The sequence below is a fragment of the Patella vulgata genome, chromosome 3 (assembly GCF_932274485.2).
Source record: "Patella vulgata chromosome 3, xgPatVulg1.2, whole genome shotgun sequence".
Classification (NCBI taxonomy): domain Eukaryota; kingdom Metazoa; phylum Mollusca; class Gastropoda; family Patellidae; genus Patella; species Patella vulgata.
In genome coordinates this window covers 71,235,550-71,379,697 of record NC_065881.2, presented here as the reverse complement: position 1 = coordinate 71,379,697, position 144,148 = coordinate 71,235,550, and the positions used below count along the sequence as shown (strand labels likewise).

Genomic DNA, 144,148 nt, shown 5'->3' with positions numbered 1-144,148 from the left:
GACACATTTCCTCAAAAGCTCAAGTATCAGAAGCCAATCCAGCAATGGCCAGAGAGGGATTTCTCGGACCATTGCTTTAGGAATATGAAATTCCGCAGCTCTCTTCATAATGTGAAAAAGGGAGGGGCTTCATCTCCTAAAGTGGAGACCATGTCAGCATGTATCTGAATAGAGTTAGTCCTTTCAGATGCAGATACTTGTTGACTTCCCTATAGCCAGTTTTGTCCATTTCTGGTGATTTCAATGGGTATAGGTTCACAAGATGGTCTGATAGAAGACAATAATAACACTACAGTTGCTATTATTATCATTTCCTTCCTGTAGTTCAGTTGCCCTCGGTGATTTGAGATTGTACTTTTCTATTTCATTGTGTTCTGTCTTCAAATCAACAAAAAGTTTGTTTATGTACTTCAAGTTCAATAGAAATGAAATGAAATGGGGTTTAACGTCCTACTGTTTTGCTCCTAAACTGGGCTAATGAAGACGGGCATACGCCATACAGTGTGCTATGAGGGAAATTTTGCCAAGGGATCTTTAACGTGCACGCCAATTTGTACACGGGACCTCGGTTTTTTGTCCCATCCGAACGACTAGACAGCTGTCCTTGTCAGGCCCTCTGTCCTGCATCACTGACAAGGGGAAACCACGCCGGAAAATCGGGATGAACTTTCTCGGCCAATGCAGGGATCAAACACCCGTCCTCCAGGCTAGTGAGCCAGTGTCTTACCCACTTAGCCACGTGATCCCCCAAGTTCAATAGAAATTTAACTTATTTTTAGGAGGGCTGGGAAGGTGCCCCCATTTACTTTAGTGCACCAGGGACCATGCGTTTTTATCCGGCACTGATTAACGTCCGTTCATACTACATCCGTATCCGTAAATACGTGCGTGAATACGTACTGGTATACTTTAGTTACTTTTAGAGAAAGGGTTCAAATAGAATCCGGCACGTATTGCGCACAAAAACAACTGCGTCCGTTAAGCCGGATTGATTGCTCCCAGAGCGTATTTTTGTAAAGTGCGTCCGGCATTTCGGCTAGTGAGCCGAGCTTTAGCCAATCAGCGAGTACTTTCCCCTTATTACATCATCTCCCCAAACAGAAACTCAATCCATTCCAAGAAAAGCCTGGCCTTGTGTGCTGTGGATTTGTGTTGTCTTATGAAGAACACAACATGGACAAGACAGAGGAAATATTGTCTGAATTTGTCCAGATGAAAATACAATTCTTGCACCAGGTTGTGGTATTCTCCATATTTCTTTCTTCTTTGTAACAGTTCATGGACCCCTACACTCTTTTTTCTCTTTCGTCTTTGGGTCCACAAATACAAAAGAAAGACTTCCTCTGTGTCACTGTCAGACTCCATGATTGCAAATGACAATATGTTATCTCTGACAGACAATTCAGCCTTGAAAGCCGGACGTTTTCGCGTTTCTATTTGAACGGCAAAACGCGGATACGGATACGTTTATGGATACGGATGTAGTATGAACCGAGCTTTATAGACCACTTTGGTAGACCACTTTTACTTGATATAAATGCGTTACAATTAACTGAAGTGTCTTCAAAGGGCAATGTTAGTGTCGGCCAATATTAAATATGTGATATAACTGGTTTAAAAACACATTCCAAAAATAGTTTTAACAGAGTTAGCTACGGTAGATGCGTAACGAAGATCTGAAGAAAAGGGGAGGGACGCAAACACAAACGGAAAACACGAGTTTTCCTTATATATAACTGACGGAAGAAGAGATCGATAACCGATACACGGTCGATTTTCAGCTTACTGATAATTCCTTTGGTGATTATTTCGAGAGAGGCTAAATTATATCACAGAAAAATAATTATATGCATAATTAAAAACAACAGCACAGTAAGTAAAATTAAAAATAAAATAAATATATATATACAATTAAAATTCATGATAAAATCCTGTCTCTTAAAAAGTTTAACACTTTATTATATAAACCAGGTTGGGCAAACATGTGATGTAATGACTGGCAATGGTAAAAATGCGATCTTGTATACATCCTTAAGATAACAAACCTCATCACTCAACGTATATTTCAACGTTTTTAGTTACGTTCTCGTAGCTAAATAAAAATGTGCTTAACCGTCAAAGGAACATGACAGTGTTCACATTTTGGTTGAGGCTCTCGCTTTAATATGAAAAAGTGAGTTAAAAAGTATGACCAATGCGACACTAAAAAAACAACTTCAACCCTCCTGTTTACCATCAGTTGGAACTCCAGCGTGATGAGCGAGAAGTTACCAACCAATCAATGAATGGCACCAGAGACAAGCAAAGTATTGATTAGTGACTGATAGTGAAACAGTGGTGAATGTTGATACAGAATTGTGGATGTAGAAGATGGTGATTAAAAGCCAATGATGTTTATCTTTGTATTTCGTTGAAACCTTCAAACCAAGATCGACAGACACGCATTCACTGAGGTAAGGATATAGGTTTTCAATTCAATCGCAACAAAATGTATTTTGTTATCAAACTGTCATCGATTTGTTACTGTAACATGGCACAACACAGCTCTCTATTGCTTTATATGTAACTGGGTTATGCGTCTCAGACTGTAGTTAAAGTATATAATGTGTGAGATCGGCTTGTATAGTAATAATCTTATCAGCCAGCCATAATTTGTCTTAGCAATATAATTACAATGGTTGAATACTTATCAGGTGTCAAAGTGAACATAATGGTGTAGGACAAAAGCCAGATTTATTATTATTAGCGTGATATTGTATCTTTGGAATACATTTTTTATTGTTTTAATGTTGGTATTTAAAATATTTTAGATGCCGAATTGCATGACAAAAGCATTGAATTTCCCTTCTTTATATGTAATGTATAATGGCTACTTTCTACGCCTGTCAGTGAAAGGGATAAATCCCCTAGCACTGAAATGAAATGGAATGGGGCTTAACGTCCTACTGTTCTGCTCCGACTGGGCTAATGAAGACGGGCATGCGCCATACAGTGTGCTATGTGAGGGACATTTTGACCGGACAACGGCGCTACGGCCTACTCTTATATCGAATTCCAACTGCCAAGAGATCTTTTACGCGCCCGCCAACGTGTACACGGGACCTCGATGTTTCGTCCCATCCGAACGACTAGACAGCTGTCCTTGCCCAACCCTCCGCCCTGCACCACTGACAAGGGGAAACCACGCGGAAAAATCCCGATGAACTACATTGTATATAATTTAGCATGTCAATGCCACGTGCAGATAAAACGCCTCTATTATTAATACGTCCCTGGGGTAGACAGAATTATTATTTTTTCTAGTCATCTCATACATCAGCATTGATGTGTTTCCCCGTCGCTAAATTCTACGTAAAGATTATCATTATTGATGTTGTTATCTTATCGTGAAAATATGTCAAGACGTGAGATAAACAAAGTAAAAATATATCCGACAGTAAGGAAACATGGCTGATCCACAAACAACAGAGATAAAAAGATAAACTTGTAGACTGGACTTATTAGACGAAAACTACTGCCTTTTAATTTTGACGCCTCACGTATTTCTCCGAACATAACTGATTGGAAATTACAATAAAAATACATTCATATTAAATTAATGGGAGCCACGGTGGCCCAGTGAGTAAGTTATCTGGCTAACCAGAAGGAAGATTTACCTCATAGCACACTGCATGACGATGTCCGTCTTCATGGCCAAGTAAGAGAAGAACAGTAGGACGTTAAACCCCATTTCATTTCATTTCCATTAATATGTGTGTTCGACCCCTATAGTCAGTGGTGCAGAGCGCATGGCCTGTCTGCCTAGCAATAGCGTCTATTCGGATTGGGCAAAAAACCGGGGTCCCGCGTGGATCCAATTTCTAAACCAAAACTAATTACAAATATTGACTAAAAAGGTGAAGAGATTATTGAAACCAGATTTTCAATTTTCATCGATCAAATTACATGAAAATGGTGTAAGTAGTAGCTCTTATTCTGTTTCCAGTCTTTGTATACACATGTAGCTTAGTGGGTATGACGCTGGCTCACTAACCAGGAGGGTTCCAGTTCGACCCTGGTAGGCCCTGTTGACCTCTGGATTTTTCAGCCCCGCCCCCCTCCCCCAACTGCTTTGTCAGTGTAAGACGGAAGACCTGGCAAGGAATTACGTCTTTCGGATGGTATTAAAACTGAGGTCTCATTGATATGCACGTAAAAGAACGCTACAGTCCGAGCATAACTTCCCATCACAGCACGCTGCATGACGTATACATGCTTTTCCATATAAATTTGAATTATCGTAAAAGTGCCGCGAACCGTTTCGATAGATATGACATGCTGTCACCCCTTTGTACGAAATGATCTACCCCAATGAGTGACGTAATTGGTTTCCATTTTGGTATTTCCCCGATGTCAATGTTTGTGAGGGTTTACCTTTTCAATTGTACAGTGGATTTCTGACATATTATGGGTAAGATTTTGAGAACTAAAGTAGTTTGTACGAACGGAACCCCCCCCCCCCCTTTTTTTGTTTAGCATGGCACAGGCAGTAGACCCGTCATCACTATACTTTGAAAGAGGCTTGTCTCTCATCGTTACTGTCTGTCCTTGTAGACATATAATATGAAAATAACGTTTTACACTATGTTCACCTCGGTTTTAAGACTATTTTGGAATCCTTGCCGTCTGTTTTGCACCATTTCTCGACACACCTGACACAAATTTATAATAATTGAACACTATTTTCAAGAAGAATTTTGCGATTCAAAAACATAAACAAATTCATTTGAATTGGACTGCCATGATGAAACCCACGCTTGGCTTCCTTTCAATACTTGCGCATATCGGACTCTAAATTTCTGGAGAGAGAGAGAGAGAGAGCTGGGGTTTAACGTCCACTCGACACAAACTAGGTCATTTCGGGACTAACATATGGTTTAATTTTATTTCAATAATTCGCTTGCGGGTAGGGGTCTTTAGCAGTGGGAGGAAACCGGAGGACCCGGAGAAAACCCACGAAGTTGGACAGGCGATCCTACTCCTTGTTACGTACAACCGGGGATTCGAAACCACGCCAGTTGACTCAGTGACAGGCTTTATGGCCCCTGATAGTACGAAAAATCGCTTTTCTTTTAGCTTGTTCTCCGCGCCCATCTTTTGCAACAAAATGTGGGCAAGGCAACCACCGGGGCCGTAACTAGCTCAGAGCAACGAGGGGGGTCGGGAAGTGATCCCAGGGAGCCCTCCTCCCCCCTTAGTTACGGGCGTGGCAACGGCTTGTTATCAAATCGCATAATTGTGCGGAAGGGATGAGGAAATCGGGAATGAAATGACGTGAAATAAGGAAATTAATTATAATTTTGGATTGCGTTTTTATTTCATATTTATAGGATACCTATTGGTTATTGACAGCTAGATAGATAGAAGATAAATTATGATCGTAACAAGATGAAAGACGCCCAGAACAAGACCGTAGTCAAGTTGCGGTCATGAGCGGGTGATTCCAGTCATGAACGGCTGATTTCGGTGCCAAACGAACTGCCCACAAGAAGAGAAGAGGAGGAGAATGTCGTTAGTGGCGATTATACGTGTCCGCGTATGTTGCTATAGCACCACCGGGTAAAAATAAATATATGGCCAATACAAATTATTGAGAAGGTAAGTTTTAACATTTACATTATACATTTATCAAGCATAATCATTAATGACAAATAAACCAGCCGTTCTATTAGTATTAATCTTCTGATTGGTATTCTACAAGTACTATGATGTGCACCGGGGGGGGGGACTTTTATGATTAAAGCGAAAGTTGCATATATTCCAAGAAAGTCAAAACATAAGTATTGATATACCTTTTGATACTGGATTGTCATCGTGATTTGACAACCCAGTATCGATAGGTATATAAAGATAATTATGTTTTGACTTTCTTGGCATATATGCAACTTTCGCTTTAATCATAAAAGGATAGGAAAATATTCTAGCGCTTAAAAACATTCACTCTGAAATGTTTTCTTCTTGTCCACTGTACTTGATAGCCGATTCGCTTTAATCATAAAAGGATAGGAAAATATTCTAGCGCTTAAAAACATTCACTCTGAAATGTTTTCTTCTTGTCCACGGTACTTGATAGCCGATTCTAATTTCGAATTCCAATTGTCAAGGGTTCATTGGCGTACACGGGACCTCAGGGTTTCGTCCCATCCGAATGATTATACGGTCTCCTTTGCAAGGCCCTCCGTCCTGCACCTCTCAAACATTTTACGGCCAACACCGGGATCGAACGCTGGACCTCCATGTTAGCGAGCCAACGTCTTACTCAGCGGCACCCTGAAAACTTAAAGGTGTAATTTTACTTTTCGTCATAGAATTCATTCAAGACGTATTTATTTTTGGGCAAAGTTAGGTCATCTAAACGACCTATTATTTATTTTGAACGTATTATTTCTAACAAATTTTACACTGTGGCGTGGGGGCAGGTTTAGTATATTTTACAATTGCTGATTATATATATTTAAGAGTTCACCAGTCGCACCCTCTGGTACGAAAAGATGAATTTGACAAAACCGAATAAATACAGTATATTCATATGTATAAAAATAGAGCAGCTTAAAGATACATTATGGGAGAATTGATAAAGAGCTGACAGTTCTCGCTATAATAGTTAAAAACTAGATAATGTAAAGGTAATTTGTTGAAAATTTCAGTCAAATTGGTCCACTATGAACCCAGATATCAGCTTTGTAAATTTCCGCCTAGCCTCGTTCATCATTACTAAAGTTAGTACGTTAAAAAGAATAGTCTCGATTATCCAATGTTTTGATTTAATTATAAATGAGCGTTTGCAGCATATAGGATTCTAATCCAGTCGATATCATAGGCTAGCCTTGACAGCGAGAGTTGATTATGGTCTGGATAAGTTAATTAATGTCTAATTAATAATTTAGATAAGATTTCAGGCCTAAAGAAAGACCTGCGATAGGCAGAACTTGCATAATGCATGTTTAAGATATGAACGTATTCAAGTCACATATATATGTAGTTTTCCATGTAACAATAGAACGTGATGAAGCAATGTTTTTAAAATTTGGATTTCACTTAATCACATATTACAATTAAAAGATGCATTATGCAATAATAATAATAATAGTTAAATATAGATAATGAAAAATGTATATACATGTATATTGGAAATTACTTTAATATCAGAGCGGTATTATTAATGTTTGGAGTTTTGACAATAAATAGCCATAATTTTTAAATAGAAACTCCACTCACACTTTATATTCTAAATCAGTGGTTCTCAACCTTTTTTTGGCAACGCACACCTTAGAACACATTAAAAAAAAGCGCCCCCGCCCTAAATACATATGAAAAATGTTTGAATTTTCCAAAATTAAAACCTGGCATGTCATATATGATATACAACCGTAGACACAGACTAGTCATAGAAACAAAGAATGACTCAAACTGAATAAAGAAAAAAACACAGCTATTAACGTCAGTGAATACTCAATTGGGATCAAGTGGCTTTTGGCATTTTCTTAGTCTGCCGTTCAAAATTTCGCGGCACACTGGTTGAGAATCACTGTTCTAGATCGTCAATTATACCATTGCCATGATAATGGAAGTCTCGATTTTGTTAGTCCTGTCAGTGTCAAGTGCACTCTGGTGACTGGTCATATTACTATATAACGCAGATATGGCAGGCAATCTTTATTCCACCCAATATCTAAGACCTCCGGTGGTCGATATAGTTGACTATGCGGGCTTGTCATGTGAATAAACGAACTTAGTTTAAGAACTCAATGGACCAGGAATTATAACTATCTATCAGTTGTGGTTGAAATTGTTTTAATTTGCCCCTGCCCCCCTCCCTCTGCTCCTGTTATTTTGGAACCAAGTAAATTTATATTTAAACGCATCTGGATAAATATAATAAGACAATATTGTATTTCTGTCCTGTGATGCGGTGTCATAGCACCCAAAAAGAATATTTTACGGTATTATCATGCATCATGCACTCCTACAAGACGAGAAAAATGTTATCTGTAGATATGAAGCGTTCTTTAATAAACAGCTATTGTGTTTTGTGGTGACTATATAATCCTACTTCTATACATGTTCCTGAAGGAACGATCCCGAGTTTTACTTTTGCTAGACTAGTCAGAAATAGCGTTGTCAAATCAGAGGCCGTGACACAATCACACTCAAATCAAACATGGCAACCTCTACGGAAACCTTGACATTGCAAGGGGTAGAGATTTTAGCTGGAAAGCGCGAAACTTTGTATTCGCGACATTTTCTGTCAAGGAATCTGAGAGGTCCCCAGTAGCCAACATTGTAAAATCGATTCGCACCTTTTGAAATTGGATGGTGGTTATTCAGACCTGTTTTTAAAAAAACGCTTGACGCGACAGTATGTGAACCTTGGCACTCTGATAGGGCAAATTTAGGCTGCATGGTGGATTTCAATAAGATAAGATAAGATAAGATAAGATTTTATTGTATCGAAACATCCATTGTGGACAGCATACAATATAATCATGTACATAAATATATAACAATATGACAAATAATATATATTATTTACAAACAAGACAAATGATAATTTTAATCTAGGTTGCACATCAGGACAAACAGTATGATAATCATCTCAGAATACACATTTACCTCAAACTGGTCTGATAGTGACACAACATTCAACACAAGTATAATGAATGGGTATAAATATAATAAATAAATAAATAACAGAAAGACAAGGCTTAATAGTCCTAAATGGCAGACCTAGATATTTTCTATCTAATAATGGATTTCAGCTAAGTTTTGAAGGCATTATCAGAATTTGTGTCCCTTACTGTGCTCCGTAGAATTTTGTGACGTCGTCCATATTTACAGGCTTCAGATTACGACTACGAGGGATCATCGAAAGCGACCATTTTATACGTCCACGTGTATTTCTTGCCTTGGCATATACGACCGTCCAACTTACTAGTACTCACTCTACAGTTTTAAAATCTTCTTCGAGTTTCCTCAAATTTCAGTAACAACAGTAGGGCCTATTGGGCTCGGGGTAAGGAAGTCCTGTGTTAATCGATGTTGATACTTTTACTTAGAAAATAAAGTATTTCCAGGGATAAATCTAATAATTATGGTACGTTAGCTACATTACCGTACCTGTATCCACTCTACAGTACAAAGTTCATCAAATTTTCATGAATAATTATATTAGTATGGGGTTAAAGATTTTGCATTTCAAAAAACTACTTTTGTAGATCTAATATTGTCCCTGTTTTTTGATATTTCACTGTTGTACTACGCAGGCCCTTTCGCGCAGCCAGGTCATGGCACATTCCCATGCGTCTTAAACTTAAAAGTCACCTGCACTAGTGGATACTAACTAGTGAATGTTACCCAATACAAAAATTACCACGATAACTTAACGCACAAAATTGACTCCACGGAAGCTCCGGTAACAATATTTGCGATATAGCTACTCGATATATTGCATGAATTGACCTAAATTAGCACTTCCAATCGACCAGGGTTCATATGCCCCTCATCAGTTACTGGTACGTTTTATAATTTATAAAAGAAAGAACAAAATCATGCCCAAATATACTCTTCAAAAAAAAAGTAGGGGATATTGAAATGTAAATACCTATGCAGGTTGTGATATGATAAATAGTCATGAACACTTGACATGCTTTGAGAGTATGTTCACAGATGAAGAACTTATCGCCCCAACAGAACCACTGAACTGCACGTCCGACACGCAATAGCACCATACACGTGGGAGGGCTTCATTGTCAAATTTGACACTTCAAGGAAGGGTTGATGAAAATTGCCGCGTGCTGGTTTATCCTACCCATGTTTGCTTTCCGTATCGGTTCATGCATAAGATTTACTGTTTAGCGTATCTTTGCTTTAGTGTGTTACGTTTAATTTGATCGGGAGACGTGTTCGTCGACGTCAACGTCAACGTCAACCGACAACACTGCAAGAATTAGCCGTGGCACTGCAAGAGGAGTGGGTAAGATTGCCCCAAATCGTGATTGGACAGTTGATTATGAGCATACCACGACGAATTGCTGAAGCAATTGGTGGAGCAATTACTAATTATTAAGACAAAAATCAAAAACGGCCATTTTCACTTTTGACAGTGTATCTCTTGGCGAGTGAAATGGGGCCGTCAGATAAGCCGCCCATATGAACTGTTTATGTTCATGTGTAGGCAATTAGCCTGTTATTAAAATAAACTGGTTACCTCTAATAAAAACAGCAGTGCATTTCCACAGTTTTGTATTGTTTCTGAATATCCCGTACTTTGTTTTGAAGAGTATATAATGAGACGAAGTCACGAAGTATCTTATCATAGCGCAGACGTCGAAGTTGCTGGTGGGCGTATATCCCCTTATCTTCCAAACTGTGTTTGATATTATCCTCACGGGGATATTCAATTTTCACCCCTTTCATTACTTTTCTTAATTGTTAAAGAGGTTAAATTGAATTTGAAATAACTTTCGATTTTAATTTAAAGCTGGTAGCCTACATATCCCCTTCTCTGCCAAACTGTGTTTGATGTTATGCTAACGGGGATATTAAATTTGTAACCCTTTTTTAACTATTAAAACTAATTAAGAGGTTACATTTAATTTTAAACAACTTTCGATTTTAAAATAAATATGCATTATGCAGGAACTGCTTTACTAATACTGTATGGCTCGAAATGTTCGGCTCACTCGGCAAACCTCGGAAGATTTCCTGGACCCTACATCTAGGGTTAGATGTAGAGTACTAGAATCTGCTGAGGTTTGCCGAATGATCTTCGGCTGTCTACTTTTGTCGCCGACAGGCGATTTTTAAGTCTGACTGGTAGCAAGTAAAACGTCCTTTCCACATGCAAGAATTAACCACGGCAATACCGCGAAAAGTTGCCATTTGCAATATTTACACTTAGCTCTGTCGTACTTTACAGTTACTCACAAAGTTGTTAGTCAAATCGCAGCCAATTTTATAACAATCAATTCAACAGGATTTACGCTTGTTTTCATCAGTTTGACACTAGTTTACAATTGTCTTCCCTTGCTGTTCACATTTACTGGATAGCGAGATTTGTGTGGAGAATGACTAGTTTATAGCCTTATGAAGTATCTACACATAAATATGTACATGTAAATAAATTAGAGCGGGGCTTAAATCGACTTTGCAGCCCAAAGCAACTAGTTGCAGTCAGTTGTAAGTGTGCTTATGTCGATCACATCAGCAACTGAGGACAACTGAGAGCGAATAACTTAGAAGAACCCCCCCCCCCCCCCCCACACACACACACACACAAAAGTCATGGTTTTTCATTTGCATTCACTTGTCCCCAGTTGCTGAAACGCCAGTTGCTTTCAGTTGCAAAGTCGACATAAGCCCTAGTTTAATGTTACCGTACCACAGAGTGCCGTACGTGACAAAAAAGTATCTTATAATTATTATGTAAAAATAGACAGGATGTACAGGTGTGCAGTCGTGTTTTGATATTCAAATTTATTACGGATATTTTAAAATCAAAATGTAAAGAAAATATATTCAGCCTAACCTTTCAATCATTATCAATAATTCTATTATAGAAAATGTCTCAAACTTCAAACTACTAGGCGTAAAAATTGATAACCACCTTCAGTGGAATGAACATGTTAAATATGTTTCAAAAATCATTACCCAAAAAATATTTCAACTTCGCAAATTAAAACAACTTCTACCTATTAAATTTCGGTCTATGTTTTACAAATCAAATATTCAACCCTATTTTGATTACTGTTCACCTATATGGAACAGCTCTGATAAACATTTTTCAGACTTCCTTCAACACCAGCAAAATTCAGCTCTTAAACTTATTCTTGGTTTCAGTATATTAGATTCAAAATTCTAATTTGCTATCCAGCTGTCGTCTAATTTCTAACTTCTGTTCGTGTAATTTGTAACTTCTATTCATGAATAGAAGTTAGACATTACACGAATAGAAGTTAGAAATTAGACGATAGCACGTTAGAATTTTGAATCTAATATACCGCCATATTTTCATCTTTAACTGCTATTCTAGTTTAAATGAAATGAAATGGGGTTTAACGTTACTGTTCTGCCCCGACTGGGCTAATGATTAAGGCTATTCTATTTTACAGTAATACATGCTAATTACTATAAAACACAGTTGACCTTAAGTTAAAGCCTACATTAATACTGATAGGGGATTATCATTAGCGTAAATATTGTTTTTACATAAGAATAAATTATATAATACATGTACAAAGGAACAGGTTAAGGGGGTTATGTCTTTAAGTTTAACCAAATACTGACTATAGTTTATTATTTCCGTTGCTAACGGGGAACTAAATTTGGGCCGTTAATTATATTGAACTATTTATAGTATTGCCCGGATATAATGTAACTTCTAGAAAGCAAGGCTGTTCATATTATAGTGTTTACTTTATATAGCTAATATATGTTTACTTTAACGAGTATGTTTACATGAGAGATGCAAAAGGTTGGGGATAAAACCAAATCCTAATATGTTGCCTTGAAGTTAATCCTTGTTAAATATACTGGTTTTGTTTTTTTGGAAGTAGCTGGTTGTGTATATTAACTTCAGGGATATCTAAGGTATTTTATTTATATGCGCACATTTTAAATTTCAGAGAAATTGATCCAGCCGATCCAGCCCATTCATTGAGTCCGATTTATATGATAACATTATGTGAATATTCTCGTAGACTCTGTTGTACAAAGCGAAGTAAAGAATTCCACGCACAGCTCCACCGAACTTACGTGTGCATACGTACCAATGTTTTATGCATTGGGATCAATGTCCAGAATCTAACCTAATCTCCAAATCTGAAGATTTGTGAGAAATTGTAAAATTGATATTTTTATAAAATATTTGCTGAATTTTGGATTCTGGGGTGTGTTTTATTTTATAAATCTCGAGGCGGGATTGTGCCTTTAATCATGTGATATATTACTTTTTTTCCAACTGACGTGTAAACTTACATATCCTTATTGCTATTTTTTAAAGTGGGGTAGGCCTAGTATTTCATGCAAGGTATTGATTAATACTATACATGCACAAATCTCATATTTCTTTCAGCGCTGATGTCAATGGTACACAAATCAAATGGAAATATTATTCATGTGTGGATGTAGCATTGTGAGTGGCTCACATTTGTAATAAATTGTGTCCGAAAGTCGATTTTTGAGATCAACAAACGTGTAGTGAAACATACTTCCTGCTAAACCTGAACATTTGTCCATCTGATTTTAGATTTGTAATACGTTGGTTCGTGTTATGTGTGTATATAAAATCTACAAACTCTCATTACGATCACAATGCGTTTCTACTTAAAGAAACTAATCTACATTTTAATTGTGTTTTATGTTGTGTCGTTTATGATATATACTTATATCACAGCTGATAGACATACTTTCATCACAGCTGCAGGGAATATTGTCATCACAGCTGAACGAAATAATAAATACCAAAATTTTGTGGATGTTCCAAAAAATTCACCGACTATTGAACAACGCCCAACAGCCGTAACTTTTACGGAGAGAAAATCTGGACCATGCATGGAACTGTGGCGTCCTCAACAAGTGTTCGATAAAGAAACCTGGCAAAAAGTAAACGGAGATATAAAGAATTTTGTTTTCTCGGCTTTTTATGAAAATATCACCGAGCCTAAAGTTCGGATTATTGGTCTAAAGGAGAGGAAATCGAGTCAAGGAATATTTTGTCAGATGTGGTTTAACGGGAAAACTGAATTAGAGCTAGAAACAGTTTATATTAAGAAAATCCCTGAAGATCATTCAAAGCGGTAAGTGTTCATGTTTTTGCACTATAGACTGATATAGTAATGTGTGATTTGCATTTTTCGCAAAATATCAAATTTATTACAGCTTAATCCGTGCAAATGTGTATTCAGATTGATTATTTAACATTTAATCGAAATCAAAACACCAACGCTAGATAAGCAATCCATCGGATTTAAAACAGGCCCATCAATTTGGTTCACGACAATTAAAGAAGGCGACCGCCTTCAGGCTCCTTGTTACATAATAGGGAGCAGCAGAGAACGATGGAATTTTCAATTCGTCATATCTTTGAAAATTCTGAGTTTCATAATTAATCACGCATAGAGTCTTTAAAGAAGTTCATTTGAGAATGGTTGTGTTTAAAACGAAGATAGTCCCGTGCACTTTCAGATAAATCTTTCAATTCCTGACTGAGAAAATTGAAAAAACATTTTTCATATGGTGAAATTGCCCAAATCCGTCTTTTCTCAAATACCAACTTTGACAAGTCCTAGCACCTTTACTATTCGTAGCAAAAAGACCAAACTCGCACAGTTTGTTGATGACCTAGTGCTGTTACCACAAAAATGATTTCAGACGATTCTGGCGAACGAGATGTGTATACGGACTGGATATAAAAGCCTATCTAAATTCCCCATTTTTCGTCACCCAAAGTTTGACGCCCTATAGCTACTTCTTTCATGGGGTGCTCACGTGAACAAGCAACCTCCCAACACTTGATACAAAAAATAAAAATGACAGGAATCGACGTGACAAAAACTAGGTAAATAACCCATGAAATTTCCCTATTTTGGAGATAATTAACCGTAGTAGATAAAAAAAAAATAACAATTTTTATTTCTTTTTATTTGTATGGTGTTTACTACCAGCCCTATCGACGTGCTCAATGAAATTTTCTCAACAAAACATATCCATACTCTCAAATAGACATTATTTTAAAGTAGCTAAGTCTCTAACTCAATATCATCCAAAATCTTCGATATTGAAAACACGATTTATTTGTCGGTTTAAATCAACATTGATGTTGTGATCTTACTGGGAAAAATGGCCTGATATCCAATATTTAAGACAAAATAAACATATTACAATTGGTACACGAATCGTGTACCATAATGCGTTTCAGCGCTATTTGTAATAAGGTACTCGAAAAACGAGGCTAGGCATATTCCACAACTCATGTCAAACGGTGACGCTATATTCTTATCTGGAGAGCATGCCCAATAAATACTTTCGGCGTAGACTGGAATAACCAGACGCTAGAGATTGAAATTCGATTGAGAATACTGGCGTATTTCGCCGAAACTAACTGATTAGAAATTACAGAAAAAACAGAAACGATTGAATGTAAATCATTTTATATACATTCATATTACATTATTGTATGCGTTGCGACCCATTTGTGTCAATTTATAGGTCCCAAATATTAGCGACTTAGCTCCTTTAAATAAAATAATCCAACCAAAAATGAAACATTCACCTAAAAGTTAGATTAGAACCACGAACCGTATGATCGACCCATCCCCTCACCGAGGTGTTTATTCCAGGTCCAGAAGGTCCATGTCGCGGGCCCTGTTATGAGGAATTGCCTAGGGCCTCTCTTATTCTAAATCGTTAAAATTAAAGCTTCCACTTCTGTATTGTAGAAATCAGTGGATGTGTCCAAAAATGAATAGTAGAAACATGCTCTGAAATTGAACATTTTGTAGCCATTTTCGGTGACCTGTTGGAGAATGAAACATTAAAGAGACAATACAACAAATATGTTAAAGGGGCAATACGACAAAACCAAATATACAATAAGTACAAATATACACTTATATACAGTACCACATGGTACAAATGATGACTATGGATATGATGAAAACGTATACAAGTCAAAAAAAATTATTTCTCTATTAAATTTGCAAAAAAATGTACCGCAAAAGCTTATTTTTACCACTTTTCAACAAGCTCTATATTTTAAAGGGACAATAACACTCTTGCTGGCTTGAAAGCTCCAGAAAATAAATAATATCTTTATCTAAGTACTAGATGATATAACACACTGCGATAATAGGGCCCCTCGTTTTTTCCTAATTTCTTATTTTCGACTTGCATTTTGGCTTAAGTGTACCGTCTTGTCGACTTTCGGCTTAGTCATATTTTTGTATATATTGATGCTAGTGTTAATGTTAAAGACTTATTGTTAATTATTAAAGACGTATTCCAGTCAATCGCAACGATAATCATGAACTATCTGGTATATATTTTCTTAGACATCATCACCAAGGTTATTGTTACCTTTATGTAAACAATTTATAGACCGCTGGACTCAGCAGAGGTTGAAATGTTAGTAAAATGTTACTTGTCTCGGGTGACAAGTAGAAATAATTTTACTTGTCCGTTGGGTTCACTTATCCATTTTAGGTTGTCACCATTGATTTTTTGTTTTTAATTAAAAAAAAATACCATATTGTATTTCAATTCCATTTGTAAGAGATGCTTACATGTACAATCAGACTCAGCGTTCACTTTACTTTAACACATTTTGGCGGAGGTAATGAAACAAATGACAGACTATGATATCCAATTAGGCATATGCCAAAAGAAGCCACAGTAAATGGAATTTAACTATCAAAATATCTAATTCTCTCCGGAAAGAATTGTCGGCCATATTTCCTTTTATTTTTTAACATTCTATTTCTATGTAATTATTTTAACGCCTCACTGGTTTGCTTGAATAAAATGAATAGTCAAACCTTTATTCCTCCTTAACGCCGTCACGTGTGTAAAAATAAAATATATATTTGAGTAACATCCTTGTTGAATAAGTAAGCCAATAATAATATATAATATAAAGAAGACGGTGTGTGAAATTTTAACGTATGCATAACATCAACGATAAATAAATTCATTATTATACATGTGGATCATGAGGTGACTTTTAAATGTATTAATAACCAGAAGCCTTTTACGAAGGGTGTTTCACGTTTCACCGGTGTCCTCTTACCAGGATAAATCTAAAAATATCAGATTAATTTATACATAAAATGGTTTTCCAGAATCGGAAGTGACGAACGCCAAAGGAAAACACGAGTCATCTCTCTATATAACTGACTGATGTGACGAGTGATAACGGATATACGGGCGAATTTCTGCTCACTAATAATTCATTCGAAGACCAAAAGTTTTTGTATGAGATTGTGATAGGATATCTGACAATTCATAAAAAGAATTGAATGCCACTAGATAAGTGAACACGAAAGAAAAACAGAAAAAGTCCGTGCATTACCATGGTTTTATAAGATATAGAATGAATATAAACAAGGGAATGTACGGACTATTTCTATTTTTCTCGTGTTCTCTTATCTAATGACATTCAATTACTTTATTGAATTGTCAGGTATCCTCTTACAGTCTCATATATCAACTTTTGGTCTTCGAAGGAATTATTAGTGAGCAGAAATTCGGCCGCATATCCGTTATCACTCGTCACATCAGTCAGTTATATAGAGAGATGACTAGTGTTTTCCTTTGGCGTTCGTCACTTCCGATTCTGGAAAACCATTTTATGTATAAATTAATCTGATATTTTTAGATTTATCCTGGTAAGAGGACACCGGTGAAACGTGAAACACCCTTCGTAAAAGGCTTCTGGTTATTAATACATTTAAAAGTCACCTCATGATCCACATGTATAATAATGAATTTATTGTCACTTCCGACTCAGGAAACCTGTATTACTCAGCTATCGTAGCAATGATCTCTGTGTTAAAATTATATTTGGAATGTGTTTAACCAGCTCTATCACATATGTGATAATGACTGGCACCAATATTGTCCTTTAATAAGGGACTCGCGCTCCCCGAGAAAATTCTGAAAATTTAACCGCCGCAAATGCGTTTTTCTTCTATTCTCTAGCCCGTGAATTAAGCAACTTCCAAGTTTCCAATCGGGTTGCAACTTTGCAACCGAAATCCCACTCTATGCCGACATGAATTCCAACCATCCAATCAGACTGTTGCAGCTGCATTCACAGATAATAATCGATGCCCGAAAAATGTCGCACAGTACAAATTCGTGGTTTTCAATAAAAAGAAAAGTAAAATTAGTGTTTTATTAGATTTCCTGGGTCGTGGTTTTCAATAAAAAGTAAATGTTAGATTTCGGGCACTATATTTGCCAACTAGATGAAATAATAATTTTTATTTTTACTTTACCCGTCTGCCCGAAAAGTCAGATTGCCCGAAAGCTAGGGGGCACCCCCCCCCCCCCCCTTGGCTCGTGGTTTTTAATAAAAAGAAAAGTAAAATTAATGTTTTATTAGATTTCGGGCACTTTATTTTGCCAACTAGATGAAATAATAATTTTTATTTTCACTTGACCCGTCTGCCCGAAAAGTCAGATTGCCCGAAAGCTAGCGGGGACACCCCCCACCCTCACCCCTGGCTCGTTTGCCTATGAATTGAAGCAAATTTACAAAAAGCTTTTATTTGTTTTTGTATATCATATCTTTAAAATTTGCAATGCTATATTTGATATTTTATGAATAGATAATGTTTAAACCAAAAATAGAATTTAATTTTAGGAGACCAACAGAACATTAAGAAGTCAAATATTTTCAAAAGTTTCAATACAGAATATAATAGAATATAATACAAGTGCTCAACATAATAAAGGTTTACATTTTGATGGGCTTGAACCATTTATAAGCATATTAAATATTCTATTCAAATGACCTAATGACCTAAACATGAACGCATATAAGCATTATTACACATCACATAATTTCAACCGTATGTGGATAGAATAAATGACATCGTTTTCTTTAAACACTATTAGACACTATTTCATTAATTTATATTCTAATTTACCATGTCATTGCCAAAGCTCCAATTCTTATGGGCAGTACTGAATTACACAGGGCCCCCAAGATTTATGGACCATTTAGAAAGTTAGAATCTATAATGGTGGTGAAGCAGTGTAAAAAGCGTTTTTGTTAGTAATTGCTGATCCTATCTAATTCATTTAACATTTCAAATATTGAGCAGTATAAGCTATCCAAGATAGTATTCCTTTAAGATCGAAGACGGAAATAATGTTTAATGCAAGGGCAGACATATAGGGCGGGGCGAGAGAGAAATGGGGTTTAACGTCCACTCGACACAAACTAGGCCATTTCGGGACTAACATATGGTTCAATTTTATTTCCATAATTCGCTTGCGCGTAGGGTTCTTTAGCAGTGGGAGGAAACCGGAGGACCCGGAGAAAACCCACGCGGTTGGACAGGCGACCCTACTCCTCGTCACGTACAACCGGGGAATCGAAACCACGCCAGTTGACTCAATGACAGACTTTATGATACAGCGCGCACGTGCTAACCATTCAACCCCCCCCCCTCCCACATATGGAATGTCCATAAATTAATAATTGTGAATTCCATCAATTAATAATTAATGTGTCCATCAATTAATAATTAATGCTTTGTCTATTATATTTACAGGTATTCGGCTACATTTTACATCTGTCAATGGAAACAGAAAGAACTCATCCCTTATGCTGTTTCCTTAGTAACGTCATTATGTGAAAAACCAACAAACTTTCTGTCAGTTCAACATAATTTGGAGCAAAAATGGAAGTTCTCGCTGTGTTTAACGCCGCTTAACTTTAGATATAGTCGAGCATACGAACTGGTGGAAATGGTCGAATTAAATCGTTTATTAGGCGTGGAGCAGTTTTTCTTCTATAATTACTCGACAGGTAGTAATGTGGATAAAGTTTTAGATACCTACATAAACGAGGGTGTTGTTAAGGTTATCCAGTGGCATCTTCCGATCTTAGTCGATAGGTGGCCACAGAACAAGAAAGAGGAAGTGCACTATTTTGCCCAATTAGCGAGTTTAAATGACTGCCTATATAGAAATCTGTACACCAGTAAATATGTTGTTTATACTGACTTGGATGAATTTATTATTCCAAGAAACACCACAGACTTGCCCAGCTTGATACGCAAAATAGATACTGATTCACACAAATATGGTGCCTTTGTTTTTAGAAATATTTTCTTCCGAAAAGAATGGCCAAAATTGAAAGGTGATTTCGAAGGTCGAGCTCAGGCTGAAAAATATAAATCGGAGACATTGTTAACTGTTAAAAGAGAACGGAAAGTATGGCCCATGTATCAAAGATCTAAATATATCGTGAAACCGTCTGGGGTGGAAGTAGTTGGAATTCATACGGTCTGGACGTGGCGAAATGGTTATAAAGCCTATAAAGTAAACGAAGACGACGCTAGACTACATCACTACAGAAGTTGGGAAAATCCAATAGAACCAAATTCTAGAATAATCGATATGATTATACGCGATAATTACAAAGATAATTTGTTAGAACGATTAAAACAAAGATGGATGCAATTACCGGACGTGCCATTAAATATTCCAATATCCAATTATACACACCCTCTGCGATAATTGTTGCTCAAATTTGATTAGTTACGACTACTATTATAGGTTCATCAGCTTGAGCTCCCCCTTAGTCCTCTGGGATAAAATAATTTTCGGATATTTCTTTCTTCGTTCAAAATTTTACCCGGTGCAAGATAAATTGCAAATATTTAGCCCTTGGTATAACCTACAAGAGATTGAAATTTTAAAAACTTTGTGTGATAGTTCTATTGACCTGATTTCAGGCGAAACGTGGTTCGAATAAATGTACATTCACTCATACTGATACATCTAGTCACACCCTTTGTTGTTTGTTGTTGTTTTATAGGGTGATATCGCAAACTAAAGGTCACATCCTCCCGGAACAGAACTATTATATGACACTCTCTCGCGACAGAACTATTTATATCTGGCCACGTCCTATCACAACAGAACTATTTAAATCTGGCCATGCTCTGTCGCAAAATATAGCAGTGGTTGAGAATCACTGCTCTATAGCAACAGAACTATTTCTATCCGGTTATTTTATTTTACTTCTCCCAACAGAACTATTTATATCGGATCACACCCCCTCGCAACATAACTATTTATAAAGTCCCGAGGATGTAGTAGGAACAAAATAAGCAACACCCTTTTAAAGTTTCAGTGGTTAAACCATTTGCCCATTTGTTTTTATGTGCACTTGTTCCTACTTGGGAAATGTCCTCAATTGTTATACGCCCACTTTTTCATGTGGACGTATATTGCCGTCGCCCACAATTTGTTTGTGGACCCTCTAGATTTCACAATAATAATTTTTATCCGATTTTGACAGGATATATAGGTTTATCTCAACGATCTCAGTTCCCTTCGATAATAGCGTATTTCATAATATAACTTTCTGGATTATGGCCACTGATTGTTCTCTATCCATCTCTTGCAAAATGTGGGCGTATCTTGCCTGGCAGCCTCTGGTTTTTAATTATCCGTAATTTGTAAATGTTTTTGTTTTTTTGTGTTGTTCATATTGATGCTAATGTTTTGTTACTGTATATATACTGATAAAAATAAAGTTATAGGTTGATTGTTTTTCTAACTGATTACTTTAGTGCGGACGGGTGGATGGGGTGGAAATGGGGGAAAGAGAGAAGTTGGGGGGGGGGGGTGTAAGATTACAGCTTTAATGTAATATGAAACAAATGTTATTGATTCCATACACTTGGCAATGATGTTCATGGGGTGGTGAGAGAGAGATGGGGTTTAACCTACATTCATTTCGGGACTATTACATTGGACACTTGTTTCTGTAATTCGCTTGTGCGGAGGTGTCTTTGTGACAATTAAAGGTAGATGTGTGACACATTCGTCTATGACTTTCTTCGACTTCACGTAATGGGATCAATTATTTCAATCATCAATTAACTGACTCTGGAACCCGTTTATGTTGTTACTAAGTTTATATAACAAATACAGAAAACTACAACATCTATTATAGAAACTTTAGGCGTTATTAAAATATCTATATACGGTCTGAGTTTAGCATCCTTTACAACTCAGACCTAACGGTTTAAATACTACATTTTGTCTCTATCCCAGTCTCTCAGCCGAGGAGGCTACGATGTTCCCCTCTTGGGCCGATCTGTAATATCAGAGGGTACATCAAACCATATCTCTCCTATATAGATATTATAATGCGTCATCTATTAGGGCGGGACAATTACCATTTTTGGGTAAGTGTTTCGTATAGGCACCGTTTTACGTCAACACTATTCCAGTTAATTGTACTAATCTGTGCACGAGATAACTGGACTATAGTACCCTACTTCCAGCAATGGATACTGATATAACTGTCGGTGAGTTAGTCTAAGATAGTAGTAGAATAATGCAAGCTACTTCATTACGTCCCAGATGATTTTTGGAGGATACAACTGTTTAATTTTTCTATGAAAATTACCTATAAACCCCTACTTTAGACCTGTACAACTATTACAGGCTATATTATTCATTTTTATACGTTTTCAAAAAGTAAAAACAGTAATATGATTCTATAGGCCTTTCATCTGTGAATATGATGTGAGTCTAATAAAACCCGACAAGCTTTCCAATTTTTAAGAGCGTGTCCGCGAGAAAACCATGCAAAAGGTGCTAAGGCTTCAATCACAGATTTTGACCAAATTTGGTTTATAAGTTGGGATAGTCCCAAAACACATAAATGTGCAATATTAGATAAATCTTTCAATTCCTGTATGAGAAAATTGAAAAAACATTTTTCATATGGTGAAATTGCCAAAATCTGTCTTTTCTCAAATACCAACTTTGGCAAGTCCTTACACCTTTACTATACGTAGCAGAAAGACCAAACTCACACAGTTTATCGATGACTCAGTGCTGTTACCACAATATTAACTTCAGACGATTCTGGCGAACGAGATCTGTATACGGACTGGATATCAAAGCCTGTCTATATTCCCCATTTTTCGTCACCCAAAGTTTGACGCCCTATAGCTACTTCTTTCATGGGGTGGGTTTAAAAAATTTATGCTCACGTGAACAAGCAACCTCCCAACATTTGATACAAAAAATAAAAATGACCGGAATCGACTTGACAAAAACTAGGTAAAGGAAACAATAACCCATGAAATTAACCTGTAATTTCCCTATTTTGGAGATAATTAACCGTAGTAGATAAAAAAAAATAACAATTTATTTTCCTTTTCATTCATATGGTGTTTACTATTAGATCTGTTTTATAAAAATATCTTGAAAAAAAATACTTTCAAAGGCCTGCAATCGTTCATGGCTCATCTGGCGTCAACGGGAATTGACGGCCACGGCCTTCCATTGGAGTTTCGACGGGTTTTTATACCATTTTTCTAGAGATTGGAGTTTGAATTCCATGCATAAACGAACTTTTAGTTTTAAAGACTTGAACTATCTGGGACTGTCCCTTTAAGCTTATAGAATACTTTAAATAATATGATGAAACTGGTTCATAATAGTATTATGTACACACAGTAAGACAACACTGTATAATAATAACTTATGTGAGACTTATATGCAATATTTCATAGTAATATGTTAAGTTGAAACTGGATCATACTTAAATATTATCACTCTGTACACACATTAGGTCAACATCTTCAAAATAAGGCCTAATGTTGAAACTTGGTCATATTTAAGTTTATACAATGTTTCACAATAAAATGTTAGATTGAAACTGGTTCATATTATGATATTAGTATTCTGTACACCTTTCATAGTAATATTAAGTTATATTGAAACTGGATCATACTTTACACATACTTAGACAAAATTATTCAAAGGCAATATATTGATACAATATTCCATAATAATATGTTATGAAACTTGTCAGGTTCTTTATACTAAGACAATAGTGTTAACTAGTGTTATGTAAAAATACTAATACAATTTTGACGCATCAATGGCCACAGTTTCTATGAAACAGCATTCACTAATTCAATACAATTTTCCATAAAAATATATTACAGTGAAACTTGTCTCTTTTTAGGTAATAGTATTACTCTATGATCTTAATGAGACAATATCACAATGGTTAATAATAATATGCTATGTTGCAATTATTTAAATAATTATTAAATAATGGTATTCTATAAAGAGATTAAGACAGTACATGTATTATAATATAAAGCCTATTATATTAACATTTTAAAACAACAATTATAATGATATATTGTATTGCAATTTTGTTTAGATTAAGACGAAAGAATTTACTAAAATATACACAATATTCCATAATAATATATCATTTCGCAAATTGTTCTTAGAAAATAGTATCTTATAAACAAATCAAGACAACATTGTATAATGATATATTATATTGAAACTTGTTTATCCATAGATAATACATGTAGTATTCTGTAAACATCTCATAACAGAATTATGCTTAAAACTTGTTAATACTTAGACAAAAGTATTCAATGCACACATTAAGACAACATTTTATAAATTGCTACTAAGACAGTAATACTCTACACACATAATAAATTTTATGCTGAAACATATTCATACTCAGAAAACAGTATTCTGTACAAATTTTTTAGAATTAAAACTAAAATAGTACACATATTGACACAATATTTCAAATTATATCTTGAATTAGACTTGTTCATACTCTACACACATAATAAATTTTATGCTGAAACTTATTCATACTCAGAAAACAGTATTCTGTACAAATGTTTTAGAATTAAAACTAAAGTAGTACACATATTGACACAATATTTCAAATTATATCTTGAATTAGACTTGTTCATACCCATAATGATATTTAGTGTAAAAGTTGTTTATACTTAGACAAAAGTACTCAATGCACATATTGATAAAATATTCCATACTAATATCATGTCAAAACTAGCCAGTATTTAGAAATATTATACTACAAACATATCAAGACAATACTTCATAGTAATATATTGTGTTGTATGTTGTTCATACTTAGACAATATTATTTTGAACACATATCATACTAATATGTTATGTTGAATCTTTTATATGATGAGGATACATATTATTATTTAAACTTGTTTGTACTTAAATTGAAATGTGGGCGTATATTGCCGTCGCCCGCGTCCGTCGGTCCGTCCGTCCATCGTCCACAATTTCTTGTGAACGCTCTAACGCCAAAAGTTATCATCCAATTGTTTTAAAATTGATATATGTTGTTTACATTAGTGAGATGAAGAAGCCTATTTAATTTCAATAATTTCCGTTTATTACGTCTAGAGTTATGGCCCTTGTTTCACTTTGTTGAACCTTGTGAACGCTCTAATGCCAAAAGTTAACATACGATCTTTGTGAAATTTATATGCAATATTTAAGTTAGTGAAACGAAGAATCCTATTGAATTTCAACAATTTCTGTTTATTACGTCTAGAGTTATGGCCCTTGTTTAACTTTATTGAACCTTGTGAACGCTCTAACTCCAAAAGTTATCATCCGATCTTTCTGAAATTTACATGCATTATTTAAATTAGTGCAACGAAGAAGCCTATTGAATTTCAGCAATTTCCGTTTATTACGTCTAGAGTTATGGCCCTTGTTTCACTTTATTGAACCTTGTGAACGCTCTAATGCCAAAAGTTATCATCCGATCTTTCTGAAATTTAAATTCAATATTTAGATTACTGAAACGAAGAAGCCTATTGAATTTCGGCAATTTCCGTTTATTACGTCTAGTGTTATGGCCCTTGTTTCACTTTATTGATCCTTGTGAACGCTCTCATGTCAAAAGTTATCATCCGATCTTTCTGAAATTTATATGCATTATTTAGATTGCTGAAACGAAGAAGCCTATTGAATATCAGTAATTCCCGTTTATTACGTCAAGAGTTATGGCCCTTGTTTCACTTTATTGAACCTTGTGAATGCTCCAACGACAAAAGTTATCATTCGATCTTTGTGAAATTTTTATGCATTATTTAGATTAGTGGAACGGAGAAGACTATCGAATTTCAGCAATTTCCGTTTGTTACGTCTAGAGTTATGGCCTTTGTTTCACTTTATTTATCCTTGTGAATGCTCTGACGCAAAAAGTTATCACCGGATCTTTGTGAAATTTATATGCATGATTTAAATTAGTGAAAAGAATAAACCTATTGAATTTCAACAATTTACAATAATTACTTCTAGAGTTATTGCCCTTGTTTCACTTTGTTAAACCTTGTTAATGCTCGATTGATGATAGTTATCATCCGATAGAGTTATTGCCCTTGTTTCACTTTGTTAAACCTTGTTAATGCTCGATTGATGATAGTTATCATCCGATATGTATGAAATTTATATGCATCATTTAAATTTGTGAAACAGGTCTATTGAATTTCCGCAATTTCCGTCAATAATTTCTCGAGTTATGGCGATTTTGAACGTTTGAATGACAAAAGTGCTCATGTGATCTGTATGAAACTTATATGCATTATTTAAATTAGTAAAACGAAAAAGCCTGTCAAATTTCAACAGTTTTTGTAGATTACTTCCAGAGTTGAGACCCTTGTTTCAGTTTGTAGAACCTTTTAAACGCTCAAACGACAAAATTTATAATCTGATCTGTATGGAACTGTCTTGTAAAGGCCCCCAATTACCTACAAAGGAATAAATATGCGACAACCCTTGACAACCGCTCGGACGATTTAGCTGCTGTGGGCGTATGTTTAGTTGCCTGGCAACCTATTCTTTAATAACACTTTACAATAAAATACTATGTTAAAACTTTATCTAATACACATTGATACAATATTTTGACACAATATAAATAAGATAACGGTGTCTTATATACAAACATTACTCGTTTTTTTTTTGTTTTTGTTTTTTTTTTGTAATAAAAAGTAATACTGAAGTACGTGTAGTTAAAATATACATTGATTGATCATTTATTATTATTAAGTATGTGTTATAGTTTATTCATTATCTCATAGTAAATAGCTTAAATTTTGTTAATCTTTTTGATAATAGTTATTTTTCCTTATAATTTTAATGCTATATTTAATCTAACTTATTCTTTGATTAAAGTTCTCTCTTTAATCTGTCTGAACATATACAGCTTGTCACGGAGGTGCGGTAGCGTTGTACCTCTTGTACATAAATGTAAATAAGTTCATTTCGTGTATTTATTGCCAATGTATTGTATATAATCAATCACGGCCACTTCATAAACCCTACATTTATTACGATTATCATGTATCAATTTTCACTAGCATTTTAATATGTATGTTATCTTTATTGTTACAGAGTGGAGATGTCGAGCAGAATCCTGGACCAAATAAATTTTCCTTGGTGCATTTGAATGTTAGGAGCATCCGAAATAAAATTGATCTTGTCACAGCAGAATTATCAGAAGATTATGATTTTATTTTACTTACAGAGACATGGCTTGACAAAAACGTTTCATCTGACACCCTATCTATCCCTGGTTTTAATGCACCTATAAGAAAATACAGGACAGGCGGACAGGGTGGGGGCGTTGCACTATATTACCGTATGAACATATTAACAAAACGTAAGACTGATTTAGAAACCGACAGTACAGAGTGCATTTGGATTGAAAGAAATATTAATAATGCAAAGTTTTTAATTGGCAACTTTTACAGACCTCCAAATTCTTCAACCCAAATTAACAACTCAATATTTGATTCTTTGTCATTGGCATCATCAGATGATATAAATAACCTCCTTATATTTGGAGATTTTAATTTTGATCTTTTGACTAAAACAAATACTATTATTCACTCAGCTATCTCAGTTTTTGATTTTAAACAGATTATTACAGAACCAACAAGATATGACAACAAAGGGGTGGAAACATTAATTGATTTAATTTTAACAAATTGTTCAGGATATATTTACGAATCTAGTGTATTAGATAACTTCTGTAGTGATCATTGCCCTGTGTACGACAAGAGAAACATTGTATAACGTAGCTCCGATTAAAATTACATCCCACTTCTACCTCGTTGCCAGTGGCAACCTTTAATAAAACTGTCCTGTTTATTTCAATACAGGCATAAAATTATCCGTGTATCAGAAATGAACAGTACGCTTTCCATACAGAGTACTGTTCATTTCCGACAAACGAACACTTTTATACAAGCAGGATGAAAACAAACGCCTAGAAATAAATTTCAACGGACCAACCATCCACCGATGCACACATCACCAGGATTGTCCAACATTGTGCAGTGTCCATTACATTACGTTTAATATAATTGCATTCCTCTACGCCAGGGACAAGTTGTTTTGACGATGTGGTTGGCTCTATGTTCACTGACTTCGTCAAAACAACTTCGTCTTTCAAAACGGAATGCAGTCTAAAGAAAAACACGTGACTGTTTTACGCACAGGGTAACGCAGCAAGACGCACGTGTAAATACTACTCAGGTCGTTTCTCCACTGCGAAATCATACGAAATATAAATGAAATGAAATGAAATGGAGTTTAACGTCCTACTGTTCTGCTCCTAACCTGGGCTAATGAAGACGGGCATACGCCATACAGTGTGCTATGAGTGAAATTTTGCCCGGACAGCGGCACTACGGCCTACTCTTATATCGAATTCCAACTGCCAAGGGATCTTTTACGTGCACGCCAATGTGTACACGGGACCTCGATTTTTCGTCCCATCCGAACGACTAGACAGCTTTCCTTGTCAGCCCCTCCGTCCTGCATCACTGACAAGGGAGAACCACGCCGGAAAATCTGGATGAACTTTCTCGGCCAATGCAGGGATCGAACACCCGACCTCCAGGCTAGCGAGCTACTGTCTTACCCACTTAGGCACGTGATCCCCGCATACGAAATATAACGTGAGGCATATAAATGGATAAATGAAAGAGCAGAAAGTATTTGTCACATTTCGCTTGACACGACTCGATAATAAATACTATTTTTCACATTTCGCTTCACAATACTCGATAGAAATGTGATGCAAGTGACATATTAGCACCTTTCCTCAGTGTATCGGTGAAGATCGGGACAGTTTTGGTCGGTGGCTGCCTAGATCGGCTCCGCCTCGGCTGTGCCCCTCGACCAAAACTGTCCTGATCTTCACCGATACACCGAGGAAAGTGTGCTAATAACTACTACATATAGTAATTGTTGATCCATAGAACTTTTGTGTTTGTTTTAATTCAACTTTTGTTTTTAATTGGCAGATGGATGGTCGACGGGTCTATTGCGCGCTTTCGATTATTATGTCATTGAGTCAAGTGACCCATGGGGTTTCTCCGCCCATCTCTCGCTAATACCCCTACGCGAAATATTGCAATAAAATTGTACCATATTTCCCGAAATAACCTTGTTTGATAATATATCCTTTCCAAACTGCTCCATATTTTTCAGACAACGCCATTGATTTTCACACTTCAAGTTCAACCCACTTTTGCCAACGGGGGACAAATCTGGGAATTCACCTTTAAAGATAAATATACACACTTAGGGAAACATACAATTATTTCGTATAATATACACGCGACATATCATAAACATATATGAACAGAGCGAATAATGTTTTAATTCTAGTTTTAACTAATAGGATTATTTATTGGTGATTATCTGTCCCGACCTTCTGACTCAACAAGGTCGCCATTACGATGCAATAAAGAGCTTCACTGGCACAAAATCGATTTTTATAATTTCTACGAACAAAAGTTAAATGAATTATTCATTTGACATTTCTTATCGATCGATTATATGCCAAGATGAAGTCAAATCTCAACTCAAATCGAATACAGGAAACTTTTTCCAAGACATATGAAATAGATTAGCAAGTGGGTGGAATATAGATATTTGGTAATAGTTTACTGAGCTATCTATGCATACATTGTATGGAGTTATAATGCCAACAGACACCAGACCAGAATATTTTTACATTTTTATTTACACTCCAACAACTCGAGATTTGCATTAACCTATATATTCCGGCCCCGAGTTCACAAAGCATTCTCGGACTCAATTTAAGAATTTAATCAAAATTCTCCTTATTTTAACTAATATATGGTCCTTTATAAAACATTTGTAGTTTTAATGCATCAAATACATCAGTAAGAAACTATGTGCAAAGTTTTGTGTTTCTGGACAAAAGATATTTCTCATAAACAGTGATTGAAAATTGAGTAATTTCTTAAATTAAGTCTGAGAATGCTTTGTGAATTCGGGGCTCGATATATTTTTTTCACAATTTAGAGAGAATCCACCAGGCATGATAAACAGAATAACTATATAAAAGCGAGTGGCTATTCTTATAACTTCCATATCATTGGCGGTGAATAATTTCACTGGAAAAAAACCCAACATTTTATTGATTCACATTTGTTTACTTTGCCTAATGCAGGGCGAATTCTTTTATACTAAAAGCCTTATTTGGATTAAAGATGCATTATGCAAGAGCTAAATCTGCTTATTGCGGGTATCTTTTTATGCGTGGGTATAGTAGGTGGCTTCAAATGTTAAATGAATTATTAATTCATTTATTCACATGACAATTGAATTTCAGGCTTGATTTGCATATTTTAAGCCCCTTTGTAAATTTCTTTCTGAAATCAACGTCTGATTATAAGTAGTGACCGGCGTTTTGTACGAGGTAAAATATTCTTACTCTTTCCAAAACACCCTATACCACTTCTCATGTTAGAGGTTCACATACCTAGTACATAGATAGTATTTGTTTTACTTTTGTATATAAATATATTTGTTTGGTTTGCAGTTGCCGAATACAAGCGAATTTCACATTTTGTTCAAATCTGACCAGAAGTAGGCTACACAGAAAACTCGTGTTTTCCTTTTGTTTGCCTCACCTGTCGTATCTTCAAATCATCGTTACGTAAATGATCATTGTGTTAAAATTATATTTGGAACGTGTTTAACCAGTTCTATTACATATGTAATATTCTCATGAACTCGTAGTGTTGAATCATAAAATCAAAATTAAATCAAAAGTTTCTGATTTCATTCATTTCGGTGTTTTAATCAAAATTATTGTTCGATCTTCATAAACTTTTCAGTTGATTCCTATTGCAAATATTCATGTGCATGGCCACCGAATCCAAGCCATTCATACAATCTTGTGTTTCGAATGAGAATTGTTCGCCATTCTTTAAAGAAATGTTTTTATTCCAATCAAATTCATCCTATCGTATAGATATCCTATCATTGCCAATTTGGCACTAGTAAGCTTTTCAATTTTACAAGTGTCATTATGGAAGATTAGATAAAGAACTGACAGTTCTCGCTATAAAATAAATAAAGAGAGTATGCTGAAAATGTCAGTCAAAGTACTTCACTCTGAGCCGAGAAAACAGAATTGTCATTGTTACCGTTGTTACGATAATAAACAAAGTCTCGATTATCCACTTTTACGGTTGATCATGAACAGCCATTGAATCGCAGATCGAATTCAAATCTGTTTAAAATCGTACCCATCAGATGGCATCCTAAAATATTTTTCTCAATTCTCATAACTTGGTCTTGGCGTGACTTTCTCTAGACAAACGCGAACACTGGAACTTTGGTATTATTTTCAAGAAGCTTACTTTGTTTCCAAACACGATTTGTTACAGATACTAATTGTCTGTATATAAAACCGCGACGAAGACCTCCAAAACGAAGACCCCCATCTTCAATAATTATTCGTCAACAATTCGCAGATACTAATTGACTTGATCCGTTTTAAGCATTTTGTCATCATTTTTGTATCTGCCCATTTCAATTTGAAGTGAGTGGGAACTAAGTCGGAGTGCGGTCATGGCTATTTTAAACTTCTTATTATGTACATAACAGAGACATTCAGCAGGTTTATAGATTTTGGTTTTAAATAAGCCGAATATATATATATATATGTTATCAAAATGTCTACACAATCTTTCAGTAAATTAGTGGATATAGGATCTACAGAACATGTTTTGGGTGCTAATCCTCTAATTAACTATGCGACAGTAGATTCACTAGCAGGGATGAACGAACTATAAGGCGATTCTGAGATAATGAAGACATAGTCAGTGATGAGTTATCCGATATATATGGAAGCCTATAACTACCATTCATAATTTCTACTTTTCGCCTCTTCAGAACACGAAAGTCGAAAAGTCGAAAAGTAGAAGTTACGACAAAATGTGACGCGACAAGACGGTATATAAGCCAAAATCAACTCGAAAGTAGGAAATTAAGAAATAACACACCGCGATAATAGCGCCCCCCGTTTTTTCTTAATTTCTACTTTTCGACTTGCATTTTGGCTTGTATACCGTCTTGTCGACTTTCGACTTAGTCATATTTTTGTATTTATTGATGTCAGTAAGAAGGCGCCAACACGCTATACAAGCCAAAATGCAACTCGAAAAGTAGAAATTAGAAAATTAACACACTGCGCTATTAGCGACCTATGATCTGTCGTACTGTCGACTTTTCGACTTTTCGCCTAGGAAGTTATTGTAGTCTCTGTCTTCCAGGTCACATTTGAATACGCGCAATTCCCTTTAACAAAAATGTCTGTGTGATAGAGTCTAGTTGGTAAATGAAAAAGCGTGCTGAGCGAGACCGCTGCTGAGCGAGGCCGTATGTCAGTCAATTTGATTGACAGTTCGATATACGGCCTTGATATTACGATTTTTACGATTCTGACGAGCGAGGCAGATGTAAGCTCCGCCTCTTTCTTGTTTAAGTCGCTCCCATTTTATTTGAAGGTCGAGTTTAGAAAGGACTATTTATTGTTAATAATAATTGTTATCAATACATTACGAGCTTTCAATTTGTTAATCCTTTGTAATTGTTTATCCATATTATTACTTCTCTCATCTTGTTTATTCTTAATTATTGATTAATCTGTTACATGGTTTCCAATTGTTAACTATATATTGCACCACATTTTTGTTATAAATCATTATTTGCTTGATAACGATATCTGTATGTGTATCGAAACGTAGCATGTTAATAAATTCAGAAGTAGTATATCCATATAAGTGTTTTTAATTTGTGAAATCTACTTCTATATGTCTTATAAGGATTATTACTAAAGTCTGTTCGACAAAAATCATAGTCTCGATTATCCACTTACTCGTTAAATCGAGAAGGAAAGTTATGCAGTAAATCGGATAATAATCCAACAAATATCGCAGGCTAGCGTTGATTATAGTCTGGATACGTTAATCAATGTCTAAATAATAGTTTATATAACATTTCAGGCCTAAAGAAAGACATAGAATATGCAAATTTAGCTCTTGCATAATGCATGTTTAATTTATATAATACATAGAAATATTTTATAACCTTTCAAAATTAAGAAAAAGTCCCAGCGAGGCCGATTAGGCTCTATACGCGGTATTGGATGATGCATTTCCGTGTTCCTGGGATATATAAGATGGTGTGCTTAATATACGTAACATATTAGAAAGAAATATCATTATTTTATGGAAATCAATTGAAAAAATATCCGCAAATCTTTTAATCGTATAAGAAAAGGGCTGACTGCTAAGCGAGGCCGGTTGTCTACTTCATGTGGTATAGTGCGATGAATTCCGCTATTTCTGTGATATTATTCTTAATTTATATAATACAATCACTTAAATATAATTTTTCTATGAAATTTAATTCATAGAAATACTTTATAACCTTTCAAAACTTAAGAAAAAGTCCCACTGATAAACGAGGCCGATTGTATACTTCATGTTGTATAATGCGATGAATTCCGCTATTTCTGTGATATACATGACATTATTCTTAATTTATATAATACAATCACTTAAATATAATTTTTCTATGAAAATTAATTCATAGAAATACTTCATAATCTTTCAAAATTAAGAAAAGGTCCCACTGCTAAGCGAGGCCGATTGTATACTTCATATGGTATAGTGCAACGAATTCCGCTATTTCTGTGATATATGTATAAGATACAATTCTTAATTTATAAAATGCAATCACTTAAATATTGTTTTCTTTCTATGAAAATTAATTCATAGAAATACTTTATAATCTTTCAAAATTAAGAAAAAGTCACACTGATTTTATACTTCATGCATAGCGAGGCCGATTAGGCTCTATACGCGATATTTGGTGATGAATTTCCGTGTTTCTGGGATATATAGTATAATGTGTTTTATATGCGTAAAATGCTCGAAAGAAATATGATTATTTTATCAAAATCAATTGAAAAAATATCCCCCAAATCTTTTAAACATAAGAAAAAGTCCCACTGCTAAGCGAGGCCAATTGTGTACTTCATATGGTATAGTGCGATGAATTCCGCTATTTCTGTGATATTATTCTTAATTTATATAATACAATCACTTAAATATAATTTTGCTATGAAATTTAATTCAAAGAAATACTTTATAATCTTCCAAAATTAAGAAAAAGTCCAACTGCTAAGCGAGGCCGATTGTATACTTCATGCATAGCGAGGCCGATTAGGCTCTATACGCGATATTGGATGATAAATTTCCGTGTTTCTGGGATATAATATAGTATAATGTCCTTAATATACGTATTTAACGTTCGAAAGAAATATGATTATTTTATCAAAATCAATTGAAAAAATATCCCCCAAATCTTTTAAACAAAAGAAAAAGACTGACTGCATTGCGAGGCCGATTGGGGGTTCTATATGTAGTACAGTGCGATGGAATTTACTATTTCTGAGATATATAAAATAAAAGTGAGAGAGAGAGAGAGAGAGAGAGAGAGAGTGGGTGGGTGGGGGGATTTAACGATTTAGTGGAAGATCGAACATCTCATTTTTGCAACTACGATACAGCGAGCCTGTTTAGATTCTTTGTGATATAGGGCGATGGGTTTGCCTACTAGATATAAGATAATATTCATCATTTATATTAACATTCAAGTATGGAAATTAATGGAGAAAATTTTTACAAGATATAAACATAAGAAACGGGTGCAGGGAGATCCAAACTCTCATTTTAACCACAACTAAAAGTAATATCAAGGCCGTATATCGAACTGTCAATCAAATTGACTGACAGATTGCAGCATGTAGTTTCGAAGTTATTGGGATCATAGTCATTGTGTACTGGAGAATCAAGACTACGTTGGTTTTAGTGGTTTCCCTTGATGACATTTTTTTGTGATTGAAACGTTGAAACAGTCAGTGTGTGAAGGCAAAAAAAGAATAAATATAATATTTCTGTCTTCTGTGAGTGTAAACTCATTCTTCTACATCCTTGGAGACCGAGATTTTTACATATTATATATTATGTAATACTGCATTTATAGTTGTTATGAAATATGAATATTATTGTATTTGTTTATTTTAGCTGTCTTCCCAAAACATTGGCGATTAAAACTTTTCGTCAATCAGTTTTCGCTCAAATCAAAGGATGTTAGGAAAAGGATGTGGAAATACTACTAGCCTGTTCATTTAAAGCTGACACACAGTCACACAAGACTTTATAGTTTTCCTTCCTGTTCCATTTTTGTAGTTCACAGTTAATGTAAACTGGTGATATGTATATCAATGAATAAATTGATACTTTCTTAATTCCTTGTCTTACTTGAGCCAGCATCTCATAGAGCCTATATGGTCTAGATATTTCTGCAAGGCACATCTCAATGACTCAAAATCATTTAAACTTTTGTACAGTTAAATATGTCGTAAGAGTTGGGCGACATAAAAAATTAGTTGGTGATCGTCCCCGCCTACCCAGCAATTTCTATCCAACCAATATTTTTTTTTATTTTCAAAATTTACCCTCCTCTGCATAATAGTGCTGGCACGAAATATCGTTGAATCGATGTATTGTGATTCTTTTTTTTAAAATATTTTTTGTCGCTTCAGTAAGTAACCTGTACGTCACTCATAATTATCCATGTCACAGATTATCCATAGGTACATAACACTCTGAAATTGTTTTGGTCCTTATTTTGATCTACACGATATCATGATTTAAAACAGTTTTATTTGTTAGACATCGGCAGGACTAAAAATATCAATTTTCTTGGTACATATTGACCTGGTTATGAATCGTGATACGACTTTGCATCGTAGCACCTGAATCGCAATACTTATCGTATTGTGACAGCAGTGGCAATACCCAGCACTACTTACGATATTTAAAATCAATGGTAAAAGTGCCAAAATGTATCTAGACTACGAAATTCATAAGCTTGTGCGAACCGTGGAGACATTGTGAATATTCTGTAAACAATGTCACACATGTGCTCTTCCTCACATTTATAGTTTACAACCCATTTTGATTTAGATGTTTTCCGAATTGTAATGGTCTGCAATAATGTCATTCGTCTAGTTTAAATGATTAATCTAAACAATGCAAATGACAATCAGCAGCTTTATAAGCAGATGAGTCATGTTTTCACATGAAATAAAAGCTTTATTCCTGAAGTATTGCGTGTCCTGTATATTCATTTTGGAAAAGAAAAAGGACGATCACCAACAAGTTGCCTTACCTTCCTTTTGTAAAATTTAAGTGTCTCAGTGTCGTGTATGGTGCTTGCTCATGACCAGGAGGTTCAGTGTTTGCAGAGAGTTCCTCTGGATTTGTTTAGTCTAGGATGGAGAGCCTGCCATGGAAATGAAAAATGTCATTCGGATGGCATGAAAAAATGTGTCCCTGTGTATGCCACTGGTACTTCATTGAAGATCCCTTATCAGTTGGAAATTGAAATAAGAATAGGTCGTAGTGCAAATGTCCGTGCAAAATTTCCGTTGCAGCATTCTGCATGGTTTATGCCTTTTTCATTACCCCGGCTGTTGCAGAAAGCTAAACAGTTATAAGTAGGTAATTAATTACTGCTAATTTTCTTTTTACCAGAGATTAGTATTCTAAAACAGTATGGAAGACTGATGCAAGGAAGAGTTAAATAACCCAAAGAGATGAAGTTTTCTTTGACGTATATATTATTTGCTGTTGTATTTGCTTATATTGCTCATTCCACTTGGGTCTTATATCAACTCTTTAACCCAAAACCATGTACAGTGGGACAATGCTTAAAGGCTTATGCTGCCAGAAATCATAAACTAGAGGTAATAAACTGACAATAATTTTATAAATGTTATAAATAAATAAGGAATCTGAGGCTTGGGCTCAGACTTTGTTTCTATCATTTTGGTGAAAAAAAATAAAATCGTCATTCATCAAATCAAAGGTAATACAGGTACTTAGAGACTTAGAGCATAATTTTTATTGTCATACATGCATAGTAGTAGACTTACCAAATTATTCAGAATATCCCTGCAGATTGTATGCAAAAATCTTTGGTGAAAACTGATGAATTGATTATAGTAATTTCCAAATTAAATTGGAAAGTAAAAAACAAAGAAAGTATTGATTATCATGTTATTAATAAGTGATAATTAATGATAGCTCTCGAGAGTCAGTCAATCTTATTTTATCTAGTTTTTAATTTCTATTGTTTCAGATGCAAGTCTATACCTCTAAAAAACAAACTCAAATCAGTGAAACAGATTTAACTTTAGTATGGAAAAATGATAATTTTGACATCCACAAAACAGAAGAAAGGTAGTTTTATATATTTTGTCAGGAAAAAATTCTCTAATGGATATCAACTACAGACCTCTGCAATACAGACAACAATCAAATAGTCTTTTTTAAAAATCTTTATTTTCTGTATCAGAAGGAAACAACAGAAGTATGATGATTCTTTTTTACATTATTGACATGCATCAAAATGGAAAGAATATAACAGATTTATTTAGAATTGGATCATGGCACCCATTTCAAAATTTTGACATTCAAATATTTATTCATTTTGTAAGTCCTGAATTGGATGTGATCTAAAAGATAGTGATAAACGATATTAAAGTAAACGATTTTAAAACCACAAAATTTTAATAATAAAATCTTGACAAAACTTTTTTTAGCTACCGGTAATTACAAAACCAGTACATTGTATCTTTGTTCTTATTACAGGAATTTTAATATCTCTATTCCTAATAAAACAAGAAGAAATGGAACCCTTTATGTCCATGTTTTTGTTTTGCCAAAGAATGCTGATCCTTTTGCAACAGAATATGTGACTCATCGGTATACAGCTTTAACAACATATATGTTACCCCAGGCACAGTTTATTAATCTCTTACAAGATAGAGACAATAATAAGGTATGTGATATATATGTATAGATAGAGCGAAATGGGGTCATTTGGGACTAATATTATATACATTTCAGTAATTTGCTTTATATTCTTTGAATGGCATTTAGTAATTTGCTTGTTTGCAGGTGTCTTTGGCAGTGGGGTGGAACCAAGGGGACCTTGGATTAATCAAATCCACGCCACTTGTCAGACCATATGATCGAAAACACATACCTTTACGTATGCAAGTCAGAAACCAAAATGTAAAAAATAATGTATTATTTATATTTATAAGTGATCGATGAGAATGTATAATTTATATTTATAGAGCAGTAAATCAAATACACAAGGTAGACCAGTTACTCACTGGAGACAGAAATTAACAATAAGTGTTATGGAAGATACTATAGCCTTTGATAGATTTAGTATACCAGCAGAAATATTTAGATATATGACGTAAGTTTTATACCTAATTTGATAGATTTCTGCTTTTAATAACAATGTTTTGTTACACATACAGGTCATAATTTTTAGTTGTTATTGAATAACTGAGAAGTACAGTTATATCCATATACACCTTGTGTTATTAAATAACTGAGAAGTACAGTGCACTCTGTTACATCCGACATCGTACGGGATCGTTACAATATGTCGGATTACGCAGAGTGTCGGAATACCCAGTTTTCTCAAAACCGAAAATATTGTAACTTCGAAAACCGGAAGTGTTATTATAATGTAGCTTTGAACATAGAACTTCGAATCACCAGAATGTTATTCCCTTTAAAAATGATAAACCTTTCTGTACATTCAAAATTTTATTACATTAATTTTTATTTCATTTAACATGCGTAGGCATATTGAATAGGTCAAGCCTGTCGTTAATTTATCTTCTTCGCCGTCTTCAGTTGATGGCACTCTTGTCTTTGCTATCACGTGTTCATTGGGCGTACTTGATTGAACATCCTGAATTGAATTCTCTCAATCCCAAAAATAGTGACAATCGAGTGAAAATGGGTACTTCGGGCTACAACGCATGCATCGACTGGATATATAAATATCTCATCCAACCATGCAGCTGAAACCTGTTCGTCGTGTTTAATTACGTCACAATTCTACTCACACCACCTCCGTCGTCGGGACTGACAGAACTGTGACAGGACTGAATTCTGCGTCACTTGATTGCAATTCTGTCAATTCGGGACGTTCCGGACCGTAAATCGAGCATCCCCGGGTCGTCGTCACACGGTTCGAAGAGATCTGTTGGGTGACCAAACTTATAGGTTATTCAGGTTCAATCGGCATGCGCAACGATAGCGAGTTTTAATCTCACAGATAATTGATTGGTGATTGCTTGTTAATCTTTTGTGGCTTCACACCCATCCAGTTTTAATCTCACGGATAATTGATTGGTAAGTACACCCACTGATTGAAGGCCGGATTATACGGTGTCGATTCAATGGAAATTGTATGACGGGACAGCTGATTGATGTCGTAATCCGAAACGTACATAGGTCGAATTACCCAGAGATTTTTGGGCTGAAGTATTAAGGAAATAAATCGGGACATGAAAATGGTGTCGGATGTAACAGAGTGCTGGAGTGATCAGAGGTCGGATGTGACAGAGTGCACTGTAGTTATATCCAAATACACCTTGTGTTACCGGTATTAAATAACAGAGAAGTAGTTATATCCATATACACCTTCGTGTCATTGAATAACAGAGAAGTAGTTATATCCAAATGTACATTGTGTAGTATTTTGTTGGGAATGCCCTAAATATTGTACGAGTGTGGTTTAATGGACTCGAGCTTAGACATTGGGTAATATATTGAAATACCACTGAGGCGTTACTATCCCGCGCATTCTTTTCAATGAAATATGTCACACGAGTCCAATATTTCATCCAGTACAATTGGCAAGTTGCCTTACCCATACATTTTTTTAAATATTGTTATGCCAACATCAAAGGGTGGCGTCGTATCTATTTTAAATTATAATACTGTATATATTTTCAGAATAACACGTGCTGGTGAATATTTACCTATTGTTTATATAGATGAATTATCTTTAAGAACCAAAGATTTATTAGTAAGTATAGTAATTTCAAAGGTATATATATAATATGCGGATTCTTGGGTCTTGATATTTTTGGAACCCTGGTTCTTGGTGATCAAGATTTTTGAAGAAAATATAACTAGAAATAAGAATTCTATGATTTATCTGAAAATTATCAAACTAAAATGTTGCTGTCATGTTAAACCTCATTCTGTTCCATTGAACGACAATTTTGTAAAGAGAGAGAGAGAAATGGGGTTCAACGTCCACTTGACACCTCGCTTGAAAGTGACAAGGAGTAGGGTTGCCCGTTCAACCTCGTAGGTTTTAACCGGGTTCTCTGGTTTCCTCCCTCAGCTGGGGGGTTGGATGGCCGAATAGTTAGCATGTGCCCGCTGTATCATACGGTCTGTCATTGAGTCAACTGGTGGGGTTTCTATTCCCGGTTGTACGTGACAAGGAGTAGGGTCGCCTGTCCAACCTCGTGGGTTTTCTCCGTATACTCTGGTTCCTCCGACTGCTAAAAACCCCTACACGCAAGCAAATTATTAAAATAAAATTGAACCATATGTTAGTCCCGAAATGACCTAGTTTGTGTCGAGTGGACGTTAAACCCCATTTCTCTCTCTCGCTTTTGCTCCCTCAGCTAAAGACAGCTACACGCACGCGAATTATTGAAATACAATTGAACCATATGCTAGTCCCAAAATAACCTAGTTTGTGTTGAGTGGACGTTAAACACTCTTAGAGTAAACAGTGTACACAATTTCTTGCACTCTTTGTTACCTTTTTTGTTACCATTAGGAAAGCAATCAAAATGTGACAAAGACATTAAAATTGAATTGATTGTATAAATATTATATTGCAGGAAGTAAATTCAAGTACTACAACATTACCATTAACTCTTACTTATACTCCTATATCTGTGGGTAAATTGCGTATGTGGGCAAATGTCTTGGAATCATTTAAAATGTTACGAGGACTTGGTAAGTCTAATTTTAATAAAGTCATAAGTACATATAATATGTTCATCAGATCCTTGAAAATAATGAATAGTATTGTTTGTTTTATCTTGAAGAAGATATACTATGTTTTTTTATGTTTGTAGATCGCCGGCCCTCATTAATTTTTTAAAAAGGATTGTTTAAGAACCAGAATATTTTTTTTGTGTGGCCTGATTCACATATTTATTGCCTTTGACTGAAGATATCTCAGAAATATAGCTTGTTACTCTAGTTGTTCACTCTGACATATAATAGTTCCTATTACTGTTGAAAGATACCCAAACTGGTCTTTGTTTGATTGCTGACATTTCTAAAACTTATTAGTGCTAGCTCGTATAAACTTTTTTTTACCTTGGCATAAAATATTCATTTGACACTAGCAAAATTCAGTGCCGCTCCTTAAAAACTTGTTGTCATTGTTCCACTAGTCCTAAAGAGAAATCCTTTTCAAATTCAGAGGCACCCATTGATTTTATGCATAGTTATTAGTTAGTTAAGAAAATATCAAACATTTATCAATGTAATGTATATACAGGTTTTACGGAGAAAGATACAGATGAAATTAAAGGGATTTTTTCTGATACAAATTTCTACTTCTTAATATTAACATTTACTGTAGCTGTCTTTCATGTAAGTTACACTTTAAATATGGAAGAAGATCAATTTTTGATATGTTGTACAGGGGCGGATCCAGGAATTTTTGCAGGAGGGGGTTTGCCAGGTTCTCGAAACAATGTATCCCCCCCCCCCTCCCGCATGGTCTCTATCGTCATTTTGGCGTATATACATACACATTGAGCTTTTTAAACAGAGAAATTCAACACCTCGTTTGACGTCAATTTTTATTATGAATTAATACAATGACATTGTGATTCAATTTCATGGATGCAAAGCCTTAATTGTGATATCACATAATGTCTATATCATTATCTCGTGCTTTGAGTGCCCATCCTGCATTAGCAAAGTTTTTAGATATATAATTTTTCTTAATTCTCTTTTGTCCTATTTATATTACAGCTACTGTTTGATTTCCTGGCTTTTAAAAATGAAATAAGTTATTGGAAAGAGAGAAAAGATATGGTAGGATTATCATCAAGAGCAGTTATATGGCGATGTGTATCTACTATTGTTATATTTATGTATTTAATGGATGAAAATACAAGCTTATTAGTTCTAATACCCGCTGGTATTGGAACTTTAATTGAGGTGAGTTTTACCTACTTTTGTATATAAACAAGAATAAATTATTTCTCATGAAATGAAAGTGTCAGTGTGTATTTAATCAATAAAGCTTTCATATACTTCAAATTATTACTTGATACAGAGTATTGCCATTATATCATCATAAATTTCTGAGAATAAATCCAATCCATGCTTATTTTACTAGTTCATAGTCCTGACAGTAAAAAGTTTGGGAGTCGAAGGACACCTGTTTAAGCAAACTGTTGTATAGCCATTTACTGGTGTATATAATTAGTTCTGAAATTTCCTCTGAATAATATCAGTTACCCACAGCAGGATACCTGGTACACAGATAAGCCAATTTCATATTTTTCCAAGTTCACAATGGATTGGATGCTATATGTATAAAGATAATGATTATTGATTAAGAATTCAGGTGCCTGAACTTAGGATTGGTTATTAACAATTTAAAGATGCCTTTCCGCATATATATTCAAACTAATTTATCTATCAAAAGTTTGCTTCAAATCTCTATTACAAATTTTTAATCAGAAAAAACTAACCCATGCCGTGACACATCAGCCTTGTTTATCATGTGACTTGATTGAGTGAGAATCCACTATTAGCTTGTATTTGTTGTTAGTCACTGTCCATTTACCCTAAATATCAGAGAAGACAAACTGCCTCACATTTTTGCCTTGTATGCACATCATTGATGTTCTTCAGGGAATCCAGTATTTTTCTAGTAAGATTTGGTTGTCTCTTCTATATTTCACATTCCCCCCCCCCCCTTTTACTGGAAATAACTACCTTATAAATACTTTCATGGGAATGTATCTTTAACAATTTAATATTTCTGCCTTGTAATTAAGATATGTATAATTGAATAGCACTGCCAACAATAAGTTGATGTGTTTATTTTAGGTGTGGAAAGTAAAGAAAGCTTTTAAAATCAAAGTAGTATGGAGTGGAATTATACCTAGCTTCGAGGTAAATATAATGGCTTCATTAATTACAGACTGATAAACTATTAACGAAGAAGAAATCTTTCATTATGATATATCATTGGAGCGAATTAACTATTTATGCTATTTCATCAACTATCTTTAATGCTATGCAAGGAACTGAATCTTGTTGTTTGGATTGTACGAAAAAGTGTTCCTGTGTTCAGGTTAACTTGTATGTGAAAGAATCCCTGGCAGTTGAAACTTGACAAAATCCTGCAAAATTTTTTTCATGGCACACTGCATGACGTATGTCAGTCTTCAGTAGCCCATTAGCACATTTGGTGAAGAAGTAGGACGTTAAACACCATTTCACTTATTGTGAGACATCTATAAGCTTTGTAAAGCTCTGTAGAGCAGCTGGATTTTATTGTGCTATGTAAATGAATAAATTATTATTACATTATTAATTATTATTATTTCCCTCTTGGTCACTATGAGGGGGGTTGGATGGCTGAATGGTTAGCGTGCGCGCTGTATCATAAAGTCTGTCGTTGAGTCGACTGGCGTGGTTTCGAATCCCTGGTTGTACGTGGCAAGGAGTAGGGTCGCCTGTCCAACCTCATGGGTTTACTCCTGGTCCTTCGGTTTCCTCCCACTGCTAAAGACCCATACGGGCAAGCGAATTATGTAAATAAAAAATTAAACCATATGTTAGTCCCGAAATGACCTAGTTTGTGTCGAGTGGATGTTAAACCCCATTTCTCTCTCTCTCTTGGTCACTATGAGCTTCCATAAATACTATATATTATTTATTTTACAGTTTGGTGAAAAAGATGCAAGAGAGAAAGAAACTGAAGCTTTTGATTCTCAGGTATATATAACACAAACTATTAACTTAAAAATTTCGCTTTGCTAGACCTTTTCTGTGGAATAAACTACCACAGTCAATAAAACAATTAAAAAAAGCAGACCATTTTAAATCTCAACTCAAAACATTCTTGTTTTAATACTCTGATCTGTGAATAATCAGTGAATATAACAATCAGCATTGCCTTAGCAACTGTTAATATGATTTAAAACTTGTCTGTCAATAGGTACAAAATTAGATTATCAATTTATACTTATATCTTATGTCTTATATAAGTGTTTGTTATAAGAGTAGAGGAAGCACAGTCATCGTTCTCCAATAATTTTGACACAATTTTACTTTATATTACTCTTTTTGTTTTGTTTATTTTTCAGGCGATGAAGTATTTATTGTATGTTTTATATCCGTTGTGTATACTAGGTGCTGGCTATTCTTTATTATATGTCCAGCATAGAAGGTAAATGCTTACAATTATTTTTGGGAAGTTGCATGTGAAATCAGTTGAATAAGTTTCAAATCGGGTTGATTTTGAATTAAATGGTGCAGATCAGGCCCCACTCCCCCCCCCCCCCCAAAAAAAAGTTGCCAACTATAGCTCTAAAATACCTGCTGTAGACTGTGCCCCAACCTAAAACCTTCACTGCCCCTCCTGGTGCAGAATGGTGTTTTAAGAAATGTATTCAACCAATATTAAGTTTTATTGATGTCATCTTGACATGATAAATATATACTTGACTATTTGAAAAAAAGTATGCTCTATAATTCATTATCAGATCATTATAGTTTCTAACCATTTCTTAGTTATTATAAACTTAATGTTAAAAGGATATAATCCCTTTCAACAAGAAAATAAATTTACAATGGAATTCATTTTATATAGTGTTACATTCATTTAAGATAAGACAAGATCTTCAAAGTGCCAGGGTCTCTTTAATAACGGAAATCAAAATGACCAAATAGGGGGTTTTGTTGTCTTTTGAAAAGATAATTCATTGTTCAATTAATCCCCTGTATTCTTAGTAGATAATACCGCACACCTAATTTTTTTTTTTTTTTTTTAGAAAACCCTACTTCATTCGTCACTTTCATTTTCCATGCCAATGGAAAAGTAATGAAGCTCGGGCAAAGTTTAAATATCGGGACAATTTTGTTTTATGTTTTATATAATTTACATAAAACCAGTTATATATTGGAATACTAAATTATTTATTATCCTTTTCTTCAGCTGGTATTCCTGGGTTTTACAAAGTCTTGTTAATGGTAAGAAAGTTTATTATAAAAAAAACCCTATATGTTTGACATTAAAAACTGATATCTTTCGACAATTTTGTGAAAAAAAAAATGTCTTTGTATTTACAGAGAACTCAAGCCATTGCAGATTTTATATTGTATTTCTTATTCTGAAGCGTTCATTGTTTTTTTTCTTGTGTACTCTTTTTGTGTATTTAATTGTACTGATTCTTTATTACAGGTGTTTATGCTTTTGGCTTTTTGTTTATGTTACCTCAACTATTTGTTAATTATAAAGTAAGTATATTATAAAATATGTCTAGGACAGTAATTTATTAAAGCAGCTGAGTGTGTGTGTGTTTTGTAGCCTGGCAACCTATTTTTGTCAATGGCTCAAATAAAATTTCATGTAACTTAATCTGCTGGCGCAAGAATCCACAGTGAACCACCCCGATCCGCAGACAATTTATAAGTGACATTAAAAAAACATTTAAATAATATAAAATATCCTGATAAAATATCCAACTGTTTTTCTTATTTCAGTTAAAATCAGTGGCCCATTTACCATGGAGAGCTTTTATGTATAAGGTAAGTTTTGTTTTAAAGGATAGATATGTTGCTGACTTACTTGGATGGAGATTATTCAGATTTGTTCAACTGGCGTGGTTTCGATTCCCCAATTGTACGTGACAAGGAGTAGGTTCGCCTCTCCAACCTTGTTGGTTTTCTCTGTGTCCTCCGGTTTCCTAACACTACTAAAGACTCCTACGCTCAAGTGAATTATTGAAATCAAATTGAATCCTATATTAGTCCCGAAATTACCTAGTTTGTGTCAAGTGGACGTTAAACCACATTGTGGTAGAAATCTATTACGATACATGAGACCTTTTTGTGGGACTTTACAGCGTGATGCGGTAGAGTTGACAGGTCTGCAAATCTACCAGTTATTTCAGTACTATTTTCATAATCATCCATTTTAATAAGTATGCAATCTTATTTTCAGGCTTTCAACACATTTATTGATGACATATTCGCATTTATTATCACTATGCCAACAGCTCACAGATTAGCCTGTTTCCGTGACGATCTAGTATTTTTAGTGTATTTATATCAAAGATGGTAAGTAACCTAAATTTACCTCAAACTAGTCAAACGCTAATTTTATGGAAACTGTTCATAATCTTTCACATTGACATTTTTCATAATATTCTTTAGAGTGGCCCGTGGAGGCTTTCCTGCTCATACAGTCAATGTGATCAGATACATGATCAAATACTTCCTGATAAAATATTCTGTATACTTTCCAACACTAGCAGAAATAATCTAATAATTATAAATTTGTCAAGAATGTTTGGCTAGTTGTAATTTCAGATTCACCCTTCGATTTTATCCCTGAAATGCTGCTGGATGGATAAATATTTCTTGTCTGGCAACACTATTTGAATCAGAGCCGCAGTGGTTGAGTGAGCAGGATGCAAGCTCACCAATTGGTGTTAGTCGAGAAAGTTTCCTGAAAGTTTCCCTTTGTCAATGGGTGCAGGACGGGGGAGGGGGGGCCTGGCAAGGACAGTGTCTAGTTATTCATATGGGACGGAAAACCGAATATAATTTTATATCAGCTCAACCAAATAATACTCAATTTATTGCAGGTTATATCCAGTTGATAAGACTCGTGTTAATGAATTCGGGATGTCTTATGAAGAGGAAAAGAAAGACAAAGAGGAAAGTAAAAAGACCAAATAACATGTAATTAGATGTCTGTCTCATTATTTAAGTGTGGGATTGGGGAGTGAGTTTTTTTTTGATTATTTAAAAATATTAATTTGACAAAACGTAAAAAGAAAAATTGATACCCATTTTGAAAAAAGCCCACAAAATTATTTTCTAGTCAAATATTTTGTGTTAATTTGTTTTGTAATATCTTGTTACATGAAATTGTTTTAGATTGATTAATATAATGTTAACATATACACTGTCGGTTTATGAGTCACCATTTGGAGTCATTGTTTGTTGGAGCTATGAAATGGTAGATAAAATGATAAAATAGATCATTGAATTTTGTCTTTTTGTCACTTTAATTCAAATTTAACAGACATTGAAATTTAAAGGCTAAAAATCCAAGACAGTTTTTCATTTTATTTTCAAATGACTTTGAAAGAAAATTTTCTATATTGAAACAAGGGTAAAATGAAAGGTTTTCAGTTTTATTTTTGAGTGGAAATGTAAAATATGCCAATCTGAAATGTTTTGTTGACAAAGAGCTGTGACCATGAGTAATGTATATTTAGGAATAATGAATTATAAAAATAGGAATTTTGTTTTATTATTTTTTTTAAATAATACAGCAAATTTTACATTCAATGTACATATAATATCTAAATTTAAATTTGGTTTAAATAGGCCTCATTTTTTATTTTTCAAGAAATACTCAAACATCAAAAGGTACTAAAATTGATTATTTAACCATAGAACTGCCCTAAGAAAATCAGAACCATCAATTAAATACTTGTTATTTGATAAGAATCCAGTGAAATATATATTTCGATAAATGTTGACCACATCTTTGGTCAATTATGGAAGTTTTGGTTTACGTTCAGTTTGACCATATCCAATTTTTATCGTCTGAAGAGGATTGCGATTGTTACGAAATTTTCAATTGATCACATCTCTGTAAATACTGAATGGAATGGAACCTTTTTGTGATTGATACTCCTTTTGGATATTATAGTTGGCCAGATATTAACAAACCCTCAAATGACGCTCGGAGACTTGAATTACATAAAGACAAATCATCCAATACATACCTATAAATTTCAGTATACAATTAGCTAATATGTCTAATCCAAATAGCAGAAATAATTTATAAGGTGGAGGTTAATGAAAATATGGATTTTGTGAATTTCAGGGCTAGAGATATTTTATGTGTTTTTTGTTGATTCCAAATTAAACTTCTGGGACCAGAAATATGACCATTTAGTTAAAGACTTGATAATTTAGAAATGGAATAAATTAAAATGAATTTATATTTAGCTTTTAAATTGTATAGAAGTTTTAAACTTATTGTATATTTGATTTATGTATTTCTACATGGTTTTGTCTGATGTTTTATAGAATAAAAATATTTCATTTCCATTTTTTTCTGTTGTTTTTTTAAAGAAGGATTGTCTAACTCAGAATTGTAACAATTTCTATAACACACATTTCAATAACTTCCTGCCAGCATTTCTATAAACCAGCGGATACGCCCACATTTTCGAGAGATGGATAGAGAACAGCTAACAAGAAAGTGATTTTTCCTATAATCAAGGGCCATAATTCAGGAAATTACAATTCGATATGCGCAAATATCGAAAGGAACTGAACAAACGACAGCCATTTTGGGCCGATTTTCACGAAATTCGAACTCAGTCCCCCTTAGGGTGTAACGGTGACATAATAGAACGTTTTTTTAAATCGGATAAAAATTATGACTTCTATAGGGTCCACAAGCTAAAAACGTGATTTTTCGTACAATCAAGGTCCATTATTCAGGAAGTTACGGTCCGATATGCACGAATATCGAAAGGAACCGAGATCTTTGGGTTATAAACTTACATTTCAAGTTTCAACAAAATCGGATAAAAATTGTGACCCCTATAGGGTCCACAACCTTGATATACCATATTCTTACTAGGGGTGTCACAATCGGAACAAAATTTGGGGTCGGGTTGTTTCTGAGGCAAAATTTGTCACTGAAGACGATTATGAGATTATTTTACTTCTGTGACGTCATTTTCGGTTGGGGTTTTTCTGATTTCCAAAATGGCCGCCAGAATTTGACGAAAAATTAATTTCCAGATAGTATGGGTGATTATCACGCAAGGTATGGCTTGTAATATATCATATATAAGGTTTTTTAGTAATTGAACTGAAAAAATAATCTCTAAAACTAGTTTCCCCAAATCCAAGATGGCGGAAATTCAAAATGGCGGCCAAAATTTACCTAAAATGGCTGATTTGTCAGATAAAAGTCATTTCACTCTTTGATATGATTTATAATATGTAATTTAAAGGATTTTCAGTGTCACTAAACTTAAAATTAATCTAAATATAACGGGGTTCCAAAATCCAAGATGGCGGAAATTCAAAATGGCGGCCAGAATTTCCCTAAAATGGTCGATTTTTCGGATAATCGTCATTTTTAAGTTTGATATAGCTACCATCTTATGGAGACATAATGTGTGGTGCATTTACGGTCTTATAGAGCTCTATTCTTACATAAAGAATTCTTGATTCGCACGGAAGTGTTTTAGCCGTGATCATTTTAAGTCATGCTTATGCCAAAATCTGGGTAAGTGTTAATTTAACTAGATATCAGAAAAGTACCACGTTTTCATAAATGTACTCTTTAGATAAATTGTACAATATTTATCAGTTCACTAGTTACGTGTTGACCTTTAACATCACACTTAGATCCTGTACGCTTTGTGTCTTACAGTCAATACATGTCATGAAGAACTCTTTAGACATAATTTCGTTTATAATACTTTACTCGTTTCTATTGAGTTGTTTAGCAGAAGTAACCCATGACAACAATATGTTGAGACGACTACGTAACAGAATAGGACGATTCAATGTTATTAAAATGACACAATGACAATTTTAATTTTATTACCAACCCTTTCACAATATTTGAATGAAATATCTCACACAGGGTGTTAATCTGTTTTCAGTTTCTATTCCAATTCAATAAAACATTTAAAACATTTAATACATGTCTTGGCTTGATTCATTATTTACAATTTAATACGTTAATCGTGTATTTTAAATAATACAGTTCAAGAGATCAAAACATTTCCGAATTTATACATTCAACATTACACGCAGACCTAAATGTATTTTTCAAATACGTGTATAAACATTTATATGAAATATATTATAAACAGATATGCTATGACCAGCGTTGCCATTATCTTTATTATTCGACTGGAAAACTCCTGTCATTCACTCTGTCGTTCGACTGATCCATCATTCACGTTGTCATTTCCGAGTCTGAATTTGGGGTATAGGGGTAGCTCATACCGGGGAGTAACATAGGCCAGGTGGCGTTAGTCTACCACTTCCGGTTTCGGAGTTATGACCCCCGAGCGAAGCCATGCATTCTTCTAGTATATAAATAAATATATAAATAAATCATCTTCATGGTCATCATCATCGTCATCATCATCGTCATCATCACTATTTAACACCAATCATCGTCGCCTGACAATTACCTTATCTATTCAAAGCGCTTGTTTAGTTTTAAATACTTGTGAACTTTACTAAAACTCACTTTGTTGAACGGGTTACTTTCGTTGGTATCGCCATATAGGAACGCTTTTGTATTTATGGATTTAAATGGGAGGGTATTTAATGTTGAGATACGCTGAGACGAATAATTTGGGCAGTGCAGAAAATAATGGTCGCTGTCTTCTTGAGTATGACCACAACTGCATGTCGGGTTATGTGAAATATGCATTAAAAATCTATGGAAGTTTAGAGCACTTTTACAATTACGAAGTCTGGAATGTATAATCTGAAATTTACGTTCTCCATAGTAACATCTTACTGACATCAATAAATACAAAAATATAAAATGGCTGATTTGTCAGATAAAAGTCATTTCACTCTTTGATATGATTTATAATATGTAATTTAAAGGATTTTCAGTGTCATTAAACTTAAAATTAATCTAAATATAACGGGGTTCCAAAATCCAAGATGGCGGAAATTCAAAATGGCGGCCAGAATTTCCCTAAAATGGTCGATTTTTCGGATAATCGTCATTTTTAAGTTTGATATGGCGAGTGATATGCGATTTAAAGGGTTTTCTGTGTCACTCAACAACCTCAAAAGAAGAGTTTCCAAAATCCAAAATGGCGACCAGAATTTCCTAAAATGAACGATTTTTCAGATAATCGTCATTTTTTCGGTTTTGTATGGCTTGTAATAATGTCCTTTATTAGGTTTTCAAAGTCCACGAACTTGAAAATAACCTCAAAAATGAATTTTGAAAATGAATATTACCTCAAAAATGAATTTTGAAAATGAATATTACATCAAAAATGAATTTTGAAGATGGTAGATGATTGCTTAAAAATACAACAGGACAATCGTGAATTTTCCTATAGGATTGGCTTGTAATAGCAAAGAGTAGTAGTTATTTTGATGGTAACTGGAACTGTTATACTGGATCTCACATAAACAAGATTTAATATTATTCCAGCAAAACAGTGAGGTATATATATCCAGTTGTTAAGAATTTATCTATTGTTTATTCAGAAATGGTTCGAAATAGTGGTTCAGTGAGTAAGACTCGCTAAGAACGAGATCTGGGGTTCGATCCCTATGTTTGCTGAAAAAGTACCTTAGGATTTTCCAGTGTGGTTTCTCCTTGTCAGGATGCAGCACCGGGGGCTTCTCGAGAAACCAGGTTTATATGTACACGTTGACGTGCGCATACAAGAACCCTAGACAGTTGGAATTCGAAATAAGAGTACACCATAGTACCACTGTCTGGGCCAATTTTCCTCATAGCACACTGCTTGACGAATATCAATATTTATTAACTTTTGTTCAGAAGACTTATGTCCGGAAACCTTTTGTGGTATCATCTAGACAGATGAATTCATATTTGTCAGTCATGTATTTCATAAAGTGAAAAGTGTAAAATGAATCATCGAAGTCTCTGTGTCCGCAACTTGTGTGGTATGGTATCCACAGATCATATTCGTCTGTAATGTAATGCACACCAAGTTCTAAGTTAAAAATAATCATCACGAAAATAATTGGAAATGCATTTACGACTAGGTATCCCAAAAGTCATCCCCCACGATTTCCTCTTTTCTTATGTGTTGTTCTTACATGTAGAACTTGTTGTGAAATACGTAACTGACGAAAATGACCTGTGGATACAACATCTAGACTATACCACAAAAGTTACTGGACACGGAGTCTTCGATACAAAAACGGACCACATTACCATTTTTGAACGAATAGGAGAACTTAAATTCTTAACGACTGGATATACCACAAATGATTCTCACTCCGGTAAAATGGTGCAAAGACAAAGGAGATGAAATTAAAAATGCGTCAGTTGGCCCCGTTGTATTGTTATGGGGGTTTTATGCATAAAAACAATTAAGCTACATTTATTGTGTCTTAAGGTTAAATTCTTTGAAATTCTAATTAGCTGACTGGTAAGTTCTGCACATGGTTTATTTATTGACAGGTAGATTCCTGGGTCAGGTCAAATTAAGTTGCCCTTAAAAAAGTATTACAATTTGCTATTATAAACCAATCCAAGAGAAAGATTTATGATTGTCCCTTTTTTTTCTGAAACAATCATCTTCAATTATCAAATTCAGAGAGAAAGAGAGAGAAATGGGGTTTAACGTCCACTCGGCACAAACTAGGTCATTTCGGGACTAACATATGGTTTAATTTTATTTACATAATTGGCTTGTGCGTAAGGGTCTTTAGCAGTGGGAGGAAACCAGAGGACCCGGAGAAAACCCACGAGGTTGGACAGGCGACCCTACTCCTTGCCACGTACAACCGGGGATTCAAAATCACGCCAGTCGACTCAATGACAGACTTTATGATACAGCACGCGCATGCTAACCTTTCAGCCATCCAACCCCCCCATCAAATTCAGTGACTCTGAAAACTTAATAGAGGACATATTACAAGCCATATCAAAACAGAAAATTGACGATTATCTTAAAAATTGATCAATTTAGAGAAAATCTGGCCGCCATTTTTTTAATTTCCGCCATCTTGGATTTTGGAAACTCTATTTTAGATTGATTTTAAGTTCAATGACATTGAAAACCCTTTAAATTACGTGTTACAAACCATATCAAAGAGTGAAATGACTTTTATCTGACAAATCGGCCATTTTAGATAAATTTTGGTTGACATTTTGAATTTCCGCCATCTTGGATTTTGAAAACTCTTTTTTTCTTTAGATTAAGGTAGATTCCTGGGTCAGATCAAATTCAGTTGCCCTAAAAAAACTATTACAATTTGCTATTATAAACCAATCCAATAGAAAGATTGGTGATTGTCCCTTTTTTTCTGAAACAATCATCTACAATTATCAAATTCAGTGACTCTGAAAACTTAATAGAGGACATATTACAAGCCATATCAAACAGAAAATTGACGATTATCTTAAAAATTGACCAATTTAGAGAAAATCTGGCCGCCATTTTTTAATTTCCGCCATCTTGGATTTTGGAAACTCTATTTTAGATTGATTTTAAATTCAATGACATTCAAAACCCTTTAAATTACGTATTACAAACCATATCAAAGAGTGAAATGACTTTTATCTGACAAATCGGCCATTTTAGATAAATTTTGGTCGACATTTTGAATTTCCGCCATCTTGGATTTTGAAAACTCTTTTTTTTCTTTAGATTAATTTTAAGTTCAGTGACAGTGAAAACCCTTTAGATTACATATTACAAACCAAATCAAACTGTGAAATGACTTTAATCTGACAAATCGGCCATTTTAGGTAAATTTTAGCCGCCATTTTGAATTTCCGCCATCTTGGATTTGGGGAAACTAGTTTTAGAGATTATTTTTCAGTTCAATTACAACAAAAACCTTATATATGATATATTACAAGCCATACCTTGCATGAAAATCACCCATCCTATCTGGAAATTCATTTTACGTCAACTTTTGGCGGCCATTTTGGAAATCAGACAAACCCCAACCGAAAATGACGTCATAGATAAAAAAAATTCTAAAAATCGTGTTCAGCTAGCAATTTCGCCTCTGGAAATTGCTGGCCTGAAATGATTTGTAAAAAAAATGTCTTATTGTGACACCCCTATTCTTACGCTATTTGGGAACGAACGGCGGCCATTTTGTCTGTCAATTTTGGGCCGATTTTCACGAAATTCGAACTCAGACATCCTTAGGGTGTAACGGTTATATAATAGAACGGTTTTTTAAATCGGATAAAAATTATGACTTCTATAGGGTCCACAAGCTAAAAACGTGATTTTTCGTACAATCAGGGGCCATAATTCAGGAAGTTACGGTCCGATATGCACGAATATCGAAAGGAACCGAGATCTTTGGGTTATAAACTTACATTTCAAGTTTCAACAAAATCGGATAAAAATTGTGACCCCTATAGGGTCCACAACCTTGATATACCATATTCTTACGCTATTTGGGAACGAACGGCGGCCATTTTTTCTGTCAATTTTGGGCCGATTTTCACGAAATTCGAACTCAGTCATCCTTAGGGTGTAACGGTGACATAATAGAACGGTTTTTTAAATCAGATAAAAAATTATGACTTCTATAGGGTCCACGAGCTAAAAACGTGATTTTTCGTACAATCAGGGGCCATAATTCAGGAAGTTACTGTCCGATATGCACGAATATCGACAGGAACCGGGATCTTTGGGTTATAAACTTACGTTTCAAGTTTCAACAAAATCGGATAAAAATTGTGACCCCTATAGGGTCCACAACCTTGATATACCATATTCTTACGCTATTTGGGAACGAACGGCGGCCATTTTGTCTGTCAATTATGGGCCGATTTTCACGAAATTCGAACTCAGTCATCCTTAGGGTGTAACGGTGATATAATAGAACGGTTTTTTTTAAATCGGATAAAAATTATGACTTCTATAGGGTCCACAAGCTAAAAACGTGATTTTTCGTACAATCAGGGGCCATAATTCAGGAAGTTACTGTCCGATATGCGCGAATATCGAAAGGAACTGAGGTCTTTGGGTTATAAACTTACATTTTAAGTTTCAACAAAATCGGATCAAAATTGTGACCTCTATAGGGTCCACAAGCTAAAAACGTGATTTTTCGTACAAACAGGGGCCATAATCCATGAAGTTTCGATCCGATACATGCCAATATCGAAAGCAGCCGAGATCTTTTGGGGATACACCTATATTTCAAGTTTCGTCGAAATCGGATAAGAATTGTGACCTGTAGAGAGTCCACAAACAATTGTGGACGGACGGACGGACGGACCTCCGGACGGACAGGGGCGACGGCATAATACGTCCACATGAAAATGTGGGCGTATAAAAATTGTTCAAAAGGTAGTGTGAAAATATGTCGGAACAAGAAGTTGAAAATACTTACTTCAAGGTGCACTATATATTATCATATTTACTTAAGCAACTCACAAGAAATAAACCTTCTGATATGAGGGCTGGCTGAAAAGTTCTAAGCCTATCTGTGAAAGACCTGCACAAAGTCGATGGTTTCCCCCCTTCCTGGTGTACACACTTTTGCCAACGATGTTGCAAGGCTAGGATGCCTGTCGGGAAGAAATTTTCTTCAGCCACCCTAAAAAAAAGCGGTTCACCACTGACATTACTAAGAAAATGACGACCGGATAGTTCCTTTTTCATTTTTGGAAACAGGTGGCAGTCAGGCAGGCTAGGTGAGTAAGGTAGATGGTCAATGAGTTTGAAGCCACGTCTTTAGTGAACATTTCCTGTCGCTTGGCTTTAATAACTTCACGAACTTCACGCAGCTGTCTTAGTAAGTCAGCGTAATATCCAGCAAAAGGAACCAACTTTGATTTTTTGGAGGCCGGCGACTCCGGATGATTCTATTGTTTAGACTGAATTTTGAATTCTGGTAAAGTGATGAACCCAGGCCTCATCCATGGTTACAAATCTTGCCAAAAACTTATCAGGATCTGCTTCAAAACGGCACAGATTGTCATGGAACGTCAGGATATGCTTCAAAACGGCACATATTGTCACGGGACGTCAGGAATCCTACACGTTTCGGATCTGCAGTCTAGAACTTTGGTACCCATCTTGCAGAAACTTTTGTCATTTCTAACTCCTTGGCGATAATACGCTTAACCCTATCATGAAAGATGCCCACAACATTGGCAATATGTCAAGTGGTCAATCGTCGATCAGCCATCACCCTGTCATTACACCCGGGTAATGCTTTCTTAATGGTTGCTGTTGATGGCCTTCCAGGGCGAGACTCATTGTCAAGGCTCTATCTGCCATGCTTTAATTCCGCAGCCCGCTTCTTTACTGTGGAAAAGGAAGGGCGTCATCCCCTAAAGTGGAGAACATGTCGGCGTGTATCAGCGTTGGGGTTAGTCCTTTCAGTTGCAGCTACTTGATGACTGCCCTATAGCCAGTTTTGTCCATTTCTGGTGATTTTAGTGGGTAGGTTCACAAGATAGTCTGGTACGAAGACAATAATAACATTTAAAGTTGAAGTCTACGATTCATTCAATGATTGTACTTGTTGGTGCAGGGGTGGTTCCAGGAATTCTTGCAGGAGGGGGTTCGCCAAGTTCTTATTAAGGCAATTGGACAATTGACAATGCATGGTGCAATCATCGTCTCCAAATTACGTTGGTATGCATACACACTGAGCTGTTTAAAGAGAGAAATCCAACACCCCGTTTGACGTGGACCCCCTGGATCCGCCACTGTGGTGGCAAAAGTTTGTTTCAATCCAATTAAAACTTTTTAGTCAGCCCTCGTAAAGCCATTACACAGTTTACGAAAAAAGTAAACATTGGTCGAGAATGTAAAAATAAGATAATATGTCACTTTAAGATGAGGTCAAACAGTTTCATTTGAACAAATCTCAGCAAGCAACATACCTACTGCATTTCCATTATGCCAACCAAGAAGTGTAGATGAAGAAGTCCCTTTTCGGTGCTAAAGCCCCACCCCGATCAACAAATCTGAATAAGTACCACCCAAACAACATACGTAAAGTAGAGTAACACTAATAGATTGATCCTTTAAGATAAATGTAGCAAAAGCCTTAGGCTTAAAGTTCCATTTTGAGAAGATCTAGTGCTGGTCAGGTCACAGAACTCATTCTATACTTCGGGATTTATCGATAGACCAAATAATCTGTAACCCACAGAAGACGTTTACCGATCATGAAATGATTTGTCCTATAGATATGAAACCTCAAGATAAATCCACTTATGTGGCACAGCCCTTACCAAGTGCTTTAGGACAAGTCAAATATTTGCAATAAATTGTCTACAGTTTCCTTTTTAAGGTGCCCATGTCCCACCCCTATGTAGCCGATCAATGTCATTTGAACAAATTACAAATCTGAATAAGCACTAACTTTTATGGATATTGGGCGACAAGCTTCATTGGAGCAACTCGAAACAAGCACCACCCAAGCAGCATATGAAATCCAATCTAGTTTATTCAATCTGTGCTATGGGCATATTTTTCTGTGAGAAGAGAAACAAAAGAATATTATTTCTGCAAAGTATACGTTGATTAGGCATACTGTTGAATTCTGCCCCAATTTTCCGGATTATTTGTGCCGACAGATTTCAAGAAATGGTGTAGCAACGATGTGAATTTCTAAAAAATATAATGTCGATTTAGTGGTTTGGAGTTGGATTTAGGATACCCATAGCAACCCAAGCACCTGCAGCACTTCTACACGAATCTATTTGTCCCAACGGGCATAAATTGCATAGATGTTTAGCATTACATTTTGTGTGCAACATTATACATTTTCCTATTTGAAAACAACCTATTTTGTATGAAAAAATTATATGATATTTTGCAAACTATGTCCCTCAAATTCTGTACCAAACCCACTAAGAATGCACAATCAAAATTTTCTCACAGCCAATTCCCCATGGCCCCAAGCTTTTATACATACATATTGGTTCCTCGGTGTCTGAGAGCTGATATTGTTTGAAACAGTCTGCATGCACATCTGGTATCACTTCCCATTTGAGAATTGATATATCTGATACATATTTATAAACGGCCGTTATACTTTGGTATTTCCAATGAATACCTATATCAATTTACTTATACGCCATGTCAAGATAATTAAATTTTGTATTGGAAAACCTCAACCATCATTTAGGTAAAACTTGTATCAAATTTACCGATTTTGCACTAAATGGAACCAAATAGTCTCGGGGGAACATGGATGCATTTTGGGAGGGCTGCAGTGTTTGTTCTTTTAGTAAATATTTCTGTATTTTCTGGATACGATTGCATAATATTGCACTTGCATTTTGTTATTTGTGAACCACACAAATCTAGCCTACAAATTAATGTTACAATACATTACGATTCTCTATAGTGATTGTCATCTTTTTTATACCACATCATCATGGTTCAACAATTATTGTTGAATTAGTCATACATGTCATGTTATATATTGTATATTCCACATCATCATGGTTCAACAATTATTGTTGAATTAGTCATACATGTCATGTTATATATTGTATATTCCATCCTCTATGCTAAAATCATTCTAGCTTCAGCAGTTGTGCATCGCAGTAAGTATTCTTTTGGAATTGAAATTGGGTTTAACGTTCTATGTTTCTCCACCAGCCAGGCCTATGAAGATCGGGGTATTCTTTTAGTAGATGTGCATATGTTCACTTTTATTTTGATTTGAGTTCAAGAGTTTTTTTTTCTCTCGTAATTTGTTTATATAACTTTGACAACTGGAATTGTTTAAAACAGCTTTTTAATATAATAACGTGTTCATACGCTCAATTTTATTTTGATTTGAATTTAAGAAGATTTTTTTCTCGTAACTTGTGTATGTAACTTTGACATTTGGAATTGTTTAAAACGGTATTTTTGATATATAATAACGTGTTCAGGACAACAGAAACTATAACAATACGCAAATTAATATTTGGTCTATTACATTTCGTCATATTACTCCAAATATATTTGAATCAGTGGCCATTACATAAATTAATTACTTGTTTTATTTTACTTTAAAGGGGGAACAGAAGTAAACACCATGTATATGGCAATTTATGAATACGAAGTCCATAATAAAGGTGATATAACTCTTTCGGTTGGTGATCGCATCGATCGCATCAAATATGTTGGGTGTGGCTGGGTGATTGGTCATAATGTCACCACTGGTGAAACAGGCCATTTTCCAGCAGATTACATAGAATCGGTGTCCAGTTGGAGAGACAAGTTTGCCTTCGGATCTTCAAGAAGGGGAACATATAAAATCAACAGTGCAAATAAGTATTCATTCAAAACATCTCTTAAAGAGAAAGGTGAGAATGTGGGAAATAAACAATCCAAAACTCCAGAAAAAACTCTTGATGACACCAACCACGTTGATATCATCGAAGAAGTACAGTTACCAACAAGAGCCGATGGAGCTTATGAAAGAATTCAAAAGAGATTGTTTGAAACCCAAAGCAGAAAATGCATTGTAGTAAAATTTTTACTTGGTGTGTTTGCTGGGTTGATATTAGGCTTGGCAATTTTCTTTGCACTGGTGTACAGCTTTCATTATAGTCTTTTAGTAGCGGGAACAATTAGTGGCATTTCAACATTTTTGCTCTGTCTGGGCTTAGCTGTTTCAAGTCGTTGCCGATGTGTGGTACTTTTGGTGTTTCCAAGTTTAACAACAGGCAAAGGGAGAGCTGCTATTTTATCGGTGATAACAGGAGTTCTCTTAATGGGACCTGTCACTAATATCACGTACAACACCAATGAAGTAGCGGTCAGTATGGCGTGTATAACGGAACTTGCCTATAATCAAAGTCAAGCCTTACAGAACAAAATACAAGAACCTTTACTGCAGATACGAGATCAGATTACACAAGGCGTGGCAGACGTCAAAGAGTATTCTACAAATATCAATCGGGCATTTGAATCAACCCGTACGTCATTAAAGAGCGCAATTCAGAAAGTCAAAGATGTCCTTGAAAACAACAAAAATGTAAGTACATGTATAGGATTCTTTCAAATGTAAATATGCATTGTCGGCTCCGAAACTTTCAGAAAGAAGTGGATCTTGTCTCCCCCTCTGAAAATGTTTTAAAACCATAGGAGGGAGAGGGTTTTACACAGGCTAAGTCTGTTCTATTCAGAAATCCTGAATGGCACGCATAACGCGTTTTGGAAAACAATCCACTGAAATAACTGCATCTTAGCGTCGATTAGAAAATGGCAGACTGGCTGAGTTAGTCTTCCGTGCATTTTGTAAATGTTATTACCATTTCAATGTTTTGAAGTTTAGATAGGGATCATCCTTATTACTAGTCAACAGATTCCAAGATGTTCCGAGGACCCAGAGAGTGCAGTGCAAGATTTTGATGGCACGGGCAATAGCCCAGCGTGGTTTTGTTTCGTTTTTTATTTAAAAGAAACCAATCGACCCTTGTTAACAACGTAATATCATCCATTTGTAATCCATTTATCATTACAGAAATGTATCATAAATGTTGATTCAGGACTGGTTCAGTGTCGGAAGAAATCACAGGAATTGGCGGCAAAATGTCGTAGTACATTAAGTTCTGTTAATATGACGACAAATGAGATTGATAAAGTTATTAAAGCCGTCGAAGATTTTTTCACTACAAAAAGGCGTCGACGAAGACGTGAAGTTTGTATTCCTGATGATCAAAATTGTTTTCCATTTCAACGGTAAATATATTTTTCTCTCCTCCTTCTTGACAATAGATGGCTAAAATTGTCTGGCCCCGGAGGATAAACGTACACTTTTTGACAGCAACGCCCAAACTATCGCCAAAAAAAGAGAGGCCAGGAAGGATATATTATAGCACAACATATATCCAAAATTTACTTTTGGACCCCACCCCACCCTTTTGTCAGTTACTGTTAGTGGTTAGTAGGACCCCCCCCCCCCCCTCAACAGCACTCTACCCCAGAAAAATCAAACAACGGTGCAGCCTGCAATACTCGATTTGATGACTTCACTAGACTTCGACAACGACCACTGCGCGTGCACGTAAACGATCCCTTGGCAGTTGGAATTCGATATAAGAGTAGGCCGTAGCACCGCTGCCCGGGGAAAATTTCCCTCATAGCACACTGTATGGCGTATGGCGTATGCCCGTCTTCATTAGCCCAGTTTAGGAGCAAAACAGTAGGACTTTAAACCCCATTTCATTTTATTTGTTTTTCTTTTCAGATTTAGACGTCAATCGAGCGTACTCGCTCGGTTTTGTAATATATTCGACGTCCCAGAAGTCATCTGCCGATCTGTCAACTCACCAGATGTCTGTTCATTAGTTTCATTACCCGGTGAGCTTTTAAAAGGCGGGTCCGAAATTTTGGACAAAGCTTTGGGTGATTATTCATCACTCTTTGTCGTTGATATCGGCAGCTCCGGAGAAATTGTAAGTGAATCAAAGGCTTCACAAACAGCGTCGGAAATAGTCAACAACATCCGCTCAGAGTTGAAATCGAAAATAGACCTGGCCAAATTTTGTATTAACATATTGCATCGGATAATGTCCGCCTCGTTTGTTTTACTCGTAATAAATGCTGTCCTCTATGAAAGGAAATATGCTTCTAAAGTATCCTTCGACAATATCTACATTACTTCATATTTCAAAAAAATTGACCGGAAGCGAAAATTAGATGGCAAAATGTCCGTACTTCCATTGAAGAAGCTGGAGCGAAAGTTGTACACGGATTCCAGATCATTTAAAATGTCGTCTGCTGAGCGGAGTAAATGTATGATAGGTTTAACGACTATATTGTTGCATGCTGTTATTTGTATGATGGTCGTTATCTTTGATTTCCTCTTACATTACCTTCTATATCTACTCAACCGACATGGTGACGTACAATTCGTGTTTACAGGACAGTCCGATCTGGATATTGAAATCACTGGAAACAGCATTGTGGCTCTGTTGTTCAAAACTCTAGCTGGAAGTGTCAAGGTATCTCAAGACTACAATACGTCCGGCAATATCCAAATATGCCTTCCACAACCCCGAGAGCCAAGTATGTCGACCATCTACCTTTCTTTCGCACTCTACCTGGTAGCCCTGTTGTTCGTCGTATTACAAGGTTACGGTCAGCGGCTCTTGCATTTTATCACCGCTTTTTTCTACCCAGAAAAGGAACAACAAAGAATCAATTACCTCTACCGCAAAATTCTTGTCAAGAGACAAAACTTTATCAAAGAGGCAAAACAACGAATTTTATGTATTTCCAATCAAGACGCGGGTGACCAAGGAAGATGTTGCTGCAACGCGATAATGGCTAAGTTTACCTGCTCCGGAAGATCTTGTGCTAATTGCGAGGAAACAAAAGGGGATATTTCTCAATGTAAAAACGAGGCTTGTGGTGCGTATTATTGTGAGGAATGTTTTATTGAACTAGATAAATGTTGTCCATTATGTGCTGTAAGCGGAGACAAGGAAGTTCTGGCAAACCAAACTTTTGTGGCTCACGCAAAACAATAGACGTTTCAGGGGTGGATCCAGGAATTTTTGCAGGAGGGGGCTTGCCAGATTTCTGAGACAATGTCTCTATCCAAAACCAGTTTTACGTCAATTTTGATTATGCCCATCCCATCCCACCATCTCTGGCGATAAAGGATAAAGCACATGACTGGGACACCTTACTCATAAAAAGTGTTGTTTTACAAATATTTTTATGTAACTGAGCAGTGGGAAGGAGGGGCGCAAATCCCGCCATCCCCATTCTGGATCCGTCCCTGCGTTTATTACATCTCCCGACACAATCTTTAATTAGATTTCTCCCGACATGGATTGTCTAAGTAAGATTAAAATTGTTCTTGATAACTCTTCTTCGTTTTGGAAATTTCTTAAAAATATGTTGAATCATAGCAGCCCTTTAAGCATCGCCCCCTTGCAATATCTCGAATAACAAGGAATCTGCAATTTGTTCAGAGTTAAAAGGAATATGCTGCCCGATACCAATAGATAGCGGGTCTATAGCAGTACATGGGTATTGAAACAAATTATGTGGTCTGGTCTGGTCTTGACCAAACACTTTCTTACTCATCGTAGAAACTGTTGATTTGAAGACTACCTTTTCCTTTCACCGCCCGGAAAAATTCGGCCCAGGTCCAAAATTGAATGCTTTCAGAAATTTGAGTGATTGAGTGAAACTTCAAACTAATTATAATTTTTGTTGTAATGATTATAAAGCATTGACCATAACATTGAGCAATAAATATATTTACTATAGTTCATTATTAAGGAAGGAAATGGCATACTTTCATTACTAACTGAATATGAGAAGATTTTCTATGACTAAGCAGGATATAAATATTTGAGAATCCTTGTTTTCTCATCTGTTTTTTGTATAAATATTAATTACATAAAGAGTTTGTTTACTAGAAATAATATAAGTGGTGGATGGCGTCCATCTTCTTTTCTTTGATAAACAAACTGCTATTCGTACAGTTCTTCATAATTTTTAGATCAAACACTTTTGAGAAATAAATTTTTTTTTATATGACATGTTTAGTTCAAGACATGGGCAAACCATCCAGTGCCAGATATAATTCAGGTGGTCAACAAGTCATAGAGGCTTAATGGTAGACTGAAGAAAAAAGGACTAGGGTACAAACTAGATGAATAGCAACAGCTTTGAAAAATCTACCCCATCCCCCATTTGATTAGTAAACTTCCCCTAGATGTCTAGATGTCTTTGACTTCCTTGAACAATTTCCAGTTCTGGTTTCCACAACAAATCATGAGCTAGGTGGCTCAGTGGATAAGGGCTTGATCCTGGTGTTGGTCAAGTAAATTCCCCAGGATTTTCCAGCGTGGTTTCCAATTGTCCATGGTGCAGTGTGGAGGACATGGCAAGGAACAGCATCTAGTTGTTATGAAAACAGAGGTCCACGTGTACACCTGTAGCAATATTGTATAATATATGTAAATAGTTTTATAAAGTTAAAATTATATTTTGCATAATGTGATTCTATTATGACTCCGGGTACATGTTATAGCGAATGACCCCCTAATTAAAGATTAGATAAAGAGCTGACAGTTCTGGCTATAATAGTTAAAGAATAGATAATGTAAAGAGAATAGGATGAAACTTTCAGTCAAATTGCTCCAGTCTGAACCAAGATATTAGAGATCGAATTTTAGGCCTAGCATCGATCATCATTACTAAAGTCGGTACGATAAAAATCAAAGTCTCAAAGTCCTGATTATTCATTTTGACGTTAAATCATCCATCACAAAATGTGTTCAAATTCAGTAATTATTGGAGGCTAGCGATCGCATGGAGAGTTAATTATGGCCTGAATAAGTTAATGTCTAATTAATAATTTAGATAACATTTCAGAAAGACCTGCAATAGGATGATTTAGCTCTTGCATAATGTATGTTTAGAAAAGCCCTATTTATATGTCTCCATTTAAAAGCTACGGTGAGTGAGGAGTTCTAAAAATTATATTAACAATCAGGATACATTAAAAAATTTAGGAAGTCCACACAGTTTATCTTTCTGTTCAATAATGATATGAAAAGGCTGTATTTTGGATTACAGAAAATATATTAAACACACCCATATTATATTACATAATTTATTTTACAACTGTTTTCAGTCCTTACAATAACAAGCGATATATTATTACTATATTACAATCAACATTGCTGTTAATATTTTATTCTATAAATCACTACGAACTCCAAATCCAGGACCTTTAGGGGGGTCCGTTAAAGAGGTTAATCCTGTTTTGGGTTCAGAAGCAAATCTCCAATCTTGACCACTCCTGAAAAATAAATAGTCTATGTGTATTTCATACATTTTCACGAAACATACGCCCACAACAGCTAAATCATCCGGGCAGTCAACAAGAGTTGTTGCATATTTTTACTTTTTTCGGTAATGAAACATTTATAATACACTAAAATCTGATTAAGAGCAACAACTCATGAAGTAATTATCAGAAAACCATTAGAATCTGTTTGTTTGTATAAAGTTCTGCCCCATGCTAATGTTTTGTATACAAAACTTTTAATACTGTATCATGGATTTAGCTGTTCAAGACATAGAAATCCATTGAAAATCAATATACTTGTTCGCCTCAAGATCTTAAACTCTGTGTATCAATCTGAAGTCAATTGGATGATAACTTTAGTCTTTAGAGCGTCACAAAGTAATCAAGGGCCATAACTCTGGCAATAAATATCGGAAATCGGTGAAAATCAATAGGCTTCTTCGTCTCAAGACCTTAAACACTGTGTATAAATTTAAAGTCAATCAGATATTAACTTTGGCCTCTAGAGCATCCACAAGCAATTGTGGACGCCGGACGGACGGATGGACGGACGGGGGCGATGACAATATACGACCACATTTCAATGTGGGCGTATAAAAACATACATCCACAGCAGCTAATTCGTCTGAGCGGTCAACAAGGGTTGTCGCATATTTAATCTTTTGTGGGTAATAGGGAAATTTACAAGACAAATTTCATACAGATCAGATTATAATTTTCGTCCTTTGAGGGTTCACAAAGTGCTGCAAACTGAAACAAGACAGCCTTTTTTATTTTACTAATTTAAAAAATGCATATAAATTTCATACAGATCGGATGATGATATTTGCGGTTTTAGCATTCATATTGTTCAACAAAGTAAAGCAAGGGCCATAACGCTAGAAGCAATTGACAGAAATTGCTATAATTAAATAACTTTCTTCATTTCACTAACTCAAATGATGCACATAAATTTCAGATAATAACTTTTGTTGTTAGAGCATTCAAATAGTTTAACAAAGTGAAACAAGGGCCATAACTCTAGGGGCAATTTACGGAAATTGCTGAAATTTATTAGGTTATTCGTTTCACTAATATAAATTTCATACAGATTGGAAGATAACTTTTGTTGTTTGAGCATTCACAGGTTGAAATAAAGTGAAACAAGGGCCATAACTCCAGAAAAAATTAACAGGAGTTATTGAAATTAAATAGGATTCTTCATCTCAGTAATGTAAACAAAATATATCAACTTCAAAACAATCAGATGATGAATGTAATCTGTAGAGTATTCACAAGAAAGTGGATGACGGACGAATGGAGGCGACGGCAATATAATATATATGACCACATTTCCATGTGCCCGTGGGCGATAAATGGTGATGGCACATACGTGATGAAAATGTAATTAAGAGAAACATGATTCAATGTTTGCAACAAACTATATAAGAAAATATTACAGGGAGCCATGTGACTGATGTTAATGAGAGCTATAATACAAAGAGACTTGTTAATGATAGCTATAATATAGACAGACATGTAATAGAGAACTTACTGTGGTCCAGGTTTTGGCATCTTTCCTGATTTAATGTCATTGAGAATTCTGTTTGTGTCTTCAACTGTTAAGTCTTCCTGAAAGGGTAAAATATTCAACATAAAAAAAGGTATAATATTTAAAAAATGTATAATATTATAATATTCAATCTTTCTTACCAAAAATCATATTAAAATTAAAATACATTTAGCCAAATGAAACTTACATAATAATTATCATTAATCTGTATCATAGGAGCATTAACACAAGCACCTAGACATTCTACTTCAGCTAGTGTAAACATACCATCTTTAGTTGTTTCTCCAACTTTAACACCTAAAAATAATTTCACTTTAATAATATCTTCAATAAGATTCCATGATCCATAATAAATCAGGTTCATAATGTGTAATTGTTGACAGATGACTATATACAGAGAGAGTGAGAGAGAAATGGGGTTTAACGTCCACTCGACACAACTAGGTCATTTCGGGACTAACATATGGTTTAATTTTATTTCAATAATTCGCTTGCGCGTAGAGGTCTTTAGCAGTGGGAGGAAACGACCATATACACCCATAAGTCAAGAAATAACCTGTATTGTGTGGATGTTAAACTCTCTCACTCTCATTAAATAAAATAAAGCCACTTGAGTCAAATTTTTTTTCCATGGAAACACTAAAATTGGCAAAAGGCGCAACTACTGATGTGTGTATAGTTTGTAAAGATGTTTTAGGAGGTTCTTAAGATGTGCTCTATTATCTAAAACAGGACGGCCGGCAGGACAGGCTCATGAAACCCATTTCAATATTCTTCTTACTTTGGTTCAGCGCAAGATAATTAGTCATGCTTGATAATTATATATATATAGAAGATTTACCTAGATTATCTTTGATTGCCTGTAAGATAACATCGGAACCAACACCACCTAACATACATGGTGTGGTCGTACAGATCTGAACAAAATATTTACCAACAGGTTCCCTGTAACATTCATATACACATTGTCATTAATAAATTAAATAACATATTAAAAAAATCACAATTTAATGAGCTTTCATGCTTGAAAGTTGAAACAAGTATGAACTCATATACTCTTCAAAAAAAGAATACCACACAGATGTAGCCAGGCTGCTGAATGTTTCCCAGAGTACCATTTCTTGCCTTTGGGATAGGTACCAACAGCAAAGTTCAACACAAGCTCAGGCCAAACATCCGGTTACGTTATTTGCGGAAACGGTTCACAACAGCGACCACTACTGCAGCAGCAATTCCTGAACCGCATAGGATCTCAGACCAGACAGTCCATAGACGCCTACGTGAAACTGTATTTCGAGCCAGACGTCCCGTTAGAGCTGTTGCTTTGAAATAAGGTTCAGACACACAGGGTATGGCCACAGCAATGCTGGAGAATAGTTTGGTTCAGCGACGAGTCATGGTTCCTGTTGCAACGAGGCGATTATACGTTTCTTTTTTTGAAGAGTATATTTAAAGGTTACTAATCAATGGCAGATGTTTTAAAATAGGAAACTAAAATTCAAATGACTGCTACTTGCCAGCTACATGTTTATAATAATAAAGATATTTTCTTGGTACAGTGTATTGGTGTAATTATAGTTCTGAATCACAAAGGCATGCATCTTTAAAGGTTATATTTCTTTATCTTATCAGGCAATTTCTTTATAAAAAAGAATTTATATCACATTGGATCATAAAGAAATATATATATTATTAGATTAATCTGAACATCAATGATTTCATTTACTGGGATGCTAAAACAGAGAGTGAATGTGATACAGCAAATGAATACACAAGTACAATGGCTTAACACTCAAAATAATAAAAACAAAAGATATATCTTCTCAAGAAAGGGCTTTTTTTAAAGAGAAAAAAAAAAGGAAAGAGGGGAATACCTACCTGTTAAACATAGTATAAAATGTAGCTACTTCATACACTCTCATTCTGGGCATTTTTAACATATCAGCTACAGCATGCATCACAACAAGAGGTGTCCAACCTTATAATAAAAATAAACACAAAGCCCCCTAAAAATACTAAGATTTTACAGATAAAAAAGGCTATAAAAAAGATGACAACTGCAGGATAACATCAAATAAGGTTTAGTTTAGAAGCAGATTGAAAATAAATACAAGGTATAAAAGAGATGACAACTGTACGATAACATCAACATCTACTGTCTGAACCATCGTAAATTTTAAACGCATTTCTTTGATTATGAACAAACTACTTAACTTTCGTTATTATAAACTTACCTGTGTGTTTGAAATGAACTCCCGTTCAATAAAATCCATTGCACAACTAAATATTTCAACGTATTAAAAAGTTCTCTCTTGACAAATTTGTCTATTTACTTGTATTTTCGACTGAGTAGAAGATAACAATGCTTACGTCACGTGTTGGACGACCCCATTGCAGCTGTTGCGGGGGTGGTTTTATTTTGACAGATAGTTTGATAACCACGTGTTGCAATGAAACCAAAGCGCGATCATTACGATCGTTTGAGTTTGGGCGACGGAAAAAATATCAACTGAAGATTTATATTGAATCCATCGACCGTATATAGTCCCCGTTGGTTGGATTCTCTGCCGTTCGCTCATACATGACGAGATCTCAATGTCAACGGCAAATCAAGCGATGTAATATTTGACATAGCGGGATTTTACACAGATTAATTTCTCGAACTTACAGTAGTCTTATAGTTACATGGTAATTTTTCAACCCAATTATAAGTATTCCTAATCCTATCCGGTAATGACGAATTTCTCCAGTTTAGAACTTTCCAAATGCAGCAGTTGCAAATTGTGGAATGATCGATTTCAATATTTTCGTAGTTTTTGTAAGCATTTTGGTTTTGCTAAATACTCCAAATTCCCGCATGTACGAAGGATTTTAAAATTATGAAAATACAGTTCAGGTATAATACTGTCCGGAATGATGATTAGTTATGCAGAAGTAAAAAATAAAAGAATGTTTTAGTAGGTTTGTTTTAACGAAAACTCAACATGTTTTTTTACGAATTCACATGGTCGCGTACGGAGTAAACAAAGGCGATGTGTTGATACATTTACTACATTTATATTTGTCTATCTATGTATGGGTTGCAAAAGAGTAGCAAGATAAATAAAAAATATTATGAATTGATTTATGTGTTTTAAATTTAATACTGGTAATTGCGCGAGGGGAGGAGGTAATTTTATTTTAGTCACAGTCTATTTTTTGTTGTGGCACACAATTCTAAAGGCTTCGTGGACGTTTCCTGTCCATCTATATACACGGTCCATGTTGAAACCATTGATCGCAAGTCTATCAAATTTTATTCACAATGAAAATATCACTGATACTCATATATAAACTAAAAATATGTTATTAATTTATCATATTAAAGATAATCAAGTGTAATATTTAAGGCCCGTAAAACAATTGTAATAATTTCAAAAGGTAAAGTTATAAAATTTGCAGAGATTTTACTAGAATGTAAAAGACGGCAACAAAATAAAAGAATACGGACAGTTATGTGTGTGAACGCCCAAACTCAATGTTGAGCCGAGATTTGTAGTTTTTTCTTAAACCAAACTTGAATTGTCGTAAAAGTGCCGATTTGCTATGCTGTCACCCCTTATACGAAATGATATCTCCCGGAGAGTGATATAACTAGCTTCTATATTGGTATTTTTCTGTGTCAAAGTTTGTGGGAATTCAATTTTTCAAGAGAGAATTTTTTTATTCGTTCGGATAATTAGTTGTGCAGTTGATTTTATTTACCGGGAGTTGATTTCAAACACACAGGTAAGTTGATAATAACCAAAGTTAAGTAGTTTGTTCATAATCGAAGAAATCCGTTTTGAATTTACGATGGTTCAGACAGTAGTTAGAAGCAAATTGCAGATAAATACCAGAAAGATGATTACTGAATTTCAAATACTTTAATCAAAATAGGTTTATAATAACAACTCATCCTGAAGCTATGAAATTAGAGAAAATACAAGTGTTCAAGTAAGACTTTTCAAGTTCCCTCATAGACCCATCACAAAGTTTTATAAAAAATATATTATTAATTCTGTTACAATCCTTAAATGTAAGATTGTGAATGGAAAGCCCACTCCCCTAAATTTTTCTTCCTTCTGCTTTCAAGTTCATGAATTTAATCTGAAAGTAAATGGGGGCATAATGCTAAGATATACATTTGGCATAAATCCACCAAGGTTTGAAACAGATTTCAAGAATTTTTTTTCCTGTATTTCGTTCGCAAGCTTAGCAATCAAATTGTGAATGTAAAGTTAAGTCTGCAAAATGCATTAAAAATTAAGTTGCACACCTGAGAACAATCTTAGCATGATTTTAAAAATTCTCTTGAGAACTTTGTGTCTTATATAGTGTTCAGAAGATTTCAGAAATTTAGAGTAAATGGGGGAATAATCCTGAGATAAAAAAAAATGTTTTTTAAATTTTTCAACATAACCCCTGTGTACTTTAAAGTAAAATATGACCTGAAAGATAACTCTACAAAAGACATGAAATGAAATGGAGCTTAATATCCTAGTGTTGGTATTAATGTGCTGTGCCACACTATAGGCTAACATGCAATTAAATGTGCTACAACACAAAATACAGCCCTTCACGATACACTAACGTTTATTTTACCTATTAAACATAGTGTAAAATGTGGCTACTTCATACACCCGCATTCTAGGCATTTTTAGAATATCAGCAACTTTATGCATTACAGCAAGTGGAGTCCAACCTTTTGATGAAAACAAATATTGCAGTATATTTAACCAAACAATTTCCCTTGAAGATGTGCAAAAAAATTGACCCATCATATCTCCGAAATGAAATGGGGTTTAATGTTCTACTGTTCTGCTCTGAACTGGGCTAATGAAGAAGGGCATAGCCATACAGTGTGCTATGAGGGAAATTTTGCCCGGACAGCAGTACTATGGCCTACTCCTATATCGAATTCCAACTGTCAAGGGATCTTTTACGTTTTTTTTTCGTACCATCCAAATGACTAGACAGCTGTCCTTGTCAGGCCCTCCATCCTGCATTACTGATAGAGGGAACCACACCGGAAAATTTTGATGAACTTTCTTGGCCAATGCAGGGATCGAACACCCGACCTCCAGGCTAGCAAGCCAGTGTCTTACCCATTTAGTCACCATGACCCCCCAAGCCCATCATATCTCCCTGGTGTTTATTTTAACATTTATAAATATTTGTTAGGTATTAAAGAACATGATAAACATTGCAAATTTTACTCATAGATTGCTTTATTTGGCAAGTAAGACACTTGTACCAAATTGGGAAGATTTTTTATTTGGTATATGAAAAATTTAGCCTGTTCATGAGTTTTCATTAAACTCACCATGTTGTCTTTGAGCTAGATCTAATAATGGGATTACAGCTGCTTGTTTGTGACCATCTGGGTAATTAGCTATAATAGCATCAGCTCTCTACAAAAGACAAACATAATAAATGTACAAATTTTATTGAAAACATTTAGAATTGTAGTTAATACAATGAACAAAATTTAAAATGTACATCGATTTGATTGAAATACACAAGTGTTAGTGAACACTGTTATAAATTCTGTCATTATCAGCCCACAAAAGTAGACCTTTAAACTTAAACACCATTTCAGTTCAGTTATAAATTAGAGGTACAGAGCAGAAATAAATTTGACCTATTAGTATGATTAATAGAACCTATCGATTTGTTAAGAATTAAAAGTACGGTATGAATAATGGCAGCTAGTTGAGAATATATAACCGGTATTTAGGACAAACTTTTGAAATAAATATACAACCCTTCTGAATGGTGAACAAATGAACAAATGGTCTGATCTCTAATCTTTTCATGAAGTATGAATATGCCCTCAGCTTCCCCCAATAAGTATACTGACCTTTCGGTTTTCTGGAGTAAATTCAAATTTTACATCAGGGTTATTAATTGGTGTATCTCTGTGCTACAAAATTTAATAAAAACACTTTAAAAATCAAAGATATTTCATTTCACATACATAAAAGCAAATTATATAAAATAGACAGATTTGTATTGATACCATTTTATTTATTCCAAATCTCATAATGTCTTTCTGTAGTAGAGTACATGTATGGCGGCTGAGTAGTTGAATGGTCAAACAGCCCTTTATATCATAAGGTTTATCAATGAGTCAAGTGGCATGTTTTGATTCCACACTTGTTTGTGACAAAAAGTTGGGCTGACTGCCTACCCCCATGGGTTTTCTCCTGGTCCTCCAGAGTTTCCTCCCATTGCTTAAGTCACTCATGCACAAGGTAATTCTTGAAATAAAATTATGTTAATTGGCGATTAATCCTGAAATGACCTAGTTTGTGTTGAATGGACATTAAACACATATCTCTGTAGAATTAAGCCATATTAACCCTTCCTGAGCTAACCACTTTACACCCATACAGGGCTATGCAAATATTGAGTAAAAATCAAGCTTTAGGCCCTGTTGTGAAAAATCATTCATACCTTGAATATGAATGCGACTACAACTGTAAAATTGCAAATGTATATATCCATTATATATGACTTGGGATTTTTGCATATTTTTAGTTTAGATTTTATGGTTACCAGTGGGTTTCAAAATGGCTGCTATATTATTGCCATACATGAAATATTGGATAATTTTTTGTCATTAAAAAATTCAAGATGGTCAGGAATAAAGCTTTATGGATTATTACCATGATAGATATCTCTGTTGTAAGAATAGTATAGGTTTTTGGGGTAAAGTCACTAAATTGTGATAATAATGGGTTTTTTCTAAAAATAATAAAATGTAAACGAGCAGTATTGACAATTTTGTGGTAGACAATACAACTATAAAATCATCAGTAACAAGTTTTTATTAACAATAAAATAAAAATAAATTAAATATTTGGAAAATAACAATAATATATACCGAAATATTCGCATTAGTGTTGCCATGGTAACCAATTTGACCATATCGTATACGTTTATATCGGCAGCGATCTACGTGCGCGACTGTATAAAAGCAGACGAATAATTTCCTCCGGAGAAGTCTTCCTTTTTTTTGTGTCTTTACTTTGTGACAAACCTCTGAATTTTCATCAAAAGAAGAGTCCCCACTAATAGTATAGTCACTACCCGAATCCAATATAGACGTGACGTCATCGGCATCGGGACTCACGGCTAAATTCAGCTGAAGTCTTTTTGTTGTGAAGGACGCAATTCCTCGGCTGTTCTGACTATTGATAGTTGTTCCGTCAATAGACGAAACCCCCTCGTAATAAAAACTCGTGTTATACACCATCTAAGGTTAAAACCATGCTTTTACAGGGGAGTAAACCAAATTAAATAAACTTCCCGACTATCGTCGGGTGCCGCTCTGACAGACTATAAAATTATCCCGACAATCGGGATTAGCTCAGGAAGGGTTAATATGCTAGTAAAATATACATAAAACATATCTACCTACCACAAACATGTGGTCACTACATACTGCTGATGTATTATGCAAACTTCGAAACTGCTGTTTCTGTAAAAGAGTTACAATTATGATTTCCAATGTTACAACTTATTTTATAATTTAAAAAACTCAATAATGATGTATAGACATGACATGATGATGTTTTCAAGCAGAACTATGTGATTTGTTTCAACAATTTAGAGTGTTGGTTTTAGAAATGACCTATTCTTGCATTTAACAAAGTACGGCACCGATACTAGAATTAACAAAGATGACCAGGTTTAAAAAGTGCATCCTTCTCTAGGCCTGATAGATCTATAGGTTATATACATAGCCTAATAGTAATAGTTAGTTCAGTACCGGTAACAGTAGTAGTACTGCCTAGGCCTATATGTAAGAATGTCAATGACACTTGTCGGGGTTTTTACGACATGATTCCAACTATGTCTATAGTTAAATGACAATATACAATGACATGTCCTGAAATAGAACTGCAATCTGTGTATATATTAAGCACTCACAGCAGTCGAAATTATATTTCTGCAAACTGAGCTCAACATTTTTGTTTAACCTCGGTGACTTGCCACTTCCGGTATTAAATTAGGGTCTAAGGGAAACAACTACTTTTTAGCCCGTCATAAAATGAACTTAAAAAATTTTAAAACCAGATCTAAGATTATAAAACAGAAATTTTAACTTCCTTTAATTATAATTTGCGATAGAATAATCAATATACATTTTGCTTTTTTAATTTTGTTGACTGCGTTTCTATCATTTCCCTAGAAACATTATAAACAACATGGCGAATTAGAGACTTCCGGGTTAGATTTTTATACTAATAATATTGTTGAAAGAAACCACTTTATTTACTAAATTTGTTTTGTTATGTTTCTCTTCGACATATGAATAAAACTGAGAAAGAGGATATTTACGGATTATAAAATTCCAAGGAGACATGTGAAATAAAGCTCTTTTATGCATGCCTTATCAATCTATTTCTTTGCAGAACAGAACCAGAACTGTCAGAACTCGGAAACCCCACCAAAAAATCTATGTGATCGTTATTCATGGACAAGGACGTGATGTTGGGTGAATTCCACATGATCTATTAATGGTTATACCTTTTTATATCGTTGTTATTAAACTTGGTGTTATTTTTTAAGTTGGACACATTAGCCTAGTCGAAGACAGTTTAAACATTTCATAATCATAGGCATATCATATTATTATAAGCTTATGGAAAAAAGAAATATGAGAAAATAAGCTTAGTCTACTTACACATTTAAGTTAATGAAATAAAAATGGCAGGCCGTAATAAAAGTAAAGCACAACTGGCAGGAAAAGAACGCTCAGGATTTACAATATATGCCAAGTTGATACATACAGATGAAAAGTTTGCGCTGAAAAATATCTATGGTGAAATGAAGATATCTGAGTTGAAAGGACAGATTGAATTTGTAACTGGATTACCAGTGCATCTCCAGAGAGTATATTATTTAGATGAGGGTATGTCTGGTTTCATTTCTATAACTAAGATTTAAGCCATGAATTAGTAAACGTAAAATAAATCTACTTTACTTAATTAAAGTAGCTAACTCAATATCATCCAAAGTCGTACACGTTGAAAACGTGAATTATTTGTCAATTCAAATCAACATTGATGTTGTGATCTTACCGGGAAAAGGTAGGCTACTGATATCCAATATTTTAGACAAAATAAACATTTTACCATTGGTACACCAATTGTGTACCATAGTGCGTTTCAGCATCATTTGTAACAAGTGACCAAAAAGAAAGAGGCTAGACATATTCCACATCTCATGTCAAATGGTAACGCCATATCTAATCTGGAGAGCATGTGCAATAGACTGGAATAACCAGATTCCAGAAATTGCCATTCGATTGAGACTCATGCCGTATTTTATTGGACGTATCTGATTTGAAATTAGAGTCAAAACGGAAACAACTGAATGTAAATCAGTTTATATTCAATCAGATTACATTATTATATGCATTGCGACCCATTTGGGTCAATTTCTAGGACCCAAATATTAGGGATTTAGCTCCTTTAACGCTTACATTTTGCGGCCTTTTAGGCTTGATTGTTAGCCTACATGTACTTGGTAGAAGGGCTTACAGTATCATTAGTGGTCTTGTGTAGGCCTACCTTGCTATTTTTGTGAACTACAAGGCATCAAAGTTTAGCTGCCTATAATTTGTTAATAGACCAGATTTAATCAGTCACCACCAATCTTGTATAACTACTATAAGCTTTTAAATCATCAATATAGACATATATGCTGATTCCACATCAGTGACCATTTTAACAATATCTATGAATTGAGTTATATACTTTTATTTATCATTTTGCAGGTGACTTGGTGGATGGCAGCGACATCAAATCAAATGATATTGTGGCAGGTTCTAAATTACAATTAAGTGTATGGTCGCAATGGAGAGAATTAGTTGAAGCTGTTGTCAGTGGTGAAGCAGATTGGGTAAAACTAAATCATAATAACACAAGACAAATCAAATTTTCTCTAGCAAATAACCCAACCAGTGTAACCTTTAAAATAGATTTGTGTTCTATATATGAGAATAGATTAAATCCAAATTATATTCCAACCAAAGTGTCCTTTGAAATAAGTGTATGACAAAAAATCAATCCAAATTATAACCCAACCAGATTAAATTAAATTTGTGTTCTATATGACAGTAAATCAACCCAAATTATAATCCAACCAGAATAATCATTAAAATAAATTATGTTCTCTGTATATCATCAGATCAACAAAAAATTATATTAATAAATATATTGATTTTACAGGTATTCCGTTTGGGTGTTACATATCCAACAGATTATCAAACACCAAACAGTCAATACATGGCATCAAAAGCTCGTAAAGCATGGATAGAAGAAAGAGCTTTTGTGGCTCTTTGTATTGCAGCTAATCGTGGTCATGATGAATTGGTTCGAAAACTCATTGATTCTGGTAAGTTAATTTTTAAAAAATATGTTTTTAGGATTAAATGCGTAAATTATTATTGCCGATATGTGTTATACTTTCACTCAAATCAGGATCTTTTTTTTTTATTAATTCACATAGTAATATTCTAAAATAGAATTGGGAAAGAAACTAGGAATATGGGAAACTCCTCTTCTTTTGTATTTTTATTAATGCATGTCTGGCAATTTTTTTTTTAAAAGCCGTACATCTAGTATCACAATCTTTTATTGTCTTCTTGTTCATGTAATCACACTACAGTTTGAAATTTTAGAGATATTTTCAAAAAATTATTTTCTAGTCATACTCATAGACATAAATAGTTTATATCCCAGTAGCAACAGTGTAATTCAGCTTTTTAAATTTTAGTATTTTAGAAGAACAATTGTTAACCAAACACATTCAGTACTTAATAAATCTGTAATATTCACTGATGTAATTTCAGGTGCCAATGTAGACAGTAGAACTCCACTTGGTAGAACAGCATTACATCTAGCAGCTTCACGAGGGCGAGGACACATTATTGATCTTCTCCTAGAAAAAGGTAAGACTAACAGAGCTCTTTTGTGCCTCGATGAACTAATTTTTAAAAAAAATGTAAAAATGATGTATCATTATAAATATTTTGATTTACCTTGAGTTATTATTTTCTTTTGAATTCTGGTTCCAGTGTAGTAAATGCTTTCCTTTCTGGATTTAGGTGCCCAGATAGACGCAGAGGATGATACAGGCCAAAGTGCCCTTTCAATAGCTGATAAATTTGGAAACAAAGGTTGTGAGAGACATTTGTTTCTATTTCGCTGGCAGCAAAGAGCTAAGAAAGCCTCTGCCCCACGAAAAGTGCCTCGAATGGCACATCAATACAATGACTCTAAATTCCCAGTGTGGAAAGATGGGCGACAGGCTCAGATGTATCTTAGTAATATCTTACCTCCTGGAGAATTTGAAGGAACAGCATTAAGTGCTCCTCCAAGAAGGACCCATCCATCACTATCTCGGAAACAGAAAAGAGATGAAGAAATCAGAGCCTTGCAGGAAATGATAGAAAAGCAGGAAGCAGCCAAGCTTGAAAGCAGCTCAGATGGTAAGAAGTTAAATCATTTTTATATAGCATAATGCTTCAGTTTGACTGAGGTGTATGCATTTGATTTGGGTAGATGAAGGTTGCAGCTAATTTAAAGAGTTAGGCTATTTTATTGTGGTATATAGAGTTACCCCCTTCAGGTGTGTTATATGGTATTTTTAGATTTGAAATAGAATGTGATTATCCAAACATATTTTGTAAAAACTGTTGTTTTTTTTTTAGCAATAAATATGATCCCCCCCCCCCCGCCCCGACTGGATATAGTCTCCAATTGATGATTTATGTAAAAGTATATGTTTAAAAGATATTTTAGTTCATTATTATTTTGTTTTTAGGTCGTTTACCAGCTATACAAGAGACATCATCTAACCGAGATGTATCTGCAGAAGCTTTAGAGTAAGATATTATATTTAAATATGATTTCTAATTTTAAATATTATTTTTAAAATAAAATAGAACTGTCAGGTAGAATTAGAAAAATAACTAGAATTAGATAATAGATCATGTAATATGTATTATTAGTATTAAAAAGCTATCCATGTGATTGTGAATCCAATCCAGATCTGTAGAATTAAGATTGTAGCAATTTAAATATTATTTTTAAAATGAAATAGAACTATCAGGTAGAATTAGAAAAATAAATAGAATTAGATTTTAGATTAAAGGAGAATATTGGTGTCAGTCATAATTACATATGTGATAGAACTGGTTATATAAATACATTCCAAATATAATTTTAACACAGAGATCATTGCTACGGGAGATGTGTAACAAGCACGTGAAGAAACGGGAAGTGAAGCCAAACATGACAAACAGGAATTATCCTTCTATGTATCTGACTGATGGAACGAGCGATAACAGACAAACGATCGAATTTCATTTCACTGATAATTCCGTTGAAGTTGAAAAGTTATTATATGGGACAGTGAGAGGGTATCTCACAATTCAAAAATAGAATTGGCTGTCAGTAGATAAGGGAAAACGAGAAAAATAGAAAAATCCCGTGCATTCCCCCGTTTTTATTCATTCTGTTCATAATAAAAACATGGTAATGCACAGACTTTTTCTAATTTGTTCGTTATCTTTTATCTAATGATAGCCAATTCTTTTTTTGAATTGTCAGATATCCTCTCACCGTCTCATATAATAGCTTTTCATCTTCAACTGAATTATCAGTGAAATGAAATTTGATCGCGTGTCTGTTATCGCTCGTTGCTTCAATCAGTTATATAGTAGGATAACTCGTGTTTGTCATGTTTGTCGTCACTTCCTGTTTCTTCACGTATTTGTTACACATCTCCCGTAGCAATGATCTCTTTGTTAAAGTTATATTTGGGATGTATTTAACCAGTTCTATCCCATATTTTATAATGACTGACACCAATAGTGTCCTTTAAGCAATATGTATTATAAGTATTAAAAACTATCCATGTGAATCCAATCACAGGAATCTGACCTTCTATCCATATATATATATGCATATATGGATAGAAGGTCAGATTCCTGTGATCCAATCCAGATCTGTAGAATTCAGATTGTAGCAATTTTGGGGGTAAATGAATTGCTAAATATGCACATGCAAAGTTGTACATGTAGTTATTATCTTGCAACGAATGAAACTGCACTAAATGATTAATGTTTTTGTTAGCTGTTTCTTTCTTTTTATGTTTCAATTATTCTATATTTCAATTATTCTATCAGTGCCTTGGATCGTAAAAGCAGCTTAGTCGTTGGGTAAATGTATAAATTATGATATTTACATGTAATATTTATTTACACTTAACATAAGAAATCTAATTTGTTGTTTGTTTCACCCACTCTTATCCATTCACATCACCATAATCCTTAGTTTAAGCACATTAATAACCTTAATTGATAATTGTAAGCATGTTGTTGACTCAATGAAATTATTACTTCTATGAAGTATGAGCTAACGTTTAGTAGTGTATATTAAAAATGCCTTCCTGTGTACAAACTTTGTGATTTGATGATATATTTGAACTAAAAACATATTGAAACTAATTTATCTATCAAAAATTTGCATCAAATCTCTCTCAAAACTTTCCGCTTTGTTTATCACATAACTTGATTGAGGGAGAATCCATTTACCCTAAATATCGAAGCCAACTTTTTCTGCTGTTTAATCACAGAGTCTACTGAACGTTTTATTCTCTTAATGTTCTCACAACCATTAGCCATTATATGTACATCAACAAATAAGAAGTGCTCTGAGGAGACAGACTGCTTTTTAGGGTTACCCTCACATTTTTGTCTTGTGCACGTCCCATTGGTGTTTTTCAGGAAATCCAGTATTTTTCTAGTATGATTGGATGTCTTTAGTTTCTAAATATACAAAAATTGCCTTACTTTTATTGGAAATAACTGCCTGATAAAAACTTTTGTGGAAATGTATCTTCAGTGGTTTGAATATAATTTATAATCAGATATTAAGTAGCATGGGGAGGTTGGGGGGGGGGGGGGGTTGAATGGCCCTAGTGTTCTACTGCTCTTTATCATAAGGTTTGTTAATTTTACAAGTCATTTCTTTGAATTTGGGTTTGTATATGTGTATATGACAAGGAGTAAGGTTGTTTGTCCAACTGTTAGTGTCGAGTGGATGTTAAACCCCATTTCTCTCTTTTCCCTTAGCACAAAGTTTATTGTGTATGTTTTTTTTTTTGATTATACTCAATTTACTGATATCAGGTTTCATATGAACAAATTTCCCAACATTTATGCTTAATGATTTATAGTAACGTTTTGTTTGGGTAAAATATAATTTATAGGTGGAATACATTGTAGATATAATTTTAAAAAGAAATTGCCTTTGTTAAAGTCTCAAAATATCAACGATAGATAATCTTTCTCCTTGACTTCAATTTGATTAAAAGGAGGCCTGTCAAAAGATTCAGCAACACTATATTTTGTCTGCAATGGATGCAGAATGTTGACAAATGTTCAATTCACCATATCTTTGTAAATATTGAATAGAACTGAACCATGTTTGGGTTGTATTACTTTTTGAGATTCAGTTTTCATATTAGTGTAGTTTGCAAGGAAATACTGTAACGATCCCTCAGATGACGTTCAGAGACTTTAATAAGCTAAACAGAAACTCTTATATCGTTCGTATTTTGCAGAATTGAGATGCGAAAAGCCAAGTTACCAAAACAGTTTGATGAGTGGTTGAATAAAAAGACAGAAAAAGAAAAAGAAAAGTTACATGTAAAGAGAAAAGAAAGAGAGATTAAAAAAATGGAAGAGGAGGAGAGGTAATTAATTTTATTTTCGTAATGTAACTGGACAAGAGCCATTGCTAAAGATGCATTATGTAAGCTTTAGATAAATAGCTAACAATTGTTGCCATATTAGTTTAAAGACAGATAATCAAAAATGAATATATTGAAAATTTTAGTCCAATAACTTTATTCTGAGTAAAGTTATGGATGTTTGAAATTTTGACAAAAATAGCATAGTCTTGATTGTCATTGCTACAATATATTCAAACAAGGTCCATTTTTCTTTAGTAAACCAATTAAATGGTGCTGATGGTCTAATCCAATTAATATCCAAGCCATCCGAATAATCTGATAGTCTAGAAAGAGCTTGTAATGTGAAGAAATGTCTAAATAATGATTTTAAAAACATTTAAAGCCAGAAAGAGACGTGCAATAGGCAGATTTAGCTCTTAGATATACGCATCTTTAAACATACATTATGCAAAAGCTAAATCTGTCTATTGCAGGTCTTTCTTTATATAAGACCTTAACTTATATAAACTATTAATTAGAAATTTATTAACATGAAAAGACCATAATCAACTCTCGATGCCATCTTATGTGTCCGATTTTCATTCAGTTTGAATCTGATCTGCTGTTCATCGCACATTGATGATTAAACGCAAAAATGGATAAACGAGACTTTGTTTTTTATCATACCGACTATTAGTAATGGTGATCGAGGCTAGGTCTAAAATTCAATCGCTAATATCTTGGTTCAGAGTGGAGCAATTTGACTGAATTTTTCAGCATATTCACTTTAAATTATCTAGTTTTTAACTATTATAGTTAGAACTGCCAGCTCTTTAGCTAATCTTCCATAAAGCCCCTTTAAGAGTAGTTAAAGTAGTAAATAATCCAAGTCCGCTTTAGATCTTGACAGACAAAATGAAATTTATTTGTGACTGGATAGTAGATGGGCCAATGATGTGTGGAATAAAAAAACCTGTTACAGCATTACTAACGCTGGTCTGGTTCCACAAAAAAGGGTCTTCGAGAAACATTTCATTTTCATCCTCACCATTCCAAAACGTCCGCACAGACCTCCGTTTGTTTTTTTTTTGCATTGATATAATCAAAGATATTAAAATGAACATTTTTCATTACAGGAAAAAAGAAGAGTTTGAAAAGGGACAGTCATATGAAACATGGCTAAGTCAACGTGAAGACGAAAAGAGAAAAGCAGCACTTTCTGCTGGCAGTAAGCATACTGCAGAGGGTCGTATCATTCGCAGTAACAGTCAGGGAGCATTACGCGTATATCTACAGTCACTTGGCAAGAGTAAAAGTGGCTTTTCATATTATGATTGGTTGCTTGAAAAAGAAGCAGAACTGTATTCATCAGAGTCTAGTAAAATGGAGCTACCCGTTTTGAAGACTTGAACAATAAGACTTTTATATGAAATCTTTGCCTGTGATAATCAAATGAAAAAGTCTGTTGATACAAAATTCTTATCTGATGTGCATTTAATTCTTTTATTTTGTAACAATTTAATCATGCAGTTATTAGATTAAACAGCTATTATTTGTTTATATATTTATAGTACTTCAGAAGTAATGATTTAGTCATTTCTGTTAAAAATCAAATTTATCAGATATTTTAATATCTTGATTATATAAATTTAAAGAAAACTCCTCTCTAGCTTTATCTGTCAGACATAAACAGGGGCTTGTCATGCTCCTTAATATGCAAAACAAACTGCTACCTAGTCATTATAAATTACAAATATGAAGAAGCAAGTTTGAAAAAAATCCACTATCGGCATTATCCCAGACTTTAAAAGTAAATCTATGAATAGAAAGATAACGCTTTATGATCCAATAGGGTTCAACCGTATGTACGATCCCACACTTGAACATGACAACAGTGAGTAGGTTCGTCTGTCTGGTCTCATGAGGTTTTACTGAAATAAAACTGTCCCAAGATAACCTAGCTTGTGTTGAGTGGAGGTTAAACATCTATTCTCCCTCCCTTATTTTCCGACGAAATTTTAAAAATTTCACCAAAGACTTTCACAAGCTGTGTTGGAAAGTCCTTAGGAACTTTCTTGGATAACACCGGGAATGAACCTGAGACCTCCTGGTTAGCGAGCTAAGCTAATTACCCGACATTTTAATTCCTACATCGACGATTTTAATCGAAAACACTGAGTATGCTTTTAGTAATTTTTAGAAGTATTTATTTCTCTTCTATTGTCATATTGAATGAAATTAAATATGTTTATTTAGCCGCTGTGTGTATGAAAGATGTCAAACTAATCAAAGCCGAATCACAAAATAGTCCTCTAATTATTCAATATGGCGGCGCCCATAAAAGGTAATTTCATAGAGGCGGTTTTGTTTGCGAAAACAAATTTAGGAGTATCTAACCTTGTTTTGAAAGATAAACAGATTGAAACTCTAAACACAGTTTACAATGGCAAAGAATGTATTGCAATATCACCCACTAGCACATATTATATATCGCTTTTACCGGATTGGCAGAAGTTGACATTTTGCTAAAGACATGTGTTTACATAAAACGTGTGTGATCAGGTTATACTCTGTTGTGTACACAAAGCTGTAGTCCAGTCGATAAGTCCCGCCCCAAAATGATCGTGTGAGCGTTTTAAATGGCATCTAACTGGGGCAGTGATCATAATGAGGTATAACGTAGATGGATCGCTGCGTGCAGTTTGACTTACTGAGCTACAACGGCTCCCCTAAATTTGATGATACTGACTGTTTTAGTATTTGCATGATTCATGTAAAATAGATGCCTGACATAAACTCTCACTTCTCACAGGCGGACCGGGGTGACGACAATATATTTCCATATAAATGGTAGAAATGAAATGGTGTTTAAAATGGTAAATATATAATAAAACTCCTCTACATGCAATAATATCTAACGTCTTGCTAATCTTTAGGGAAAATATAACAAACAATAATTTTTGTATTAAGTAATTTATGTCATATCAAAACTATCTGTAGCCCTAAACAACCAATAGGTTTGATCAGGAAATATGATATAGGAATAGAAGTTTTCACCTCCTTGACAGTAACCATGTTCTAGACTACCACCAGATACTGGACTATCACAGAAACCATAAACAGTTAAACATATCCATGGACAGTCTGGATAATCTGTAATACTTGTTCTAAAATCAAAACACAAATATGCATCAATTTAAATTATGGATTTATAATTCGTTAAATTTGTGTCACTGTCACATATGCATTTTATCTTAGAAAATGACTGATAAATTAATCATTGAAGTTGGTAAACACCACAGTATTAATTTTAAGAAAAAAGATGTCTGAAAATGACTGAAAAAAAAGAGAAAGTAAGACTTCATAGAAACCAAAAACAGCAAATTTCTTGCATTTAAGCTAAATTTGGACTTTTGGTATGAGCGAAATAAAAATTTGGTATTAAAAATTTGGTTATCTTCCAAGACCAATATTTGGAAAACTTAAAATCATTAAAAACAAATTACTGGTCTGCGAACTGTATCACATTTAGCCAAGGCTGGTCATAAAATTCACTGAGCCACTGCGACTCCCAAAAGCCTCCAGTAACTACTACATAAACAGTTATCTCTTCTCTCAGATTCAGTCATATCATTGGCTAGAACTATTAAAGATACATTCCCGCATACAAACTGGGTGATTTAATGGTATATATAGACTAAAAACATATTCAAACTAATTAATTTATAATAATTTAGCTTCAAATCCTTCTCAAACATTGATATTGCCAAGGAATGCCTTGCTATAAAAGTGACTTGCCTTTCCTGGAAGTCAGAGGAGAATTCATTGCATACATAAGACGATGTTGTCTTTAATCGCTTACTATTTATTACAAATATCGAATCCTAATTAAATTCTCGGATTATCCACTACCCGCGTCTTTTTCCGTCATTTATATCTCAGAAAGTGTTGACATCATGTGTGCAGAAATTCCTAATTGTCGGGCTGTCGATTAGGAGAACCCTTACATTTTTGTCCTGTATACGCTCCATGAGTGTTTTTTGGGGAATCCAGTATTTTTCTAGTAAGATTGGATATCTCTACTTTCCATATATACCAAAATTGCCATAATTTTATTGGAAATAACCACCCGATAAATACTTTTCGGGGAACCCATCTTTAATACCAAATCATTATCACTCACCTAATGAGATTTAAAGAATGTATAATATCAGACGATGTAAAAAATCCTTTTAATTGATAATAACAGCCGACTGTAGAAATATGATGTGGTGTTGGACAAGATAGCGTTGATAAATAACTCTCTGATGACGTACTGTCACTTAAAATAGATAAAAAAAGAATACAACAAATAAACAAAGATTGCAAATAATGGTTTTAATTATACCTTACAAAATGACAGACACTACAGAACTATAACATGACATTTTGAACTTTGTGCCAGATACCAATAAAAACACAGAAAAAGACAAATCAGTGCCAGATAAAGTGACAGGAACCAGAGGGACTGTATCTGATAGAGTCTGAATTTGTATGAGACAATTTCTGTGACAGGTGCCATATTTCCAGAGCTATATCCCTATTCTTTGGCACCTAGAAATGGACACAAATCGGTCACAGTGAATATAATAATATAAAATGAATGTATATAAACTGATTTACATTCAATTGTTGATGTAATTTCTAATCAGTTATGTTTGCCGAAATACGCGAAGAGTCCAAATTGAATGGTAGTCTTTGGCATCTGGTTATTCCAGTCTACACTGGTAGTATTCTCCTGTAGGGTATGTTTAGCCCCGTTCATCGAGTCGTTTCATTACAAATGGCGCTCAAAAGCATTCTGGTACGAGATTCGTGTGCCAATTTTAAAATTTTCATTGTGTCTTAAATATTGGTTATCACAAGCCCATGTTTCCATCCATGGTAAGATAACATCAATGTTGATTTAAATTGACCAATAAGTCATGTCTGCAATGTTGAAGACTGTGAATAATATTGCCTCCTTTAATAACATGAACTTGCATGTACTTCAGGTAATTCGCAAGTAATATACAATTACTTCTTTAGTTCTGTATTTTGAAAGAGTTAGTCATTATTACTAGCCAAAAAATCTACCAAACCATAGTACCATAGAAATTTACAAGATTCAAGTTACAGGGACAATAAAAAAGAGCAAGAGTTTTTCTAATGACTTCTAACATGCATAATATAATCACTGGTACTTACAGATTGACATCACAAGCAACACAACCAAGCCACTCAAACACATCTTGATAATCAGCGCTACTTTCTGTAGGTTCAAACTGCTGGGATGTTATTACTGGATGTTGGAAGTTTTCTATTAAACGATAACATTTATCAACAGGAACTAAAGTGCTGCAGAATTTTCTTTTCTCAAAATATATTTTTATGGAGCTTGGACAAATTTGATCATCTGAAAGTATAAATATGAGGATTATAAATATATATTAATAAAGTTTCTTAATACAAACTTTGTTTTAAAAAAATAGACAATATTTTCAATATGGTAATTTTTATACAGAAACTTTCAACTGGATACAGGACCACCATCCTCGGTTTCCCCAGTGGTTTCATTCCGTTCTACTCCACTAACCCCTGGGTTAGTCTATGGGGGAGAAACGTTTTCAAGTTATCCGCCCTCGATGATTGTGCTATTTTTATCGACCAATCCCATAAATTGTTATTTGAAAAGGAAGTTGGCAAAGGGAAGTAACTATCATACGAGTTGGCCTATTCTATATGCGTAATTATTAACAACCAATTATATATTATTTTAATGAAGACCAGACGTTCATATAATAATGTAGGGTCATTAGTTATATTGAGAATTGTTCTTTCTTTCCTGGAATTTTATGTCCATCGTAGACAAATTATTGTGAATGTTGTTAGTTAATTGTATTTTACGTCCGCTTCCACCGAGGCGATATCGCAGACAAGATTATTGTGAAATAGCTTTATTTAACATACGCTTCCACCGAAGTGATTAATTGTGAATGAAATTGCCAAGTATAAGTTCAATAATAATGAAAATAACAGAATGACATATTTCAGACAAAGAACGAATAGTAATAATAAAAACAAACGTCAAACATATAGATGTTATACATATTTGAAATCAGCAACACATACAACAGATTTTGATAATACAATTAAATATAAATAAATTAGAAATATATACATTATTTACATAAATCATTGAGTAAATGGGCATTAATATGGTTATCTACCCTTATAAAAACGAAGGCGAAACGATTGGTTTGTAAACTGTTTTCTGATTGGTTCGTAGACTGTAGCTACAATCTAGGCCAGGGCAGATAATTTGAAATCATGGAAAGCCTATGGATTAACCAGGGTATAGTGGCATAGAACAGAATGAGACCACTGGGGAAACAGGATGCAGGACCACAGACTCTAGGATTTTCTTACCTTACTCGCTGAATATTTGGTGTATAGTTTCATTACATTTTGATTTACATTTTGATAAAGCAGAGGGATAAACAATTTGACAACTTGATGTGGGTGATTAATTGTAGTAGTAGCAGGTGGTTTAAATTTTGTTTTCACAGTAGTGATTTCACAGACAAATGCAAGTCATTAATGAGTGTTATCTCTATTTATATATAGGCTACTTACTAGGTGGAGACCAGTGTACCAATAGGTCAAAGGTTAGATCAGTTTGTTGGTGTAAACATGCCTTAACTCTTTCATAAAGTTTCTTTCCTGGTACAAAACTTGCTGCTTTTAAATCTATCTGTACAACTAAAATAAACAATTAAAAATTATTAAAGATACATTAGTTAAGAGTTTAATAAAGAGTTGGTCATTCTTGCTATAATAATTCAAAAATAGATGATAAAAAAAAAGAAAATATTGAAAATTTCATTCAAATTACTTCATTCTCAGCCAAGTTATCATTGTTTGTAGTTTTGAAGAGATGTGTGCACAGTGGTAACCAGTGCACTGGTATAATCGGGACTTAGCCTCACTTTCTCATTTTTAAATTAAATTTTTAAACTGTTTTAATCTAGTTAAAATTTCGAGTATCCGATGCCATTGAAAGTCGATGAAGGTCTCGTTTTGTTAATAAATGTCTAATTAATAGTTTATATAACATTTCAGGCCTAAAGAAAGACCTGTGATAGGCAGATTTAGCTCTGAATGTTTATACGGAAGTTGGTTCTGCAGACCTATAGACAAATAACCCTGATTTTATGGTTAGAAAAATGTACAGTATGTTCATTTGAGCATATGTACAATCAAAGCTTGCTTTTAATCTTTTTTCTACGAAAAGAAATAATTTATGTATTTGAGCAGTTTAAGAGATATAACGATTTATGATAATACATATAAGGAATACAAGTGTCCCCCCCCACCCCCAATGAAGAGACATGATCTTTAATCAAAAATTTACATCAAACCTATAATTTATAAATTATAGGTTTGAAGTCTCTGTAAAAATATGTTTGACCAATGTATAGACTTACCATATCTTATTGTTTTCTTCCTTAAACAATACTGTGACGGTTTACCCTCTAAACCTAATGAATCATATGTATCTTTTGTTAAATTTAACACCATTAAACCTGAATACAATCATTTACAATTGATTATCATATATTAATGAAATTTTTAATTACAATTTTATAATTTGCGTCCATTCATTGAAGTATATTTTTTTTTATTGCACTATTTATTTGGTAATCGTTTAGCATAAAAGATGGCTTATCAGATTAACCAAAATTGCATTTGTGATCAACCATACACGGATAAATAATATAATTATTGGGTTTAACGTCCTACTTTTATGCACCGACTGGGCTGATGAAGATGGGCATACGCCTAGGCCTACTCTTATTTCGAATTCTGTCAAAGGTTCTTCTACGTGCACACGCGCTTTTCTATCCCATCTGACCTACCAGACTCTGTGCCACTGACAAGGGGAAGCCGAAATATCAATGAACACAGGATATTCTAAAACATAGGAAGAATGAAGATATACAAGAATCTTAACACTACAAACATTTTTTGTGTTATACGTGACAATAAATGATAAACCCAGCATGTCCCGGGTTTGATCCTGGTGTTGGCCGAGAAAGTTCTTTGGATTGGTTAATGTGGTTTTTCTTTGTCAGTGGTGAAGAATAGAGAGCCAAATAAGGTATGACATCTAGTCATTTGGATGGTACAAAAAACTGTATGCCAATTTTCATTAGCCCAATAAGTGCAGAATAGTAGGATGTTAAATCCCATTTCATTTTATTCTGTCACAATGAATGAGTGCACACACATGTACATGTATGTGACTGGGTACATTCAAAACTTTGTGTCACAATCTATACATGCACGTAGGGGTTTTTATAAATTAGCAGTTGGAGGAAATCAGAGGACCCAGAGAAAACAGGCGACCCTACTCCTTGTCACGTACAACCGGGGAATCAAAACCACGCCAGTTGACTCAATGCAGACCTTATGATATAACGCGCGCACGCTAACCATTCAGCCATCCAACCGCCCTTTTTGAGTTAGTGTAAATTCTAAAAACATGCAACAATTTACCAGGAGGCAAATTAAGATCTAGATATTTTATGGTAATAAAAGTTACCTGAAGGTAATATAGCTAGACAGTTATCTGTATCTATATGGGTTTTATCAGACATGAGATTGAGATTACCTACAAAACATTGCAATTAAATATGATTATAGGTCAAAGGTCATTCATTCTTGTAATGTGAAAACTGAATAATAGTGTTCGATTGAACTTCAAATATTCATAACTTTGCTAAGAATATATTCATTTTTTGTTATCTATTTTTTAACTATTATAGTAAGAACAGACAGCTCTTTCTCTAATTCTTGCATAATGTATCTGTAGTAAGCAAATAAAGGTGAAGAAATATGATGTCAGAAAACAATATCTTTATATTACCATTTCTAACAAAGCCACCAAGAAACTCCTCTTCGACCAATAAAGATACTGGAACATTTTTTATGTTATAGGATTCTGTTTCAACTAACTTTTTAATCCAGTTGACAGCCGGTTTTGCTACAGCAGGTAGTATCAATGACACCTGTATAAATATGTGAACAAATCAAATACGTTATATTTATAGTATGTTTCCATTTGTTAACAGCTTTAACACCTTGACCGCACAAAGAACCCAAACCATTTCTCTTTATGATTTCTATTCAAACTGGTGCAAACTAGCAAAAGTGTGCAATTATCAATAACATTAAAACTAGCAAAAGTGTGCAATAACATTTCAAAAGTCTAGTTATTGCACGATTAAGCTCCACCCATTTCTTCCAATACGTACATGTAACATGACTAGAAAGTGAAACTAGCTTATGTCATCTTTCTTGCACATCAATCAGGGATCATTTTTCTCCTCAGATTTAGGCCATTATATTTTCTAGTGGATGCAAAGATGAATTTTATTTATTTTGTATAAAATATAATAATAATATATGTCAGTTTGTTATTTCAATTGGAACCCCTGACCTCTAGTTGGGCCCTCGGATCACGTCTCGCAGTCTTCCCCTGTCTGTCGATAAGTCATGATCAAGAGACTATTTTATTTAGAAAATATGAGTTCATACAGAACTGGGGAAAAGATAACGTTATGTTACCGTATAAATTATAGAGTGAATTAAAAAATTAGTGAAATATACCGAATAATTAAACTCTTGTTTTTTAACAACTTTTTCATGTGCCCTAAGGTCTATTTCAAAGCTTGACTGCTCAAAAATTAATTTTCCAGTAGAAGCAGGAAAATCTATGGAGGCTGACATCTTGAATTTATAAAAATTATGAACTGCCAAGTGCTATGAAAAGAAAATACGAAATAAGTCAAATTCTTAGTTTCACAAGTAAACGTTGGGAAAAAATAACTATCAGTATAGAATAAAAGATAGTATTCCATATAGTAAGAGAAATTATACAATTGTCAATTGATATGATTACTTTTATATAATGTTAATAATAATTATTCCAGTTTTTTTGATATAAATAAAATTTTAGATACCCAAGGGAAATAACTCGTACGTTCTTGCCAACAAAATAAACAATTTCGTCCACTACTTGCCACAAGTCACAGTTTATAACACTATAATATACTAGCCTATATAAATACATGTATTTTTTGTCGTAAAAGGTATTCGTATTGTCATGATGATATGAGTAAAATGGGTGAGTAAGAATTTCGAGCACATTATTTAGAGGAATTATAACTGAAACATAGTTAGCAGAGACATTCTGCATTGACTAGAGTAGAAAGTAGAAAAGAAGAGGGTAGTAGACACGGTAGCACGATTTATCCAAATCCACCCAAATCCACCATTATTTCAAATCATATAATAATAATTTATATCTATATTTGATAATATACTGTTTTTCATGCCAAATTAGCTTTTCTTTTTAAATCGTCACATTTTTGTTTCAAAAATGTCCATAAAAATGCAATTATTCCCCAGCAAGCGATTTCATGAAATACACAACTTCAAAACATGCTTAGAAATCACATTTTCAGGGGGATTTTTGGCACAAAAATGTTTGATTTTAAATTAAAAATGACAATTTAGCATAAAGAACGGTAGCCTATATTATCAAATACTGGTATCAATATAAATTATTGTGATATGGATGAGTTTGGTTACAACTTCCAAACTTGCTTGGAAATTGCATACTGAGGGACATTTGGACACAAAAACGGTAGGCGTATATTATCAAATATAGATATAAATTATTGTTTTATAATTTGAAATAATGGTGGATTTGGGTAGATTTGGGTAATCGTGCTATCAGACTAGAGAGGGTATTATTCGGGGAGAATGATTTTAAATTAAAATGCCAGTACGGTATATTATCAAATATAGATATAAATTATTATAATCATCCAATTTAAAAAGTTAATATGATTTATGGATTAGACATATGTACATGTAGGCTAGGCTTACCTAGCCCAGTGTAGCAACAAAATGGTTGCACAACTGCAGCAAAAGTTATGTATAAGTCACTTGTGCATGTGAATTGCCATTACCAATTCATACTCATACTGTACTCTAAGTCCTGTATTTTGTTTGGACGAACAGGAAACTCTTAATGTAAAATTTTACATAATATATTTTGGTTTATGTACAGAAATGAACACTAACAGAGTTGGAAGTAAAATAGATGATATAAAGATGATTATAAAATGGCAGACAAGGATGTGAAACATGTGGACATTACTCTGACAGAAGAAGAACTTAATACAAAGGTTAATAATAATATAAGCTGTGATGTAGAAGGTTGTAATAAAACATTTACTAGTGGTGGATCTTATTTACTACATAAAACTAAAACACATCCTGCTGAAGGACAGGTAAGCTGGGAAAATCACTTCAAAATAGTTCCTCATCACCACGGGAACAATCTTATAGGTGGAGGCCTGGAAATAATTAATTTAGTTATAATTGACAATATCAGGCACGAATGAACAAGAACCAAAACCTGATATTTTCAGCTCTGTGCCTGATGAAAATAGACAAATCTGTGCTAGACAAACTGACAGAAACCAGACAGATTATGTCTAACAATGTCTGCGACAGGTGCCTTATTAATTATTTCCAAGCTTGTTCAGCTGGATAAGCCTAACATAAAAATTTTGATAAACAACAATAAAATATCATTTGAAACATATTTTAGTCTTCTTTATATTTTCCTCAATATTTTTAAAATTCTAACCCATTATTAATTGCATGAAATTGATTTCATTACATAAATCCAATTCCAAATATATTTTTTTATCGATCTTTTAAATGTCTTTAAACAGTAAATTTTCATTTAAAATATTTTTTCAGATAGCATCCCTTCCAAAAAAAAAAAATTCTGATGTTGTCTATAGATATCATTGTCCAGTATCTAATTGTCTGTACAATCCACAATCAGAGAGATTTTTCAGTTCACAGAAATATCTCAAACAGGTAAGTACCGCTGGTACAGTAAAACCCAATTCAACCTTAGGCCAAAAAAAGAACTACATGTACGTGTGTTTACGGTTATTATCAATCTATTTGTAGCATTTCTAGCCTAATTAGAAAAAAATTAATACCATTTTGAACTGTTCTAAATACCAGAATTTCAATGTGTAAATTGTTAGGGTCAACAATTTTGGCTAAAAAACAAATAGGGTATGGTTTTTATATGCCCACATTGAAATGTGGTCGTATATTGTCGTGGCCCCCGTCCGTCCATCCGTCGTTCTGTCGGTTTGTCCGTCAGTCTGTGGACGCTCTAGAGGCTAAAGTTAATATCCGATTTACTTTAAATTTATACACAGTGTTTAAGGTCATGAGACGAAGAATCCTATTGATTTTCAGCGATTTCCGATAATTACTGCCAGAGTTATGGTCCTTGATCACTTCAAAAAATCTTGTGGACACACTAGAGGCTAAAGTTAATATCTGATTGACTTTAAATTTATACACAGTGGTTAAGGTCATGAGACGAAGAAGCCTATTGATTTTCAGCGTTTTCCGATTATTAATGCCAGAGTTATGGCCCTTGATCACTTCAAAAAATCTTGTGGACGCTCTAGAGGCTAAAGTTAATATCCTATTGACTTTAAATTTATACACAGTGTTTAAGGTCATGAGACGTAGAAGCCTATTGATTTTCAACGATTTCCGATAATTACTGCCAAAGTTATGGCCCTTGATCACTTTGAAAAATCTTGTGTTGCTCTAGAGGCTAACGTTATCATCCGATTGACTTCAGATTCATACACAGAGTTTAAGATCTTGAAACGAACAAGTACATATATTGATTTTCAATGAATTTTTATGACTTGAACAGCTAAATCCATGATATTAAAAGTTTCGCATACTAAACGTTAGCATGGGGCAGAACTTAATAAAAAACAAACAAATTCTAATGGTTTTCTGATGATTACTTCATGAGTTGTTACTCTTAATCAGATATTAGTGTATTATAAATGTTTCATTACCGAAAAAAGGAAAAATATGCGACAACACCTGTTGACTGCCCGGACGATTTAGCTGCTGTGGGCGTATGTTTCATTGCCTGGCAACCTATCTTTTGTTGGATTGAATGGCAAGATTGACTTTGGTAAGAGAGGCATTGCCTGCATTTTGCCACTGTCAGGACGAAATTCCCATCATAGAACATGTATGTCTGTCTTCAATAGCACGGGCGGTGCAGAAACGTAGGATGTTAAATGCCATTTTCGTTTCAGAGTGGCTTAATGGAAGTGGTCTCCCTTTAATCACAGAGCATTTTCTTATTTATTTACATGTATAAATCAGAAGAATTTTTTTTTGGTTTGATTTTAAAGCATTATGGGAAAGTTCACGGGGAGAAAAAGTACTTGTGTGGAACATGTCAAAAAGGGTTTGCCTTTGATAGAGATTTGAAACGTCATGGAGAAACATGTGGTGTTACTTTTAAATGTGTTACATGTGGGTGTCCTTTTACCAGTCCTGAAGCAGTCTTAACACATTGTAAAAGAAAGCAACATCAGGCACCGGATTCAGCCAGATCTTCTAAACGTGGATTAAAGAAATTAGAAAAAGACAAAAAGTAAGGTTCTGATGTTTTAATAATAACTTTAAAGATTAAGATATAAGTGTCTGCTTCCAGGGCCCTTATTCATGAAAACTTAAACTAAGATACAATAGAAATTTTAAGAAATACTGCAATTTGATTGGCTGACCAGTAAAATCAATTTGCATATATCCAATGAAGTTGCAGTATTTCTTAAAATTTCGATTGGTCTGTTTTAACCCATTTTACAGCGTGGTTCCCCATGTCAGTGGTGCAGGACGGAGGGCCTGGCAAAGACAGCTGTCTAGTCATTTGTATGGGATAGAAAAACTGAGGTCCCATGTCCACATTGGCGTCCACGTAAAAGATCCCTTGGCAGTTAGAATTCAATATAAGAGTAGGTTATAGCGCCGCTGTCTGGGCAATATTTCCCTCATAGCACACTGTATGGCATATGCCCGTGTTCATTAGCTCAGTCAGAGCAGAACAGTAGGACGTTAAACCGCATTCCATTTCATTTCATTTTCTGATTTAATGCATGAGCACGCTGAACAGTTGCTTGGGGGCAAATACTATACAGATTTTGTTGGAAGTACCAATACAATAAATATGTGGTTCATTTTATCAACCATTTCCATTTGTATTTCTATGAGTGGTTGTGTAGGTAAGGGCTCCTGTGCACTGCTTTACCTGTAGGCCTATAATTCTGTTAAGATAGCTCTGCCTGCTTCACTTTCTATACAAAGTCCAAATGGAGTAAAATTGTGTAAAGATCAAAAAAGACTTGCACCTGCATGGCTAACACTGAAATTGTATCTGGTTATTTGGATGGTATTTAAAACAAAGATACATGAAGAAACCCTGTTCACTTATCAAAATTGTCCTGCAACTATAGAAAATAAATATCTTCATGTTAGGTTCAAAATAATGCATCACTCTTGTTAATGATTCCATTCCTGTATTTTGATGACAATCCTTAGCAATATACCTTGCTCCTTGATGCTTAGAGTATTGATAGAATTCATATTTTAAAATGTGATGTGATATAAAGTTAAAAATCTTTATTTTTTATTAAGGGTTCAGAGGATTGTTTGGGCGTGTAGTCTAACTCAGCATATCACTGCACACCCCTCGCTTGTACATGAGTAGGTTTACCATCTAACCCTGTAGGTTCTCTGTGAATTAGTGAAATAAATATATTCCCTATGTTAACCCTGAAATTTATTTATTGCTCACCCTCTCTTGTTTCCATAATAATTGATCATGGCATCTCTTGAACACCATATTTCATATTTTTGTTATTTTCAGATCTGCTGAAGTTAAAGCTGTTTCTCCTAATCCCTGTATAATAATCATTAATCAAACCAATAAACCTCTTACTGTACCAAACTCCATTCCCATATCCAAGTCAAATTTATCGGAATTACCCCTGATAATGCCCAAACATCAATTTTCTTCTTCTGTACTGGTACCGGGAAACTACAATAATAATATCAAATCACTGAATATTAAAAACTTTCCCCAAATATCTTCTGACAAAAACAAGGTTGATTTTTATTCCCATAATAAGATTTGCAATCCAGCTGGTAATACCTCACACGCGTCAACAACTATTAATTTGTGTTCTCCTTCCACCAGTGTTAGCCAACAAAATTCGTATTCCTTAGATCCCGGAATTTCAAAGATTATGCCCTCACAGCAAACTGTAGCAGGAATTCAGACTGACATATATGGAGTAGGAACTCTTTGTTTTGACTCTAATGATGCATATCCCAATTTTGGTGCCATTTCCTTTGCGTCCACAGGAACTCAGTCTGATGTTGCTAATGCTGCTGCAGAGACGTCAACTACTGGAATCCAGACCTCGGTTTCTTTTCTACCCAGCAAGAAAAAAGATTGTAGCATAGCAGGGACCCAAACTCCCAATGAGAACATATTGGATAAAGCACTCAAATCAGCCCAAATACCTACTCAGTCTCCGATATGTCAGAGTTTAAAAAGATCTAGAAAGACCAGTGAAGTCCAAACAAGTGGGGTGTTCTCTACGAAAAAGAAAAGACGAAAATCCAAAAATACTCTCCATGCTACAACTGGAACTGATGCATTGTTACCAAATCATTTCCAGATGACTCTTGATGATTTTTCTTCAAACTGGACCCAGACAAACCTTTCCACGTTTCAGCCGAGACAGGATTCAAATCTTCTTCAAAATATGGAAACCCAAACAGGTCGCCTCTCTCCACAACCATCTGTAATATCCATTGATCCTGTTTTATCAAGGAATGAATCATGTAGTTCATTTCTTTCAGAATTGGAATCTCGCCCTTGCAAGAACAAGATTCTTAAAGGCAATCTAGATCTTTTAGCAGATACAACTTTAACCAATTTTCTTCCCATGGAAGTCACTGATCTTGACATTGCTGTTTCAGATGATGATAATAGCAGGAATGGTCAAAGGCACTACTCACTGGGTGACCCTGCTCTAGCAGGAACGTTTTCTTCCTCCATTGATTCCGAATCTCAAACAGTGACATCTGCTTCGGATCTGGATCTATTGTTACATGCCGTAAATCAGCCAGTTGCCGTAACAGCCGCTCAAGGAACGGATACACAGACTCAGACAGCCGAGGATGAATTGTTGGATTTCTTGATGACAAACATGGAGACCCAAACAACCGAAGATTGTCTATTTCCTGGATTTGGTTTATCGGATATTGAGACCCAAACGTCACTTACTCCCGGAATTAGTGGAGTAAACTGTGTGGGATATAACCAATCTCAAATTGAGAGAGGCATTTCAATGTGTTCAACTAGTACAAGTCCGGATACATCATTTCTTTTAGATTCCCTGGTGACAACAGAAACACAAACTAACCCCCAGTCATATAATGATCCGGATTTCACCGTTTTAACTGACATGGAAACTCAAACGACTTTTAATACTCTTGACTTTTATACTAACTTGACCGATTCTCATACCCAGACCTCATTTTATTAGATACTTGAAGCATAAGTCCTATTTGGAAGAACAAGAACTAGAGGCGAATACTAGTGTCGGATTTGGCGGTTCCGCTTACTAAGCCCCTTCCAATGCATTCACCCCCACGACCAGATGAAGATGAAAGTGCATTTTAAACACAATCAAGCAAGGTCGATGGTGATGGCGGACGTTAACGTTTACAGTGCTTGTAAGAAAGACAGAAAGTATTATATACCTTTGAGGGCCCCTTTGCCTCATCCTGCCAAGCGTATGGGTAAATCGCCCGGCACTGATGAATACATTATTATTTTATAACTAGAATTCTAGATGTGAAAGCTAAATTATTTTGTGTCATGCAAGTTTTTTGTGTGGACAGATTAATTTGTCAAAATATGTAAGGTACCTATTCTAGTGAATGCTAATTGTAGGCCGCTTTATAACAATGAGTATTTTGGGGAATACTAACCCTAACCCTTTTAAGAGGGATAAAAGTAAATTAGCTCAGCCTTCTAAAAAGGGTTGGGGTTTATATTGGTTTGGCTTTCTTTTAAAAAAATTCTCCATGGGAAATCCATGGTTTGCACGTGCGGTTTTGGGCATGCTAATTGGGAAAGATTATTGAAATTTCAATTGTGTAGTTGCAAATAGGAGAGTAAACAATGTTGAGGACAGAATGGAAATAATAGGATATTCATATTCCATATGCCCCTCATGGGTATACCCATGAGGTCCTACTACACATCCGTCTTCATTAGCCCAGTCAGTACAGAACAGTAGGACATTAAACCCCATAATCATATTATTTGTCCGTGTATGGTTGATCACAAATGCAATTTTGGTTAATCTGATAAGCCATCTTTATGCTAAACGATTACTTTATAAATAGTGCAATAAAAAAACTGAAGGGGTGCAAATTATATCCGGTAATGAATAATTGTGCTTTCACCATTTTTCAGACTTATATTCCTACTCAAATATAAGTGACAACATAAACATTTTGCTTATTATAACATATTGTTGGTACAATGATTAAATAGAGTTCATTTTATTGCTTTGTTATACCTTTAATATGTAAAATTGCCATTGTTCAGCTCAAAGCTTGATTGCCGCTATGACTTTAATTTGTGATATAAACCTATGTAGTTGATGTATATTTATGAATTGTTTATTATGTTTCATGTAATATCGATATTAAATTATTAGAAAACTGTCATTTTATTTTATAACAAAAGTCCCATTCTAAAGATATTGTGGATATCATGAATAGGCAAGTGAGCAATTTACATAATCATCTCAAGAGAATAGGACCGGGAAGAATTTGGGATATGGGGTGAATTGAAGTGCAAGGGAATTGTTGGTGGAGAACGTAAGAAGGGGTGTAAATTACCCCTGTTTGGGCAAAAACATAGCCCCCCCCCATCCCCATATATTTTAGTAAATTCTATTCCAACTACAGACAATACTGTCTTTTTTCACCTTTGCACCGATAGGCGCAATGTGTTGCTGAATATAGCCTTTTCATTTTTATACACCCACATTGAATTGTGGTTGTGTCGAGTGGACGTTAAACCCGTTTCTCTCCCTGTCTTGTAATTTGAATAAATAAATAAAAACAACGTTTAACATGAAGGCTTGAAACTTTTTATCTCTGAATAAAAATGAAGGACGCCATCTTATTGGCGAGTCACCTACACCATGGTCATTTCGTCTATCCACATTTGAGCAGCGCTGATATCTGTTACAAGAAATTTGTCTCCGGGTGAACACGCGTCGAATGATGGTCTGTTGATGAGACCCTCCAATGCCCATCTGCCCTCTCCGTTCTTACAGACAACCATACCACCATTATCACTCTAAAAAAAATATATGCAAGAATATTTTAAACATGAAACTGGGGCCTTGAGCATGAATTTGTGGACGGAACCGTCGGCGATATAACTAAACAATATCATACCGTGGACTGGTCTTACGAGACTGCTGATTAAAAATTAGCTATATTTTCTCATATAAGCAGCATATTACTGGATATATAATGGGCCGACCTCTAGCAGGCGAATGATGACCGCACCGGTTTTAAGATCCACGGTCCTCTATTGAATCTGACCTACGTAATATGCAATGAAGGAATTACATCGTCAATTTTGAATTATGGGCGACCCACGTAACCCCCACGCAAAACTAACAACCACAAACTATATCACTCAGACGTAACTAAACTGCTTCTGCGCCGCCCTATCAGACATCCAGCAAACAAAATAATGTAAGCCTCTTACCATGCAAGTACTGCCATTTATTGCACTATCTTTGAATTTTGCGAATGTTGTTAGCGGTTTGATCATCTCAGGATCATCATCACTAAGCTCATTAACAAGATCCCATATTTCCGGTTTTATCAACTCAACTTCAGCGGTTAACAACTCGGTAGTTACTTCTAAAAACAAAATGATTGATATACATGTATTTACCTCACACCAACACTTTACTCCATTCAATTAATATAAACATATATTATTGTCGCCCTTTCTGAACTCTCTTTTGCAAAAGTTATAATTCAATACCTTTCTTTAAACTGAAGAACGCTCCCAATGACATTAATATATATACGCCATTAATATATATATATATGATTATTAACTTTTGAAATGTTATATACTGTTTACGTAACTGAGACGAGGTTTCGCTATCCAGAATAATTTTCTTCGTTGAATTTGCAGCATCATGTTCATACCTTTCATTAATTGCTTACATTAGGCGACATAAAAAAAAATAGTTGGTGATCGACCCGTCCGCCCAGAAAATTCTAGCTAACCAGAATTCTTTTTTTATTTTTTATTTTCAAAATATACTCTCTTACGATGTTTAAAACCAATGGTAAAAGTTCCAAAATGTAGCTAGGCTACAAAATTCCTAAGCGCAAGAGTTAATGAAGCGGATATAATTATTGAAACGTGTTATTATATAGATCAGTGGTTCCAATAGGCTACTCTTAGGACTGAATGACATAAACAAATTGCGACCTGTTGCAATGGCCTACATTTTCGTTAATCATTAATCGTTGTTTCAATCATTCTCTTGCGCGTAGGGGTCTTTAGCAGTGGTCGAAACCGGAGGACCCGGAGAAAACCCACGAGGTTGGACAGGCAACCCTACTCCTTGTCACGCACAACCGGGGATTCGAAACCACGCCAGCTGACTCAATGACAGGCCTAATGATACAGCGCACGCACTTGCTAACCATTTGACCATCCACCCCCCGCCTTATAATGGACACGAAAAGAAATGAAATGAAATGGGGTTTAACGTCCTACTGTTCTGATCCTATACTGGGCTAATGAAGACGGGCATACGCCATACAGTGTGCTATGAGGAAAATTTTGCCCGGGCAGCGGCACTATCGCCTACTCTTATATCGAATTCCAACTGCCAAGGGATCTTTTACGTGCATTCCAATGTATACACGGGACCTCGGTTTTTCGTATCATCCGAAGGACTAGACAGCTGTCCTTTTCAGGCCCTCCGTTCTGCACCACTGACAAGGGGAAACCACGTCGGAAAACACAGATGAACTTTCTCGGCCAATGCAGGGATCGAACACCCGACCTCCAGGCTAGCGATCCAGCGTCTTAACCACCTAGCCACCGTGGCTTCTATAATGGACACAAAAACCTGACACAGCCAAAATATATTATAACAAAGTCCAGTATATAACTTTTCTCGCTTTTGCCATCTTTTTTTATCCTATATATTATTAACATCACTGAGTCGAAGATGTAAAACACACTTGAAGGTCTATAATCAGTTGGCCATAAAGCCGGACACTTACCACCTGCCACACCTTCCGTGTGAACGCCCCATCCAGCTATAACGCAATCCTTCTTATTCCAACTTAACTCGTCCGGTTTACAAGCTTTACGAATACATCTTCCAAACTCCAGTGGTGATTCCAATTTCAAAATGGCTAAATTATTGGCTGAAAAATAAAACAATGGCTTCTACATTGAAAGAACATAACCTTCAGACTTAGCTGCCGGTAGAAATCCGTTGTGCAGATAACATAAAAAGGGGCTTTGACGTCTGCTTCCAATCGGACAAATAAATTGTGCCGCATCTTTTTATTTTTTCCGACGGCAAAATGAAATTAGTAAAGAATTTAGACTGTAAAGGAAAGGTTGGTTACGGTGAAATTTTATTTTCTTTAAATTAGATTATAAGGATAATAAATTCGTGTAAGGATGGCTAAATTGAAAAATAAACTAATAAAAAAAATAATGTAAATCTCATTACCTTCCTTATCATCGGTACCAACAAGGTCGAAAACTGTAAAGTTCGAGGCATCAGTCTTAAAAAATTCTGGATGAATAATGACTTTAGATACGCCCTTCCCGACTTCATTTGTTGTAAATGAATTTCCAACTTTAGTAAAATCGGCTGACTGTGTGTCGTATTCTCCAGCAATCACCAATATATTATCTTCAGCCGGTCCACCGGCAGCGGCAGTAGCTCTGTCAAGTAAAGAAATTTATCTTAAAGACACAATTTGTGATTTTAGGGCTATATTATCCCTTTAAAACTACTGTATTGCAAAAGAATATCCGTCCAAAATGGCTAATTTAAGTTCAGTATTTAAAGCGAGATGACGAATTGACAATTTCCATATGTAACGAGACGTTCGCTATTTTTATTTACTGTGAATTAAATTGATGGTCCCGTTTTAAAGCAGATTGAATCCAAGCCGGTAGATTCTCTAGCGTTGGTATTCTGATCTTACTATTTAAATATATTTAATTTTAAATGTTAGCGTGGATATAACGGTGCGAAATTTGATATTTTAAGAAAATTACAAATCAGACGTCGTTACTTTAAACGACAGCCTAGAGTTACATAGATGGGGATATCGCAGATAACAAATATTAAGAACTCGAGCATAGCAAAACAATGAAAGAAATTTATTTGGTTTGCATCATGTCGTTTAAAGGTCGCGTAGCTCTAATCTTTGGAACTTTAAAACAGATGAAAATGGGCCTAAAGCACATAATGTAATATGAATGTATACAGGATTTACATTCAATTTTTAAAATTAAATTGTAAAATTTCAAATCAAATATGTTCGGTAAAATAGGTGAACAATCCAAATTGAACGACAATCGTTAGTCCATTTTAAACATTTTTTAAAAACTGTTTTGTCGTTTGTGAATGAGCCTTTGTCTTGATCAATATGTTATTCTTTGTTCATTACAGATGTGACGCGAAACCATAGATTACACCAAGTCGAGTACTGATTATTTCAAAATGTTCACTGTGTCTTAAGATTGCTCGTTTGCAAAAAAAGATAATATTGAGTTAGAGGTTTAGCCAGTGATATGAAAGTCTAATTTTCTATAAATGCTGTTTACTGAATAACGGCCATAGACGATAGACTTTTAAATGAATAAAATGGGGTTGAAGGTCCCATTTCTCTGCGCCAACCGGGTTATTGAAGACGGCATATTGTGTGCTATGGGGGCGTGCTTTCCGGTATGGTTTCTCCTTGTCAGTGGTGCAGGACAGAGGTCCCGTGTACGCATTGGCTTGTAGTTAAAAGAACCCTTGACAGCTGGAATTCGATATAAGAGTAGACCATAATGCTGGTGTTCGAGAAAAATATTCTGCATAGCACACTGCATGACGTATTCCCGTCTTCATTAGCCCTGTCGGAGCAGAACAGTGGTACGTTAAACACCATTTTATTTCATTTCTTTAAAAATTGCTGCGATTGAGAGAACCCTCTTGAAATGGCCACTGAAACAACCACCAAAACTAAAATAGTTATTAACTTACAACATGACACAAGCAGCGGTTGTAACAACATGGTTTTCATCAATAATGACACCATTACAGAAGGGGACGCTGTTAGAACTTGAAGGATCGAGTTCAACATCTTCACCGGATCTTCCTCGAATGGATACTTGCCACGGCCAGTCACACTTTTTGCTTGGGGAGCCACCCAAAATCCTAAAAGAAACCGGTACATCTTCTGGCTGTACTCCACACTGTTGTTCAACAGGGGGAGCTGGTTCTGGGGTTGTAGTTGTTGGCACGGTGGTACTAGTAGATGTGGGAACAGTGGTAGGAGCAACAGTTGTTGTTGTTGTTGTTTGTTCTGAAAATATATTCAAATATGGATACAAGCAAAAACAAGCAAATCTTTTGTTGATGTTATTGTAAATAGTATAAACACGATGTATAAACTTCATTTTATAAAATTATAGATTTTATACAAGTTGTCACAAAGCACAGATTAAAAATACATTATGTAAGATTTTGATAAAGAGCTAGCCATTCTGTAATAGTTCGAAAATAGATAATGTAAACTCAGTAATTTGAAAACTTCATTCAAATTACTCTATTGCGAGCGAAGATATTAGCCTTTGAGTGTTTGACAAGACGTGTGCAATAATTTCAACCACCGTACTGGTTGTTCGAAGCTAAGTCTCGCTCCCCCATTTTTAAATTAAATCAAAATATAGTTGAACCTTTCTAATCTATTTAATATCGGAGAAATCCGATGCCATCGAGAGTTGATTATGGCCTGGATCAGTTAATTAATGTCTAATTAATAATTTAGAAAACATTTCAGGCCTAAAGAAAGACCTGCATTAGGTAGATTTAACTCTTGCATAATGTACATGTATGTTTAATGTTTATTTTCCGTATTTTCTTGGGAGTCGCGATGATTCAGGAAGTAAAACCAGGATGTCTCGGGTTCGTTCTTGATGTTGGTCTAGAAAGTTCCTCGGGATTTTCCGGTGTGTTTTCCTCATGTTAGGGTTGCAGAACGGAGGAGCAGTGTTTAGTCATTCTGATGGGACGAAAAGTCGACGTCCTGTGTATACTTTGGCGTACACGTAAAAGAACCCTTGACAGTTGGAACTCGAAATAGAAAGAAAGAGAAATGGGGTTTAACGTCCACTCGATACAAACTAGGTCATTTCGAGACTAACATATGGTTTAATTCTATTTCAATAATTCGCTTGCGCGTAGGGGTCTTTAGCAGCGGAGGAAACCAGAGAATCGAAACCACGCCAGTTGACTCAATGACAGACCTTATGATACAGCGCGCACGTGCTATCAATTCGGCCATCCAACCCCACTAATTCTAAATAAGAGCAGGCCATATAGAGCCGCTGTCCGGGCAAATTTCACTCACAGCACAGTGTGGCGTATGTCCGTCTTCGCGAGCCCAATCGGTGCAGAAAACTAGGACGTTAAACCCCCTTTCCTTTCCTTTCTTCATTTATGCCCCACCCCAACCCAACCTGCGTACCCAATAACCACCCGTCTTGTTTTTCGCTGGTACATGCTATGATTGGAGAACATACTAAACAGTTCATTAGATCGACCTACCTTCTTCAATACAGCATTTGGTTCCAGCAGGGTATGGTAAACATACGTAAGTGGATGAGAATTGTTCCCATTGGACACCAAATCCCTCACATGATGGTAAACACTTCGCATTTTTACCAGTGTTTAGATTCTCACAAACTGTAAACAAAAACAATCAACAAGACCAGCAGATTAATTTAAGGTTAAGAAATAATTTTCGTAATGTTTAGTAATAATTCATTCTTGGCGAAATTTGGATTTCTGTAGCCTTCTGATACAAAATTTACCAAATCTAGAATTTTTTTACAATTGACCTTATGTGTGTGTTTCGAGATTTGAAATAAATTCTCTGTGTGGTTGGTAGTACATTTGGATGATGGTTGGTTACAAAACTACAGTAATTACAATTACAGTAGCCGCATCAAGAAAAAACTGATAAGCGTGTCCTGTCCTTGGGTGAAGTGTGAAGTGATATTGGGTGTTCGAATGGCTTAACGCATGCGCTTTAGATCATAAGTTTCTTCATGGAGTAAAGTGGTGCGGTTTTGAACCTACAATTGTACGTGATAAAAAATAGGATTGCCAGTCTTACCTCGTAGGTATAACAAAGCATCTATGTATTTGCCAAATAATTAAAATGGAAAACATTTACAGAAGTTACGGCTTAAAGATGCAAATCACGGTAGGCCTTCTTGCAATTAATAGTATAACAAATTCGCACTAGTCCATTTATTTTCTCACAATGGTCACAAATAGTTTATGTAACTTTAAAACTATTTATTTTGTCGTAATTATTGTTTGTATTTCTTTAACAGCAATACGTTAGTATATAATATCAGGTCTTACACAACTTGAGTGACTTGATGTGTGCTAATTTATCTTTAGACTACACTGTGAAGAAGTTTACTTGTTTTCTCCGTGTTAAAAATGCAAATGAGAAGGAAACTAAAGGAATCCTAGTCATCTATTAGTATTAAAGCCACTGAGCATGATTTGACTGATATTATAAAAGTTGAATTTACAATAGGAATATCAATCCAAAAATGGTTCAATTCCATGCAGTATTTACAAAATATGATGAAACGAAATTCCATTGATCTGTGCTGTCCTATATGTAATTGGTGCACTGTACTTTTTTTCTATTTCTAGGCAGAATCTGTCTACAAAACAGGTCTAGCCTACATTTTATCCAAGTTGAACGTTCCGCCATTTTGCATTCTACGAGTGACTGATCACCAAACAAGTCATTCTGCACACAGAGATTCACCTACTTCATACTTCGAGAATAGATCTCTGCCCTAAATGGCCGCCATATCTAAAAAATAGCATACTTTTTGTAATTAGGTTCTACTCCCTCACATACACGCAATAAACATTTTTAATTGTATTAAATGGAAGCAGAATAAATCCTTAACCAAATTCTCGAAGTTTATTTTGTATTTTCGACTAAAATCGTCGATTTAGGACTTAAAATGTCGATTTAGGACTTAAAATGTCGGTCAACTAGCTAAGTGTCTGTTCTCAAGCGGAGCTAACTGTAGACAGACAGCCTAAGTTTAGTATGCAAACAAGTGTGTTTATTAAATCGTGAGAAATTTCTTATTTTCCGACAAAATGCAACAGAGGCATCGTTAATTTAACGCAGTGTGCGAATTATCCAGATAGTATTATTCTTTACTATAAATTCTACCACGACCTGAACATTTACTAATATAAACTTGTCGAAACGTCGTGCTATACTTATAAACCAGTGATTGTATTTCCATATAAACTGTGTTGTGTTTTTAATGTGTTCAATCGCTAAATGCCACTCAAGGATAATATAAACCCGTCTAAAAGATTATAGCTAAAGCAATGATCCTCAACCGTTCTTGTACCACCGCCACGTAGTTTACTCAGTGAGCGATCGGGGCTGCCAAAAGGGTATCAAAAGTAACAAAAGTAGGTTTATAGGGTCTACTATCAACTAATCACTCCACCAGAGAGCGAAATATAGAAAATTTTAAAAGAATGAATTAACAACAAATCAAATCAAAGAACGTGTTTTTTTTGTCATGATCACATAGAAAATACAAATAAACGATCTCTTGGAAGTTGGGTTTCTCTTTCGTTTGCATTACACACGTAGAGATGAGAACAAAAAATGCCTACGTATAGTGTCGATCAGAACGTAAATTCATATACATTCAATTACAGATTGTGATAGGTTTTTACAGATTTATGTTTTACATTAGAAAGGTTCCATACCTTATGTTATTTCTTTTACATATTTCTAAGAACATTTGTTTTCTTTACTGTGCAAGGGTTTTACATATTGCGACTTTTAACTATTGAGATTATCGTCTTCTTTATGTAGGGGAGCCACATAGTGGCTAGTCTGGAGGTCGCCGGACTGATCCCGGTGTTGGCCGAGAAAGTCCATTGGAATGTTCTGGCGTGGTTTCCCCTTGTTAATGGTGCAGTCGTTCGGATGGGACGAAAAACCAAGGTTCCATGTACACATTGGCGTGCACGTAAAAGATCCCTGGGCAGTTGGAATTCTATATAAGAATATCACACTGTATGGCGTATTCCTGTCTCTATTAGCCCAAAATAGTAGGACGTTAAACCCCATTTCATTTCATTTATTTTCTTCTTTAGGGCCTATGTAGGCTACATGGGATTACATGTTTACTATGACAGATGTGTGTGCGTATATATATGGTAGTCTAGTGAAAATACACCGTCTATATCAATAATGAACTGCATTCTCATTTCTATTCAAACCGAGAGAATGGTTTCTTCTACAAAGGTAATGTGTACTTAATTGTTCTTCAAAACTAAGAAAGTTTTCTTTACCTCAAATAGTATTGACATAAACCGTAACAAGAAACCTATATTTGAACCCGCGCCCACTTTTAAGTTAAAACTAATGAGAAATCCTCTTTATAACATAACTTATCACTTCCTATTTAGCAAATATTTGTTTTGCCATATTTATCTGTTTATCCTGTTATTGTTAAAATGAAATTTTATTTTTCTGCAACTGTCGCTTAATGGCGGGCTATGGGGGCGTTTTAGCCGGACAGTGTTTCCACCTAGTCTTCATCCAATTCTATCTTACAAGGGTCCATTTAAGTGCACGACAACGTCTACATGGGATCTCGGAATTTTGGCCCGAATTCTCAGACTGTCCCATGTTAGACTTTCCGCCCTGCAAGGGGAGACCACTCCAAACAATTCCGATTAACATTCTCAACAATCCCGGACTGAACGTTGTTATATTTCTATGGTTGTACCTCAGCCAAGCACCACTGACAAGAGGAGACCACACTGAAAAGCCCCAAGAAACTTTCTCAGTCAATGCCGGGACTGAACGTGGCACATCAGCCCCGCACCACCGAAATGGGGAGACCACACCACACTGAGTAGCCCCGAGGAACTCTCATTATCCATGGGATCGTTTATTTTTACGGGAAAATACCGTATTTTAATGACATGCAGAAATAGTCACTTGATCAAATTTATTTCCGTAATATGCATGGAGAAAATCTCGAGCAGAAATCGAAAGTCGAATGTCAAAAGTTGATTATTGAAAGTAGAAATTCTGTTGTTGAAAGTAGAATATTTACGACTTAAAGTTGAAAAGGTGCACGTATTAGGCCGAAAAGCACGAGCGGTATATGTTTCCCACACGAAAATGTCCATTTTGGATAAGAATTTTCTCTTTTGCTTTTTATTTTCTACTTTCTATTGCAGATCGCATTTTGAACCTGATACCCCGCCATATAATACAACACAGTTCTATAAATAATACGTATGCATTATCCATAGAACTGTGTTGTGTTATACGTTAGAAATAGTATAAAATGTTCTTTATTATCAGTAATACATGATTCAAGATATATTCCTATATAAAGTATCAGGTCTTACTAATCACCAATTTGTCAACCGTTCACTTATCCATAATTTTCGTCATTATTATATGCATTCATTTAAATTTTGGATATAATGTGTATATCCATATAATATATCTGACCTTGTCGTGCACCGTATGCAATATCATCGCCCATCGGCGCTATTGACAAATAAAAGCCCTTGTCGGTGATTAGTAGGACCGAAAATAGCTTCTAATGTTAAACATACATTATGCAAGAGCTAAATCTGCCTATTTCAGGCTTTTCTTTAGACCTGAAATGTTATCTAAATTATTAAAGATACATTATGTAAGATTTAGATAAAGAACTAGCCATTCTTGCTATAATAGTTCGAAAGTTGATGATGTAACATGAATAATTTCATTCAAATTACTCTATTGCAAGCGAAGATATTAGCCTTTGAAGGTTTGACAGACGTGTGCAATAATTTCAACCACCGTACTGGTTGATCGAAGCTAAGTCTCGGTTCTCCATATTTGATTAAATCAAAGTATCGCTGAACCATTTTAATCTATTTAATATCGGAGAAATCTGATGCCATCGAGAGTTGATTAAGGACCGGATCAGTTAATTAATGTCTAATTAATAATTTAGATAACATTTCAGGCCGAAAGAAAGACCTGCAATAGGCAGATTTAGCTCTTGCATAATGCAGGTTTAATTAGACATTAATTAACTTATCCAGGTCTTAACGCTCGATGCCATCGCTAACCTGCGATATTTAGCGGATTCGAATACATTTTGTTAAGGAAGATTAAACGTAAAAATGGATAATCGAAACTTTGTTTTTTTTATCATACCGACTTTAGTAATGATGATCGAGGCTTGCCTAAGATTCAAAAGCTAATATAACAATTCATAGTGGAGCAATTTGACTGAAATTGTCAGCATATTCTATATAATACGTTATCTATTTTTTAAGTATTATAGCGAGAACTGTGAACTCTTTATCTAATTTCCATAATGCCCCTTTAATTAGGAGGTCATTCACTATAACCTGTACCCGGAGTCATGATAGAATCACATTATGAAAATTATAATTTTAACTTTATAAAACTATTTACATATATTATACAATATTGCTACATCATTTCACCAGTTTGCTTATTGGTGTATAGTCGTAGCGTGGAAATTTCTATTCTGTTGTTTTGTTTCATTGTCTTTTTTTTAAAAGGGTAGTTATTCTAATCCCTATCAATAAAATAAACTTCGTGAATGGTCGGCTATTGCTTCTTCTATAATCAAATTTCTCGAGAAATTTGGCGATTTTACATCTAAATAAAATTGTCTGCGGTATAGCCTAACGTGCATTAGCTCGTGACATCCGTTAAAATCAACAAAATCTCGAAAACAACCGTTATCTTTCTTGAAATTATTTATTTAACATAAAAAAAAAAAAATTTTTGCAAGAAACTAGTTTTTAATACTTACAAGTGGCAGAAGATGTGCCGGCACAGAGTGCCAGGATTACTGCTAAAACCTTCATAATGCTAAGTATCACAACTTTACTGATCAACTGATGTGTGTCTGTGCACCCTTTGCCTTTTATACCTTCGGAAACCAGATGGTCCAACAAATCTAAGATTCTAGTTTATAAAGAAAGACAGCAACGCCTCAACAGTAAATATCCGGGTCAAGGCATAAGCCAGAACCTGAGTAAAATCAAGGTACCATGTACCTTTAAAACGGTGTATTGTGTTAATCAAATAGATGGCGGTCATATTGTTATCAAAGAAAACACTTCTCAACACGATCCTAAATAATAGGGCTTTATATCTGAACGTGGTCCGCTAAAATATTTTAATATCAGTCCCCGCAGAAAACGATATCGACATTTTTGTAGGTTTGTTCGCTACAATGTGTAATATTTACAGAGGTTTGGCCACTCCCTATGCCTTTTATTATTGTTATCCGCATAACGTGCTACGTTCTTCGTCCAACTAAAACATACAACTGGTTAAGTAAGCGGAGTGATAATATAAAAAAAAGGAAACGTGTTGCAGTTATGGATAGGTACTAGACATAAAGGGTTATTATTATATAAGAATATATAGGTTTTCGGGTTTCACAATATAAAGGATTTATATACGTCACGTTGAGCGAAGAGAACAGGGGTGGGCGCTAAGAAACTCAGATAGCAATTGGCGGAGTCTTAGAACGGTCTAACTATGGGCTTTGTTGGTGATTCTGTGCGGTCAAAAACCATCAGCGGGCGCATAAAAAGACCGGCAGCAGTCGGCTGCGATAGACTACGACTGGGGAAGACGCATATAGAAACACCGATTTGTTCCGTCACCATATCGGCCGCATACCGACAAGCGATTTTTCTGTCGGGCAAAAAGCCGCCTGTATAGTGGTCCGATAGGCATTCATCAACATGTGGCGAGTGGGCGCGGGTGCGTTTTTTGACGATTTGGACGAATTTCGCGGCCCATTGAGAGTGTTCCGGCCTTGGGTGAACCCATTTGAGGACTTTACGAATGATCATTTTTGTACGCCGCCCCTTTCCACCCGTTCACAATTTCTTTGTGGACAGACAGCTAGCCTACAGGTTACAATGTATATCCGATTTTGACGAAACGTGAATACAGATTAATCTCCTAAAGATCTCGGTTCCTTTCGATAATGGCATATATCAGACCGTAACTTTATGAGCCAACCACAATGTACTTTTGCTCTAAAAATAACAGAAAAACTGCCTTACCAGAAACAAAAACAAATCTACCAACGAACACCAACCATTTTTTTCTTATTTCGTGAAATGTTTTGCACAACACTGAAGAAACACCAAATAATATTTTGCATCATAAAGTCCAAAATATATCTAAAGCAGCAATAAAACTGTAGGTCTCTCCATCAAATAAGTATGTTTTCACTTCAAAAGGGGTATAGAATTCCATGTTGTTGACATAAACTCAAGGGACATAATGTCCACGAAAAAGAATATCACCATCCATACTTATGTCTCTTCAATTGATCATTTTAAATAACAAAAAAGATGGTGACCATTCCTGACTATTTTGAAATGAAAACATACCGGATGTGGGCGTGACATGCCTGTGCTTTTGTTACACCTAAGCGACTATTCGATCGCCTTTTTTGTTCTACAAATTGAAAACCAATATGGTGGTTGTTTAGGCCTTAATTTATTTTTATTTAATTATTTCTGTAGTTTTGTAATAGGAGTTCAGCTTAAATCTCGCCCATGCACAACTCAAATGTTATATAAATCATTAATTGGGCATGTGAATTGCCATTACCAATTCATACTCAAATGTTATATAAATCATTAATTGGGCATGTGAATTGCCATTACCAATTCACACTCATACTGTCTAAGTCGTGTATTTTGTTTGGACGAACAGGAAACTCTTAATGTAAAATTTTACATAATATATTTTGTTTTATGTACAGAAATAAAGACTAACAGAGTTGGAAGTAAAATAGATGATATAAAGATGATTATAAAATGGCAGACAAGGATGTGAAACATGTGGACATTACTCTAACAGAAGAAGAACTTAATACAAAGGTTAATAATAATATAAGCTGTGATGTAGAAGGTTGTAATAAAACATTTACTAGTGGTGGATCTTATTTACTACATAAAACTAAAACATTTCAAAAATTTCTTCTCAGACCTCCCTATATGCCTGTGTGGTACCACATTCCACAAGATTTTCGACTTAGAATAATTTTGATAGAGTGTTTTGGGTCTGTGGTGTTTTTCACCAGAAGAGTTCCACAAGACATAGGACTTAGAAAAAACATCCTTTTTTTCAAAAAATTCTTCTCAGACCTCCTTAAATGCCTGTGCGGTACCACATTCCACAAGATTTTGTCTGTATGTATGTTTATTTGAAAAAATAAAAATAAGACGGAAATAAAGTTAAGGAAGATGAAAGCAAAGCACATATGTTATACAAGATATCACCAAGGGAACAAACTTAGGGTGGAGGCCTGGAAATAATTAGTTTTGTTATAACTGACAATATCAGGCACGAATGAACTAGAACCCAAATCTGATATTTTCAGCTCTGTGCCTGATGAAAATAGACAAATCTGTGCTAGACAAACTGACAGAAACCAGACAGATTATGTTTAACAATGTCTGTGACAGGTGCCTTATTTCCAAGCTTGTTCGGCTGGATAAGCCTAACATAAAAATTTTGATAAACAACAATAAAATATCATTTGAACATATTTTAGTCTTCTTTATATTTTCCTCAATATTTTAAAATTCAAATCTATTATTAATTGCTTGAAATTGATTTCAGTATGTAAATCCGGTTCCAATATATATTTTTTTATCGACCTTTTAAATGTCTTTAAACAGTAAATTTTCATTAAAATATTTTTCCAGGTAGCATCCCTTCCAAAAGAGAAAAATTCTGATGTCGTCTATAGATATCATTGTCCAGTATCTAATTGTCTGTACAATCCACAATCAAAAAAAGAACTACATGTACGTGTGTTTACGGTTATTATCTATTTGTAGCATTTCTAGCCGAATTAGAAAAAAAATTAATACCATTTTGTACTGATCTAAATACCAGAATTTCAATGTGTAAATTGTTAGGGTCGACAATTTTGGCTAAAAAAAACAAAGAGGGTACGGTTTTTTGTGGGATTGAATGGCAACATTGACTTTGGTAAGAGAGGCGTTGCCTGCATTTTGCCACTGTCATGGAGAAATTCCCCACATAGAACACTGTATGGCGTAGCCTGTCTTCAATAGCACGGGCGGTGCAGAAATTAGGGATGTTAAATGGACTCAGACTAGTAATTATTTGCCCATTGACTTAATGTTAAATGGCTGTAACATCACAGGCTGTAGCTTTTTGCTCAACATTCCGTTGGTTCCAATCTTTATAGGCACAATGGGGACCACATTTGGCAATCTCCTCATCATAAACTTGCAGGGGGTTGACCGTTTAGATTTTTTGCTACGGGGATTTGAAGTTGACTGGGATGAAAATCTCACTTCCGATACAATGATTGCTCCGCAGAAAGACTATAAAATTGCAAATTTGATCCCTTTTCTCCTATTCTAGACCAAAAAGTCAACCCAAAAATGCAGGAAGAGGGGAGAAAAAAATTAAGGGAAAAATTGTCTATTTATAACTCGCACTACATTCGTAAAATAAGGGGAAATAATTACTAGTCTTAGTTCTATATACCTCACATGTTCTTGCTGTTTGAACAAATCTGTTATTATCTAATAAACAAACATATATGTAATGCCCTGGCCAAAGAGTATGAAAATCCATGCATTTTCAGATGAGCAGTGCAGCATTCTGCAAACACTATTATACATCAGAAAACTGTGGAATTTCAGACAGAAATTTAAAAGCACATGAATTTTGAATTCCACAGAACATTTTTATTTTTGAACATAAATGCATTCTGTAAAAAGATGAGATGAATTCAATATAAATCAAACACGAAAATACTTTAAAACAGTAATCATGATGCAATATTAGACTTTTTAACACTTTCATCGAAAACCACACAGTTACATGCCGAGGTCAGAGGAAAGGCCTGTGCAATACCAAATTTGCAGCCAGTTAGTGAGCAGAAGTGGGGATCAGGTTGAATGTATTGGTAAAGTGTATGAAATGCACATTTATCTCACCTGTTTTGCTTCTTTTTTTTAATACTTGTGTTCAGCTTTCTATCATTTCACTCTATATGAAACATTTCTCTGGCACCTGAAATGATAGAAAGCAGGGGATAAATATGCAATAATAATTACTAGTCTTAGTCCAAATGCCATTTTCATTTCAAGTGGCTTAATGGAAGTGGTTTCCCTTTAATCACAGAGAATTTACTTATTTATTTACATATATAAATCAGAATAATTTTTTATTGGTTTGATTTTAAAGCACTATGGGAAAGTTCATGGGGAGAAAAAGTACTTGTGTGGAACATGTCAAAAAGGGTTTGCCTTTGATAGAGATTTGAAACGTCATGGAGAGACATGTGGTGTTACTTTTAAATGTGTTACATGTGGATGTCCTTTTACCAGTCCAGAAGCAGTCTTACCACATTGTAAAAGAAAGCAACATCAGGCACCGGATTCAGCCAGATCTTCTAAACGTGGATTAAAGAAATTAGAAAAAGACAAAAAGTAAGATTCTGTTGATTTAATAATAACTTTAAATATAAGATATAAGTGTCTATCTCAACGCGGGGCGGGGGGGGGGGGGCGGGGTGGGGGTGGATGAATGGTTAGCACGCGTGCGCTGTATCATACGGTCTGTCATTGAGTCAACTGGCGGGGTTTCGATTCCCTGGTTGTACGTGACAAGGAGTAGGGTCGCCTGTCCAACCTCTTGGGTTTTCTCCGGGTCCTCCGGTTTCCTCCCACTGCTAAAGACCCCTACGCGTAAGCGAATTATTGAAATAAAAAAATTAAACCATATGTTAGTTCCGAAATGACCTAGTTTGTGTGGAGTGGACGTTAAACCCCATCTCTCTCTCTCTCTCTCTCTCTCTCTCTAAACGCATTTTACAGCGTGGTCCCCATGTCAGTGATGCAGGACGGAGGGCCTGGCAAGGACAGCTGTCTGGTCGTTTGGATGGGACGGAAAAACTGAGGTCCCGTGTACACATTGGCGTGCACGTAAAAGATCCCTTGGCAGTTGGAATATATTATAAGAGTAGGTTATAGCGCCACTGTCCGGGCAATATTTCCCTCATAGCTCACTATATGGCATATGCCGTGTTCATTAGCTCAGTCGGAGCAGAACAGTAAGACGTTAAACCGAATTTCATTTCATTTCATTTTCTGAATTAACGCATGAGCATGCTGAAAAGTTGGTTAGGGGCAAATACTATACAGATTTTGTTGGAAGTACCAATACAATAAATATATGGTTTATTTTATCAACCATTTCCATTTGTATTCCTATGAGTTGTTGTGTAGGTAAGGGCTCCTGTGCACTGCTTTACCTGTGGGCCTATAATTCTGTTAAGATGGCTAACACTGAAAATGTATCTGGTTATTTGGATGGTATGGAAACAAAGATACACGAAGAAATCCTGTTCACTTATCAAAATTGTCCCACAACTATAGAAAATAAATATCTTCATGTTAGCTTCAAAATAATGCATCACTTGTGTTAATGATTCCATTCCTGTATTTTGATGACAAACCTTAGCAATATACCTTGCTCCTTGATGCTTAGAGTATTGATGGAATTTATATTTTAAAATGTGATGTGATATAAAGTTAAAAATCTTTATTTTTTAAGTAAGTGTTCAGGGAATTGTTTGGGCGAGTGGTCTAACTCAGCATACCACTGCACTCCCCTCGCGTGTACATGAGTAGGTTTGCCATCTAACCTTACCGAGGATGAATTGTTGGATTTCTTGATGACAAACATGGAGACGCAAACAACCGAAGATTGTCTGTTTCCTGGATTTGGTTTATCGGATATTGAGACCCAAACGTCACCTGCTCCCGGAATTGGTGGACCAACTGTGTGGGATATAACCATGCTCAAATTGAGAGAGGCATTTGAATGTGTTCAACTAGTACAAGTCCGGATACATCATTTCTTTTAGATTCCCTGGTGACAACAGAAACACAAACTAACCCCCAGTCATATAATGATCCGGATTTCACCGTTTTAACTGACATGGAAACTCAAACGACTTTTAATACTCTTGACTTTTATACCAACTTGACTGATTCTCATACCCAGACCTCATTTTATTAGACACTTAAAGCATAAGTCCTATTTGGAAGAACAAGAACTAGAGGCGAATACTGGTGTCGGATTTAGCTGTTCCGCTTACTAGGCCCTTCCAATGCATTTACCACCCACGACTAGTTGAAGATGAAAGTGCGTTTTAAACACAATTAAGCTAGGTCGATGATGATGGCGGGCGTTAAAGATTACAGTGCTTATAAGAAAGACATAATTATTATATACCTTGGTCAGAGGGCCCCTTTGCCTCATCCTGCCAAGCGTATACGTAAATCGGCCGGCACTGATGAATACATTATTTTATAACTAGAATTCTAGATGTGAGAGCTAAATTATTTTGTGTCATGCAAGTTGTTTGTGTGGACAGATTAGTTTGTCAAAATATTTAGGGTGGGATGGGGGCAAAATTGTCACTGTTCAGCTCAAAGCTTGATTGCCGCTATGACTTTACTTTGTGATATAAACCTATGTAGTTGATGTATACTTATGAATTGTTTATTATGTTCATGTAATATCGATATTAAATTATTAGAAAACTGTCATTTTATTTTATAACAAAAGTCCCATTCTAAATATATGGTGGATATCATGAATAGGCAAGTGAGCAATTTACATAATCATCTCAAGAGAAGAATTTGGGGTATGGGGGTGAATTGAAGTGCAAGGGGATTGTTGGTGGAGAACGTAAGAAGGGGTGTAAATTACCCGTTTGGACAAAAACATAGCCCCCCCCCCATATACTCTTCCAAAAAAGTAGGGGATATTCAGAAACAATACAAAACTGCAGAAATGCACTGCTGTTTTTATTAGAGGTAACCAGTGTATGTTAATAAGAGGCCAATTGCCTACACATGAACATAAACAGTTCATATGGGCGGCTTATCTGACGGCCCCATTTCACTCGCAAAGAGATACACTGTCTATCGTGGCATGCTCCTAATTAACCGCCCAATCACGATTTGGGGCAATCTGACCCACTCCTCTTGCAGTGCCACGGCCAATTCTTGCAGTGTTGTCGGTTGACGGTGACGTCGACGAACACGTCTCCCGATCAAATTAAACGTAACACACTAAAGCAAAGATATGCTAAACAGTAAATCTTATGCAAGAACCGATAGGAAAGCAAACATGGATAGGATAAACCAGCAAGCGTCAGTTTTCATCAACCCTTCCTTGAAGTGTCAAATTTGACAATGAACCCCTCCCACGTGTATGGCGCTATTGCGTGGCGCACATGCAGCTCAGTGATTCTGTTGGGGCGATAAGTTCTTCATTCGTGAACATACTCTCAAAGCACATCAAGTGTCCATGACTATTTTATAATACCACAACCTGCATAGTTAATTGCATTTCAATATCCCCTACTTTTTTTTGAAGGGTATATATTAGTAAATTCTATTCAACTACAGGCAATACTGCCTTTTTTTCACTTTTGCACCGATAGGCGCAATGTGTTACTGGATATAGCCTTTTCATTTTTATACACCCACATTGAATTGTGGTTGTGTCGAGTGGACTTTAAACCCATTTCTCTCCCTGTCTTGTAATTTGAATAATTAAATAAAAACAACGTTTAACATGAAGGCTTGAAACTTTTTATCTCTGAAAATAAATGAAGGAGGCCATCTTATTGGTGAGTCACCTACACCATGGTCACATTGTTTATCCACATTTGAGCAGCGCTTATATCTGTTACAAGAAATCGGTCTCCGGGTGAACACGCGTCGAATGATGGTCTGTTGATGAGACCCTCCAATGCCCATCCGCCCTCTCCGTTCTTACAGACAACCATACCACCATTATCACTCTAAAAAAATATATGCAAGAATATTTTAAACATGAAACTGGGGCGATATAACTATACAATATCATACCGTGGACTGGTCTTACGAGCGTTTGATAATGACGTGTGGCATGAGACTGCTGATTAAAAATTAGCTATATTTTCTCATATAAGCAGCATATTACTGGATATATAATGGGCCGACCTCTAGCAGGCGAATGATGACCGGACCGGTTTTAAGATCCACGGTCCTCTGTTGAATCTGACCTACGTAATGCAATGAAGGAATTACATCGTCAATTTTGAATTATGGGCGACCCACGCAACCCCCACCCAAACCAACCAACCACAAACTATATCAGACGTAACTAAACTGCTTCTGCGCCGCCCTATCAGACATCCATCAAACAAATTAATGTAAGCCTCTTACCATGCAAGTACTGCCATTTATTGCACTATCTTTGAATATTGCGAATGTTGTTAGCGGTTTGATAATCAGAGTATCCGAATCATCACAAAGCTTATTAACAAGATTCCATATTTCCGGTTTTATCAACTCAACTTCAGCGGTTAACAACTTGGTAGTTAATTCTGAAAACAAAAGAATTAATATACATGTATAACCCCACACCAACACTTTACTCCATTCAATTAATATAAACCTATATTATTATCGCCCTTTCTGAACTCTCTTGTGACTGAAGTTATAATTCAATACCTTTCTTTAAACTGATTATTATCCCGCGCCGAACGAAGTTAGGGAGGGATATTGAAATGGGGTCCGTCCGTCCGTCACGATTTCGTTTCCGGAGCATATCTCATAAACCGTTCAAGATATCTCTCTGAAACTTTGTACACACATCAACCTATTACAGTAGTTGTGCCTTTTGCTATATAGGAATTTCTGGGATTTATATTTTTTGTGTTTCCATGGAAACAAATTTGACTTAGTTTTTGGTGTACAATTTTGTTTCCGGAACATATCTCCTAAACCGTTCAAGATATCTTTCTGAAACTTTGTACACACATCAACCTACTACAGTAATTGTGTCTTTTGCTATTTATACATTTCTGGGATTTATATTTTTTGTGTTTCCATGGAAAGAAATATGACTTAGTTTTTGGTGTATAATTTTGTTTCCGAAGCATATCTCATAAACCGTTCAAGATATCTTTTTGAAACTTTGTACAGGCATCAACCCAATTACAGTAGTTGTGCCTTTTGCTATTTAGACATCTCTGGGATTTATATATTTTGTGTTTCCATGGAAACAAATTTTGTTTCCGGAGCATATCTCATACATCGTTGAAGATATCTTCTTGGCACCTGTACAAACATCAGTCTGTGATAGTTGTGCGTTTTGCTATTTAGGATTTTCTGGGATTTATATTTTTCGTGTTTCCATGCAAACAAATTTGACTTAGTTTTTGGTGTTCTAATTTGTTTACAGAGCATATCTCATTGTGCCTTTTGCTAAATTGGAATTTTGGGGATTTAATCAGTTTTGTGTTTCCATGGAAACAAATTTGACTTAGTTTTTATGCACAATTTTGTTTCCGGAGCATTTCTCATAAATCGTTCAAAATATCTTTTTGAAACTTTGAACACACATCATCCTATTACAGTAGTTGTGCCTTTTGCTAATTAAAAATTTGTCGGATTTAATAATTTTTGCGTTGCCATGGAAAATAATTCTCTGTTGAATGATTTTTACTACACAATTGAATTATTTTTTGGTATATAATTATTATTCTAGAGCATATCTCAGAGACTGTTCAAGATACCTTTATAACACTTTTACATTTATCAACCTATTATTTTATTTTTTGATGACCTCCCTTCTGTCCCGATTTCATTTCTAGAGCATATTTCATTATCTGTTCAGAGAAATCTTTTTAAAACTTTATACAAACATCAAACTATTAAAGTATTTTATTTTAGGATGTATAAGCTTAGTGTTTTTAAACATACAGCAGCTGATTGGGGTAGGCAAAGGTTGTTGTGCCGAGCTACTATGATCAGAGAGAGAGAGAGAAATGGGGTTTAACGTCCACCTTGTTCACACCTTGCATTAATTGCTTACATTTATATGGACACAAAAACCTGACACAGCCAAAATATATTGTGACAAAGTCCAGTATATAACTTTTCTCGCTTTTGCCATCTTTTTTTTATCCTATATATTATTAACATCACTGAGTCGAAGATGTAAAACACACTTGAAGGTCTATAAACAATATCAGTTGGCCATAAAGCCGGACACTTACCAGCTCCCAAACCTTCAGAGTAAGTGCCCCATCCAGCTATAACGCAATCCTTCGTATTCCAACTTAACTCGTCCGATTTACAAGCTTTACGAATACATCTTCCAAACTCCAGTGGTGATATCAATTTCAAAATAGCTAAATTATTGGCTGAAAAATAAAACAATGGCTTTTACATTGAAAGAACATCACCTTCAGGCTTAGCTGTCGGTAGAAATCAGTTGTGCAGATAACATAAAAAGGGGCTTTGACGTCTGCTTCCAATCGGACGGCAAAATGAAATTAGTAAAGAATTTAGACGGCAAAGGAAAGGGTGGTTACGGCGAAATTTTATCTTCTTTACATTACATTATATGAATATAAATTCGTGTAAGGATGGCTAAAGTGGAAAATAAAGTAATAAAAAAATGTATATCTTATTACCTTCCGTTTCGTCCGTTTCAGAAGCAAGGTCCCCAGAAGTAAAGGTCGAGGCGTCAGTCTTAAAATATTCTGGATGAATAGTGACTTTAGATACTCCCTTCCCGACTTCATTTGGTGTAAATGCATCTCCAACTTTAGTAAAATCGGCTGACTGTGTGTCGTATTCTCCAGCAATCACCAATATATTATCTTCAGCCGGTCCACTGGCAAAGGCAGTAGCTCTGTCAAGTAAAGAAATCACAATTTGTGATTTTAGGACTATCTAATCCCTTTAAAACTACTATATTGCCAAAGTTGGATCTATTATAGGGATATCAGTCCAAAATGACCCATTTCAGTTCTGTATTTAAAAAGAGATGACCAATTGACAATTACACCAAGTCAGTGCCGGACAGGTCCGTGACAGGTGGGCCTAAGCCTATAAAGAAAAAAGAGAAAGAAAAAAAGAAAAGATAAAGAAAGGAGAGGGGGAGGAAAGAAAAGAAAGAAGGAATGAGAGGACAGGACACAGGACAGGAGAAAGAAAAGATGGTAAAAAAACGACTAGGAAAAAAAATGAATGACAAACAACTTGTCACAACATTATAAAATTATAGTTGACTAGTGCCATCAACCTAAAAGACCCGAAGAATACTTTGGCTATCCTTGAAGCTAAAGAAATAATTTGTTACTTCTTTAGAGAACAATTATCAGTTATCATCACAGAAGTAAACAAATATCATCATAAGCTCGTGAGGTTCATGAGCTTATAATGATATTCGTTTACTTCTGTGAGTTCGAAGATTCTCGATATATTCTGTGATGTGCGTCAAATACGTGTACTGTATGTATGTTATAATTTGCATTAATTTCATCACGGAGAATAAAAGTTTTTTGTTTTTGACACTGAAGAGAATTCTCAAATTCATCTAATGATAGTTCTCTTAGGTCATTCTGTTATCTAATTGTACCAGGAAATCAAAAATTTGCCTTCTTCTACTTTGGTCTGAAATGCTTGGAAAATGGGTTAGCGGTTGTCAATTTTCAAAATTTTCATGGGGGAGACCCCCCCCCCAGACCCCACTCGGACGCTCGAGGGACGCGACCTTCGGCGCATACTAGACTAGTAGTTTGGGCCTTGGTCAATGACCTGACAGGTGGGCCTTTGGACCACCAGTCCGGCTCTACACCAAGTCGAGTACTGATTTCAAAATGTTCACTGTGTCTTAAGACCGCTCATTTGCAAATTAAGATAATATTGAGTGAGGGGTTTAGCCAGTGATATGGAATTCTAATTTTCTATAAATAACGGCCACCTACTATAGACTTTTGAATGAATGAAATGGGTTTTAAGGTCCTAATTCTCTGCTCCAACTGGGATAATCAAGACGGACATACGCCATGTCGCGTGCTACGGGGGCGTGGTTCCGGTGTGGTTTCTCCTTATCAGTGGTGCGGGACACGGATCCCGTGTACGCATTCCCGTATAGGTAAAAGAATCCTTCACAGTTGGAATTCGATATAAGAGTAGACCATAATGCCGTTATTCGAGAAAAATGTCCTGCATAGCACACTGCATGACGTATTCCCGTTTTCATTAGCCCTGTCGGAGCAGAACAGTAAGACGTTAAACCCCATTTCATTTCATTTCTTTAAAAATTGCCGCGATTCAAAAAACCTCTTGAAATATTCACTGAAACAACCACCAAAACTAAAATAGTTATTAACTTACAAGATGACACAAGCAGCGGTTGTAACAACATGGTTTTCATCAATTATGACACCATTACAGAAGGGGACGCTGTTAGAACTTGAAGGATCGAGTTCAACATCTTCACCGGATCTTCCTCGAATGGATACTTGCCACGGCCAGTCACACTTTTTGCTTGGGGAGCCACCCAAAATCCTAAAAGTAACATCTTCTGGCTGTACTCCACACTGTTGTTCAACAGGGGGAGCTGGTTCTGGGGTTGTAGTTGTTGGCACGGTGGTACTAGTAGATGTGGGAACAGTGGTAGGAGCAACAGTTGTTGTTGGCACGGCGGTACTAGTAGATGTGGGAACAGTGGTAGGAGCAACAGTTGTTGTCGTTGTTGTTGTTGTTTGTTCTGAAAATATATTCAAATATGGATACAAGCAAAAACAAGCAAATCTTTTGTTGATGTTATTGTAAATAGTATAAGCACGATGTATAAGCTTCATTTTATAAAATTATAGATTTTAAACAAGTTGCCACAAAGCACAGATTAAAGTTTATTTTCCTTATTTTTCTTGGGAGCCGCGATGGTTCATGGAGTAAAACGCTGGCTCCTGGTGTTGGCCTAGAAATTTCCTCAGGATTTTCCGGCGTGGTTTCCCCATGTCAAGGTTGCAGAACGGGGGAACAGTGTTTAGTCATTCAGATGGGACGAGAAGCCAAGGTCCCGTGTATCCGTAAAAGAACTCTTGATATTTGGAATTCGAAACAAGAGTATGCCATGCCATATAAAGCCGCTGTCCGAGCAAATTTTCCTCATAGCACAGTGTGGTGTATGTCCGTCTTCGTGAGCTCATCCCACCCGAACCTGCGTACCAATTAACCAACGTCTTAATAAGAGTATGCCATATAAAGCTGCTGTCCGGGCAAATTTCCCTCATAGCACAGTGTTGCGTATGTCGGTGCAGAAAACTAGGACGCTAAACCCCATTTCTTTTTTCATCTATGCCCCACCCCAACCCAACCTGCGTACCCAATAACCACCCGTCTTGTTTTTCGCTGTTACATGCTATGATTGGAGAACATACTAAACAGTTCATTAGATCGACCTACCTTCTTCAACACAGCATTTGGTTCCAGCACATGCGTAAATTGCCAATGCTTGATACGAAGGGACGCCAAATCCCTCGCATGATGCTAAACACATGGCATTTTTACCAGGGTGTAAGTCCGCACATGCTGTAAACAAAAACAAAATGAACAAGACCAGCAGATTAATTTAAGGTACTTAAGAAATAATGTTCGTAATGTTTAGTAATAATTTTCGTAATGTTTAGTAATAATTTCCTTGGTTGGTATGATTAGTCTTGGCGAAATTTAGGTTTATGTAGCCATCTCATACACAATTTACCAAATCTACACATTTTTACAATTGACCTTAATGTAGGTGTGTTTGGAGATACATCCAGATTTTAAAAAAAACATCTAGTTAAGATATTCTGGAGTTTTTCTATTTAGACATTTCCGGGCAATACACAGGATTTTTAAATATATTCTGTGTACGATTGGTAGCCAGTCCAGCTCCTTTAAAATAATATTATGTGTAATATATGGCAGTTTTTATCTGATCATCTGACAATCCTTGTAATGGTTTGCACATTTGGAAGATGGTTTGTTACAAATATTTGTACAATATTTGCAGTAGCCGCCGCAATATTATGTTATTGCACTCAATATTACATTTATATAATACATATAAATGTTAAATCTGACTTATCATATTTTTTCACTATAAAATATTATAATTGAGCATAGAGCATAAAAATAATTTGGTGATTTTAAGATATTTGAAAATGAGTAAGGATGATGATTTCTACATCAATTGGAAGAGAACTACGTGCTCTTCATTTTAAGAGAATAATTTTTTGGTTATTTTTGACTTATCACAATTAAAATGGAAAACATATACAGAAGTTCCGATTTAAAGATGCAAATCACGGTAGGTATTCTTGCAATTAGTGGTATAGCAAATTTGACACTGAGCAACATTTGACAGATATTATAAAAGCTAAATTTCTAACAGGACTATCAGTCAAAAAATGGTAACACCCCTAGTCAAAGATACATTGTCTCAGGTACCGGGCAAACCCCCTCCTGCAAAACCTCCTGGATCCGCCCCTTCAAAAAGTGTTTATTAAGTAGTGAGAAATTTGGTATTTTCCGACAAAATGCATCAGATACATCGTTAATTTAACGAAGTGTGCAAATTATCCAGATAGTATTATTCTTAACTATAAATTCTACCACGGCCTGTACATTTACTAATATAAACTCATCTAAAAGATTATAGCTAAAGCAATGATCCTCAACCGTTCTTGTACCACCGCCACGTAGCTTACTCAGTGCTATTGCGGCCGCGAAAAAGGTATCAAAAGTAACACCAAACCAGTTCGGGTTAATAGGATCTACTACTAAAAACTCCGCCAGAGAGTTAAATATAGAAAATTTAAAAAAAAAATGAATTACCAGCAGAAGTCCGCCAGAGAGTTAATTATATAAAAAAATTTTAAAAAATTATAACAGCATAAGTGAAGGAAAGTGTTTCTTGTCATGTATACAAATAGAAAATACAACTAAACGATCCCTTGGAAGTTGGGTTTCTCTATCGTTTGCATTACACATGACGTAGACATGAGAACAAATTAAAGTGTCTACGTAGTGTCGACCAGTACTTAAATTCATATACATTCAATTACCGATTGTGATAGGTTTTTAAAGATTTATGTTAAAATCGAATATTATGGAAAATATTGAGTTAGAGACTTAGCTCCTTTAATCAATGTTAACTGTTTTCATAACGGCAATTATAACCACTGATTAGCTTAACTCGTCAGGTTTTTATTCAGAGGGCACACACGGTAAGCTATATATTCAATTAGAATTATCTGCCCAAAAATTCTTAAAACTTCAAATACTTTTAATTGAGGTAAATCTAATTTAGAGAAAATGTTTCAACGGTTTAGCTGCAAATAATTGGCATGATTAAAAGATTACAATATATGAAATCCATAGAATCAAGCCACACTAAAATATCCCTCTACGTAGACCATCTTCGAAACCGCTGCGATCCTACTTTATCGACAAATCTCTTTGGTATCACAGAATGTCAAATTTTCAGTCAATACTCCATCTACTTTTACGACCAGTTAATTCTTTTCAAATTTGTTAGGTTTGCTCGGTTAGTCATGAGAAAAAATTTAGAGCTGGGCATGAATTTTACACTGAGTAACTGACCCTTTCATCGAAAGCTTGTAAATGCTCATTGTATCGGAGTTTTTTAGATTTTTGTATATTAACCCTGCCTTGTTTATTTGACCGGACATGAGTTGAATCCCGGTTTAATTGTTGTTCTTGTCATGTATACAAATAGAAAATACAACTAAACGATCCCTTGGAAGTTGGGTTTCTCTATCGTTTGCATTACACATGACGTAGACATGAGAACAAATTAAAGTGTCTACGTAGTGTCGACCAGTACTTAAATTCATATACATTCAATTACCGATTGTGATAGGTTTTTAAAGATTTATGTTAAAATCGAATATTATGGAAAATATTGAGTTAGAGACTTAGCTCCTTTAATCAATGTTAACTGTTTTCATAACGGCAATTATAACCACTGATTAGCTTAACTCGTCAGGTTTTTATTCAGAGGGCACACACGGTAAGCTATATATTCAATTAGAATTATCTGCCCAAAAATTCTTAAAACTTCAAATACTTTTAATTGAGGTAAATCTAATTTAGAGAAAATGTTTCAACGGTTTAGCTGCAAATAATTGGCATGATTAAAAGATTACAATATATGAAATCCATAGAATCAAGCCACACTAAAATATCCCTCTACGTAGACCATCTTCGAAACCGCTGCGATCCTACTTTATCGACAAATCTCTTTGGTATCACAGAATGTCAAATTTTCAGTCAATACTCCATCTACTTTTACGACCAGTTAATTCTTTTCAAATTTGTTAGGTTTGCTCGGTTAGTCATGAGAAAAAATTTAGAGCTGGGCATGAATTTTACACTGAGTAACTGACCCTTTCATCGAAAGCTTGTAAATGCTCATTGTATCGGAGTTTTTTAGATTTTTGTATATTAACCCTGCCTTGTTTATTTGACCGGACATGAGTTGAATCCCGGTTTAATTGTTGTTCTTGTCATGTATACAAATAGAAAATACAACTAAACGATCCCTTGGAAGTTGGGTTTCTCTATCGTTTGCATTACACATGACGTAGACATGAGAACAAATTAAAGTGTCTACGTAGTGTCGACCAGTACTTAAATTCATATACATTCAATTACCGATTGTGATAGGTTTTTAAAGATTTATGTTAAAATCGAATATTATGGAAAATATTGAGTTAGAGACTTAGCTCCTTTAATCAATGTTAACTGTTTTCATAACGGCAATTATAACCACTGATTAGCTTAACTCGTCAGGTTTTTATTCAGAGGGCACACACGGTAAGCTATATATTCAATTAGAATTATCTGCCCAAAAATTCTTAAAACTTCAAATACTTTTAATTGAGGTAAATCTAATTTAGAGAAAATGTTTCAACGGTTTAGCTGCAAATAATTGGCATGATTAAAAGATTACAATATATGAAATCCATAGAATCAAGCCACACTAAAATATCCCTCTACGTAGACCATCTTCGAAACCGCTGCGATCCTACTTTATCGACAAATCTCTTTGGTATCACAGAATGTCAAATTTTCAGTCAATACTCCATCTACTTTTACGACCAGTTAATTCTTTTCAAATTTGTTAGGTTTGCTCGGTTAGTCATGAGAAAAAATTTAGAGCTGGGCATGAATTTTACACTGAGTAACTGACCCTTTCATCGAAAGCTTGTAAATGCTCATTGTATCGGAGTTTTTTAGATTTTTGTATATTAACCCTGCCTTGTTTATTTGACCGGACATGAGTTGAATCCCGGTTTAATTGTTGTAAGACTGAGGCACCAAAAATATGCAAGAGCTAAATCTGCCCATTTCTGGTCTTTCTTTAGGCCTGAAATGTTATCTAAATGATTAATTAGACATTAATTAACTTAATCAACGCTCGATGCCATCGCTAGCCTGTGATATTTAGCGGATGGAAATACATTTTGTGATGGATAATCAAAACTTTGTTTTTTATCGTACCGCCTTTAGTAATGATGATCGAGGCTAACTTAAAATTCCAAAGCTAATATTACAATTCATAGTAGAGCAATTTGACTGAAACTGTCAGCATATTCTATATACTTTATCTATTTTTTAAGTATTATAGCGAGAACTGACAAATCTTTATCTAATTTCCATAATGCCCCTTTAATTATGAGGTCATTCACTAATACATGTACCCGGAGTCATGATAGAATCACATTATGAAAAATATAATTTTAACTTTATAAAACTATTTACATATATTATACAATATTGCTACATCATTTCACCAGTTTGCTTATTGGTGTATAGTCGTAGCGTTGAAATCCCGTTCGGTTGTTTTGTTTCATTGTCTTTTTTAAAAAATCAGGATGGGCACCGACACATCCATTCAACACACAAAGAGATAACTACTTCAAAAATATACCTCTGCCCTGAATGGTCGCTATATCCAAAAATTAATATACCATGTGTATTTTGTAATGTGTATCTTCTCCGTTTAACATCTGCCATACACACAAAAACTAAACAAACCTTATTTCATTAAATGGAAGCGGAATAAATACTTCTCAAAATTCGCGATGTATAGTCGATTTAGATTTTTAAATGTCGGTCATCTAGCTTAGTGTATATTCTCAAGCGGGGCTAATTGTCGACATACAGTATAAGTTTAGTATGAAACACATCTACCCGGCTTCAATACCACCAAGATCTGCCTTTGTCATTTGGTTAATAAATGATAACACGTTTCCATAATATCTAGTTCTTAGATAATGTCGAAATATATCACATATTTTTATGGGCACTGAGGGTCGAGGGTAGTTATTCTAATCCCTATCAATAAAATAAACTTCGCGTAAATGGTCGGCTATTGGTTCTTCTATAATAAAATTTCTCGAGAAATTTGGCAATTTTACATCTAAATAAAATTGTCTGCGGTATAAAGTGCATTAGTTCGTGACAGTTACCCGTTAAAATTAACAAAATCTCCATAAAAAAACTAAAAAAACCCACCCAATTTCACAAGAAACTGGTTTTTAATACTTACAAATAGCAGAAGATGTGCCGACACAGAGTGCCAGGATAACTGCTAAAACCTTCATAATGCTAAGTATCACAACTTTACTGATCAACTGATGTGTGTCTGTGCACCCCTTGCCTTTTATACCTTCGGAAACCTGATGGTCCAACAACTCTAAGATTCTAGTTTATAAAGAAAGAGAGCAACGCCTCAACAGTAAATATCCTGGTCAATGCATAAGCCAGAACCTGAGTAAAATCAAGGTACCATGTACCTTTAAAACTGTGTATTGTGTTAATCAAATAGATGGCGGTCATATTGTTGTCAAAGAAAAACACTTTTAATATCAGTCCCCCCAAAAAACGATATCGACATTTCTGTAGATTTGTTCGCTACAATGTGTAATATTTACAGAGGTTTGGCCACTCCCTCGACCTTTCATTATTGTTATCTGCATAACGTGCTACGTTCTTCGTCCAAATAAAATATACAACTGGTTAAGTTAGTGACGTGTTGCAGTTATGGATAATTACTAGACATAAAGGGTTATTTTTATATAAGAATTTATGCATAGGTTTTCGGGTTTCAGAATATAAAGGCTTTATATATACGTCATGTGGAGCGAAGAGAACAGGGGTTGGCGCTAAGAAACTCAGATAGCAACTGGCGAAGTCTAACGGGCCAACTATGGGCCTTGTCGGTGATTCTGTGCGGTCAAAAACCATCAGCGGGTGCATAAAAAGTCCGGCAGCAGTCGACTTCGATAGACTACGACTGGGGAAGAAGCATATAGAAACACCGATTTGTTCCGACACCATATCGGCGCCATACCGACAAGCGATTTTTCTGTCGGGCAAAAAGCCGCCTGTATAGTGGTCCGATAGGCATTCATCAACATGTGGCGAGTGGGCGCTTGCGCGCTTTTTGACGATTTGGACTAATTTCGCGGCCCATTCTAGAGGTCACACTTTTTATCTCCGATCCTGTCAATATTTGCGCATATCGAACCGTAAATTCCTGGTTTATGGCCCCTGATTGTACTTTAAAATTGCGTTTTTAGCTTGTGGTCCCTGTAGAGGTTACAATAATTATCCGTTCGAACCTATCACCGTTACACCATAATGACGGCTGAGAGCGAATTTCGTGAAAATCGGACCGAAACTGCCCGACAAAATAGCCGTTCCTCGTACGCAAATAGTGTAATCGTATGGTATATCAAAGTTGTGGACCCCCCAGAGGTCACAATTTGGATCCGATTTTTACAAAATTTCAAATTTATTATTATTATTATTATTTTGGTGTATTTCTATAGCGCACCTTTCACAAAGTGCTCAGATGCGCTTTACAATTCAATGAAATTATAAAATGCGGATAGACAATATGATAAAAACTAATTGGAATAATAATAATAAAAAAATAATAAATTGGCACACATTAAAAGTATCACAATAATAATAGCGTAAAAGAAATAAAAATTAAGTTATAAAGTCAGTAGTAAAGGTCAATAAAATGCTTTAGTAAATAAAAAAAAGTTTTTAGATTAGATTTAAAAGTCTGAAGTTATTCTTACTGTTAATGGTAATTTATTCCATAGTTTATAAGGAGCTTTAATAGCGAACGACTTTTCACAAAGCGGGGTTGACGGTTGAGTTTATACTGATAGGGGGGTTGGATGGCTGAATGGTTAGCACGTGCGTGCTGTATCATAAAGTCTGTCATTGAGTCAACTGGCGGGGTTTCGAATCCCCGGTTGTACGTGACAAGGAGTAGGGTCGCCTGTCCAACTTCGTGGGTTTTCTCCGGGTCCTCCGGTTTCCTCCCACTGCTAAAGACCCCTACGCGCATGCGAATTATGGAAATAAAATTGAACCATATGTTAGTCCCGAAATGACCTAGTTTGTGTCGAGTGGACGTTAAACTCCATTTCTCTCTCTCTCTCTCTTATACTGATAATAACTGAGATAGGTACACAGGAGCCAAACCATTTTGACATTTGAAGGTTATTAGTAGGATTTTATAGTCAATTCTGTAAGTAATAGGTAGCCAGTGGAGGTTAAATAATATTGGTGTTATATGATTAAATTTTGAAGATCCAGTTATAAGGCGGGCAGCAGAGTTTTGGAGTTTTTGAAGTTTGTCGAGTGATTTTTTGGAACACCAGAAAGCAGTGAGCTGAAATTGTCCGGTCTAGAAATAACTAAAGCTTGAATTGGTGACTTAGTAGCATCTGTTGAAATTTATTTCGTGATTTTACCAATGTTTCTCAGGTGAAAGTAACCTGTTTTACAAATGTTATTTATTTGGCACTCCATATTCATATGTGAATCGAAAATAGCTCCAATGTTTCTAGTGGATTTAGATTGAGATATAGTAGACCCCACTACACGAACTGATAAATCGCCATTCAGTTTAGAAAGATTGAATTTTGAGCCTATTACTAAATATCCAGTTTTGTCATCATTTAATTTAAGGAAATTTTGTGACATCCAAACTTTAATACTGTCAATACACTGTTCAATGTTAATTTGAGATATATTGAGATTGTCAGGATTTGAGGGATTAAACGAAATATATAACTGTGTGTCATCGGCATAGAGGTGATATTCAAGTCCATGTTTTCTAACCAGATTACCAAGAGATGATGTATATAAACTGAACAATAGAAGGAGAGTTATTGTGTTACGAATTCTCGACCAATCAAACTGCTTATAGCTCTGCTTACCCTGAGCAGAACATTTTCAGTATCGAACTTAGTCAAGGTATTGATATAATGAAACTATACAACAAGTGGCGGCGCCAAGGGGGGATTCCTCCTAAATCTGCCCTGGCCTCAGTTTGCTCCCCTCACCCACCCAAATAAATTTAAAAAAATATAATAAAAAAAATATTTGTGATATGTTTCGGTAATCAATACCTTCTGCGGTGATTCAATCCCACATTCTCACTCAGTCATAGCCTGTTGTACAGTCTGGGAGATTTCCTACCTAACCCATCCGGTTGTAAACCTACTATAAACAATAACACGTGAACCACTTGAGAAGTACTTTTTACGATTCTCAAAGTTTGGGGATATAGGTTCAACGCGGCAAGGCTATTTATTCACTTGGATTCGCTCACTCCGTTCGCTACCTCTCTGTTCGGATAAGTTAGTGATTTGGCGACAGACAGTATCTGGTCAGCTCTATTTATCTCGACGACCAGTGTCTGAAATATTGCCAGACTGCATTTCAGGCAATCTATTTCTCAAAATATTGTCGCGAAAATATTCATTCACCTTGATTCACTCACTTCGTTCGTTTGACACTTTCCTCTCTGGCCTGATAAACTAGTGATTTGTCGTCAGACGGTATCTGGTCAGCTCTATTTATCTCAACGATCAGTGCCTGAAATACTGCTAGACTCATTTCGAGAGCTTCATGCTCAGTTGAAAACGAACGTGGATCTATCACTATGCGCTCGGATCCGAGTAATACATTCCTATTTTTAACAGTATGAAAATAAAATTATCAATATATTTTCTAAAACAAAATTCAGGTTCATCGCCCAAAACTGACACGTCTGTGAAATCAGATTCCATCAGCGTTTGGGAGAGCTTCGTGTGTATTGTTAACTTTTCTGAAAGAGACTGACTTACTTTTCTATGCTCCGTGTTCACTGCGAATACTCTGTTTTCAAAGGGTAATATGCACACTTTGGTATTGTCCGTCAATGGCAAATCTGGTTTATACATTTTCGTATCCAAGCTATTTCCGGTTTGCTTTGACCACCCGGTATACTTTTTGAAAACCCGACAAGACCGATTTATAGGACCCAACTGGAAAATGGTAATAAGGCTCCAAAATAAAAAAGTCGGTCTAGTAACCTAGACATAAATTTTATGCCATTTGCAATTCCCGATACGTGTGATGACAGATACTCCGGTAACATATAAAGAGTGGCAATGTTGGGCTGCGTAGGTAGCGTGCAACAAGCTCAAGGGCAGTTAACTCTGTTTGGCTCAATATTTGGTCCAAAAACTACGGTCACTAATTAGTGCGAATTAATTAAGCTCTTAAATAGCATTAGCACAACATTCTTTGCACTTAAGTCATGCATTCAGTTTCTTAGTGTTAAGTATGAAACGTTTTCAAGAAAATTCTAGATGGACATTGAATTTTAACTCCCATTAAATATGGGAGGGTTAAGGGGAGCGCTCACAGGTATATGCAGAGTTTACAAAACTTAAGACTTGACTTTCCAAAATGATCTAGGGGTAAAACATGTGTTGTAGGCCTCAAATCTTTTGGACTAAATATTTTGATTAAATCTCACTGGGCTCCCGGACTATATAGTACATCATAAAAAGCAACATTTTATGTTTATGAAATGTAAATAAGCGACACCTCAACTGTCAATATTCTGATGTGATTTCAAGTGATTTTTACAATGTCTTGACCAAAATGTCCTTTCCAGATTTTATTATAATGGAAAATATAAATGAATCCAATTCACTAAAATAAGCAGTGACCTAAATTGCCGACTTATGATTGGCTAACGTTTCTTGGCTCTGCACCTTTGAATAGGTCCATTAAGGGCCCCATCGTTCCCAGGTTTTTTTTTTATTTGATTAACGTTTAGGTAAATATGTCTGTATCCAATAGGTCTACATTATTTCAATAAATGCATCCAACCGTAGAATAAAATGCAAAGGGGTGACCATAAATCAGTTTAAAGTAATTTTTATAGATACGATAAATATCCCGAGGGCAAATTTAAGCACGCTGTACGTAGATTTATATACCATATTTCCTCTCCAATAAAAATGAGTTTTTCCACAATGCCCTTTTCGTCTTTCTGATTCTGAGACCCCCCCCCCCTCCCGCCACTGTACAACCATACATTATTTTAAGGGGTTGGTTGTGAGCAGGTTGTTGCCGGTATTGAGCGACGGACGCCATGTTAGTTCTGGGGAGTTTGAATGTAAATACCCGAATGTTCACTATGTTATCGCATCGGTCAATGTGTCAAACTATTTTAAAACGTGCAAAAATATTAAATTTTTAAATTTTCTCACCCAAATATTTATTGTTTAATAAAAATAATAATAAAGATCCATGGACCGACTTATCTCCGGGCCCGTCTTTCCACGTGGGGGTTATAGAACAATTTAATTTGACAGGTCAGCGATCTCCACCGCAGTGTCTCTATATATATTTCCTCTAATTCTGAAGATTTCATAATAAATTCATAATAATAAATAATATATAAATAATAAACACATACGATTATAATATATAAGATTATAGATACAAGAGTGTACAAATAAACAAAAATAAGCAATATAAGGAATTGGTCATTATTTAAAAGAAAAAATCTAACCTTCCCTAAAACACCGAATACCAAATCTTAAAATACATTTCTGAACAAGTAGACAAGAATCTGACGTAAGCAGCGTTTTGTTTGGACCAAGGTTGAATATAAAAGACAAAAATTCTAGTTCAATTGCACGTAAAAGGTTTAACAAGTCATTTGCGGGGCTCTATGATTCTAATTTTGTCAAACTAGTCACAGTACAATAATGCATGCACGACAATGCAAGAAAACATCTGACCACATTTCTCACATAGTAGGCTACCTGTCCACCCGATTAGATTTTATTACATACTTCGAGAAGGTATTTGTTGAGTAATAAAACCTTCTAGTAGTTTATCGAGGGCTGGCCGTCCTTACCGCACGGTACAAATAAAACCTTCTAGTAGTTTATCGAGGTTCGGGTGCTTCCGGAGTCCAAAATGGCCGCTTTATATAAATGAGAATTTTGGGGATAACTAACCCGAACCCTAACCCTAACCCTTTTTAAAAGACTGAACTTGGGTCTAATTTAGTTTTTACTTCTCTTAAAAGGATTAGGGTTAGGGTTCGGGTTAGTATTCCCCTAAATACTCATTTGTATAAAGCGGCCATTTTGGTATGAGTTATGGCTTGTTCTGGAATTTGTTGCTTCTAGTGGTGATAATATTTGTACCGTGCGGTAAGGACGGCCAGCCCTCGATAAACTACTAGAAGGTTTTATTACTCAACACATACCTTCTCGAAGTATGTAATAAAATCTAATCCGGTGACCTGTCGACTATAGCTGCTTAAACAGACAATAGAAAGAGCTTTTATGGATATAAGACAAGATATAACAGTCTTTATACTCATACTGGAAGTGGGAACGCCCGAATGAAAATATAAGATGAATGGGAAATTCTCTCTGGGCACATAGTCTTCAACGTACGGAGGGTCTGGGACCGTTGTCAATATTTGACGAAAGTTCGATTGCCCATGCGTAACCGGGAGTTTGTTTTTTTATGTGGTTGATTATCCAGTATGGTCCCAGGCTAGCAATTTTTTGCCCATTAACTTCAATATCAAATGGCTGTTACATCACAGACTGTAGCTTTTTGCCCAACATTCCGTTGGTTCCAATCTTTATAGGCACAATGGGGACCACATTTGGCAATCTCCTCATCATAATTTTGTAGGGGGTTGACCGTTTAGATTGTTTGCTACGGGGATTTGATGTTGACTGGGGTGAAAATCTCCCTTCCGACACAATGATTGGCCACAGATCACTAAATATTTCCCCATTGACGTTAATGTTAATTCTCGTATGTTAGACCAGCTCTAACCTTTTCCCAAAATGTCGTTGGGTAGAACGCTTTCTGCCACAGATGGAGCAGCATGTGGCAAACTCTTGCCAAAAAGCATGTATGAGGTTCACCATGTAAAACTTGAGATACACAACTTGTGTATCTCAAGTTTTTCACAAGCTGGAGGAAGTAGAGACAAGGAGACAAGAAAACATGCTATTTTCGGCCCTACATTTCATCCTAACCAACCTCTCAACTCTTGTCTACTTCCGCCTCAAAATCATGAATATTCACCCAAACCTTGCAGAAAATGTATTTTCAAACCCTTTTCTTCGATTCTACACCAAAAATCAACAAAAATCGCCATGCAAAAAGGGGGAAAAAGGGAAAGGGAGAGAAAGACTAAAATAACTTTCGCACGTGGCGGCGTAGAAATATTTGGTGATCTGTGTCCTATATAGGGGTGAAAAGGCCAAAAGGCCTTTTTTATATGCTTCCCATATGTTCTGGCAACAAACCGGTGGCGGCGTAGAAATATTTGATGATCTGTGTCCGATTGATCTGCAGGAAGACACTTTACACCCCCTATCCTTCCGCTGTAAAATCATCTGTATTACCCAAAACTGCTATGAAATTGCAAATTTGATCCCTATTCTCCAATTCCAGACCAAAAAGTCAACCCAAAAATGCATTAAGAGGGGAGAACAAAATTAAGGGAAAAATTGTCTATTTATAACTCGCACTACATTCGTGAAATAAGGGGAATAATTACTAGTCTTAATCCACACTGATCAGCAGTGAATATTCGCTAAGCCTCTACACTGATGAGGATAACATCAATGCGACTTAATGAGTCTCAAATATTAACTTTTTTCCACCGACAAATTAAATTCTAAAACATTTTTTTTTTTTTGATGTATTAGAAAAATAAATAAAGACGTTTGACGTATTTGTAGGTAACAATTATTTCCTATTTAGTGTAAATGGGCATTAAAATGACTAAAAGGCAGCATTCTGCCCGAAGCAGTAACGTCTTATGTAAACAATGCACGTGCCATTCAGCCAATGACTGACGCCGCGTGCTGTGAAGGCACGTGTTAAAGGCACTCGTCTTTTACAGAGATATTAGAGAAGACTCGTAATTCTCTGTGAAACAGATTGGTCTTAGTCCGTATCTTTGGCCAAGAGTTGCACCCTTTTCCGCAATAAATCCCATAATTCTTGTATTAATATAAACAAACATGTATCTGACGACGGAGATTAATTAAAAACCCCATAGATATGGCCCGTGAAGAGAGAAATTTTACTGTGTTGGATATATTCCATATATGTTAATAAGTCACGTGATATCCTACATTTGCATATGAAAGTTGATGATGTGCTCAAGTTGCTATGTAGAAAGCCTAAGGACGAATGGGATGTGGCAGAGCGCAAATGTAAAATGTAATGAGAGAAATGTAAAATGCAGACACGTCAAAAAAAGTATTTTCCCACAAAACATTTGTCATTTAACACTTAACATTTGACGTTTTACATTTAACTCTTGCCTTAGAGGTATTTTGACTTTATCATTATCGGCATTAGGACTTTTACATATAATCAATGGAAACGACATTGTCGCAGAACATTTAATATTGACAGCGATATCCTTCCATACTAAATTACCATAGCGGATCGGGATGGTCTCGAAGCCTTCTCTTAAGATCATATTATATATACATATATATCCGAAGTTTTTAACATTTTAAAGTACTTTTCGTTCATCTGGGTGTTCTTCAGAAATAATGTTTTTAAAATTGTAAAGATGGTAAAATTTTTATACATTTTTACGTAGTAACACCGTCTATAATTACAATTATCTATATAGTTCCATAATATATAGGTAAGTAACATAAAAAACGTGTCTTCATCTTTTGTAATGGGGTTTAGAAGAAGAAATGTAAATATGCAACACCTCAAGTGTCAATAATTTATCGGCTATACAATGCTAAATACTGTACATTCAAAAAAAAAACCCCAATATACTTCGAAATGAATGGTTGATATTCATTTTAAGTCGGTACTTATATATTGGCATCCAGATTATTATTCATCCTGCCTTTTTGAAATCATTTTCTTTAAAGGGTGTTGGACAACTTTGCGTGTCATAATCTAATTGCTGCAATTATTTGTGTTTTTTATTATGAATACAGTCATACGTAATAACAGAAGCTGTTTAAACAGACTCTCCCAAATGTTCACAAAAAAACCTATTCTTTATCTTTAAAGGGGTTTTGTCGAAGTTGGTTAACTTGGGATATTTCACGATTCATTGCAAGTTCTGCATTACAGTTCAATTTACAATAATAAGCATATCTCCTTAATTCAATATTATCCATAATAATTATTAGAAATTAAAAACACAATAATGATCCATTTCAATCCATATGTATGTCAATATCTTACCGTGAAATAAATGGATCATAATATCCAATATTTAAGACAATGAACATTTTTAAATCACTTCACGACTTACATATATTCTTTGGACATACTGATTTCGTATGTCATTTGTAATGACCACAGAAAAAGATATCATAGAAAACAAGGCGAAAGTAATTAAAAACGACAGAAAAGGTTGTTGAATGGACTACGCAGGCGCAAATAACTGCAAATAACTCTTTCAGTTTTTTAATGAGCATAATTAATTAGAAATTACAATAGAAATGTTTAAAAAACATTCTATATGAATGGATTTATATTACATTAATGTATGCTTTTAGAACCATTTTCGTCTTTCTTAATGTTCCAAAGAATAGAGCTATTCACCCTGTAATATAATACTAGGCCGAAAAGTAATGGCAGAATTGCATTATCAGAAGAAGACCATGACAGGTCTCAAATCAAGTTTGATTGATGAGCAAATTCGCTGTAACAAGCAACTTATATACTTACACATGAAAACAAAATACACTAATTATAACAACCCTTCTTCAGGACCGGAAGACTGCATATTATGAATATCTATAGAGATCGGTATATCCGCCCCACCCCCTCCAGTGCTTTAAGCCAAATATGAAAAAAGATCCATTAAAGACTATAGACAAGGTTTTGGGGGAAATGGAGGTATAACTTCGGAAAAGGGGGATGATAGTCGAAGAAAACTGAATATCGATAGGGTGATTCATCACATGATCATTAAATTTATTCTTCATACGTAGCTCAACCAGCATTACATGTACGAATGTGACAATATAGGTTAAGAGTTATGTTTATCTGGATATTGTATATGTCTCCCAACTTATAATTATTAGAGCCCGTCACTGATTAAGTTAATAAGTATTTCATACAATTATTTTTGGATTAACGCGTGCTCGAGAAATCACAAGGTCTGTCATTGAGTCATGTGGCGTGGTTTCCATTCTCCGCTTAAACCTGACAAGGAGTAGTGTCGCCTGTCCAAACTCGTGGGTTTTCTCCAGGTCACCCTGCTTCCTCCCACTGCTAAGGATCCCTACATGCAAACGAATTATTGAAATAAAATTGAACCAAATATTAGTCCTGAAATGACCTGGTTTGTGTCGAGCCATTACCCCCCCCCCTCTCTCTCTCTCTCTCTCTCTCTCTCTCTCTCATACAATGAACAAGAAAATAGCAACACTTGTATCCGATGTTGGGATATGCGTTTGGGGTGAAGGTAGCGATGCTTATTCTCAGAAATGGAATGTCTTGACGAAATTTATAACAACGATAGAGTTCCTTATTAACCACGATTATTCTCTTAGTCCCATCTATCAAATTTGATAATAATACTAGTGAAGTCTCAGAAACTACTTGAACAATCTGTCCCAGGACATACAACACTTCTTTTCGTGTATTCAAAATTTCTTTTGTACAGTACGAGGCAGAATTCCAATTCAAGCAATTCGTGAAGATGCAGTATGTAAGATTTAGACAATGAGTTGACTGTTCTTGCTATAATAGTTCAAAAATAGATAATGACAAATGAATATATTGAAACTTTGATTCAAATTACTTTATTCTATGCGAAGTTTCGAGAGTTAGAATGTTTGACAAGATCTGGCATAGATTGTTTTAACAACGGGAGTTGACAACCAAAACTAAAATTATCCATTTTATCGTTAAGTTTTTAAATCTTGCAGGTGATCAAATCCAAACTTAAGGACCGTAAAGCTTTCGATTAAACAGATATGCTAGAGCGTATACAATTAACGGACACTTTCTGGCTTTCAGGTATTACTGACAACCAAACTATGGACACCGACGCTAAATTTTGCATTCAAATTTGAAAACCTGTTGTATAGACCTTAAAATGTAATAAACGTTATTTTGTAATATTCTTGTTTTGTTTCTATAGAGTAAGAGTACTTTTGAAATCCTTCTATTTATCCCCTACTTTAGAGGATATTTCTTTTGTTAAAATGGGATCTTTCTAAATGGTGTGAGTCTAAAATACTTAAACAAGCATTATGCAAGAGCTAAACCTGCCTATTGCCGGCCTTTCTTTAGGACTTAAATGTTATATAAACTATTAATTAGACATTTATTAACATGACAAGACCATAATCAGCTCTCGATGCAATCTGAAAGGTCCGAGTTTCAACAGATTGGAATCCGATCTACAGTTGATGATTAACCGTAAAAAATGGATAATCGAGACTTTGTTTATTATCGTAACAATGACAATCAGTGCTCACTCTGGGTTCCAATTTTTTACCGCCAGTTTTTCATTTTAATTTATTAACCATACACTTTTTCCGCCAAAATTTTTTATTACATTTTTAGTTTCAATATAAATACATAAAATTAGAATGTTACAATTTACAAAATTCTTTTCTGCTTGTACCGTCTTCATTAGCCCAGGTTAGGAGCATAACAGTAGGACGTTAAACTCCATTTCATTTCATTTCTGCTTGTAGGGTCATTTTTTGACAGCTTTTTCAGTACACTACAACCTGTTGTGAATTTGTAAAGTTAGCTAATTCACATATTGAAAAAATCATTGTTTTGGTAGCTGCATCATACCTTAACCAAAGATTTGAAAATTTCCATTCATCCCTAAAAGATCTACCTTTTCCAAACGCACTTAAAATTTTATGCTTTTCGAAATTTGTCTCTGTCGCGGACTTTTGAGGTAGGCCTAGACCAATTTTGGAAGTGAACCACTCCAAGAATATAATACCATCAGATGGACGAGAGTATCATCTGTAGTCTTGGAGTATTTTGGTAGTGGCATACTATAATAATCTGACATTCTTCTATAATAACCCAACGTTGAAGAAAGCTTTTCAATGTTTCGCTTACGACCCATGACATGCTATGGTTTGATAATAACTGAATTTCGAAAACACCAAGAATATATATGCATTTATAAACTGTAATAACGGTACCGGCAATTGCAGTAAGAAAAAGATCATACAGGAGACATAAACACAAACAAATCGAACGCGTATTGTTCCTATAGTGTCCGTCATTTTGATTATATATGGGGAGGGGATGGACATTGTGATGGACACTGCTGCCATGATCACCATAGTGGACACTTCTGTTCTGGGCAAGGCCTTAGGAAAATCCGTTAAACTAAAAGAAATAGGTTCAGGTTATGTTTTAGGTCACATGGCCAAAAGTGTATATTTCCAATTTGGTGCACATATTTCGCAAATGGATGCCTGAGTGGCTTCAATTACCACATAGTCAACGATTCTTTGTTAAAGTAGAGAATCGCTATCATCTAGCTAATGTCGAAGAGGTTGATGAGGTGATAATCGACATATGATTTTGGTGCCGATGATATTAAACTGGTACGAACAACAAAGTCCCAAGAGGATTCCGGGCAACAGGTTCGCAGGTAGGTTCCTGCTCATCTGCTTGATCTGTTTGATCGTTCCGTCAACAGTATGCCCGAGGAGTATGTTTGCCAGCTCGGAAATCTCCTGATTGAATATGGTGATGTGTTTGCGAAACATGATTTGATCTGGGTTGTTTATCTTGAGTGAAACATCCGATAGATACCCAACACTTACCCCCAGTCAACAACGTATGAGATAGACTCCACTTGGATTTGCACATGTAAAGGGAGAATATCTAGATAAACTCCTTAAAGCAGATGTCATAGTTTCCTCCAAATCTGACTGGAGTCGTAGTTGTCGCTATTGCATTGACTATCTCGCTCTAAACGATAAAACCGTTAAGGATAATTTCCCTCTTCCCATCATCGAGGATTGTTTGTATACCTTACAGGGATGTGGTTTATTATGTACTTTGGATATGACTTCCGGTTATTATCAAATCGAATTATATTCTGACTAGCGAAAAAAACTGTTTTCAATACCAAGTACGGCTTGTTCGGGCATGTTAGGACGGGATTTGGTTTATGTAAAGCGCCTCTACTTTTCAACGTGCCATGAAGATGGTTTTTAGGGGTTTGACCGGGAAACATATTCTAGTTTATATTGATGGTATTATAGTTTTGGGTAAGGATATTGCACAATCTCTTTGAAAATTTAGAGGAAGTATTCCAACGCTTCCGATTCTACAACATAAAGCTGAAAGCCAAGAAATGTTTCAATTTTAAGACTGACAATCGAGGCTACAGTGTTATTAAAATCAGGATTTCTGGGCTCAGAGTAAAGTAATTTGACTGAAATTGTCAACATATTCCTTGTATCTAATCTCCCATGATGCCGCTTTAAAATAATACTTATTAACAATATATGAAGTATATTTAGTATTTGAAGGCCTAAACAATCAGGACTTCTCGGCTTAGGGTAAAGTAATTTGACTGAAATTGTCAGCATATTCCCTGTATCTAATCTTCCATGATGCCACTTTAAAAAAAATACTTATTATACTTAATAATAAATGGTGTATATTTAGTATTTGAAGGCCTAAACAATGGTTAGCTAAGGAGTGAATAGGTAAACTGTAGTTAGGATGACCCGGTTAGCTCCGTGGTTTTCAACATTTTATTAACCGTTCCCCTAGCAGTCTTACTTTCAAACAAGCCACCACATCTGCATATTCCATAATCAAATAACAAAACCGATCTATTTTGAAGAACATGCTATGCACCGGACGTCGACCCGCCACAATTTTGGAAATACCCTATGACTTTTTCTAATAATTTCTAAGAAAGCAGGGGACTGTTAAAATGGGCCCGTCCGTCTGTCCGTCACACTTTTGGGGACACAATAACTCTGCTTCTAATTGAGCTAGAATGTTCAAACATACTGTAGGTGTTTATTAGACGATTGCCTTGATGGAGTTAGATGAGCCTTTCCTGCTTAGGCTAAGCAGAGATAAACAATTTGATTGGTTGATGCTTTGGGACACGATAACTTTAGTTGTAATTAAGCGAAAGTGATGAAACTTCGTGTATAGATTCATCACAAAAAATTCCTTGACTAGGTTCGATAATAAGCATTTTCGGCCCAGGGTAAGCGGAGCGATAAGCAATTTGATAGGTTGAGACTTTGGAGCTCGATAACTTTGATTCTAGTTGAGCGATAGTGGTGAAACTTTGTGTATAGTTTCATTACATCAATATCTTAACAAAGTTCGATGCTGAACATTTTTTGCCTGGGCAAAGTAGAGACTGCAGTCTGATTGGCCGAGACTTTGGAACACAATAACCCTCCTATTCGAAGCAGAATGTTCAAACTAAGCACAGATAACCAATTGGATTGGTTAAGACTTTGGAACACGATAACTTTGGTTCTAATTGGAGTAGAGCAACGAAACTCCGAGTATAGATTCTTTATATCACAACATTAACTAAGTTCGATGATGAGAACTTTCTGCTTGGGCTAAGTAGCGGTAAGCAATTTGATTGGTCAAGACTTTGGAACATAACAACTCTGCTTTTAATTGATGTAGAAAGTTTAAACTTGATGTAGATGTTCAATGATTAACATTTCCCGTTAAAGATAACCAGAACTAATCAATTTCATTGGCCTATGCTTTGAGACAAGAATCGTCGATTGTAACTGATGGAGAGTGATAAAACTTAGTCTATAGATTCACGACCAGGTACTTCAAAACCTTTTATGCTTAGACTAAGTATAGATAATCAGTTTAATTGCTGGATACTTTTGAAAAAGATAAATGTGTAATTATTTAATGTGTCATTATTTTGGAATTTCAATGGGGGATATCAGCCTCGTTGTTCTTGAACTAACAATCCTCTTTTGGGGTAAAGGGTCATTGGTAATTTTCAAAAAAGTGAACATGAGTGATATATACGGCCCTCGTCAGGTCATAATTGGCTTGATGAGGTTCAAATGCATTGGAAAATGATCACATGGGCACATTCTAATGAATCGCTTTGGAAAAGCCCAACATGAAATTTTGACGTGTTGACCCCCTCAATTTGACCCTTGAATCATGTTGGGAACCGATGTGGTAATAACAAAATTTACGATGGCGTCTTAGAGGGCCACCCTTCCATATAACGGTTTTGAAAATGGAGAAAGCTTTTTATTGATATATTGACCCTTATATCCTATGTATGGACACCAAAATCATAGTTCCGGCACACCTATATGAAAAATTATGACAGTTTACAAAGTTTGGGGGCTATTGTAATATTATTGATGGCGAGATTTGTC

General features: G+C 35.2%; 9 protein-coding genes and 1 long non-coding RNA gene across 22 annotated transcripts; 6 read left to right on the top strand and 4 right to left on the bottom strand.

Annotated features, from left to right (window-relative positions):
- Nucleotides 1-2,311: 2,311 nt before the first annotated feature.
- Nucleotides 2,312-21,327, top strand: LOC126814653 (uncharacterized). 5 transcript variants are annotated; one of them, XM_050539950.2, is made up of 4 exons: nucleotides 2,312-2,453; nucleotides 5,370-5,637; nucleotides 13,112-13,835; nucleotides 19,317-21,327. In XM_050539950.2, exons 3-4 carry the CDS (start codon nucleotides 13,351-13,353, stop codon nucleotides 20,284-20,286), a joined length of 1,455 nt encoding a protein of 484 aa, XP_050395907.1. In that variant the 5' UTR covers nucleotides 2,312-2,453; nucleotides 5,370-5,637; nucleotides 13,112-13,350; the 3' UTR covers nucleotides 20,287-21,327. The 5 variants fall into 5 exon arrangements, with proteins under 5 accessions (XP_050395907.1, XP_050395904.1, XP_050395905.1 ...); XM_050539947.2 differs by lacking the exons at nucleotides 2,312-2,453; nucleotides 5,370-5,637 and adding an exon at nucleotides 12,462-12,627; XM_050539948.1 differs by lacking the exons at nucleotides 2,312-2,453; nucleotides 5,370-5,637 and adding an exon at nucleotides 12,640-12,878.
- Nucleotides 21,328-34,767: 13,440 nt separating this feature from the next.
- Nucleotides 34,768-48,246, top strand: LOC126814655 (lipid scramblase CLPTM1L). 2 transcript variants are annotated; one of them, XM_050539953.1, is made up of 17 exons: nucleotides 34,768-34,912; nucleotides 36,549-36,760; nucleotides 37,156-37,256; nucleotides 37,668-37,857; nucleotides 38,159-38,286; nucleotides 39,846-39,918; nucleotides 40,754-40,871; nucleotides 41,425-41,519; nucleotides 41,907-42,095; nucleotides 42,996-43,061; nucleotides 43,839-43,889; nucleotides 44,261-44,343; nucleotides 45,112-45,146; nucleotides 45,358-45,413; nucleotides 45,660-45,704; nucleotides 46,120-46,235; nucleotides 46,766-48,246. In XM_050539953.1, exons 2-17 carry the CDS (start codon nucleotides 36,611-36,613, stop codon nucleotides 46,857-46,859), a joined length of 1,590 nt encoding a protein of 529 aa, XP_050395910.1. In that variant the 5' UTR covers nucleotides 34,768-34,912; nucleotides 36,549-36,610; the 3' UTR covers nucleotides 46,860-48,246. The 2 variants fall into 2 exon arrangements, with proteins under 2 accessions (XP_050395910.1, XP_050395911.1); XM_050539954.2 differs by having other exon boundaries at nucleotides 34,845-34,974.
- A 10,184-nt stretch (nucleotides 48,247-58,430) lies between these two features.
- Nucleotides 58,431-63,798, top strand: LOC126815841 (E3 ubiquitin-protein ligase DCST1). 2 transcript variants are annotated; one of them, XM_050541822.2, is made up of 5 exons: nucleotides 58,431-58,452; nucleotides 58,912-59,876; nucleotides 60,366-60,583; nucleotides 61,092-62,257; nucleotides 63,410-63,798. In XM_050541822.2, exons 2-5 carry the CDS (start codon nucleotides 58,932-58,934, stop codon nucleotides 63,475-63,477), a joined length of 2,397 nt encoding a protein of 798 aa, XP_050397779.1. In that variant the 5' UTR covers nucleotides 58,431-58,452; nucleotides 58,912-58,931; the 3' UTR covers nucleotides 63,478-63,798. The 2 variants fall into 2 exon arrangements, with proteins under 2 accessions (XP_050397779.1, XP_050397778.1); XM_050541821.2 differs by lacking the exon at nucleotides 63,410-63,798 and having other exon boundaries at nucleotides 61,092-63,400.
- A 669-nt stretch (nucleotides 63,799-64,467) lies between these two features.
- Nucleotides 64,468-74,278, bottom strand: LOC126815751 (NADH dehydrogenase [ubiquinone] flavoprotein 2, mitochondrial). Of its 2 annotated transcripts, none has more exons than XM_050541661.1 (9): nucleotides 74,188-74,278; nucleotides 73,676-73,735; nucleotides 72,113-72,175; nucleotides 71,576-71,663; nucleotides 70,855-70,954; nucleotides 67,073-67,176; nucleotides 66,419-66,528; nucleotides 66,214-66,290; nucleotides 64,468-64,670 (listed from the first exon to the last, which is right to left on the bottom strand). In XM_050541661.1, the coding sequence occupies exons 1-9, from the start codon at nucleotides 74,224-74,226 to the stop codon at nucleotides 64,568-64,570; spliced, it is 744 nt and encodes a 247-aa protein (XP_050397618.1). In that variant the 5' UTR covers nucleotides 74,227-74,278; the 3' UTR covers nucleotides 64,468-64,567. The 2 variants fall into 2 exon arrangements, with proteins under 2 accessions (XP_050397618.1, XP_050397617.1); XM_050541660.1 differs by lacking the exon at nucleotides 70,855-70,954 and adding an exon at nucleotides 68,110-68,209.
- Nucleotides 74,279-74,452: 174 nt separating this feature from the next.
- On the top strand, nucleotides 74,453-82,566 carry LOC126815048 (ankyrin repeat domain-containing protein 60). 5 transcript variants are annotated; one of them, XM_050540577.1, is made up of 10 exons: nucleotides 74,453-74,487; nucleotides 74,673-75,172; nucleotides 76,040-76,164; nucleotides 76,494-76,659; nucleotides 77,117-77,215; nucleotides 77,372-77,755; nucleotides 78,091-78,151; nucleotides 79,457-79,489; nucleotides 80,896-81,027; nucleotides 82,143-82,566. In XM_050540577.1, exons 2-10 carry the CDS (start codon nucleotides 74,968-74,970, stop codon nucleotides 82,414-82,416), a joined length of 1,479 nt encoding a protein of 492 aa, XP_050396534.1. In that variant the 5' UTR covers nucleotides 74,453-74,487; nucleotides 74,673-74,967; the 3' UTR covers nucleotides 82,417-82,566. The 5 variants fall into 5 exon arrangements, with proteins under 5 accessions (XP_050396534.1, XP_055955549.1, XP_050396536.1 ...); XM_056099574.1 differs by having other exon boundaries at nucleotides 74,470-74,487; nucleotides 74,678-75,172; XM_050540575.2 differs by lacking the exon at nucleotides 74,453-74,487 and having other exon boundaries at nucleotides 74,510-75,172.
- Nucleotides 82,567-83,963: 1,397 nt separating this feature from the next.
- LOC126815049 (ribonuclease P protein subunit p40) lies at nucleotides 83,964-90,827 on the bottom strand. Its single transcript, XM_050540580.2, has 8 exons — nucleotides 90,697-90,827; nucleotides 89,954-90,095; nucleotides 89,630-89,698; nucleotides 88,512-88,610; nucleotides 87,661-87,786; nucleotides 86,233-86,440; nucleotides 85,190-85,327; nucleotides 83,964-84,173 (listed from the first exon to the last, which is right to left on the bottom strand). The coding sequence occupies exons 1-8, from the start codon at nucleotides 90,814-90,816 to the stop codon at nucleotides 83,981-83,983; spliced, it is 1,095 nt and encodes a 364-aa protein (XP_050396537.1). The 5' UTR covers nucleotides 90,817-90,827; the 3' UTR covers nucleotides 83,964-83,980.
- Nucleotides 90,828-91,075: 248 nt separating this feature from the next.
- Nucleotides 91,076-98,755, top strand: LOC126815050 (ATM interactor). The gene is made up of 5 exons (XM_050540581.2): nucleotides 91,076-91,213; nucleotides 92,165-92,387; nucleotides 92,866-92,988; nucleotides 94,359-94,603; nucleotides 95,876-98,755. The coding sequence occupies exons 2-5, from the start codon at nucleotides 92,220-92,222 to the stop codon at nucleotides 97,563-97,565; spliced, it is 2,226 nt and encodes a 741-aa protein (XP_050396538.1). The 5' UTR covers nucleotides 91,076-91,213; nucleotides 92,165-92,219; the 3' UTR covers nucleotides 97,566-98,755.
- A 419-nt stretch (nucleotides 98,756-99,174) lies between these two features.
- LOC126815052 (ovochymase-2) lies at nucleotides 99,175-110,422 on the bottom strand. Of its 2 annotated transcripts, none has more exons than XR_007677830.1 (7): nucleotides 107,157-107,430; nucleotides 104,931-105,068; nucleotides 103,365-103,686; nucleotides 101,832-102,049; nucleotides 101,371-101,517; nucleotides 99,821-99,978; nucleotides 99,175-99,400 (listed from the first exon to the last, which is right to left on the bottom strand). XR_007677830.1 is itself a non-coding variant. In XM_050540583.2 (7 exons), the coding sequence occupies exons 1-7, from the start codon at nucleotides 110,310-110,312 to the stop codon at nucleotides 99,236-99,238; spliced, it is 1,203 nt and encodes a 400-aa protein (XP_050396540.1). In that variant the 5' UTR covers nucleotides 110,313-110,422; the 3' UTR covers nucleotides 99,175-99,235. The 2 variants fall into 2 exon arrangements, 1 of the variants encoding a protein (XP_050396540.1); XM_050540583.2 differs by lacking the exon at nucleotides 107,157-107,430 and adding an exon at nucleotides 110,258-110,422.
- Nucleotides 110,423-114,729: 4,307 nt separating this feature from the next.
- Nucleotides 114,730-117,081, top strand: LOC126815053 (uncharacterized). The gene is made up of 2 exons (XR_007677831.2): nucleotides 114,730-114,956; nucleotides 116,083-117,081. It is a non-coding gene; the product is annotated as an uncharacterized LOC126815053 (long non-coding RNA).
- Nucleotides 117,082-118,122: 1,041 nt separating this feature from the next.
- LOC126815051 (serine proteinase stubble) lies at nucleotides 118,123-129,088 on the bottom strand. Its single transcript, XM_050540582.1, has 7 exons — nucleotides 128,956-129,088; nucleotides 123,801-123,926; nucleotides 122,724-123,099; nucleotides 121,013-121,233; nucleotides 120,593-120,739; nucleotides 118,755-118,915; nucleotides 118,123-118,348 (listed from the first exon to the last, which is right to left on the bottom strand). The coding sequence occupies exons 1-7, from the start codon at nucleotides 129,008-129,010 to the stop codon at nucleotides 118,184-118,186; spliced, it is 1,251 nt and encodes a 416-aa protein (XP_050396539.1). The 5' UTR covers nucleotides 129,011-129,088; the 3' UTR covers nucleotides 118,123-118,183.
- Nucleotides 129,089-144,148: the final 15,060 nt, after the last annotated feature.

What these genes read in the sequence shown, in the direction of transcription:
- LOC126815751 (XM_050541661.1), bottom strand. Translation starts at nt 74,226, where the DNA reads ATGTTGAGCTCAGTTTGCAGAAATATAATTTCGACTGCT. An exon ending in GGCAATCAAAGATAATCTAG is followed by an intron (nt 66,529 to 67,072) that starts GTAAATCTTCTA and finishes AATTATTTTTAG; the next exon opens with GTGTTAAAGTTGGAGAAACA. An exon ending in ATGCCAAAACCTGGACCACA is followed by an intron (nt 64,671 to 66,213) that starts GTAAGTTCTCTA and finishes TTTATTTTTCAG; the next exon opens with GAGTGGTCAAGATTGGAGAT.
- LOC126815052 (XM_050540583.2), bottom strand. Translation starts at nt 110,312, where the DNA reads ATGAAGGTTTTAGCAGTAATCCTGGCACTCTGTGCCGGCACATCTTCT. An exon ending in CGGCACATCTTCTGCCACTT is followed by an intron (nt 105,069 to 110,257) that starts GTAAGTATTAAA and finishes TTTTGTTTACAG; the next exon opens with TTTGTGAGAATCTAAACACT. An exon ending in TGGTACCGATGATAAGGAAG is followed by an intron (nt 101,518 to 101,831) that starts GTAATGAGATTT and finishes TTTATTTTTCAG; the next exon opens with CCAATAATTTAGCCATTTTG.
- LOC126815048 (XM_050540577.1), top strand. Translation starts at nt 74,968, where the DNA reads ATGGCAGGCCGTAATAAAAGTAAAGCACAACTGGCAGGAAAAGAACGC. An exon ending in GCTTGAAAGCAGCTCAGATG is followed by an intron (nt 77,756 to 78,090) that starts GTAAGAAGTTAA and finishes TTTTGTTTTTAG; the next exon opens with GTCGTTTACCAGCTATACAA. An exon ending in AAAATGGAAGAGGAGGAGAG is followed by an intron (nt 81,028 to 82,142) that starts GTAATTAATTTT and finishes TTTTCATTACAG; the next exon opens with GAAAAAAGAAGAGTTTGAAA.
- LOC126814653 (XM_050539950.2), top strand. Translation starts at nt 13,351, where the DNA reads ATGCGTTTCTACTTAAAGAAACTAATCTACATTTTAATTGTGTTTTAT. An exon ending in CCTGAAGATCATTCAAAGCG is followed by an intron (nt 13,836 to 19,316) that starts GTAAGTGTTCAT and finishes TTATATTTACAG; the next exon opens with GTATTCGGCTACATTTTACA.
- LOC126815841 (XM_050541821.2), top strand. Translation starts at nt 58,932, where the DNA reads ATGTATATGGCAATTTATGAATACGAAGTCCATAATAAAGGTGATATA. An exon ending in TCCTTGAAAACAACAAAAAT is followed by an intron (nt 59,877 to 60,365) that starts GTAAGTACATGT and finishes TTATCATTACAG; the next exon opens with AAATGTATCATAAATGTTGA. An exon ending in AATTGTTTTCCATTTCAACG is followed by an intron (nt 60,584 to 61,091) that starts GTAAATATATTT and finishes TTTTCTTTTCAG; the next exon opens with ATTTAGACGTCAATCGAGCG.
- LOC126815051 (XM_050540582.1), bottom strand. Translation starts at nt 129,010, where the DNA reads ATGAAGGTTTTAGCAGTTATCCTGGCACTCTGTGTCGGCACATCTTCT. An exon ending in TGAAACGGACGAAACGGAAG is followed by an intron (nt 120,740 to 121,012) that starts GTAATAAGATAT and finishes TTTATTTTTCAG; the next exon opens with CCAATAATTTAGCTATTTTG. An exon ending in TAAATGGCAGTACTTGCATG is followed by an intron (nt 118,349 to 118,754) that starts GTAAGAGGCTTA and finishes ATATTTTTTTAG; the next exon opens with AGTGATAATGGTGGTATGGT.
- LOC126815049 (XM_050540580.2), bottom strand. Translation starts at nt 90,816, where the DNA reads ATGTCAGCCTCCATAGATTTTCCTGCTTCTACTGGAAAATTAATTTTT. An exon ending in TGGTGGCTTTGTTAGAAATG is followed by an intron (nt 89,699 to 89,953) that starts GTAATATAAAGA and finishes AATGTTTTGTAG; the next exon opens with GTAATCTCAATCTCATGTCT. An exon ending in TCTAGCTATATTACCTTCAG is followed by an intron (nt 88,611 to 89,629) that starts GTAACTTTTATT and finishes GATTGTATTCAG; the next exon opens with GTTTAATGGTGTTAAATTTA.
- LOC126815050 (XM_050540581.2), top strand. Translation starts at nt 92,220, where the DNA reads ATGGCAGACAAGGATGTGAAACATGTGGACATTACTCTGACAGAAGAA. An exon ending in CACATCCTGCTGAAGGACAG is followed by an intron (nt 92,388 to 92,865) that starts GTAAGCTGGGAA and finishes ATATTTTTTCAG; the next exon opens with ATAGCATCCCTTCCAAAAAA. An exon ending in CACAGAAATATCTCAAACAG is followed by an intron (nt 92,989 to 94,358) that starts GTAAGTACCGCT and finishes TTGATTTTAAAG; the next exon opens with CATTATGGGAAAGTTCACGG.
- LOC126814655 (XM_050539953.1), top strand. Translation starts at nt 36,611, where the DNA reads ATGAAGTTTTCTTTGACGTATATATTATTTGCTGTTGTATTTGCTTAT. An exon ending in GTATTGGAACTTTAATTGAG is followed by an intron (nt 42,096 to 42,995) that starts GTGAGTTTTACC and finishes TGTTTATTTTAG; the next exon opens with GTGTGGAAAGTAAAGAAAGC. An exon ending in GTGTATTTATATCAAAGATG is followed by an intron (nt 46,236 to 46,765) that starts GTAAGTAACCTA and finishes AATTTATTGCAG; the next exon opens with GTTATATCCAGTTGATAAGA.